Genomic DNA, 144,179 nt, shown 5'->3' on the forward strand with positions numbered 1-144,179 from the left:
GTCCCTTGTCTCCTACAGGCGACTTCCCTTCGTTAGCGATCGCCTCTTCGAGCTTGATGTACCGGTCTGCTTGATCCAGGAGTTCTTGGGTACTCTTCACCCCATTCTTCCTTAAACTGTTCCAGAGGGGTGAGTGGCGTCGCACTCCAGCAGTAAGTGCCATCATTTTCCCCTCATCGCCAACTGTCTTAGCTCCAGCTGCCGCTCACCTAAAATGTTGGACATACTCCTTTAAGGACTCTCCCTCCTTCTGGCGTATCTTGACCAATTGGTTGGCTTCAGTCAGATGTACTCGACCAGCGTATAATTGCCCGTAGAACTCCTTTACGAACATCTCCCATGACACTATGCTAGCATTAGGGAATTTGAAAAACCATTCCTGAGAAGTATCGAATAAGGTGGCCAGAAAGATTCTGCAGCGAGCATCATCCAACACCTTCTGGATGTCCATCTGTATTTCAAATTTACTCACATGAGATAGTGGGTCCCCATATCCATCGAAGTTGGGCAATATTGGCATCTTAAATTTTCTTGGGGTTTCTACCATCGCTATTCTTTGTATGAATGGAGTGCCTCTTCTCCGATCATACTCGATGTGGGATGTTCGGCTCCCCACTAACTGCTGGATGGCCTGATTCAGCGCATCGATCTGGGCCTATACTGCGTCTGGTATTGCTGGGGCGACAAGTGCTGGAGGGGCGTACTCGTCGTTCATTTCTTGCCTATCATTGAGCACGTCTCTCAAGTCATCATCTCTACGCCTTTGCTCACTAGCACCCAATCGATCAAAGACGTTAGGTTGCCTAGGCTGCCCCCCAGCGTTCTGGCTTGTCAGCCTATTTTCTCTTGATGGGGGATTCCTTTCTTCACCTTTCTCTCCTTGCCCTCGACCAGCATTTCTTCTGTTGAAATCAACTTCATTGTAATCATGATAGTCCCTAAAATGTGACTAGCTATGGCGCGACCTGCTGATCACACTATTTCCTCCTCTTGTTGGTCCCTCCCGAGCGTCAGGGGGAGGCCTGCATTGGTCGGTGGGTCCCTGGGCATTATTATGTCATGGGGGGGGCCCTGACTGTAGAGCCTAACTCAGCATGCCTTCTGTTAGCAAAAGGATGTTGTCCCTTGCTCGGTGGATCCGGTTCCTCAGCATTTTGTTGTCTAGGGCTTCAGGGAGGCTGCCCGGCCCTATTCTGCCTTTGACACTAGGGATTATCTCGACCGACACGAGAAGGTGGTTGTTGCTCAGGATCTTGAAATGGAATATCCTGTTGAGCAGCAAGAGGTTGCTCCGGCCTTTGAGGGCTTGCCAGTTAAGGCGGATGACTTGGGTTTGGGCCTTGTTGTGGTGGTACACTTGGTGGCTGATCTGGTTGAGAAGTTGGCGCAAGTTGTCCCTGGGCCAATTGAATGGCTGCTTCCAGGGCGGCGATGGCGTCTCTCTATCGGCAGTCCATGTCAGCCTGCCGCTCATTCAACTCTTGACGTTGACGTTCAATTTCCCTCTGTTGCAACGCCATCGTCTCAACCACATTCTCCTTATTAGCCCTCAAATTGGCTAACTCCTCCTGCAACACAATCAATGTTGTCCTCATTTATTATTCCACGATAAAACTATCCAACAATTAAAGTGTTGCCTTAGGGTCAGTCAAATTAACTTCGATTGTCCATTAAACAATCTTATCCTTATTAACTTAAAATTAAAACATCTCATATTTTCTCTTTTAAAAATAAGTTATCGTTGGTTTGGTCAAGACATAATTATCCGCTGCAAAAGTTTATTTATTTCTTTGTGAGTGTAACCTATTATTTTGAAGTCCATGACTTAACTTAGAGAATGCTGCCTTAGGGTCGATCAAGTCTAAAATACATCACTTATTCCTATCTTAAAGAAGCCAATCCTGATATTGATATGGCTCGACACCTTCCTTGGGGGGATAGAAAAAAATCGCCTCGAGGCCCCCTCTATATCTCACGATGTTGTGCTAATAATGTAGACCATAGGTCACATTGATATGTCAATCTTTTTTCAATCACTATTCTACAATTAATGTATTTATTTTTAACTAATTATTACTAGTTTCTATAACCTTATGAATGCAAAATAATTAATTATTAATCCAATTAAATTAAATGGGTCTAAGTTCCTTTAAACTTTCAAAGATCTTAATTCTAAATGTAGATGAACTTAAAATAAATAATCAATCCATTACATTCATCAAACTTTAATAAAACATTTTTAATTAAAGTTGGTTATCTTAAAAGGGCTTAACTAAACGCTTTAGAGTGGTGTGATTACCAAATTCAACTTAGTAGTTTACATGCAATTGATTTCGCCAAAATAATTCATATAAACACATAGGAAAATCATAAATAATCATGTTTCTACATATGAGATGCATGATTAAGTAAACTATGTGGGGTTTCATTTATGTCATGTAATTGACTAATGCACGATCGTGTTATCAATCACATCAATGAACATTTATATATATAAATACAATAGATAAATAAATAAACAATAAATGATGAACCGAGTAACTATTGGGTATTTATAAATTTACAACCATTTGAAAAATAGAATTTAACAAAATTTCAAATTGGGCTTCATAGATACAAATTTCCAAAGGATGTTCATTCTCCACTTGAGGCCAATCTTCATAATTGGTAGGCTTTAGGCCCAGCCCTTTAATTAATTAAAAGAACTTTCTAATTAATTTATTTCATTAATTAAAAATACTTTTTAATTAAAAAAAACTAAATTATTATCTTTAATATTAATTGAATTTAAATAATAGGAAAAAAATAATTTTAAATGACTATTTAAAACTTGGAATAAAAATATCTCCACCAATTAACAGATATTTTAATTTTCTAACAAAATTAAATAAAGATATTTTTGGGTTAGAGTTTTAGGTGTGTCATAGGCCAAAAGCCATGGCACATTGGGCACAAGGAGGCAGGTGGTTGGAAGCTTAGGCGTCAGTCAGCAGGAAGCTTGGGGGTTCGAGGTGCACAAGCGCGTGAAGAGCAGGAGCTCGAGATGGTGCGCACGTGGGCGCTAGCATGGCAGGGGGCTCAGGGTGCTGTGGCTGGGGCTGACTAGCCTGAGAGGCTTGGCGGGTGCGCCTAGTGCTCAGGCTAGCTGGCAGGTGCTCCTCTTCCTTTTCTCTCCTCAATTTTCTCTTGTGCATAAATTTTTACAACAAAATTACAAAAAATTCTTATGCCCCATATTGGCTTACACATGATCTAGAAAATTAAATACAAATCCTAACCCAATAATTATCACATAATTAACAATCAACCATTCAACCATACATTCAAAAAACAAATCATTCATTAATTCATACATATCACCATATATATAACAAATGCAAGTCATTTAGTTATTTAATGTATACATATGTATAGATCGCTATGGTGTCAATTGTTTGTATTAAATGTGTAAATCACAGTGTGCAGCGAAAGGTATTATCAAAATATGTATTTTAATACTGAGTCAAGATCAATATATATATTCATTAAATTATGAATGCAAAATATAGATCCATACATCTTGTAGTCTATCAAGAATCCTCGCTGTCTTTTCATAAAATAATAACGATCATCCAATCCACGTTGTCTAACTATGAGATCTACACCATGACCTTCCAAGCCAATCTTCAATAGACTATAGGACGTGTGTGGGCACGTAGAATATATAGAACAAAATTTTTGACTCTATATATTCTTATCACATGAGATCTAGAGCTTTTAGAGAAGAGAAGGATTTCTTTTTTTTTTTTTTTGAGAAAAATGTTTCGATAATTTTCAAGCTTTTGAGATTTGTCTTTCAGATAACTTAGAAGAATATCAATATATAGTATAGGTCTAATCTGATCTTAGGGCGTAAATCCTTGAAATTGGTCCCATTAAGCATAGGAATATAATTATTATTATCAGATATTGTGGCAGCAAAAGATGAACTATCTGCATATAGAACAAGACAAGTAGACCAAGCTCACATAAGAATTAATATAAAATAATAAATTCAAACAATGGTTAATCCCATATAAAGATACCAAGCATAACATTAATATCAAGTCTTAGGAAACACTACCTATTTTATATTAGTTGATTATAAAAATCAATTTGGGATATTTATAATTTGGCCTCTCATCAAATTATGAATACAACTAATGGTATCACACATTAAAAGTAATAGCTAAAAATGGAGAACAATAATGAGAAGATGAGTAAGAAAAGATAAAAAAAAAAAAAAAAGCGTTCAATATTCATAAAATAAGAACGTTTGGTCGAGTCTCAAATTATGTCATTATTTCCAGTAGGTTCGTTTCCTTATACAGAATTGGCAATGGTTCTTTCAAAAGAAACTTGAAACTCTACGTGTAGAAGAAAAAAAATTGTTTGTAAGTTACTTTTCCTATATTAGAGTTAGCTTAAGTTTAGTCAAACCATAATTAGTTCTGTTTTATTGTATAACAAAATAGGTTAGCTTAACTAACCTATATTGGGCCCCAGCCTATAGATATATCATCTAGGCTTATTTTTTGATTAACTTTTATTGATTCAGTAAAACAAAAGCCTTTGTTTTCTCTAATATGGTATCAGAGAAATAAATCTCTTCTTGATTCTCGAACATGGCGCATCCACGCACAAGAAGTTCTGCATGAAGCTCTGCTACCCTAGAGTAAGAACCTTCAGATCCGATTGTCGACTCCACTACTTCGTCGTCTGAACCCATGGATCTGCCTCTAGGTCGCAAGAATTCATCTTCCAATCGCAGAGCTCCAACCTTCGCTGCCACTGTTGGCACTGCCTCCACATCTAATCAGTTTGCTCCACTCCAATCCGTTGTTGATCGATCTGCACACGAGGATAAGGGTAGCCCCTACTACCTCATCAATGGAGATCACCCTGGAATACAATGTACCTCTTCAATCCTTTCTGTAATGTCTCAAATTCCCTAATGTGGCTTAATGCCTGGATTAGGGGGTCAAGAGGGTCATAATTGATTTATTATGCAATTATGTGATTAAATGCATGAATGTGGGCCACTTCTTATTAGAAGGTAATTTTCGTAATTTGGCCCATTAAGGGCATATCTGTATATTTATGTGAATGTTTGTGATTTATGGATGAGACCACATCATAATGTGGATATGGTCGAGCTATTCGACATGAGACGATCCTAGATAGAAAGATTAGCGGTTTGGTCATAACGAGGTTTAATTGCCGGGCTTAGGGTAAGTCTGGGGGTAATTTGATGCTTAGTACATTACCAAGAATGAATGTATAATGGGATATAATTTAATTATTACTTGAGAATATTGGGAATAATGGGAATTGGAGGACGTTAATTATTATTGACCCTCGAATTGGTCAACGACACGGAGTCAAGTAAAACGATAAAAAATAAGATGAAATCATGACGAAAAGATAAATGACACAAGAGATTTATAATGGTTCGGCCCCAATAAAATGGTGACAACCTACCTCCACTTAGTGTTCTTTTTAATGTATATTTCCAAGAACTGTGATCAATGAACTAGGGTTCATGAGTTTCACAAGCTTTTAGATGAATACAATTACCGTGGATAAAAACACTTTATTTCACTCTTAGAATTCTGAAGTTCAAAAGTCCCCACTCTTGAGCCTTTTGATTCTTATTTATAGGCTCAAGGAATTCTTCATGGGCCAATGGGCCTTGGTTATTTAATACAGGCGTATCTAAGTAATACTGGAAATTAAAGTTAATATGTAGTTATAGGATTACGTATCTGAAGGAAATAGATGAAAAGACATGACCAGACTGGTTGCGCATAAATATGATGTCTGATGAGCTAACGATCTTCTAGTCGATGGTTGAACAGATTATACTCACTTAAACTGCCACGTGTAGGCTAATTCTACCACATCATCAAGTTTTCCTTTTTTGGGTAAACATTTGCCCCCCAAGTTTATTTTACTACGACCATCATATAATAAACTTAAGCGACCGACCTTCCATATGACATGGCACATCTGTCAGCACCTTTTTCAAAAAAGTAGCAAATTATGGCCGTTGCAGTTTCCCAAAAGTGTTTTGACGGCTAACATGATTCCCCACGTTTTGAAAACTCATCCCCCATCATTACCTTTCTAACTGTGCCACGATCAGTATAAATAACGTACTCTTCTCACTTTTTACCTTTTACCACACTTCTTCTTCTCAAGAACTAAGAAGCAAAAAAGTAAAGAAAAAACTTAGAAAACTTTGGAGATCCATGGTGTGTCTGTTCAGCCGCTTGTACCAACGCTCGTGACTTCACTCCAATCTTCCATTCAAGTAATTTTCTTGATCGATTTGTCTCTGTTATACCATGCAACTTTCATTTCTCTAGTTTTTTGATATTCGGGCTTTGAGTTTTCGAATGTTCTTGAGAAAAAACAATTCCGAGATAATCAGGCTCGTAGGTAGTAACATGATATGATAGGAGTTTGAATTAGTAAAAACACTAAATGAGGGTTAGGAATTGGCTTGGGAAGTAGGAATACTGAGTTAGGGCGCAAAATCGAAGTAAAAATTCGATTTTTATGCCTTCGAAAAAATCTAGGTTTTTCCCGCCTATTTTCGGAGTCGAAAAGTTTTCCTAAAAAAAATTTTCACTTCTGTTTTTTAATCTGTTTTTCCAAACTATTCTAATGTTTTTAGTGTTTACATTAGAATGTTGCTGGTCGTATAAAAGCTTATCTTTTATACACGAGCAACGTTATCCCAACGTTTCCACTTCTTCTATATGTTGGCCGTAGATTCTGATCTCCCCTTTTCTGTTCTCAGATTTTCATGCACGATCCTTGGGGAGGTGAGGGGCCGATTGATGTCAATCTGCTTGCATTACTATTCGAGGATCAAGAACAACCGTCGCTGCCTTTTTCAGAAGTCCCACTTTCTCAACACAACCCAGTGACCAAACCTCCAACTAGTCAACTGAACATGGGTCGCATGAAGTATACTGCTCGCAAAAAGAAGAGAACAGCCAATTCTCCTTCTAACCAGCCTACCCCTCACACCGAGGAGCCTTCTACCAATCCCCAGCTTGTAAATACTATACCACCCGAAATCCAAACTAAAGCCCGACCTCGCGATAGCCTTAGGCCAGAGGTCGAATGGTATGTTGCGCCTCCTAGCATCGTCTCTGCTAGGATGGTAACTAACTATCTCAAGAAGTACGGTCTTCCTGGGATAACCCTCATCAAACCTTCACCCAACCAGAGCGCAAACATGCCTGGGGGCGTCTTCAGCGCCTGGTCGAGGTACCATATCAAGGCAGGGGCAATCTTGCCTCTGCACGATTTCTTCCAAGGGGTGGCAAATTATTTTGAGGTCACCCCCTTCCAAATCACTCCCAACAGATATAGAGTATTATATGTGCTATATATCCTATATAACCATAAGAAATGGCTTGTACCTACGCCACATGAGATCAACTACTTGTTCGATCTCAAGTCTAACCCCAACCACAACAACACGAGGTTCTTCCACTTCTACCACCAAGAGTCCGCCCGTACCTTCCTAAGTGATATCACCTACAAATCCAATGTAGGGAAGTACTTTTAGGAGTACTTTCTCACAACGAACCTGGTCGCTGATAACCTGGCCTTCATCCGAGGAGGTAAATCTTTTACTCACTGGTCGTTTAATTTATTCTAGCTTTTCTATACCGTCTTTAGAACTTTGGTGTTGTTTAGGTCCATGGCACTGACCAGACCCTACTCCGGAGATGGAGATAAAGGCAGCTGCCTTGGCCAGCATGACAGACTTCGAAAAAAGCGTCAAGGAGCTGGTCACGGAGAGCAACTTAAGGCTGGTCGGCCTTCTGGCACCTCACCAGGATGTGAGGGAGTCCAAAGTAGGGAGTGTTACTCGAGGAGAGATCCCCGAGCAGCACCAAGATGTATCACAGCCCCCGAGGAAGTGGGCTATAGGAGTGACCATCAGGGAACCCTCCGGTATCCCGCGAGCTGCTGCTGCATCGACCCCACACGGGAAGGGAAAGCAGAAACTTCCAAAACACCCCGAGCCCATACTCGAGTCTTCTAATGACAATGGTACTGGCTTCTCACTCTTAGATAGTTTGCCTATTCCCTGTCATTTATTTGACGGGGATGGCAACTTTAAATATGCAATCAGTAGTTAAAATTCAGACTTCTTCGAGGCAGAGAGTGAGTGTAGCAGTAGTACCATAAATAATGTATTGACCAATAATAGTAGCTCGGGTATACTACTTAGAATTTTTCTTGCTCTTATTTCCTTGCTTTTTTAGGCAACTTAATTTATATTGTCTTATCGTTTATTTCTATCCTGCAGTCATGACTTCTGGAGATGCGTTCGAATGGTACAGCAAACCCAAAGCCAAGACTTCTGTGAGCAAGAGGAAAGAAAGCAGGTGGCACCCTGGGGAAAGTTGCAGCGACCCTTCGCGTACTTTTGAGTTGAAATACCGTGCAACCTTTTGCTGGTAAGCTGCTACTCTGAGTTGAGCTTGCTCACGCCTTTCATTGACCAAATCCAAAGATTCCATCAATAACTGATTATTAATACTTTGATCGTATGGAAACCTTCTATGTGATGGTGGGTCTAATTCAACAGGCAACATGGCTTCATATTCATAGGCCAAGGAAAATGGAGTATGGCCCGTTGTTGTTTGATGAGACGTTCTATACGACCAAAGGACTTCAGGTAACTGTTCTGGCCATGCCCCCTTCGCTTCTTCAAGCCTTTTCTTTAGGGTATCCTTTAGTGTCTTGTTGACAGCTTCAACCTGTCCGTTTGCTTGCGGATGAGCTACTGAAGAAAAACTCTTGATAATCCTGTGTCTTTCGCAAAAATCTGTGAACAGATCGCTATCAAAATGTGTGCCATTATCTGAGACAATCTTTCTTGGCAACCCATAGCGACACACGATATTTTTTACTACAAAATCTAGCACCTTCTTGGTCGTTATTGTTGCAAGTGGCTTAGCTTCATCCCACTTTGTGAAGTAGTCAATAGTAACTACAGCATACTTGACGTTGCCTTTTCCCATGGGTAAAGACCCGATCAAATCTATCCCCCATATTGCGAATGGCCACAGGTTTTGCATCTATTTTAGCTCATTAGGGGTTGCTCGCAGTATCTTGGAGAACATTTGGCACTTGTCACACTTCCGAACAAAATCCACAAAGTCTTCATTCATCGTTGGCCAGAAGTATCCTTGCCTTAGGATCTTTTTTTATAACCTCTACCCCCCAGCATGATCTCCGGAGAAACGTTCATGGACTTCTCGCATTAATTTCTTGGCATTTTCCTTTGAAACACACCTTAGAAGTGGAATTGAGTACCCTCTCCTGTACAAAACTCCATCGACCAGAATGAATCGAGTTGACTGTCTCTGGAGGGTTCTAGCTTTGTTTCTGTCAGTTGGCAGCACTCCATGCTCTAAGTATTCAATGAAGGGAGTCATCCATGTGTATGTCACTTGGATTACCAGGGAAGACTCTTCTACTTGAATACACGGTGTGGACAAATGTTCAACAGGTACTATATTCAAGGTGTCAGCATCCTTCGCACTTGTTAACTTGGCCAAAGCATCAGTGTTTGAGTTCTGGTTGCAAGGTACTTGCTGGAGAGTATATTTTTCGAACTGTGCCAATAAGTCCTTTGCTTTGTTCAAATATGAAACCATCTTAAGACCCCGAGCTTGATATTCTCCAATAATTTGATTAACCACTAACTGGGATTCACTGTAGATTTCAAGTGACTTTATATCCATGTCCTTGGCGAATCTTAATCCTGCGAGTAGAGCTTCATATTCGGCTTTGTTATTGGACACTGTGAAGTTGAATCTGATTGCATAGTGGAATCTGTGTCCTTCAGGCATGACTAATATCAAACCTACTCCAGCATTGTGCTCATTGGAGAAGCCATCTACGAACAACTTCCAGGAAGGAGTTTGGATTTGGAATTCAGGCTCTTCTATCGGCTCGGTATCCTAGAGCCCAGTAAGTTCTGCAGCAAAGTCTGCTAGAGCTTGTCCCTTTACAGCTGCTCGTGGCGAGTAAGAAATATCGAACTGTCCAAGTTCAACTGCCCATTTCAATAATCGACCGGCGGCTTCTAGTTTCTGCAGGACTTGCCGTAGTGGCTGGTCAGTGAGTACTATGATGGGGTGAGCTTGGAAGTATGGTCGCAGCTTTCTAGAGGCCAAAATTAAACAATAGGATAATTTCTCAATGGGCGAATACTACAACTCTGCTCCTACTAACCTCTTGCTTACATAATACACAGCTTTTTGAACATGTTCCTCCTCTTTGATCAAGACAGCACTAGCAGCATACTCGGTGACTGCCAAATAGATGAACAAATTTTCCTTCTCGACCGGCTTGGACAAAATCAGTGGTTGTGACATATGAGACTTTAGAGCCTGGAAAGCCTGCTCACACTCTTCCGTCCACTCGAATTTCTTATTGCCCCTAAGTAAATTAAAAAATGGAACACATTTTTCCGTTGATTCGGAAATGCATCTACTCAAAGCGGCAATCCTCCCAGTTAGGCTTTGAATATCTTTATTTTGGTAGGAAACTTCATCTCGATTACGGACTTGATCTTTTTGGGATTAGCTTCGATACCTCGCGAGTTCACAATGAACCCCAAAAATTTTCTCGATCTAACTCCGAAGGAACACTTAAGGGGATTCAGCTTCATCTGATATTTGTTCAAGGCATTGAAGCACTCTTGCAGGTCCCTGATGTGTTCTTCTGCCTTCTTTGACTTAACCAGCATGTCATCAACATATACTTCCATGTTAACACCCATCAGCTCTTTGAACATGTGATTGACTAGTCGCTGGTAAGTCGCACCAGCATTTTTCAAACCGAAAGGCACTACTTTGTAACAGTAAAGCCCCATATCGGTTCGAAAGCTAGTGTGATCCTCATCAAGTGGGTGCATACTGATTTGATTGTACCCAGAGTATGCATCCATGAATGATAAGATCTCATGCCCTGGGTGGCATCGACCAGCTGGTCGATCCTTGGGAGTGGGAAACAATCTTTTGGGTAGGCTTTATTGAGGTCTATAAAATCCACACACATCCTCCACTTGCCATTCGGCTTGGGAACCAGTACAAGATTAGAGACCCATGATGGATAAAACGCCACCCTGATGAATATGTTCTCCTTTAGATTCTCGACTTCTTCTTTTAACGCCTTTGATCTATTTTTGTCGAGCAGCCTCCTCTTTTGTTGTACTGGTGGAAAATTTTTATCTATATTCAAGACATGGCTGATAACTGCTGGGTCGATCCCAACCATATCCTTATTCGACCAAGCAAACACCTCCTGGTTCTTCTTCAAAAATTCCACCAGTTTTTGCTTTGTTGATGTCTCTAAGTTTTTACTGACTTTCACAACCCTAGTCGGATCTGCATCATCAAGTTGGACCTCCTCGAGGTCCTCCACTGGTCCTACATCTTCTTCAAAATCCCCAAAGCGAGGATCTAAATCCCTATCCTCACTTTGGGAAACACTCTATTTGGTGACTTGCTCCCTTGATTGGGCTTGTAGTTCATTCGCCAACAGCAACCTTTTCTCGGCTTTTTCTCTCGATCCGCCCCTTTTTACCTTGTAATTGAGGAATTATAACATTCTCGCGCTTCTCGCTGGTTTCCCAACACGCATCCTACCCCTGCGCCAGTTGGAAACTTCATGGCTAGGTGTCAGACCGAGGTCACGGCTCGTAGGTCAACTAGAATAGGTCTTCCAATCACAGCGTTATATGCAGAAAGAATATCAACTATTATAAAAGTAGTGAGTAATGTCATGTTCACAGGTGCGGTTTCTGCTATGACTGGAAGCCTGATCGACCTGGTTGGCGCGTGCCTTTCGCCAGAAAAACCATAAATGGTTTGGTTGCATGGCTCAAAAACCTGCACTGATAACTTCATCCTCTCCAGCGAAGATTTGTATAGAATGTTTACTGAGCTCCCTGTATCCACTAACACCTGCTTAACCATCATATTAGTGATCTAGATGTCCATGACCAGAGGATCCAAATGGGGAAACCGGACATGCTGAGCATCAAGCTCAGAGAAAGTTATTAGTTCTTCCTCTGTTTGAGCTTTTTTGGGAGTTCGCTCCTCTACGTTCAGCATTTCAATATCCTGGTCGTGTCGTAAGGTTTGGGTGTATCGTTCCCTTTCCTTCCCACTATCCCCTCCCAGGTGTGGGCCGCCAGAGATGGTCAGCAATGTACCAGCAACTGGAGCTGGCTGTAAAAGGGGCGAGTGTTGGCGTACAAGTGCCTGCTCGTTTCCCACAACTTCTCAGGTGTCCTTGTCTGATAAGGAATTCAATCTCATCTGTTTTCTAGTTGCACTCATTGGTGTCATGCCCATAGTCGTTGTGAAAATGACAAAACTTAGTTGTATCTCTCTTGGAGATATCTTTCCTGATCGGGGCTGGCCACTTGAAAGGAACAGTGGTGCTAGTAGCCTGGTACACTTCTGCTCTGCTTTCGACTAGGGTCGTGTAATTGGTGAACCTCGGCTCATATCTATTACTTTTAGGGCGCTTGTTCTCAGACATTGACGGCTCATGGTTCGCCCTATTTCCTCTGTTTTTCCCGTTATTTTTGTCATTGCCATTGGGTTTCCCAGACCCATTGGTGGCTTTAGTGGGATCTTCTTTCAGACCCTGGTCATCTGTGGGCGCCTTCCCTTCGTTGGCAATTTTCTCTTCGAGCTTGATGTACCAGTTTGCTCGGTCCAAGAATTCTTGGGTGCTCTTTACCCCATTATTCCTTAAACTGTTTCAAAGGGATGAATGGCGTCGTACTCTAGTAGTAAGTGCCATCATCTTCCCCTCATCACCAACTGTCTTAGCCCCAGCAGCGGCTCACATAAAACATTGGACATACGCCTTCAAGGTTTCGCCTTCCTTCTGGTGTATCTCGACCAGTAGGTTAGCTTCGGTCGGATGTACTCGACCAGCGTAAAACTGCCCATAAAACTCTTTCAGGAACATTTCCCAAGACACTATGCTAGTAGGAGGGAATTTAAAAAACCACTCCTGAGCAGGATAAGGTGGTCGGAAAAATTATGCATCGCGCGTCATTTGATACCTTCTGGATGTCCATTTGTATCTCGAATTTATTCACATGGGATACTTGGTCTCCAAATCCATTGAAGTTGGGTAATACTGGCATCTTAAATTTTCTTGGAGTTTCAGCCATCGCTATTCTTTGTATAAATGGAGTGCCTCTTCTCTGGTCATACTCAATGTGCGACATTCGGCTCCCCACTAGCTGTTGGACGGCCTGATTCAGCACATCAAGCTGGGCCTGTATAGTGTCGGGTATTATTGGGGCGTCCGGCGCCGGAGGGGCATACTCATCGTGCCTTTCCCATCTGTCATTGAGTACGTCCCTCAAATCCTCATCCCTACACCCTTGCTCGTTAGTGCTCAGTCGATCAAATACGTTAGGTTACCTAGGCTGCCCCCCAGCATTCTGACTCGTCGACCGATTCTCTCTTGGTGGGGGATTGCGTTCCCCACCCTCTCTCCTTGCCCTCGACCAGCATTCCTCTACCAGAATCTACCTCATTATAGTCATAGACATCCCTAAAATGTGACCGACTATGGTGCGACCTGCTGATCGCGCTATTTCCTCCTCCCCTTGCTGGCACATCTCGTCCATCAGGTGGAGGCATGCGTTGATCGGTGGATCCCTAGGCATTATTATGTCATGGGGGGACCCTGACCGCAGAGGCTGACTCGACCTGTCTCCTGCCAGCAAAAGGACATTGCCCCCTGCTCAGTGGATTCGTCCCTTCAGCAGTTTGGCGTCTAGGGCTTCGGGGAGGCTGTCCGGACCTATTTTGCCTTTGCTGCTGGGGATTATCTCAACCAGCGCGAGAAGGAGGTTGCTGCTCAGGATGTTGAAACGGAATATCCTGTTGAGCAGGAGGAGGCTGCTCCGGCCTCTGAGGGCTTGTTGGTGGAGGCGGAGTATGGTGATGTTGTGGAAAATTTGAATGTGGATCTTGTTGTGGCAGTACACTGGGTGGCTGATCTGGTTGAGAAGTTGGCACGGGCTATCCTCGAGCCAACTGAATGGCTGCCTCCAGGGCGGCAGTGGAGTCCCTCTATCGACGATCCATGTCAGCCTGCCTCTCATTCAGTTCTTGGCGTTGCCTATCAATTTCTCTTTGCTACAACGCCATCGTTTCAGCCACATTTTCTTGATTAGCCCTCAAATTGGCTAATTCTTCCTGCAACACAATCAGTGTTGTCCTCAAGGTCTTAGAATCCATTTCCTCCTCTTTGAATTCCAATTGTGGTTCATCTTCAGCCACATTTTTGTGGAAGAGGCTGGGTTGGTGCGGCACCAGAGGTTTGTCCAGTCTTTCTAGATGTTTTTTCCATTTGATCTCTTTGGAGGTCTTAAGTTCAACTCTCAATGAAAGCACCAAAATGTTGACCCTCGAATTGGTCAATGACACGGAGTCAAGTAAAACGATAAAAAATTAGATGAAATCATGACGAAAAGATAAATTACACAAGAGATTTATAGTGGTTCGGCCCCAATAAAATGGTAACAACCTACCTCCACTTAGTGTTCTTATTGATGTATATTTTTAAGAACTGTAATCAACGAGTTTCACAAGCTTTTAGATGAATACAATTACTGTGGATAAAAACACTTTATTTCACTCTTAGAATTCGGAAGTTCAAAAGTTCCCACTCTTGAGCCTTTTGATTCTTATTTATAGGCTTAAGGAATTCTTCATGGGCCAATGGGCCTTGATTATATTTAATACAGGCGTATCTAAGTAATAATGGAAATTACAATTAATATGTAATTATAAGATTGCGTATCTGAAGGAAATAGATGAAAAGACACGACCAGACTGGTTGCGCATAAATATGATGTATGATGAGCTAATGATCTTCTGGTCGATGGTCGAACAGATTATACTCACTTAAACTGCCACGTGTATTCCACATGTAGGCTAATTTTGCCACGTCATCAAGTTGTCCTTTTTGGGGTAAACAATTATAATTAACAGGATAGACGAGAAATGATTGTTTTGCCCTTGGGTGGCTGTAAAGGTTTTAATTGGGCTTAGAGGCATTTTGGTCTTTTGGCCATGGGATATGTTTCAAGCTAGGAAGGTTGTAGATGCTTAAGACAAAATTAGAGTAACTTTCTCCTTCTCTCTCTCAATCCTCTCTCTCTCTCTCTCACGGGCTTGGAATTTTGAAGCTTAGCTTGAGGATTTAACTTGGGGAATCAAGGCTTGAGGGTTTAGATTTGTGATTGGCAGCTAAGGGGGATTCAATTCTGTGTTTAAGGTAAGGTTTTCAGCTGAAGTTTAAAGTTTTTTCTCTGTTTTAAGGTTATGTTTAAGCTTTGAATTTTGATTGTAGAATTGGGTATATGGTAAGGTTGTAAGTGTTTCAAAGCTTAGGTTTTGTTGGTTGAATGCTGGTAATGTTCTGATAATGATTGGTTGTGATTTTTGGATTTATTTGATGAAGGTTTGGGCAAAGTTTGAATTGAGAGAAAGACAGGGGAGTTGGGTTCGCAGGGTCAAGTCGCGACCGAGTTCATGCAAGTCGCGACTTGAACCCATTCCAGAGCCTCCCCTCGGCTCTGTCTAGCAGGCGTGCCGCGACCCACTAGGTCAAGTCACGGCCCTTAGGAGCAGGTTGCGGCCTGGCCCTCCCATTTGTGTCAAGATGTGTTTTTAAGGGTCTTAAGCGCGGGTTTTCATTTCCTAAGGCTCGGGATCGAATCTACTAACCGTTTTAGTATGATTCGAGGCCCCGCGAGCGGAGTTTAGACCATGAACTTTTTATTATTTATTTTTATTAATGGGATTTCATATTTGGTTATGACTAGGTGACCGCTAAGGGACTTAAGGACCGATCGTTCTCAAAGGTCGTTCTTTTATTATTTCACGCTCGAACCAGAGGTAAGAAAACTGCACCCATTATGTGATATGCATGGTTATTGATGAGGAATGTTGAGTGCTCTATATATGGACATTGATTGCATAGTAAATGCATAGCAGCTTTGCTTATCTATGTATGGCACTGACTTATTAGTCAGGGAACAACAATGGTGTTTAGTATTGATTGTGAAGCTATGACTTATCAGCCAAGATCAGCGGTGATACTGAGCACTGGTCGTATGGTATTGGCTTAAGAGTCAAGAACAGCATTATTGTGTTTAACACACGCCGAAATGATTTGATCTAATCAACATGAGCATGAAATGCTTGATCGACCCCAAGGTCGAAGAAAACTAAAGCGTTTTTCTAGTCTAAAGGCTAGTTACTTAGAGCCAGGGCCAAAAGGCTCAGGTGACTGAAACGTCACATGGCTTAGGGCGCAGAGCCCCAGAGTATGACTCGTTAGTCACCTATACAAAGTGTGACTCATTAGTCACCTATACAGAGTGTGACTCATTAGTCACCTACAGAGAGTATGACTCATTAGTCACCTATCTGATTAGGGTTGTAAGGCCCAGAATGATTACCAGAATCATTTATTGATATTACATACATGCAGTAATAAGTTTTCTTGATGAGTCTTGGCTCACGGGTGCTATGTGGTGCATGTAAAGGGAAAGAAAAGCTCACCCAGCCTTGAGTGGAGAGCTTACGTAGCGATGTGTACATATGTAGTCGCTTGACCACCACGGCCAAGGTGTTTCTCAGAGGAACTAGGGGTTAACCCTATTTTTGCCGCTTAGGTCAGCAGGTTGTAATTTTTACACTGTAATGACCATTTTGGATTGTAAATAATTTTGTAAACACTTTTATGGGCCCATGTACAGTTTAATGTTTTAAATAAAATATATCAATTTCTTTTTATCAAGATTTTCACCATGGCCTATTAATGACACATAGATGCACGTTTATAACCTAATAACTCGTTTAGCGAGTTAAACATTATTTAAAGTCCACAGTAACGGTCTTGGAGTAACCAGGGCATTGCACTTTCTGAATCGAATTTCCCATCATGGAAATGTTCGATGCTCATCTCCCTTGGAGCACAGAACAAGTTGGCATTCGTTGATGGTTCTCTTCCCCAACCCCCATCAATCGATCCTCTTCACTCCTCCTGGCTCAAGGTAAACAACATGGTAATATGTAACGCCCTAGATAGCCAAGACCGCTACATTGTGTACTTATAAAGGTGCAAGACTTGCTAATCAAGTCATTATCTTAAAAACGTGCCATTAAACATGTAAGAGCTAGGGTTAAAAAGGTTTTGGTCTCAAAAGACTCATTTTATATAATTAAATTGTTACGTACACGGGATCCCATAAGAAAACAGAGTTAAAAGTATGTTTACAGACTCCCAAAGGTACATGAGTAATTACTAGCCATACTAAGGCAAAATAGTCAATTTTTGGGTCTCGCGTCCCTGCCTAAACCTCAACCGTGGCGGCTGAGCAACTGGCTATGTACATTCCGCTCACTGAGCTCTCCAATCAAGGCTAATCTAACTTGCCCTTGCCTTTACCTGCACCACGTAGCACCCGTGAGCCAAGGCCCAGCAAGAAAACATCTTATACAACACAATCAATGATAACAGACAGTTAATTCATTACACATGTACTCCCATCAAATAATCCACAATAGACATTCAGCACATATATTTAGATTCAAGATACAATCAATCACATATTACACTCATATCACATAATATTCAGGGCTGATGACTTACGCCGCACCCTCCTTTTAACCCATTGACTCCGGCCCGCTTAAACCGAGCTCAGTGCATAATAAGCTGTCCTCGGCTACCAGTGGCCGAGCTGCGCCCTGTGCGCTAGTGTAACCCTTGGCACCCTTAGGCCGTTGGTTCACTAAATATCTTGCATGGCATAATACCATCATTTCAAGCAATTACGATAGGGAACCCTTAGTCCCGTCACATATATTCAACCAGGTGCAGTTTTCTGACCTTTAGTCTGTATGGTTATTGATTATGAGCAACGCCCCTCAAGCACGATCCGTTCCCGAGCCTAAGCCTTTATCACCTAGTCACAACCAAAGTATAGGGTTCCATTAATATTCAAATATAGGTTTCCGGTTACAAAACTAACTCCCGGGGATCCGAATTCCACCAAGCACGGTGGTGAAACCAATCCCGAGCAAACTAGACCACATTCCCATGCCTAAAACCCTCAAAAGTTCATGTGCACAACCAAGGGTTGCGACCCTTGAAGCTTAGCCGTGGCCCTAGCCTCAAAACAGAACCAAGGCCAACCTGAACAAAGACACGCGCCGCGACCCTTGCTTTGGGCGCCGCAGCGCCCACCCTTGGCCGAGCCTCCCTGGCCTTTCTTCATCCTAGGGCCGCAGCGCTCTAGAACAGAGCCGCGGCCCTTCCCTTCGTGCCCAGAAAACCCATCACTTTAAAACTCAAAACCTCAGCCAAAACCACCCCTAAGCTCCTTACTTCAACACCCAACATTTCCACAACTTATGCTACACAATTCAACAGAAATTCAACTCAATAACCCATAGAAAACTCACTTTCAACCCTTGAAACCCTAAGAACTTAAACACCCAATTTAATAAATCAAAACTCAAACTCAAATCACCAGTTCATGAAACAAAGCTTACGTTCTTGATTGAACCCTTCCCCTAGCCAAAACCCAGCTGAATCCAAGGATTTCCCCAGCTCAATTCCACCCTAATCATCAATTGAACAAAACCTCAATACCCAGCTGAAACTCAAGTTCTAACCACAGATGGAAGGAAATTCATGCTTACCTTAGCCCTGATTTAATCCTTGATTGTTTGCTGAGCTAAACCTCTAAGTTGCCCCTGATTTCCTCTAAGTTCTAGCAATTCTTCAGCTCCAATTTCCCCAATTTCCTCTGTTTTTCCTTTGAGTGTTTCTAGTTTAGTTTCCCTTGTTTTTCTTGAGAGTGAGAGAGAGAGTAGCCAGCTGAGTAGGAAATTAAGTCGGTTTATATTTTTCCTAAAGGCTTCCTAACTTTTGTCTTACTTGTTAAATTAATCCCAAGGCTCGGGGTGCCGGAACCGTCCCCGAGGCCAAAACGGTAAATTCCCTCGATATTCCCGCCTAGACATCCTAACCTCGAATATATCTCCATATATTTATTTTCATAACCCAATAGTCTAAATAGCTATCCGATACCTAAAATATCCCTGACTTGTCCAAAGTCATATTTTAAGTCTCGTTGTGTCTTTTCCCGCTATCTGACCTTAGGATCGTCTCGAGTCGTGCTCCGCGGTCCTGCCCACATAATAATGTGGTTCTTACATATATCACATATTTATTTCATATTATCATAAAAACATTACTAAACATATAATTACATATTTAAATCACAATTAATCCATTAATGCCCTCCTGGCACACTAATCAAGGCCCTTAAGCCTTATTAGCGATTTTGGGTCGTTACAAATATTTTGGATTTTAAATTCCATTTCTAAAGAAATTAGGAATTTGTTATCCTGGGTGCCCATGAAAGGACTAGGGAAATGCTCTCTAAATCCAATTACACTGATCCATTTGCAAAGAAAGTTGTTAGCGAAGGAACAATTGTTCATGTTAGTTTTTTTATTTGAACAAATATGCCAATGTAAATTCTTAAGTATAGACTATAATATTGGATACTATATTGTATAGGGTTATTTTACAATATTGCTCTTGTAGTAACCAATTCCTTATCCGAAATGAATATAGGGTGAAATTAAAATGATGGGAAGCGATTGATTGCCTGCAGCTGCAATTACTATCGACAGCCTTTGAACTTCCAAATAAAACAATAATTTCAATTCTCTTGACACTTGTTGAGTTTTTGAATTTTATTGAATCATTATTATTCTATTTAAAAAAAAAAACTAAATATAAAAATGCTTTAAAAACAATCGGGTGATCATTTTAATTATTTGACAAAGCAGAAAGCAGAGTATCCAAAAATATATATTTTTACACAGAGGATCCATCATGTAATTAAGCTATAAGCTAAAATATAGAGACACAAAATGGTATAGATCCTTAAAACAATATATCTATATATATATATATAGAATTATTTATTTAGATATAGTACATTATTAAGAAGATTCCTCTAGGAATAAAAAAAAACTACGTTCTACATAAATATATACACCCACACATGCATACCAAAAGGAAACTAACATATAATAAAAAGAATGACATTAAAATTTCAAAATTGCAATTATAAAATAATATAACTTAATTATGTAAAAAAACTATGGCTTATTTGTTAAATTATACATTTATATGAGAAATAAAAAGCTATATATTTGAAAAGAAAAAAAAACTGTAGAAATATTAACAAATTTAAATTCTCATATAAATAATTAATGAAGAAATTACATAAATATGGGAGTTTCATTTTTCACAAAATATATGGTTTTTTTCTTAAAGTTAATTACATGGGATTAAATTTCTCATATTTTTGTATGATGTAAAAATAATGTCATATGTTTTAGTTAAATTGAGTGTTTTTAGTTTTGTACTATTTTTTAGGACAATTTTGTTATTTCACTCAAATTGTTAAGATTAAATTATAATTCTATATTTTTTTTATTATGTTTTTTATATTTTTATATTATATAATTGTTTTTTTATTTTATTTTTGCCCTTACTGTGGTTTTTTTTTTTTCCTTTTTTTTACTCTGTGTTCTTTTTTCCAATTTTTTTATGTTTATGTAATTATTTTTAGAATTACTTTCTTTTCACTTTTTTTCTTCCTCTTTTTTTACTATACATAATTTTTTTTTATAGAATTACTTTTTTTTTCACTTTTTTTACTGTATATATTATTATTATATTATATAATTGTTTTATTTTATTTTTCAAAATTTTCTATTTTATTTTTGGCATTATTGTGTTTACATTTTTTTTACCGTACGTATTCTTTTTCCCAATTTCTGTTGGAATCATTCTTTTCAATTTTCTTTCTTCCTATTTTTTAGAATTATTCTAGTTCATGTAAAAAAAAAATTCACTCTTTCCATTTGTACTTTTTTTTCAATCATGGGTTAGATATCTTTTTTTATCTTTGTGTTTTCTCCTTTCATTTTTTTTTTATTCCTTCATCTTTGTTTTCTTTAATGAGTTAAAGTAGAAACAACTGAGTTTAAAAAGTTGTTCGGTGCACCAATGGGTTAGTTGGGCCTTCTAGTAATGTAGATATAGTTTTAGCTCTTGATAATGATATGAATATAAAGTTGTATGGGTTTTACAAGATTGCTACTCAATGGTCTTGCTTGGATCCCCAACCAATGGCATTTAAAAATTTTGCAATAGGAAAATGGTTAAATATCATTAACTTTAATCTCATGAAACATAAATGTATACCTTAAAAAATACACATACACACACACATATTGATCAAAAAAAATATACAAATGCCTCTTGATGGTAAATCAATTTCTACACTATGTAATGAACTTTTTTGAATATTATGTTGAGGAGTTATATTTTATGTTTTATTAGCATATGTACAAGATCCTTCTCATTGAGAGATTTGTTGATAAATTGTTAGCTAACAACATGCATGAGTCTGTGGGATGTTATCTAACTATGTAGCTAGGAAATATAAGTTTAGTTTAAGTCTGTGGTAACCGATACCATAATATAGGTAACTGGTTACCCTTAAGATGGTAATAAGTTATCTTGATGGTATCAAGTTACTTATAATATAGGTAACTAGTTACTCCTAAGATGGTAACAAGTTATCATGATGCTAACTGGTTATTTATAATATAGGTAACTAGTTCTTCCTAAGATGGTAACAGGTTACCCTGATGGGATATCCAAATTTAGAAAGAAAAAAAAATGATATAAAAATATGAAAGGTAATCTATCAGGTAACCAACTACTTAACCTAGCATAAAAAAAATCATGAACTGAAAAACAAAATGAAGACAACATAAAAATAAAAGGCTGAAAAAATTGATTTGAATTTTTTTTACAAAGAGTAGAAAAAACTTTTAAAAAAAAAGTACAATAATAAAAAAAAATTAAATAATTATGTAATATTAAAATATATGTGACAAAAAATTATGGAAAAAAGAAATGGAAGTAGAAAAAATAAGAAAAAATGGGGGGAATGAAAAAACAAAAAAAAAATGGGAGGAAAATTATATCTTTTTGGGTATTGTGTTTTGTCTCATTACTTGTTTTGACATTGTAATTTGATAAATTATTTTTTGGATCCTATATTTTGTTCAAATAGACCCTAAACCCAACTTTGATGAATAAAAAAATTGAATATGACAACAAAGATATTAGGCAGAATAATTGTATTTTTGTTTTAAACTGTTAAGTTTGGCGAATTATTTGTGATTTTAGTTCAAAAAACTTTGACCGAAATCGGGTTCAGGGATCTATTTGAACCATTTTACAAAACACACGGTCTAAAAAATAATTTGTCAAAAAGTATAATAAAAAAAGAGAAAAAAAAAATGAAACAAAATTACCTTCAAAATCAAAAAAGACATAACTATTATTAAAAATATGGCATAATTATTTTATTTGGAAAGTTGTGGGAAAGAAAATCTCATAAATATTAACTTCCAAGTCAAAAAAGTCATAAAAAGGTAGATTAGTTCAAATGCCCATATTTTTATAAAACTACCTTAAATAGAGTCATAGACATGAAAACATCTCATAATTAAATGATAAAATCAATCATAGGAGAGGTATAATTTCCACTTATCATAAAGTGATTGGAGAGACAAGAAGGATGCCCACAGCTTGTATTTGGAGACTTCAAATAGTTTGGAATTAGGCCAAGTTTATTGTAGGGAATAGAATTGGGCCCAATTTAAAGCTTTCTTTAAATTTTTATTTTTATCAACTTTTTATTTCAAATTTGAAATTTAACATAGAATTAGATTATATCAAATATTTTCAACTTGAATAAATTTGCATTTAAAATTATGAAAATAAATAATTTGTATTAATTTATTCAGATAAATAACACTTAAAAAATGTAATTTTGCACACTAATTACTTATACCACAATAAAAATCCAAAACATAAATCATACTTGTAAAGAACAAACTGTGACTAATGAATCAAAAGATTTAGTTGACATAATTAGGAGGTCATAACTACTTAGGATTTAGAACGATATGTAAATAATCATCTAGTGACATGGTTGCAACTCTTTAAGATAAACAATACATTATTAAAAAAAAAATTAAACTCATGTCTGTTTCAAACTTAAAAAAATTTCATTATAAAAAAAATTTAGTTACTTTAAACTACTTCTAGTTATGATCCAAATCAAGATCATTTTCATTCCAAATGCTAATGGACCACACTAGCTAGATGATTAAAGATTTCTAACTTTAATTTACTAAAAACTATTTAATTCATTAATGTTTACCCAAAAAATGGCTGCTGATGATGTGGCAAGGATTTCTCACACGTGGTTGACATGTGGTAGAGTCGAAATAAGGAGATGTTGTTCAATTATCGACCAGCTACACATTGTTTCGTCAAACCTCACGATTAGATACGACCAGGCTGGTCGTATGATTCGGTTTATTTCCTTAAAAGATTGTAATTTTGTAATAACTACGTTGATTATTTCATCTTTATTGCCTTGATATACATATATTAAGGATATTTAAGGCTCATTGGCCCATGTAACCCCCTTTGAGCCTATAAATATGCATGAAAGAGCTCAAGGAATGGACTTTTGACCTTTTAATCTTTTTCCTGAATACTGAGAGAGAGAGCATATAGTGCGATTATCCATCATCTTGTTGTAATTCTCTCAAGGTTTGTGAAACTCAAGAACCCTAATTATTTGATCATGGCATTGGGATTCAATATTAATAATAGCACTAAGTGGACGTAGGTCATTACCATTCATTGGGGCCGAACCACTATAAATTGTCTGTGTCTATTCTTTACCATTAGATTAAACTCTTGGTTATTATCTCATTTCTTGCCGTATTCTTGACTATGTGTTGTTGGCCAAATCAAGGATCAACATTCTGGTGCTTTCATTGAGAGATTGATCAAGAAACTGTAAGAAAATATAATGGCAAAGACATCTAAGAAAGCTAGACCGGCCACTGGCGCTGCATCATCTCAACCTCCTCCTCCAAATGTGGCAGAGAATGAACCACATTTAGAGTTTAAAGAGGAGGAGTTGGGTACGGAAACACTGAGGGCAACACTAGGGGTGTTGCAGGATGAGTTGGCCAATCTGAGGGCCAATGAGGAGAACGCAGCGGAGACAATGGTGCTGCAGCAGAGAGAAATTGAACGTCAGCGCTAGGAGCTGAGTGAGCGGCAGGTGGACATGGACCGTCGGCAGAGGGATGCCATGGCCGCTCTCGAAGCAGCCATTCAATTGGCTCGAGGACAGGTTGCGTTGGCCTCTCAACCGGATCAACCACCGAGGGCGCCACCGCAGCGGGCTCCCAATCCAAGTCCTCCACTCCAGCCAGTAAGCCTCCAAAGGCCGGATCAGCCACCTGTGGCTCAGGATGATGTCCCAATTCGAGATCCTGAGCAACAGCCTCCATCTCAAGCTGGTCGAGGCAATCCCCTACACCAGAGGCAGAATAGGGTCGGGCAGCCGCCCCGCAGCCCTTGACGCCCGAGCAGGGGATGAAGAGCCAAATCCACTGAGTAGGGGACATCGTTCTTCTACCAACAGAAGGAACAACGAGTTAGGCTCTGCGGTCAGGGGCCCCCCACGGCATAATAATGCACGGGGACCCAACGACTAGTGCAGGCCTCCCCCTGACACTCGGGAAATTCCAGCCCGAGGAGGAAATTTTGTGAAAATTCGATCACGTCGTAGTCGGCCCCAGTTTTGAGACGGCTACGATTATAATGAAGTCAATTCTGGCAGAGGGAATGCTGGTCGGAGGAATGAGGAAAGAGGTGGAGGCAGAAGCCCCCTACCTAGAGAGAATAGGCCAGCTAGCCATAACGTTGGGGGGCAACCCAGGGATGATGATTTAAGGGACGTACTCAACGACCGTCGTGAGAGGCACGATGAGTACGCTCCCCCGGCACCGGTCACCCCAGTGATCCCGGAAGCGGTTCAGGCTCAGATTCATGCTCTGAACCAGGAAGTACAACAGGTGGTCGGGGGAAGAACATCCCACATAAAGTACGATCGGAGGAGGGGCACTCCGTTTGTGCAAATGATTGTTGTGGTTAAAACCCCCAGTAAATTCAAGATGCTGACACTGCCAAACTTTGATGGGTACGGAGACCCAGTATCTCACGTCAACAAATTTGAGATACAAATGGATATATAGAAAGTGTCAGAAGATGCTCGCTGCAGGATCTTCCCCGCGACACTATCTGACACTGCCCAGGAGTAGTTCTTTAAGTTCCCTCCTGCTAGTATAGTATCCTGGGAGATGTTCGTGAAGGAATTTTACGGACAATTCTATGCAGGTCGCATACACCCCACAAAGGCCAACCAGCTGGTCGAGATACGCCAGAAGGAGGGAGAGCCCTTGAAAGAGTATGTCCAGCGCTTTATGCGAGCAGCGGCTGGAGCCAAGACAGTGGGTGACGAAGGCAAGATGATGGCCCTAACTGTTGGAATTAGGCGCCACTCCCCCCTCTAAAGTAGCCTAAGAAAGAATGGGGTAAGAAGTACCCAGGAGTTTTTGGATCGAGCTGATCGATATATCAAGCTCGAGGATGTGATTGCCAATGAGGGGAAATCGCCAACGAAGGACAAGGGGCCAAAGGAAGAACCCGCCAAGGCTGCCAACGGGTCGGAGAAACCCAATGGCAACGGCAAGGGCAACAGGAATGGAAATGGTAGGAATGGTGGAAAACGAGCGAACAATGAGCCGCCGACCTCTGACAATAAGCGCCCCAAAGGAAATCGATACGAGCCGAGATTCACCAACTACACGGCCCTTGTCGAAAGTCGAGCGGAAGTCTACCAGGTGACTAGCTCTAACGTGCCTTATAAGCGACCCACGCCTATAAGGAAGGATATCTCTAAGAGAGATACGACGAAATTCTGTTGTGTTTCACAACGACTATGGGCACGACACTAACGAATGCAACTAGTTGAAAGACGAAATTGAGTTCCTGATTAGGCAGGGACATCTAAGGAGATATGTGCGAGCCGCAGGAGGGTCTCAGCGAGAGACTCAAGGTGGCAACGAGCAGGCGCCTACACGCCAGCGCTCGCCACCTTTATAGCCAGCCCCTGTGGCAGGCACTTTACTCACCATCTGCGGCGGCCCACACCTTGCAAGGGACAATGGGAAGGCAAGGGAACGATACGCTCGAACCCTACGCCACGACCAGGACATCGAGATGATGAGTGTGGAGGATCGAGCACCAAAGAAGGCTCGAACAGAGGAGGAATTAATAACCTTCTTTGAAGGCGATGCCCAGCACGTATGATTCCCACACTCCGATCCACTGATCATGGACGTGCAAATTTCCAACATGATGGTAAAGAGGGTGTTGGTTGACACAGGACGCTCAGTCAACATCCTATACAAGTTTTCACTGGAGAGAATGAAACTGTCCGTCAAGGACCTGGAGCCATGTAACCAAACCATCTATGGTTTTTCCAGCGAAGGACTCGCCCCAACTGGGTCGATTAAGCTTCCAGTTACCGCAGGAACTGTGCCTGCTAACAGGACGTTACTCACTACTTTCATAGTAGTTGATTGTCCTTCAGCATATAATGCCGTAATTGGGAGGCCAATTCTGGTCGACCTACGATTCGTCACTTCAATATGGCACCTTGCCATGACATTCCCAACAGACGCAGGGGTAGGATGCGTGTTCGGAAATAAGCGGGAAGCAAGGGAGTGCTACAATGCCTCAATAACTAAGGCGAAGAAAGGTGTATCGAGGGAGGTTCCCAGAAAAGAGTTGCAAATGGAAGTTGATGTACAAACCCAATCAGGTGATAATGTCACCAAATAGGGCGTTGCCCAAAGTGAGGATAGAAACTTAGATCCTCGCTTTGGGGATTTTACGGAAGAGATAGGACCCATCGATGACCTTGAAGAGGTCCAACTCGATGAAGAAAATCCGACCAGGGTTGTGGAAGTCGGTAAAAACTTAGAGACAACAACAAAACAAGCACTTGTGGAATTTTTGAAGAAAAACCAGGAGGTCTTTGCCTGGTCGCATAAAGACATGGTTGGAATAGACCCTGTAGTCATTAGCCATGTCCTTAATATAGACAAAATCTTTCCACCGGTACAAAAAAAAGGAGGCTGCTCGACAAAGATAGATCAAAGGCCTTGAAAGAAGAAGTCGAGAAGCTTAAGGAGAATGGATTCCTCAGGGTAGCGTTTTATCCATCATGGGTCTCTAATCCTGTGCTAGTTCCCAAGCCAAATGGCAAATGGTGAACATGCGTGGATTTCACAGACCTTAATAAAGCCTGCCCTAAGGATTGTTTCCCACTCCCCAGGATCGACCAACTGGTCGATGCCACTGCAGGGCACGCGATTTTCTCATTCATGGATGCATACTCCGGGTATAATCAGATTAGTATGTATCCTCCTGATGAGGATCACACTAGCTTTCGGACTGACACAGGGCTTTACTGTTACAAAGCAATGCCCTTCGATTTGAAAAACGCAGGTGCGACTGGTCAACCACATGTTTAGGGGGCTGATCGGCACAAACATGGAGGTCTATGTCGACGACATGTTGGTTAAGTCGAAGAAGGCAGAAGGGCATATAGAGGATTTGCAAGAGTGCTTCAACATCTTGAACAAATATCAAATGAAGTTGAATCCCCTCAAGTGCTCCTTTGGGGTAGGATCAGGGAAGTTCTTGGGATTTATAGTAAACTCGAGAGGAATCGAGGCTAATCCTGAGAAGATCCAAGCCCTGGTCGATATGAAATCGCTAGCAAAGATCAAGGATGTTCAAAGTTTGACCGGAAGAATTGTTGCTCTGAGTAGATTTATTTCCAAATTAACGGACAAGTGCGTCCCATTTTTTAATCTACTTAGAGGCAACAAGAAATTTGAATGGACGGAGGAGTGCAAGCAGGCTTTCCAAGCATTGAAGACTCACATGGTGCAACCACCCATTCTATCGAAGCCGGTCGATAAGGAAACTTTGTTCGTCTACTTGGCGATCACAGAATACGCTGCTAGTGCTGTCTTAGTAAGAGAACAAGAAGGCGATCATAAGGCTGTTTATGATGTAAGCAAAAGGCTAATTGGAGCGGAGCTGCGGTATCCACCTATTGAAAAGTTAGCCTATTGCTTAATTTTAGCCTCTAGGAAGCTGCGGCCTTTTTTTCAAGCTCACCCAATCACGGTTCTGACCGACCAGCCTCTACGGCAAGTTCTTCAAAAGCCAGAAGCCGCAGGAAGATTATTGAAATGGGCGATCGAACTTCGGCAGTTCGATATTTGTTACTTTCCACGAGCATCAATAAAAGGGTAAGCCCTAGCTGACTTCATCGCAGAGTTCACTGGGCTCCCAGATAACGAGCAGTCAAAAACACATGAAGAACCTGAAGAACCTGAGCCTCAAAACCAAGCTCCCTAATGGAAGTTATTTACAGATGGTTCTTCTAACGAGTGCCACGCAGGAGTAGGAGTGATTTTGATAACGCTTGAAGGGCATCGATTTCACTACACAATCAGGTTTAACTTTACTGCTTCTAACAACGAAGCCGAGTATGAAGCATTGCTCGCTGGGTTACGATTGGCCAGAGACATGAACATAAAGGCACTTGACATCTACAATGACTCTCAGCTGGTGATAAATCAAGTCATGGGAGAATACCAGGCCTAAGGTTTAAAGATGGTTGCTTACTTAAACAAAACGAAGGATCTATTAGCACAGTTTGACAAGTACACCCTTCAGCAAGTACCTCGCAACCAGAATTCAAATGCTGATGCTTTGGCCAAATTAGCAAGTGTGAAGGATGTTGATACTCTGAACATAGTGCCAGTTGAACGGTTTTCTGTTCCGAGCATCCAAACAGAGAAGATTACTTTGGTGATCCAGATGGCGGATACATGGATGGCACTGTACATAGAATATCTGATGCAGGGCGTGTTACCAATGGACAGAAACAAAGCCAGGAGCCTTCAGCGGCAGGCTGCTAGTTATATCCCGGTTGATGGAATCTTGTACCAAAGAGGATACTCGATGCCACTCCTCAGATGTATTTCGAAAGAGAAGGCCAGAGAATTTATGAAAGAGGTACACGAAGGATTTTGTGGGGACCACGCTGGGGGACAAAACTTATCAAAAAAGATCCTGAGGCAAGGGTACTTCTGGCCAACAATTAATGAAGACTCGATGGAATTTGTGTGAAGGTGCGACAAGTGCCAGAGGTTCTCCAAAATCCCACGAGCAGCCCCTAATGAGCTGAAACAGATGCAAAGTCTGTGGTCGTTCGCAGTCTGGGGTATAGACTTGATTGGATCTCTACCCACAGGAAAAGGCAGCGTCAAGTATGCTGTGGTTGCTGTCGATTACTTCAATAAATGGGTCGAATCCGAGCCACTTGCAACCATAACGACCAAGAAAGTGCTGGATTTTGTGATAAAAAACATCATATGTCACTGTGGATTGCCGAGGAAAATCGTCTCAGATAACGGCACGCAGTTTGATAGTGATATGTTCACGAATTTTTGCAAACGACATGGAATTATCAAGAGCTTTTCCTCAATCGCTCATCCCCAAGCAAATGGACAAGTCGAAGCAGTCAATAAAACGCTAAAGGATACTCTAAAGAAAAGACTCGAAGAAGCTAAGGGGGCATGGCCAGAACAATTGCCTGAAGTCCTTTGGTCGTACAGAACTTCCCACCGAACAGCAACAGGCCATACCCCATTTTCCTTGGTTTATGGGTATGAGGCTATGTTGCCTGTTGAGTTAGATCCAACTTCGCATCGCAGAATAACGTACGATCAAGGCTCTAACAGCCAACTATTAATGGAATCCCTGGACTTAATCGATGAGAAGCGTGAGCAAGCCCAACTCTGAGTAGCTGCTTACCAGCAAAAATTCGCCCGGTATTTCAATTCTAAAGTGCGTGAAGGAAATTCAATGTCAGAGATCTAGTACTGCAAAAAGTTTTCTTAAACATCCGCGACCAGGCTGCTGGAGTACTCGAACCTAATTAGGAAAGACCATACCAGATTGAAGAAGTCCTCCATCCAGGCACCTACAAACTTTCTCGCTTAAATGGACATCTCATTCCTCGCTATTGGAATGGAGAATACATGCGCAAGTATTATCAATAAACAGCTCTTCTTAAAGAATTGGCTTGTATTAATTTTATTTTTTACAAGTTGTGAAAAAGGGTTAGTCATTTTATGTGACTAATCACTTATAAGTGTAAGATCTTATTGATCACTCGTACAGATACGTTTTTTCCATTTATTACGAGAAAAATAAGGGACTGTGTGCAGCCAGTCATTCTTGCCAATTATTGTATTTATTACAAGTATTTGCTCATTACGTGTGTTGTTTTGCTGTATTATCGTTTAAATTCCTTTGCTCCGAGTAGTAATGTTCAAACAGGTTATGGTCAAGGCAAGTGACCAAGGACCTAAAGCTCCTTAATCACCTAGGGGGCATATAAAGCATCTAGTTAGCAAAGCATACGAAAGGTATGTAAACACATGAGCAAAATAAGTGAAAGCATGCTAAGGTACTTAGAGTATTTTTCAAAATTTTGTATTTTGTTAAATCAAACCAAAGTACTATGCTAGGTTCGGTCATGCGAACAGATGTTATGATAAAATGCAAATATTATAATATCTAGAGGAATTCCTTTACACCGCGAACAGTCGCTGCTCGGATGTAATGGTTTGTTAAAAGTAAAAGCTGCCCATGCAACAATAAAATTTTATAATTAAAAAAGTAATTGTCTTTACATCACGACCCGTAGGTCGTGTAGTCAAAAGATAGAAAGAAAAAAGGAAAAAGACTACGAGGCTAGAGGGTCTTGAGGAGCATCCTGGTCGACAGTAGCGCCAGCTTCATTGTCTGCGCCATCTATCCCCGTTGCCAGAGAAATCTCTGGGGAAGCAGGAATTCTAGCTCTTTCTTCTTCCTCCAGGCGAATGGCGCACTGAGGCATTAGAGTCTGTCTTAAGCGCTCAGACAGGTAGATGAAGTTGGCCTTCCGGTTGTGCTTCCAAAACTCATAGAAGCAAAGGTGGGTGGCTTCCTTGTACTTCTCCAAGTTTTTGGCTTCAGTTTCCTCGAGCTCCTTCACGCACCTTTCCATCTCCTCCGTCTCCTGCCTACTCGCAATCAGATCGAGCTCAAGCTGTTTGGATTGTCAGTAATTGAGCTTGGCACTCTCCTTGAATTTTTCTTTATCTTCATTAGATTTCTTCAGGGCGTCCCAGCTTTCCAACAACTCCTCGGTCAGCGTGGCCTTTTGCTCGAGCAGTTCATCATTCAGCTTGGTCAGCTCCGCATTTTTCTCGAGCAGTTCACCGTTCTGCTTGGTCAGCATTTTTACCCTCAAGCGTTTTCATGGCCTCAGCGAGCCTGGTGTCAAAGTTGTTGGTCTAGGACACCATTGCACCCGCATGGCGCCAGCCAGCAGTCATGGTCAGCAATCCCTGCAACCAGATGAAAAGAATAAGGTGAGGGCAGAAAATCAAAAGTAAATTACTCAGCTATAGAAAGCAACTTACATTGACTATCTCATTCAGCCCTCGATTTAGTATTTGGTCGGTCTCCATGGATATGGTGCCATCGATGGCCTCTTGACTACGTTTGTGTTTGGAGAGCTTGTATATTCTCTCCCTGGCTGAACTAACCACGAATTTGGACAAAGAGACTTCAGGCTGAGTGCGGTGTGTCTAGCTAGTAGGTGCCGGAGGAGTGGGATGCTGATCGACCGGTGCTGGAGGAGTGGAATACTGGTCGGCCAGAGGCATTGAGGCCGGCTGCTCGAGTGGAGATGGAGGTGGCGTGTTTTCCTTCGAAGGAACAACTTCTGAAGGACCCTCAGTCCTGGCCTTCTTTGAGGCGGTTTTGCTTCTCTCTCCCCGAGTCCTCTTACTGTCTTTCTAGCTACCTGAGGAAGCAGCAGTGGCCTTGTAATGTTCGAATACATCTTCGGACGACAGTCCTGCACAAAAGGAAACAATACGAGCAGTGAGACAATATATATAGATGGAATTAAAAAAGAAAGTAAGGAGATTATAAGTAAAGTACCCGTGCTACAACTATTGGTCGCTACATTACTTATTGAACTACTTACTGCCTAGAAGAAATCTGAATTTAAGAATGGAGTATACTTAAAGTTGTCGTCCCCGTCAAATAAGTGACAGGGAATTCGAAAACTATCTAAGAATGAGGAAACAGTATCGTTCTCATCCGAGGACTCATTGATAGGGGCAGAGGGTTTGGTAGCTTTCTTTTTTCCCTTTCCCAGTGGAGCTGGGGGAGCAGCAGCTTGCGGGGTGCTGGAGGGTTCTCTGATTGTCACTCTAGTCGTCCTCCTCCTTTGAGGTTGCGACACGTCTGGGTGCTGCTCGGGAATCTCCTCGCCAGTGGCACTCCCCGCTGTTGTCTCCCTCACACCCTGGTGAGGTGCCAAAAGCCCGACCAGCCTCAGGTTAGCCTCTGTGACCAAATTATTGACGCTCTTCTCTACGTCAGTCATGCTGGGCAAGAGTGCTGATCGGACTTCCATGTTTGGAGTGGGAGCCGGTCCTAGCCATGGGCCTGAAAGGCACTAAAAATATAAGGGAAATGCATAAAGAAATAAAGAAAAATAAACGACCAGAGGAGTTAAAATATTACCTCCTTGGGTGAAGGCCAGGTTGTTGGCAACCATGTCTGTAGTCAGAAAGTACTCTAGATGGTATTTCCCCACATTGGATATGAAGGTTGTGTCACTCAGGAAAGTGCGGGTCGTTTCCTGGTGACAGAAGTGGAAGAACCCCATGTGTTTCTTGATTGGGGTTGGATTTTAGGTCGAACAGATAGTTGACCTCGTATGGTGTGGGGACAGGCCATTTCTTATGGCTATAAAGGATATAGAGTGCAGAGAGCATTCTATACCCGTTTGGGGGTTATTTGGAAAGGAGCGACCCCAAAGTAGTTGGTCACTCCTTGGAAAAAAGGATGGAGAGGCAGGATCGCTCCTGCCTCGATGTGATATCTTGACCAGACGCTATAGGCGCCTCCAGGCATATTCTCCCGTTGGTCTCTGGTAGGTTGGACTAGGGTCACCCCAGGAAGTCCGTATTTTTTAATGTAATTGGCAATCATCCTAATCGTTACTCGACTAGGAGGGACAACATACCATTCAACATCTGGTTGAATGGCATTTAGAAGTTGGGCTTGAGATTGGATAGCAGGGTCGGGGGTGTTCTCTTCCCGACCACTGGTCGAAGGAGTTTCAGCCCAAGGAGTAGGCTGTTTAAAGAGGAAGCGGACGGTTTCCTTTTCTGGGCTTTGGATTTTACTCGACCCATATTTTGAAGTGGGGTCGATGGAGTGTTTGGGGTGACGCGAGAAAAGGGAATTTCTAGTATCAACAGCGACGGTTGCTCCTCGTCCTCAAGTAATTGGGCTAGCAAGTCGTTGTCGATAGGTCTCTCACCTCCCACCGGATCTTGCATGAAAAGCTGTGAACAGAGAAAGGGGAGATGAGAACTTAAAGCCTAAAAACTCGTGTTGAGAGTTGGAATAGCGCTGCTCTAAGCTTTTATACGGCCAGCAGAATTCTAGCAAAAACAATAAATTGTGTACGAGCAGTTTGAGAAACTGATTAAAAAGCAGAAGTGAAAAGTTTTCTAGGAAAAACTCTTCGACTCTGAAAGGGCGGGAAAACCCCAGTTTTTCAGCTAGCTTAAAAATCGAATTTTTACTTCAATTTTACGCCCTAAATCTACAATCTTAACTACCAAACTGACTCCTATCACCTATAAAATATTATTTCACTATCCTATCAGATATCGATCAATATACCCACTTACCCCAAAGCAACTTCAACCAAGAACATTTAAAAGCTCAGAGATAAAACAGATATATAAGAAGGTTTTACATGGCATCCCAAACGACAGAAAGATTCGGGGAACTTACTTGGATTAAAGTTGGAGTATGAACACGAACGTTTTGAACGTCTGAGCGAAAGTTCCTTAGATCAGCGATGAAAGCTTCTGGGTCTTTTGAGCTCTGAAGGTCGAAGTTCTTTAAAGTTCTTGAAGAAGAGAATGCGAGTGAAAGGTAAAAAGTAAAAATGTGATCTTGGAGTATTATTTATAGTGATCGTGGCGCCGTAAATAAGGTAATCATGGAATTACTTTTTTTAAAGTATGGGGAAGTGCAATAGCCGTCAGACAATTTTTGGGAAACCAAAAAGATTTGATTGGACATGATTGGTTACCTTTTTCGAGAAGGCATGGACGGCTCTGACAGATTTGGTGGGGTAAGCGAATGGTCAATTTCCTAAGTTTACTTTATGCTGGTCGCAGTAAAGTAAACTTGGGGGAAAATGTTTACCCAAAAACGGCTGCTGATGACGTGGCAAGGATTTCTCACACGTGGTTGACACGTGGCAGAGTCGAAATAAGGAGATGTTGTTCGAATATCGACCAGCTACACATTGCTTCGTCAAACCTCATGATTAGATACAACCAGGCTGGTCGTATGATTCGGTTTATTTCCTTAAAAGATTGTAATCTTGTAATAACTACGTTGATTATTTCCTCTTTATTGCCTTGATACACGAATATTAAGTATAGTTAAGGCCCATTGGCCCATGTAACCCCCCTTGAGCCATAAATATGCATGAAAGAGCTCAAGGAAGAGACTTTTGACATTTTAATCTTTTTCCTGAATACTGAGAGAGAGAGCATATAGTGCGATTATCCATCGTCTTGTTGTAATTCTCCCAAGGTTTGTGAAACTCAAGAACCCTAGTTCTTTGATCATGATATTGGGATTCAACATTAATAATAGCACTAAGTGGACGTAGGTCATTACCATTCATTGGAGTCGAACCACTATAAATCGTTTGTGTCTATTCTTTACCATTAGATTAAACTCTTGGTTATTATCTCATTTCTTGTCGTATTCTTGACTCTGTGTCGTTGGCCAAATCGAGGGTCAACAAATACCTATAGTCTTAGGGTCTATTTGGGAGAGCTTTTAGAAAAGCTAAAAGCTGCTTTCTGAAGAAGATGTGCAATAAAAATGTTTGGTAAATAGTAAAAAAAACAACTTATTGAATAGTTTTTGCAGAAGATACAACTAAAAACTAAAGTTGGCACACTTTGAGCTTTTTCTAAAAGCAACTTTTTGATAAAACTTTGCAGGAAATGTATTTTAATACATCTACTTTATTATTATATATTACTCAAAATATAAAAATTTTAAAATAAATTAATATGATAATAAATACATAATATTTAAATCTTAATTTTTTTATTTTCTTCAAAAAAAATATATTTATTAGATATTTTTAAATATTCTTTTCTTTTAATAATTGTAAATTAACAATCACTTCAATGTAGAGTTTATTATACACTATTATATTATTATTTTTCATCTTACATTATTTTTAAATTATAATTCATCAAACACATGTCAATTTCACGTCTTAGAAAAAAATATATTATTATAATTGTAACATGTTTAAATAAATCAAATATTTATATTAAAATCTATTGAGTATGTTTAGTATCTGTGAATTTGTTTTAATAAAATAAATATGACATCTATTTTAATTTTTTAATATTTAACAACACTTTAATCATATTTATAATTTACCAAATATTCTGATACAACTTTTCCAACTCACAACACTTTAAAATCTGTAATTTACCAAGCACTCAGCATCTTTTCCCCACAGCACAACAGTTTTTTCCCACATTATAGTTGTACCAAATTAGCACTTAGTCTTCTTATATCAATACAAGATTATATATTACGATAATGAATTCATAATTTTATGGTATTTATATATATATATATATTTATTAAATAGCATAATCATTAATTATAGACAAAAATTTTTTTTTATTAATTCCATTAAAAATGTACAAAAATACGTAAGGGTACCGTGCCCACACATGCAACCCCTGCTACTTTCGTCTCCATTTCCTGTCCTCCATCACAAACAAGTAGATTATCTCTAATTGATCCACCAAAGTTTGTAATTAATTTTATCAACCTTTGTCAAGAGCACGTTTCATGACAAGTAGTATATTAAAATCGATCACCCTGAGACCAATCTTTAAGTTGCTAATTACCAAACACTTTTTTTTTCTTTCTATTCATGTCAAATAATAATTCAAGAAAATTAAAAAAAAAAAAGTAAATAGAGATTCAAGAAAATAACTCTTAACACAGCAAAAGAACTAAAGATATTCAAATATTTAGGTCATTAATTTCCCATATGTTCTCCATAAGAATTTTTCATCATCTTTATTCTAATGTTTTAATTGCTAGTCAAAGGTTCGTAAATATTCTTAAGGCTTTCCCAAATCACAAATTAATCTAACTGATAGATTAATTCCAATATTTCTATAAAGAGTTTAAATTTATCAATAGCATTAAGTCTAGCCCTAATTTGACTACCTATGGTCATTAGGTATATTCCTATCATAAACACAAATCAACATAAACAAGTTAATCATAGGCTATATTGATTGAATCTAACTTAGATTTTCTCTTCTAAGTTCCACCTAAATTACTAATTCTATTTCAAAATTGATCACTCTTTGAAAATTATTAAGCACAAATCAATATAAACAATTAGTATGAACATCAAAATAAAGAATTAAGAAGAAAACTTATTTATAAACGTAGGGTTCTATTAAGGCATTGGAAAAAAACTAGTTCATAATCTTACAGCAAACTACCAAATATGAATAACAATTCATGGTTCGAAACTCAAAAGATAAAGATAAAATAAAGAAAAGACGAAACTAGGTAGTTTGATTTGTCTTCATTCTTCAAAATCCAATGTTATCTTGTGTGTTTTCACTCCAAGAACTTGCTCTCCGCGTTCAAATTTGATCTCATATGATAACACTAATGAAAAATATAAAATCCCCCCTTAATTGCCTTTAAAAATCATTTATATAGGTAAAAGTCGTGACTCCCCACAAGCCCTCGTGTCGCTCAACTTGCTGCCCAAAGCATTTATAGGTAAAAGTTGTGACTCCCCACGAGGGCTTGCTCAGCTTGTTGCCCAAAGCATTTTTCTTTATCCAATCTTGCTCAGTAAAATATGCATAACTTTCTCATCCAGACTCCAAATGCAATGATTCAAAAGAATTAGAAAGTTGAAAAAGAGATCTACAACTCTTATTTCAAGAACAATCCTCAGAAAATGACGAGATCATGACCGAAATTAGACTTGAATAGAAAAAATCGATTCAAAATACAACTTGAATGTGAAATATAACTCGACCTCCAATTTCACATATTTCTTGAAATTTTCCATTATAAACATCAAATTAATTATTAACAATAAAACTTAAATAAAATAAACCTAAAACATTCTGAACTAATGCAAATATTTCATAGAGTTAACAAATTTGTCCCTCTCGATTGCTATCATGACTACCAAGCATTCAATGGTTACTAGCATACTTCAACACACCCATTTCAACAAGCTTTTTTTTTTTTTTTAACAAAAGCGTTCTCTGCAACTAACAATGTCACTTAGGCAAGGAAAACGTACCACCAAACCTCAAGTGAGTAACTTCAACGCACTACCAAATTGACCTAATAATATCTATAAGTCGATCCTACTCAGGTAGATATGCATGGCAAAATGGGGTGGTGAGGTGGGGCGGGGCGGGGCGGGACCCCGACCAGACAAGACGTCTTTGCCCCGGTAAAAATGGGGTGGGATTCAAGTGAGGCGGGGAATTCAAGCGGGGCGGGGCCACCCCGCCTCGAAAACTTTTTTTTTCCTATAATCTAACTCAATTCTCTCATGCTACTTATATAAATATAGATTACGTAATATTGACATTTTATATGTGATTTAAAATATCTTTAATTCTAAATAGACTTTAGATGTAAGATTTATATAATTTTTTATTTCACAATTACTCTATGAAATAATTATAAAAATTGAAAAAATATGTTTTATATAATTCATTATTATTCTTGTATTAATTTTTGTAAATTTTAAAATAAAATAAAATATTTGAGTGTGTAGTTGATATGAAGTGTAAAAAATAAAGATGGTAATAAATAAATAATATATAGACTTAGGGAGAATTCTAAAATTATAATGCAATGTTTCTTTAAAATAAAGTTAAATAGGGTGAAACAGCCCACCATGCTCCAAGAAACTAAGCCCCGCCCCACTCCATTTAGATGCCTATTGGCAATTAGTAGCTCACTCAGCACATGTAGAGCTAACACCACACTACTCCCTAAAGTGCATTATGAACTTTAAACTACTTACAAAATACATGATTTTCTCTGAAAATGTACGTCTTAATAAATGCCAATTTTCTGAATCTTCAAAATGGCACCACTAAGTCCACTAAGCCTTATTTTAACTTTTTATGAAATTAAATTCTTTAATTAATATGATTTTATTTTTAGTTTCAAAATAAAAAATAAATAACTTAAGTATAATAAAACAAGAATAAAAATAATCAATTTTATAAAATAATTCAACCAAAATCAGGTGTAGGATTAATGTTAATGTAATTTATAAAACATAAGATTATCATTAGAAGCTAAAACGCATGGTATTTTCCTAAATTAATTTTAAATAAGTCACACAAAGTCAAACCCCCTCCTCTCTCTTTCATTGACCTCTACATCTCTTTACCCCTCCCATTGCATTATCAGATTCTTTTGAAATTTTCAATGCCTATGGTCATTTCTATATTTAAGTCACATATGAATTATTACAAGCAAAAGCAAAGAATGAAACTACACCGAGAGATTTCATGCCTTGCCAATTAATTACCATCAAGGACAAATAAGACTCAAAGAATAAATTGATACTCATTAAGGAGATGAGGCAAAGGATGTGGGAGAGTATAGAGAGAAGAATCATATGAAATATTGGTGATAGTATCATATGAAATATAGAGTTCGAGGAAATTTATAACATGTCCTAAATAAATAAAACGAGAAAGAACAAGGTTGATCAAAATTTGGAAATTGGATAACATTAAATGATAAACCACAATCCTATCACCAGCAAGAACTAGTAGTACCCATAATTTCACAACACCCCAGCAGAAAAGATATACATTATTCCTCTTGTAAAGTTCATTAAAAATTGTAGGACTTGGAGTCCCGTTTGTCCCTCATTAACTCTAAAGCAAAATGACAGCACTAATTGAAATCCCTCTCTTTCAAGATGTCTCAATACCTGGCTCACGGATTTGAATAGAGGTTGTCGACAGACTTGCTTCAAGCTCATTCAACTCATCCAAGTCCAGCTCGTCATCGTCATCATCAAAATCAGGGACTTCTCCAGAGTTGGAAACAGCATCATAAGAGGAGCTTGGACCCTCTGCGGTAGCATTCTTGTCGTCCTGATAATAAGCAACACCTTACGTCAACTCAACCATTGAAATATGAAATAGAGCAAAGGCATATATCCAAATTTAAGAAGATGATAAGAACAATGCAAATGCCAGCAGTTAGAGGCACATGAGATCCAATTAGTACTATTATAACAATCAAGGAATTATCTTTCAAATTAACAATGATATATTCAAAATACACAAACTAGTCATAAATAATACAATTCAAATAACACTTTGTTTCCTCAAGCGCACCATAAGTGCTAAAAATCAGATTTTTATCTGTTTAACAATGGAAGAAGAAAGCAGGATTACCTTTTCTTCATCATCGTTAGGTTCTTCCCTATTGTATTTTTCATATGCCTCCGCATCATCCACAAACAAGCTCGCATCTGACAGAAACAACTCACGACCACTGAAAAGAACAAAAAGACAAAATCATTATCATATTAAATATATTTTACAGCTAAATAGACCAAAGCAAAAAAAATTTATAGCTTTTAATAAAGCAATACATAACCTCATTCGGTCATTCTTTGCCCTATCAGCTCGTAGAGCAGCTAGGCCAGCATCTCTCTCGTCCACCTTTTTCTTCTTCCATTGGAAGAATAGGTCAGGCGTCATGGGAGTGCAGGATGTTAATTTGGAACGCTGAAGCAACCAGTAGATCAACAGTAATTAGAATTTAAAATACAAAACAGAGTTAAAACAAGATGCATACTTGAAGTCTATATGACCTGAAAAAATCTAACGAGGAAAAATAATCTTTCATAGTTTTCACCTGATTTTCAATTTCTTCCTCAATCGGCATTTTGTCAGCCTCTTCCTCAAGAAGTGCCTTCATTTGAGATTTTAAAACATAGCCAGGAGGAAGGGCATGCCTGTAGTGACACTCTTTGCCACCATTCGGACAAGACCAGAACCAACCATACTGTTTCTTTTCCACAGCTTCCAAAAAGTATTTGCAAACCTATACATAGTATATTAAAAATTTCAGTTAATTTCCATTACAGAGGAAGATCATCTTTTGTCAGAAATCAAGTTGTAAATCCTAAATAAGGGGAACAATGAATTAACACAAAATTAACCATGGGCCCTCATGAATGACACGCTAAATCCCTCTACAAATAAGTGATCAATCTAACGTTGGGTGTACAATACACAGTTAGTTTAGATCAAATCAAACAATGAAGTTCATCGTAATGTTTCCATCCCGGTCTAATTGCTACCCCAGCAATTGTATCACCCCCTCCCCAAAGTCAAGTAACAGAAATTACAGGATTTAAGATAGATACTACTCTGTGCTGCCTTTGTTTCAAAGTTCTAACTCGTATTAAGCAACTTGTATTTGAAGAGTTCAGTCATGATTGCCTAACCAGTTTCCATTATAATCAGAAAAAAAAAATGCTTTACAATTGTTAAAATCAACAAGTTCTCCTAAAATGGAAAGTCATATGCATTGATAATCCAGAAATTAAGTGAAACTCAACTTAGTATATTTTTCAAATCGATAACAATTCAAACTAAATGCAAACAAGCAAAAAACTTCCAGTAACTTCATTAATTCCAGAAACAAGCTAATCTATTAAAAATTCATCAAAAGTGTCCAGAACAGACTCCAATATACTGCTTCTTCACATTCTTCAGCACAAGCAGTGACTGCAAAACTGAAAAAATTAAAGTGCAAGTGGTGCACCATATATCACAAAAAACATTTACATGCCCACTTGCAATTACAAAAGTGATATTTGAAAGCCTCCCAGACATCTGGCGTGCCACTGCCAAGCAACACACGGTTTAATAAAGGATTGGAGCTACAACAAACAGGTAAAAAAAAAGAACATTCTGGGAGAGGAGAGCCACACCTTTGAATAAAAACTTTCTACTACAACAACCAGTATCTATGTAACCAAAGTGAAGTATATGACATACAATTTCAGTTGGTTTGTTCTGGTTGTACTCGGTCTTCTTTGACTCAATAACCTTTTCCAGTGTCTCCTGATCCCAGTCCTCCATGGTGTCTAACAAATAACGAACCCAGAAAAGAACAAAAAGAGCAAAAGGGTAAAGCATTGGTTCATCAACAAAACACAAATAAAAACAAGAATAAATCAGACAGCCCTGTTTGTTAATTCACCTTCATCACGCTTATCACTGTAAATGTCGATCTTCTCACCCTTCCTCTGGACATTCAAATCATGTGAGAACTTGCATTTAAAACCTTTAGTACACTGTCCGACCTTGAAAAACTCGCACAATATAGACTTGGGATCGACACCTATCAAAATTCTCAGTCCAAAATTTCATTAAAGACTAAAAAAAAATTACCCAAAAAACAAACAAAACAAAACGGAAAGCCAACTGTCACCGAATACAACAGTGAGAATGCATAGTACATACCAACTGGAACTTTGGGTTGACTGACAGCAACCTTGAACAAATCATTCAGCTCTTTCTCTTTAGCTTTCTCTTCCTCCTTCTTTTTCTGTCCACGCAATTACTCAATCAATTAACATCCTCATCCAGGACCTCCCGAATAAAAAAAATTCAAAAACCAAACTCACCAGCGAATAAAAGAAAACACCAGGGAGAAAAAAAAATCTAAACTAAATAACTAATCCCTTTACTGTTTACAACATATTTTCACAGACCCGTTATCCCAAAATCACGTAGAATCAAATCATAAAAATACACACACATATATATATAGAGAGAGAGAGATATAAGAGAGAAAGAGATAGGTGTGTAGCACAAACCTTGGCAGTGAGTTTAGCTGCATCGGGTTTCGGCTGAACAGACTGTTTGAGGCTCTGAACATACTTTTGGACATTCTTACTCTTGTTCTTGTTCTTGAGCCCAAAGGTCTTATCCTCTACGACCTTCTGCTTCTTCGCCACATCGGCTTTCGATTGCTGCTTCGGCGGCATAGCTATTTGGATTTCAAAACCAAATATTTTTTTTATCCCAAAATATAAAAAGAAAATCGGTATCCGAAAACTTCAAATAATGGGACAGAAAAAAATAACCAATTTAATTCGAAGATTTGGTATGTAAAGAGCGATTAGGGTTTTCAGAGAAATAACCAGAGTTCCGCGTTGGAGTGAGACTGGAGAAGATGATGTCTTGTGTTTTTTCTTTAAGGATTATTTTCCTAAATTGCCCCTCATTATTATTTTAAGGTAGCCAAATAAATATAGGTATAATTGTCCTTTCACTTTAAGTTACAAATATATAAAACTCCACTGAACGACTATTTTTTTTTTTTACAATTGATTTGAGATTAAAAAAATTATATTTTTGAAAAATTTGATTTTGAAATGAAAATATGAAAATGTGATTAGTTCAATGTCTGTCAAAGTTTTTAAATTTTAAGGTCACTGAATCTGTAATAAGTGTTAAATTTAAAAATATAACATCAACTAAATATGTGATTGGTTCATCTGAATCTGAATATGAATATTATTTTAATTTTATATATTTAAGATACTAGATTTTGATTTATCAATAAATTTAATTAAGTAAAATTTAATAATATTAATAAATTAAAATTTAATAATAATACATTAATTAAATTCATAAAAATATTGTATTGTCATTAATTTTGATTTTTATTCTAAATTAAAGTTATATTTTTTAAATTAACTAAAAGTTGTTACTATAATTAAGCCACATTTGTCCGTGTCAATATGGAATTATGTTGTACTTAGTACAAATAGAATTCTCATATTTGCTCACAAGTCTCTATTTACACACTATAGAAAGAGTAAAGAACATTTATTTCCAAGAGTGTTTATTTTCTTTTCATTTTTATTCTTTTTGTATATATAGACACACGCACAACACATATATATTTATATGACAAATACAGAACCAGGGAAGACTTGGAAGGCAACATTTTACTATTATTTTTTGATTTATTTCTCTTTCAACATCAAACATTAAAACTCGGATCAATAGCAAATATATTCAAAGGCCAAGTCTTTAAACAAAACTTTCAAAGAAAAATAATGAGTATCAAATATTAGAATAAAATACATTATCTACCCATTTACACATTAACTCAAAATTATTAATAATGAGTATCAAATATTAGAATAAAATACATGATTAGAAATTATGAAGTACTTATTATTTGGTAATAAAAGTCAGAAAACTAGAAAATTAAATAGAGGTGATGGTGTGGGCAATGGAACAAAAATCCAACTTACCAATAAGTAGGGGTGTTCATTGGTCGGTTTTGGCGGGTTTGGTGAATTTTTGACAAATTTAAACTTATAATCGAGTTGGTACTTTTCAATCCGTAACTCATCCAATTAAAAAAAATGAAGTTCAACCCTACCATTGGTTTGGACGGGTTAACCCACCCAAACCGCGCGAAACTTTTGAAAAATATATTTTTTTCTAAAAAAATCATTGTTCACTAATTTTTTGTATTATTTTCTCTATTTTTAGTTTGTATTTGTAACTAAAATCATTTTTATTTTAAAATATAGGATTTTTTTATAAAAAAAACAATTAATTTGAATTTAGTTTTATATATGTATAATTAATAATTAAATAAATATAAAATTAAAAAAGTAGATAAATCTTTAATTGGGCGGGTTGCCAAAAATTTCAACCCACCCAATATAATAATTGGGCGGTTTGAAATAAAGGTCGGATTTTTTGGATTGTATTTTTTGTTGATTTTTTCGGATTGATTTGGGCGGATTATTAGGGTTGGATGGGTTGCAAATTTTTTTGCACAACCTTACCAATAAGTACAACATATTCACTTGTTAGCTTTCACTAAGGGAATAAGAGGCATGGGCAAGTCAGTATTGGCTGCATATTTCAAATTACAAGCTATGAGCCATAGGTGAGAAAGCTATGAATATATAAATATACGTATACATACACACATACATAAGTATGAGCAGTAGATTAAGCCATATATAGAATACACACCTAACTAGGTAACTGATTAAGAAACTTTTTGAAATTTCGTTTTTAGTAATTACCAAATTAATTAAACCATGTGAATTAATTAAAGTGCGGAATGGTAATTAACAGTTTACACAGATTACAGTTTTGTCGGGACAGAAACCAAACTTGTCACGACAGAAACTGAACATAATAAAAAGACAGTGCAAAACAATAAAGAACACAGTGAATTTTTACAAGGTTCAGAAACCCTTTCAGATAACCTACTCCTTGGGGCCACGCCCAGAGAATAAAACCAATTAATAAAGAATCACAAGTACAAAACACATTAACTTAAACAAAACAAGACTCCCTCTTAAGATTTGCCGCAACTTTGTTGTACTTCTTTTCACTAATCTGATTTTGATTGAAACGCTCAACCACTTGAACTCCCTTGGGGCCACGCCCAGAGAATAAAACCAATTAATAAAGAATCACAAGTACAAAACACATTAACTTAAACAAAACAAGACTCCCTCTTGAGATTTGCCGCAACTTTGTTGTACTTCTTTTCACTAATCTGATTTTGATTGAAACGCTCAACCACTTGAACTCCCTTCAATGGCCAACGAGTGCTTGCATCCTCCCGACGCAAGGCTTGTAAAAATCTTCTCCCGAAGACTATAAACATTGTGTTCAAATTACAATGTGTATCCACTCATGAACATGGTATAAACTCACCACTAAAAACTAAACACACATATTACTACAAGATCACGTGAATACTTATGATCTTGAATACAAAGAGGAACTCTCACAAATATTACAATAATGCTCACGAATAATGCACCAAAGAGTTCACTCTTCTCACTGCCTTTAGAGCCCTATTTATAGAGTCATTTTTCGTGCTCATAAAGGCTGAGAAAGAATTCTTCTAATAAAGGCAAAAATCACAGAAGTTATTCTTGAATGATGAAGAGTTGCCTTTTTTAGAAGATGCTGATCCAACAGATACGATATTGGTGGGGACAGCTCAGACCTGTGTCGGATAAAAAACAAGCTCAAAAAGGAAACAACAATAAATGACATTAAAGAACCAGTTTCCTGTTAGCAATCCTTGAGCTGCACGAAAATAAATAAGCAAATAATCCATAAACCACTTTGGGTAAGTACCGAATATTTGCAATATATTTTTTCCCTTTATCAAAATGAGACAATATAGGCTAAATAAGGAAGCACATTATTGTCCAAAATTCACAAAAAGGGAAAGTAGATTTCCGAAAATTGTAATAAAGGAAACCAAACAATTTTGAAAATTATAATAAAGGGAAACAAACAATTCCGAAAATTATAATAAAGGGAAACAACTAATTCAACCAATTTTGTCTTTTTAAGAAAAAGATATTTCAATAAAAAACCAATTATAGGATTTACACTTTTGTTGACCCCATGTAAACAGAGAGTGTAAACAAAATAATAAACCAACTATGCATATGATTTGGATGTTCTATACGAATATTGTACAAGTCAGGCATAGAGATCGAATGAAATAGTCAATGAAACTTCAACTAGATTATAGCCTTGAATGTTATCATCTTTAAGGGTGTGTAGCATAGGAAAAGATGAAATTTCCAAAATCATGTTTTTGTTCCTCTCTAAGTGATTCATGGACAAGAAATCCAGTCTAAAGTAAAAGAGAAAGAGGGTATAAATGAATAGTTAAACATAAAGATAAGTACCCTGGTTGTATTCCTTGTGCATCAAAAGTAGAGACTATAAACTCGTTAACAATAATTTCTTGCAGACCGAAGGAAAAATAAGGATGACAGGGAGTGTATATAAATATATATATATCACACAAAAATATAAAGGAAAAGCCCTTAACATGGATCAGACAAAAGGCAAACATAACAAAATAAAATATCATAAAGCCACTCAACAAAAGAAATATTAACACAATTTTAGTGTAGTTCTAGGCAGAACAAAATAACACCAAGCCAAACATAATGCAAGCTACTAGATCATATAGTTTCAAATGTATACATAATTGAATATACAAAAGGGTACAAAATATGAAAATAATATTGTACAGGGATGTTTCTCAATGACGGAACCGCTACTTTCTCTACACAGTCACTAAAAATAGATGAACATAAGGGATAGATCTCAAAAACTAAAATTTGAAACAAAATAACTTAGAGAGAGAGAGAGAGATCTAATATTGGATTCAAAGTCAGATTGTAGCTTGTGGAAGAAAGAGATGTCAGGCGAAATGAGAAGGTCGCGAATAAGGAGTGAAAAGAACTCGCCAGAGGCCTTCAACGCTAGAGCACTTGAGGAAGAAGACTTGGAAGAAAAAAACGTTTTTAGGGCTTTAGGGCGAAAAAATAAAAAAAGTTTAAAAATATAACTTCCCAATCATGTATTATTGTGAATACTACTTATTTTTTATTTTTAGTTTTTGGAATCATAAAATTGAATCCTAACAATTGAATCCTAACAAGATACTAATCATGCCTTTAATTTTTTATTCAATTTTTTCTAAAAAAATATATATTTTTATTCTTTTTTAAAAATATATATAATAATTAACTATATTCTATTTTATTTTATTTTAGTTTATAAATATCTATCTATATATAATAACAAATTGATTACTATTAACTCTATATTACTTTATATTAGTTTCTATATATTTATTATAACTTAACTAATTTAAATGATAGGTATTTAAGTGTTTTTTTAAAATGAGAGATTTTTTTTAAAATAAATTTATTAACTAATTTAAATAAAATATATTTAAGTGTCTTTTTAAATCTATCTATTTATATAAAGGAGAGCTCCAATGATATGACGTAGCACTCTAAAATCTATATTTTATTTATATAAAGGAGAGTTTGAATGAGATTATGTGACATTTTAAAATTCTTGTAAATCACTCTATCTATTTTCTTAGTTTTTCTCAATTTTTATTAACTTTTTCTTAAAAAAATATATTTTTTTATTTAAGTGTCTTGGAGATGAAGTTGCACTCTAAAATTATTCTAAATCACTCTATCTATTTTCTTAGTTTTTCTCATATTTTTATTCAACTTTTTTTTTAAAATATTTTTTTTTATTTAAGTGTCTTTTTAAACGAGAGATATTTTTTCAAAATAAATTTATTAGCTAATTTAAACGAGAGATATTTAATTTATATATTCCTCAAGGAGATGATGTGTCATTCTAAAATTCATCTGAATCACTCTATCTATTTTCTTAGTTTTTCTCATTTTTTATTCAACTTTTTTCTTAAAAAAATATATTTTTTATTTAAGTGTCTTGGAGATGATGTGACACTCTGTTGACCCTCGAATTAGTCAACGACACTGAGTCAAGTAAAACGATAGAAAATGAGATGAAATCAAGACGAAAAGATAAATGACACAAAAGATTTATAATGGTTCGGCCTCAATAAAATGGTAACAACCTACCTCCACTTAGTATTCTTATTGATGTATATTTCCAAGAACTGTGATCAATGAACTAGGGTTCACGAGTTTCACAAGCTTTAAGATGAATACAATTACCATGGATAAAAACACTATATTTCGCTCTTAGAATTCCTCAATTCCAAAGTCTCCTCTCTTGAGCCTTTTGATTCTTATTTATAGGCTCAAGGAGTTCTACATGGGCCAATGGACCTTAATTACATTTAATACAGGCGTATCTAAATAATAATAGAAATTACAATTAATATGTAATTATAAGATTACATATCTGAAGGAAATAGATGAAAAGACACGACCAGACTGGTTACGCATAAATATGATGTCTGATGAGCTAATGATCTTCTGGTCGATGGTCGAACAGATTATACTCACTTAAACTGCCACGTGTATTCCACGTGTAGGCTAATTCTGCCACGTCATCAAGTTGTCATTTTTTGGGTAAACATTTGCCCCCCCAAGTTTATTTTTCTGGGACCAGCATATAATAAACTTAAGCGACCGACCTTTCATATGACCTGTCACATCTGTCAGCGCCTTTTTAAAAAAAGTAGCTAATTATGGCTGTTGTAGTTTCCCAAAAGTGTTTTGACGGCTAACACGATTCCCCACATTTTGAAAACTCATCCCCCATCATTACCTTTTTAACTGTGCCACGATCAGTATAAATAACCTACTCTTCTCACTTTTTACTTTTTACCACTCTTCTTCTTCTCAAGAACTCAGAAGCAAAAAGTAAAAAAAAAAACTTAGAAAATTTTGGTGATCCGTTGTGTGTCTGTTCAGTCGCTTATATCAACACTTGTGACTTCACTTCAATCTTCCATTCAAGTAAGTTTCTTGATCGATTTGTCTCTGTTATACCATGCAACATTCATTTCTCTAGTTTTATGATATTCGGGCTTTGAGTTTTTGAATGTTCTTGAGAAAAAGCAATTCCGGGGTAATTGGGGTTGTAGGTAGTAACATGATAGGATAGGAGTTTGAATTAGCAAAAACACTAAATGAGGGTTAGAAATTAGCTTGGGAAGTAGGAATACTGAGTTAGGGTGCAAAATCAAAGTAAAAATTCAATTTTTATGCATTTGGAAAAATCTAGGTTTTTCCCGCCTATTTTCGGAGTCGAAAAGTTTCCCTAAAAAAACTTTTCACTTATGCTTTTTAATCTGTTTTTCCAAACTGTTCGAATGTTTTTAGTGTTTACGTTAGAATGTCGCTGGTCGTATAAAAACTTATCTTTTATACACGAGCAATGTTATCCCAACGTTTCCACTTTTTCTATCTGTTGGTCGTAGATTCTCATCTCCTTTTTTCTGTTCTCAGATTTTCATACACAATCCTTGGGGAGGTGAGAGGTCGATTGATGACGATCTTCTTGCACTAATGTTTGAGAATCAAGAACAACCGTCGCTGCCTTTTTCAGAAGTCCCACTTTCTCAACACAACCCAGCGACCAGACCTCCGACTAGTCAACTGAACATGGGTCGCGTGAAGTATACTGCTCGTAGAAAGAAGAGAACAGCCAATTCTCCTTCTAACCAGCCTGCCCCTCGCACCGAGGAGGCTTCTACCAATCCACAGCCTGTAAATATTGTACCACCTGAAATCCAAACTAAAGCTCGACCTCGCGATGGCCTTAGGCCAGAGGTTGAATGGTATGTTGCGCCTCCTAGCATCGTCTCTGCTAGGATGGTAACTAACTATCTCAAGAAGTACGGTCTTCCTAGGATAACCCTCATCAAACCTTCACCCGACCAGAGGGAAAACGTGCCTGGGGGTGCCTTCAGCGCCTGGTCGAGGTACCATATCGAGGTAGGGGCAATCTTGCCTCTGCATGATTTCGTCCAAGGGGTGGCCAATTATTTTGAGGTCGCCCCCTTTCAAATCACTCCCAACAAATATAGAGTATTATCTGTGCTCTATATCCTATATAACCATAAGAAATGGCCTGTACTTGCGCCACAGTAGATCAACTACTTGTTCGATCTCAAGTCTAACCCCAACCACAACAACACGGGGTTCTTCCACTTCTATCACCAAGAGTCCGCTCGTACCTTCCTAAGCGATATCACCTACAAATCCAATGTAGGGAAGTACTTTCAGGAGTACTTTCTCACAACAGACCTGGTCGCTGATAACCTAGCCTTCACTCGAGGAGGTAAATCTTTTACTCACTGGCCGTTTAATTTCTTCTAGCTTTTCTATACTGTCTTTAGAACTTTGGTGTTGTTTAGGTCCATGGTACCGACCAGACCCTACTCCAGAGATGAAGATAAGGGCAGCTGCCTTGGCCAGCTTGACGGACAACGAAAAAAGCGTCAAGGAGCTGGTCACGGAGAGCAACTTAAGGCTGGTCGGCCTTCTTGCACCTCACTAGTGTTGGTTTTTATAGATAAAATTAGAGATTATACGCAGCGGAACAACAATCAAAATTGTTAATTTAACCCCACAAGATTTCTAGATCTGCTTCTTCACATACATATATATATTGAATCAAAGAGATGAATAGAAAATTACCACAAGTCCTTCCTTGCTGCTATCTTTTTGTACGACAAAAATCATTGAGATCTCACACCAGGATCTTCCAAAATGTTCTCAATACACAAAGAACGAGTGTGGGCTCGTTATACAAAACAATAGGCAATATCTATTTATCAGATGCTCTCAACACACGAGATCTGATAAAGTTTGGAGCTAAATTTGTGAAGAACAATGACCTATGCTTGTAGCACTGTTCTTTTTCTCTCAGGGAGATTTCACGATATGTTTTCCATCACTGAAAAAGTATTGCTCTCAAAAACTGATCTCCCATATTTAATATATCTAATATATAAAAATAAATAATATTAGTTATTTTAAACAATTTAAAATTAACTAATCAGTTATCAGATTTTTGTTTAAATAATAATATTTTAATCATATTAAAATATCTCATTATTTATTTAATATTTAAATAACTAAAATTGTTGAACCAAGATCCTTATAGAACCTTCATGTGCGTATAGCACAGTGACTGTGCACTGTGTTACACGCCCACCTCATGCCAGGGAGGGCATGTGATTTTTCTCAATTTTCATCATTATTTAAATACCAAAAAACCCAAAAATAAATTAATTCAAAATTAATTATATTTTTGTTAAATCAAATAATTAATTAATTCTCAATTAATTAATTACACATAATTATACAATAATTATGTTTAGTGCATAGAAAAATATTTTACTTATCAAATAAGTCATTTTGCCCATTTTTGTATTTATCTTTGTCAGTGTTTGTTTGAGCCATTTCGGGGACCATGGACCTATAACATTAAGCTCCAATAAATTAAAACTAAATAATTAAACTCTTTAATCATTATAGTTAATTTATTAATTATGATATTTCTCCACTATAAATTCAGAATTGAACTCTTTATGTTATAGATATACTTTTATAGAAATCTTATTTTAAGTTGTCCGTTGATATAACCATCTTACAATAGTTCAACTCTCTAATTAATTAGTTCATAAATTAGAATGGAAGAATTACCATTTTACCTTTCTAATTTACTTCTTATTCCTTAAGTACCATTAATTCACTAGTGAACAATTAATCTATAATCTAATTATAGATTTGAGCTCAAAATCATTTAGTTCTAGAATTAACCCTTAAGGGAACCAATATACAATCCGTTAGGAAAGATTAGATTTCGTATTGTTGATACATGTTCCCAGCCATCCATGATATTAAATCTCCAAAACAAAAGCCATTAGCCTCATTCTATGAAGAGACCTTAACGAATGAATCAAAAGATTTAATAAACATAAACAAGAGTTCATGATGTTGGGGGTTTTATGCCCTAATTAAAACTCAAATTCTTTGTAATATCATTTTATTATCAATAAAAGAATAGAAATCATTTTTTGACTTAGTCAATCACTTTGCTCACATGTTTTATTTTCATGATTATTTGTTTAATATAAACTTCTATTAAATCCCGAGCATATAGCTAATCTTATTTATAGTGACGTAATCACAGTGGAATATAAAATATGATTATATGTTCAAAATAAGTTAGTCCTAAGATTAGTCAGTGCACCGAATTTACACTGACTTGCCAATCTACGATATGATCTACTTACACATTACAGTGTTATGTTCTTTTCAGAACATTAGTAAAGTAGATAAGATCGGATGTATTTGTTACATCGGACTGGACCGATATTGACAGTTGATAAGATAAGTAAACATACCGTTATTATCTATTCTAGTCATATCATATAGTTGACCATAGGTCAATTCAAACTCAATTCTGAGTGGTTAGTATTCTAACTGATTGTATTATTTGAGTTCTTTGACTTGTTCGTTACCAGCTTACCCTACGGACTAGCCCATACTTACATCTTGGGAACTCGGTAGTATAATTGAGTGGGAGTGTTAATCATAGATATGAACATCTATAGCTTCTGATGAAGAAGTGAAACGATGGTTTCCTTTTAGTTTGGTTCAAGGTGTTAAATGATAGAGATCTCATTTCAGTAATTAAATTAGTTTATTGAAATATCATTTACAAGGAACTAAGTGTTTTAAGGATAAAATATAATGAGGGGTAAAACGGTATTTTAGTCCTATCTCATTGTAGACCGTCTACAGAGGATTGAGTGACAATTATGGTTGTAACAATGGATAATTAATAGCATATCTATATTTGTTATAGAGCGTTCTATGAATTCAAGAGTGCAATTCCAAGTCTATAGTGGAGTCACGAGGAATTAATAAGTTAGTAAATTTATTTGTTAGATTTATGATAACTTATTGGAGCTTAATTTCATAGGCCCATGGTCCCCATTGTACCTTGGATAAAATCATCTAGATAGTCTCAATTAATTGATTTAATCATCAATTAGAATTATCAAAGTTGACCAGGTCAATTTTAGATAGTTTCACAGAGATGTGTAATTTTGAGAAGAAAAGAGAATTTATGGCAGATTTATTAATTAAGATAAATTGGTATCTAAATTAATAAATAAATTTAAATCAAGGTTCAAATTATAAATAATTAATTTGATAAAGGATTTAAATAATTATTTAATTAATTAAATCAATAGAAAATAATACAGGCCTTGATTTTAAGTCCAACGGGCTTATAATCAAATGAGAGATTTCACGGGCCTATTGCCCATGATAATTTCGACATAGGGCTTCAAAATGGCTGTTATTTTATTGATTTTTTAATTAAATTAAATGGCCTAATTGATTCTATAAAAGGAGTGCTTATAGAGAAATAAAATAAGTTTGATAAGTCACAAGTCAGATTTTTTGATAGTTTTAGATTCTCTCTAAACACAAGTCCTTTTCTAAGCCTCTTTGTTATTTTCTCTTCTTCTCTTTATATCTATCTCATGTGTTGAGAATTGCCCACACTAGTCTAGGTGGTTCTAAGGATACATTGGAAGATCGTGAAGAAAATAGAAGATCGGTTCAATTTCTTGATAATACTTTGCGACAGAGAGGATACAAAAGTTAGAGAAATTGAAGGAAGGAATCTTTAATTCCGTTGCGTATACTGTAAGTATTCTATTATTTGTTTCTCTTTGAATTCAATTTTAGAAACATGTTTTAGCCTATCTCATATTAATTTGTTTAATATTAGATATACATGAAAATAAATAAAGATCCTGTATAAGCTAATCCAACACATGAACACTCAGGATTTAGGTTGATCTATAAATGATCATCAGTTATGATATGAATTACAAATCTTTATTATTAAATGGTTTTTGGATAAAGACTTTTATTCATATCGGTCCCTATCATATATAATCATATTATATAAAGCACATTTACCGAGATGTCTTACCACATCAATAATCTGAATCTAGATTATTTGTATCAACATGATACTCAGTAAACTGTACTTACAACCCCAACTAAAGAATTCAATAAGTTCAATTTGTTGTTGACTATTTTTATTCATTCATGTGATCTTAATTCTCTCATACTAATACACGATCACATCCTCAATAATGAATATGGAATTTTTTTGATATTTACAAAAATTATTTAAACAATAATTTAATAATCTAAATATAACAATAATAGACCATTGTATTTATTTATTCATTGAAATAATAAATGTCTTTTACATGCTTTTAGGACATACTCCTAACAATCTCCCACATGTACTTAAAGTAAGTAAGGCATTTCTCTAAATCCCATATTACGTGCATGACCCTTGAATTGCTTTGCAAGAAGCGTCTTCGAAAACGGGTCTGCTAGGTTGTGTTCTGATACGATTTTCAGAATGGACACATCTCCTCTATGTATGAATTATCTGACTAAGTGGTTTTTGTGCTCTATATGCTTTCCCCTCTTGTGGCTTCTTGGTTCTTTAGAATTTTCCACTGCTCCACTGTGGTCACAGTAAAGAACAAGTGGTTTCTCCACTTCTGGAACCACTTCCAGATCCGTGTAGAACTTTTCCAGCCAAACTGCTTCTTTAGTTGCTTCACATGCTGCTATGTATTTAGCTTCCATGGTTGAATCAGCTATACTGGATTACTTAATGCTTCTCCAGACAACTGCTCCACCACCAACAGTGAATATTGACCCAGAAGTAGACTTTCTACTATCTTTGTCTGATTGAAAATTTGAGTTAGTGTATCCAGTAGCTTCAAGGTCACTACCCGAATATACTAGCATATAGTTTCTCGTTCTCCTAAGATACTTGAGAATATGTTTCACCGCAATCCAGTTTTCCAAACTTGGATTTGACTGACAACGACTGATAATCCCTACTACATAACATATGTCAGGTCTAGTACATAACATTGCATACATTAGATTCCCTACAGCTGATGCATAGGGACACTTTCTCATGTCCTCTTGCTCTTGTGGTGTCCTTGGACACTGATCTTTGCAAAGAGTAATTCCATGTCTGGTTGACAATTGACCCTTTTGGAATTTTCCATAGAGAATCTTTCAAGCACTTTATCAATATAATTTGCTTGTGAAAGTGCCAAGAGCTTGTTCTTTCTATCTCTTAGAATTTTAATGCCTAGAACATAGCTCGCTTCTCCCAAATCTTTTATTTGGAATTTGTCAGCCAACCATTTCTTTACATTTGATAATGTCTCTACATCATTCCCAAAGAGTAGGATATCATCAACGTAAAGAACGAGGAATTCTACTATATCATCTTTGATTTGTTTATAGACACAAGATTCGTCAACATTTTGTTCAAAACCAAATGTTTTAATTGTGTCATCAAATCTAAGAATCCAAGATCTAGAAGCTTGTTTGAGTCCATGAATGGACCTAAGAAGCTTGCAAACCTTTTGCTCTTGATCTTTTAATTCGAACCCTTCTGGTTGAGACATGTAAATGGTTTCGTCAAGGTAGCCATTTAGAAAAAGGTATTTTGATATCCATTTGCCAAATCTCATAATCCATGCACGCAGCTATGGACAAGAGTATATGAATGGATTTTAGCATGGCTACAGGAGAAAAAGGTTTCTTCATAGTCAACCCCTTCTTTCTGTGTGTAACCTTTGGCTACAAGCCTTGCTTTGAAAGTCTCTACTTTCCCATCCGCTCCTCTTTTCTTCTTGAATATCCACTTGCAACCAATGGGTTTGATATTCTCAGGTGGATCTTCAAGAACCCAGACAGAATTGGAATACATCGATTCCATTTCTTGGTTCATGGCTTCTTGCCATTTTTCCTTGTCAGAATCATTCATTGCATCTTTAAATGTCAATGGATCGTCTTTGTTTATGTCAGACACAAGCATTTGAACTTCATGTTCATAGCATGTAGGTTGCTTACTAACCCTCCCACTACGATGAGGTTCTCTACTATTCTGACTAGAACTAGCAGTTTCCTCTTGCCGTTTCTCATTAGTTTTTGCTGGTGACTTTGCAACTTCATTCGAGACTATCTCCTCCAGAACAACCTTACTGCGAGGTTTGAGATTATTAACATAGTCATATTCAAGAAAAGTTGCATTTTTCGATACAAATGTTTTATTTTCTTTTGGACTATAGAAAATTTCACCTCTAGTCTCTTTGGAATATCCCACAAACATGCACACTTCAGAGCATGAATCCAACTTCTCGGTCTTTCCTTTAAGCACGTGTGCAGGACACCCCCAAATTTGAAAATGGTGTAAACTAGGTTTACAACCATTCCATAATTATATGGGTGTCTTTTGAATAGACTTAGATGGAACATCATTCAACATGTACAGAGCACATTGAATATCATTGCCCCAGAATGACAGTGGTAATGATGAGAAACTCATCATTGATCTAACCATATCTAATAACGTTTTGTTTCGTCTTTCTGAAACACCATTTCACTGTGGCATTTCAGGTGTAGTGAGTTGGGATTGAATGCCATACTCATGCAAGTGGTCCTCGAATTCAAAATCCAAGTACTTTCTTCCTCGATTAGATTGAAGAGCTTTTAGTGATTTACCTAATTGCGTTTCAGCCTCTGCTGAAATTCTTTGAACTTTCCAAAAGTTTCAGATTTTCTTTGCATTAATTATAGGTAACTATATCTTGAATAATCGTCAATGAAAGTGACGAAATATTTATAACCTTCTCTTGCTTGTACATTAAGTAGACCGCAAACATCCGTATGTACTAGCTGAAGTGGTTCTGTGGCTCTTGAACCTTTAGGAGAGAAAGGTCTCTTGGCCATTTTGCCTTCTAGACAGGATTCGCAAACAGGGAGAGATCCAATAGATAGTTCTCTTAAAAGGACCATCCTTTACAAGCCTATTTATTCTGTCTAGACCAATATGGCCCAATCTCAAGTGCCACAGATATGTTTCACTATCAGAATCAGTTTAATAGATCTAGGATTAGATGTTTTAAATAATTCAGAATTATAAAAAAAAAAAATATCATTCATCATAAGTATGTATATTTTGTTTATCCCAAAGCTTTTGCATAACAAGTAAATAAATAATTTATTTAAATAATAACTACTTTATTAATAAAAGAAATAAATGTTATGCAAAAACATAGAAAGAAGTTTCCAAACATTAATAATCAAAATTACTAATAATAAACTAAATTTCTAGACTATAGTTTTCTTTGTTTAAAGAAATCTAAAATTTCTATAAAAAAAATAAAGAAATTTAAATTGTTCAACTAACAATAAAATTGCTTAATAAAACTACTCTTCAACTTCTCCATCTCTTTACTTGCTATTCAAATTCTCATCAGTCTCTTCCTCCATTTTAGGGTTCTAATTCTATAAAAAGAAAAACAGATTAGTGGCATATATTTTTGAATCTATTATCCACAAATTTTGAATCTGATATTCATAGTATTTGAATCTATAATTCAAAGTTGAAAAATATATGTAAATATTATTTACCTTTTTCGTTTGATATGAACGATGATACTCAGCAAAGGCTTCCTCTGTCATTGCTCGCCACATCTCATGTTCTGAGTCATAGTGTATATATTTTTCCTTTGTTTCGTCAGACATGGTTGAAAGCATGCAATAATGTGCCAACCGATCGGATTTCATCCCATTTGCATATTTTTCTTTTGCTTCATAGCTAGTAGCCAAATGTGGTTATGTTTGAGGTTTGTCACAGATGGTTGACATCATCTTTTTATAAGAAAAAATGGTCAACATGCCTCGAAACCAGTGTTGCATATTTTCAGGTTCAAAAACCAAGGATTTCAGAAAAGCATCAGTGTGTAATTCACCAATAGACATTTTTGCTGGGAATAAATAAAAACAAATATTATTATATTTAGAAAAATAAATATCAAAGTTTCGGAAATTAAACGTGATGCATGAGCACAATAAAACACATAAAATAAAGTTTAATTTCCACGATAAAACTTTCTAACAATTAAAGTGCTGCCTTAGTGTCGGTCAAATTAATCTTAGAGAATTTATAAGACATTCTTATCTTTATTGTTTAAAACTCAAAAGAACTCATTATTTTCTCTTTTAAACATTAAAGTACCGCTTAGTTTGGTCAAGTTATGATTATCTACTGCAAAAGCTTAATCATAACTTTGTGAGTGTAACCCATTATTTCGGAGTTCATGACTTAACTTAGGACATGCCGCCTTAGGGTCGGTCAAACCTAAAATACATCATTAGTTCCTATCTTTGTAAGAAATATAACCTTGCTATTGACATGTCTAGACACCTTCCTTAGGGGGACGAAAACAAAGCCGTCGTGATGTGCTATTCATATCTCACGGTGTTATATTAATAATGAAGACCACGGGTTATGTTGAATTATCAACCCTCTCCCACTCACTATTTTGAAATAAGTGTTTTTAACCTAATTAACTCCAAATTAATTATAGATTCTTTAAACTTTATGAACATAATTAAAATTGGTAAGAAAGCAAGTTTCTAGGTCTACGTCCAATTTTAAATTACCAATTATATTCATCTAAACTTTACTAATTTTTTTAAAAATAAAGTTGGTTTAAAGAAATTAAGTCATAAAGACTTGAAAAAATGGTGTGATATTTTACCAAGTTTTCAAAGAATAAAACTTATATGCAACTGGTTTCGCAAAATAAATCATATAAACATATAGGATAATCCTAATAATCATGTTTCTTCAATGAGATGCATGATAATGACTGTGTGGGTTTTTTTATGTATGGCACAAAATGCATGAACATATTATCAATCACATGAAAGCAATTATTTAAATAAATAAACAATAAATGTTGAACCAGGTGCTTTTGGGTATTTCTAATTTTACAACCTCTTTATAAAATCAAAATAAAATAAAAATTGCCTCGATCTTCATCGGGCTTCTTCACTTTACTTTTGGTAGGATATGTGTCGTTGGTCTAGAATAATAATAAGAAAACAATTTTTTAATTATCTTGATTAATTAAAACAAAAATTTTAAATAATCATAATTTTATTTTCTTTCTAATTAAAACAACTTTTAATTAAAAAACAGAAATAAATTTAATTAAAATTCGTTATTTTGAAAAATAAATTTTTAAATAAAAAATTCAAAAAAGGTTGCCAGGATAACAAAAATATCTCATTATTTAAATATCAAATTTCTAACAAATAGGATATTTAACATTTTAAAAATAAAAAAATAACAGATTAATTTTAGAAAAATAAAAAAATTATGGACCAGTAAGACAGGGACACGTGACACTTGAAGGTGCTGGCGGGGCCCACTGTACGGAACCGTACGGATCTGTACGAACCCGTCCGTATGGTCCACACGGACGTCCGTACGACGTCCCCGGTAGTGGCTCAGAGGATGGCCTTAGAGGAATGGTGGCTGAATTCTGAATCCCGGGCTCCGTTTTGACTTTGTGTGATCGGAATTACAGTTTTATGATGTCAAAAACCAAATAAAATTACATAAATCCTATGCTCTTAATGGATTGCACAATGATCTAATCATAAACAAATCATAACCCAAAAACACCATACAATTAACGATTCAGCATTCCCATGCATTCAATCATATTAAGCCATCCATTCATTCATCATAAATAAATAAATGCACAAAACTAAACCCACACAGATTCAATATATATATATATATATATGTGAAGATGGCTCTAGTACCATTTGTTGGTTTTTATAGATCAAATCAGAGATTATACGCAGCGGAACAACAATCAAAATTGTTAATTTAACCCCACAAGATTTCTAGATCTACTTCTTCACATACATATATATTGAATCAACGAGATGAATAGAACATTACCTCAAGTCCTTCCTTGCTGCTATCTTTTTGTACGACAAAAATTCTTGAGATCTTACACCAGGATATTCCAAAATGTTCTCAACACACAAAGAACAAGTGTGAGCTCGTTATACAAAACAATAGGCAATATCTATTTATCAGATGTTCTCAACACATGAGATCTGATAAAGTTTAGACCTAAATTTGTGAAGAACAGTGACCTATGCTTGTAGCACTGTTCTCTTTCTCTCAGGGAGATTTCACGATATGTTTTCTATCACTGAAAAGTATCGCTCTCAAAAACTGATCTCCCATATTTAATATATCCAATATATAAAAATAAATAATATTAGTTATTTTACATAATTTAAAATTAACTAATTAGTTATCAGATTTTTGTTTAAATAATAATATTTTAATCATATTAAAATATCTCATTATTTGTTTAATATTTAAATAACTAAAATTGTTGAACCAATATCCTTCTAGAACCTTCTTGTGCGTGTAGCACAGTGACTGTGCACTGTGCTACACGCCCACCTCATGCCAGGGAGGGCATGTGATTTTTCCCAATTTTCATCATTATTTAAATACCAAAAAACCCAAAAATAAATTAATTATATATATTTTTAAATCAAATAATTAATTAATTACACATAATTATACAATAATTATGTTTAGTGCATAGAAAAATATTTTACTTATCAAATAAGTCCTTTGCCCATTTTTGTATTTATCTTTGTCAGTGTTTGTTTGAGCCATTTCGGGGACCGTGGACCTATAACATTAAGCTCCAATAAATTAAAACTAAATAATTAAACTCTTTAATCATTATAGTTAATTTATTAATTATGATATTTCTCCACTATAAATTCAGAATTGAACTCTTTATGTTATAGATATATTTTTACAGAAATCTTATTTTAAGTTGTCTATTGATATAACCATCTTACAATAGTTCAACCCTCTAATTAATTAGTTCATAAATTAGAATGGAAGAATTACCATTTTACATTTCTAATTCACTTCTTATTCCTTAAGTACCATTCATTCACTAGTGAACAATTAATCTATAATCTAATTATAGATTTGATCTCAAAATCATTCAGTTCTAGAATTAACCCTTAAGGGAACCAATATACGATCTGATAGGAAATATTAGATTCTGTATTGTTGATACATGTTCCCAGCCATCCATGATATTAAATCTCAAAAAAAAAAGTCATTAGCCTCATTCTATGAAAAGACCTTAACGAATGAATCAAAAGATTTAATAAACATAAACAGAGTTCATGAACACTCATGATTTAGGTTGATTTATAAATGATCATCAGTTATGATATGAATTACAAATCTTTATTATTAAATGGTTTTTGATAAAGACTTTTATTCATATTGTTCCCTGTCATATATAATCATATTATATAAATCACCTTTACCGAGATGTCTTACCACATCAATAATCTGAATCTTGATTATTTGTATCAACATGATACTCAGTAAACCGTACTTACAACCCCAATTAAATAATTCCATAACTTCAATTTGTTGTTGACTATTTTTATTCATTCATGTGATCTTAATTCTCTCGTACTTATACAAGATTACATCCTCAATAATGAATATGGAATTTTTCTGATATTTACAAAAATTATTCAAACAATAATTGAATAATATAAATATAAAAATAATAGACCATTGTATTTATTTATTCATTGAAATAATAAATGTCTTTTACATGCTTTTAGGACATACTCCTAACAACCAGGATGTGAGGGAGTCCACAGCAGGGAGTGCTACTGGAGGAGAGATCCCTGAGCAGCACCAGGAAGTGTCACAGCCCCCGAGGAGGCAGGCTACAGGAGTGACCATCAAGGAACCCTCCGGTATATCGATAGCTGCTGCTGCACCGACCCCACACGGGAAGGGTAAGCAGAAACTTCCAGAACACCCCAAGCCCATACTCGAGTCTTCCGATGAGAACTGTACTGACTTCTCACTTTTAGAAAGTTTGGCCATTCCATGTCATTTATTTGACAGGGACGACAACTTTAAATATGCGATCAGTAGTTTAAATTCAGACTTCTTCGAGGCAGAGAATGAGTGTAGCAGTAGTACAATAAATAATGTATCGACCATTAATAATAGCTTGGGTATACTACTTAGAATTTTCATTGCTCTTATTTCCTTGCTTTTTTTGGCAACTTAATTTATATTGTTTGATCGTTTATTTCTATCCTACAATCATGACTTCTGGAGATGCATTCAAACTGTACAACAAACCCAAAGCCAGGACTTCTGCGAGCAAGAGGAAAGAAAGCAGGCAGTACCCTGGGGAAAGTAGCAGCGACCCTTCCAAGAAAAGGGCTCGGACTGAGAAACCTCCTACACCTGTACCTTCCAAGGAAATTACTCCTCCTCCAGCTCCCATCGACCCGACTCCCCCAACTTCTATTGACTCGACTCCTCTAGCTCCTATCAACCCAACGCCTCTTGACCAGTCAGGAAAAACTCAGGCCGAGGCTGTTTTGAACACAGCCTACAACTCGGCCAATGATAAACTGAAGAAGCTATCAAGCCATCGGCGCAGTCAGGAAGCCTTCAGTAATGTCTCCTCCATGAAGGTTAAGCAGATTCTTAGTCACTCACTGAATGAAATACTCAGTGTAAGTTGCTATTTTTTGTTGTGCCTTTGTTGTCTATCTCGCCCTTTTTATTTATACTAACAGCTTTGCTTTTTTCTTTGATCATAGGGAGTTTTGACCCTGAGTATTGGCTGGCGTCATTCGGAGGAGACGTCTGCCAAGCATGCTGAAGAAATTAAGGCTATCGAGGGAAGACTCGTTGAGCAGCTCAAAGCGCCCGAGGATAGACACGCCCAACTGGGCGAGGAGCTAAGAGCAGCTGAGGAGCAAAGTGCCAAAATGGGCGAGGAGCTAAAGCAACATAATGAGACCTTGGCCAAAGTCACTGAGTCCAAAGAGAAGTATAGGGAGGCTTCGGTGATTAATTTCAAAGAAGCTTCCAAACTCCAAGACGAGCTGGCTATTAGCAGGAAAGAAACTACTGAACTGGAGGAGCAAGTCAAATTGCTCGAAGAGACCAACGCTAGTGACTTTGAGAGGTTTAAGGATGCAGTGTTCAACTGTTTTTATATGTTCTGGAAAAGCAATCCCGAGGAAAACTATGATTATTTGTCGGAACATATAAAGTAGGCTAAGCTGGCAATTGCTCGCCTAGAGGAAGAGGAGACAGCTCAGGGATCCCTTGAGATTTCTTTGGCCACAGGTATTGAAGGCATTGACGAGGGTGCTGATACCACAGTCGACCAACAACCTCAAGATCCTCCAGCTACTCCTGCTGCTTCATAACTTTATTTATTTTATTTTAATTTGTAACTAGGACACATGAACCACAGTTCATGATGTCAAGACAATATTTTGCTGCATAGGGAAGCTTTTAATTTAATTAGCAATTACATCCGAGCAGTAACTGCTCGCACTGTAAATCACTTAACTTTGATATTATAATATTTTCAATTTATTATAACATCTGTTCGCATGACCAAACTTAGCATATCACTTTGTTTTGATTTAACAAAATTTAAACAAAATTTTGAAAAATACTCTAAGTACTGTAGTATGCTTTCCCTTATTTTGCTCGTGTGTTTACATATGCTTGTTGATATGCTTTGCTTGCTTAGTACCTTATATGCCCCCCAAGTGATTGAGGAGCTTAAGGTCCTCAGTCACTTGCCAAGACCCAGACCTGTTCGAACATTACTGCTCGTAATAGAGACTTGTAAAAATGATAATATAGCAAAACAACACACGTAATGGGCAAATACTTGTAGTAAATACAATAACTGGCTGCGCACAGTTCCTTTTATTTCTTGTAATAAATGGACAATTGTGTTTGTACGAGTGATAAAAAAATTGATCTTATACTTATACGCGACTAGTTGTACGAGTGATCAAAAAATTGATCTTATACTTATAAGCGACTAGTCATATGACTGACTAACCCTTGCTCATAAACTTGTAAAAAGTGAAATTAATACAAGCCAATTATTTTAAAAGAACTGTTTTATTGATAATACTTGCACAGGTGTTCTCCATTCCAATAGTGAGGAATGAGATCTCCATTTAAGCGAGCAAGTTTTTAGGCTCCTGGTTGGAGGACTTCTTCAATTTGATACGGACCTTCCCAGTTAGGTCCAAGCACTCCAGCAACTTGATAGCAGGTGTTAAGAAAAAATCTTCTAAGTACCAAATCTCCCACGTTAAATTTTCTTTTGCGTACTTTAGAGTTGAAATACCGAGCAACCTTTTGCTGGTAAGCTGCTACTCGGAGTTGAGCTTGCTCGTGCGCCCAAAGATTCCATCTATAACTGATTATTAATACTTTGATCATATGCCAACCTTCTATGTGATGGTGGGTCTAATTCAATAGGAAACATGGCTTCATATCCATAGGCCAAAGAAAATGGAGTATGGCCCGTTGCTGTTCGATGAGACGTTCTATACGACCAAAGGACTTCAGGTAACTGTTCTGGCCATGCTCCCTTCGCTTCTTCAAGCCTTTTCTTCAGGGTATTCTTCAGTGTCTTGTTGACAGCTTCAACCTATCCGTTTGCTTGCGGATGAGCTACTGAAGAAAAACTCTTGATAATCCCGTGCCTTTTGCAAAAATCTGTGAACAGATCGCTGTCAAATTGTGTGCCATTATCTGAGACAATCTTTCTTGGCAACCCATAGCGACACATGATATTTTTTACCACAAAATCTAGCACCTTCTTGGTCGTTATTGTTGCTACTCGCTCAGCTTTTCGGCCCACTTTGTGAAGTATTCAACAATAACTACAACATACTTGACGTTGCCTTTCCCGTGGGTAAATGCCCAATCAAATCTATCCCCCATACTGTGAATAGCCACGGGCTTTGCATCTGTTTTAGCTCATTAGGGGCTGCTCGTAGTATCTTGGAGAACCGTTGGCACTTGTCACACTTATGAACAAAATCCACATAGTCTTCATTCATCATTGGCCAGAAGTATCCTTGCCTTAGGATCTTTTTTGATAAGCTCTGCCCCCAGCATGATCTCCACAGAAACCTTCATGGACTTCTCGCATTAATTCCTTGGCCTTTTCCTTTGAAACACACCTTAGAAGTGGCATTGAGTACCCTTTCCTGTACAAAACTCCATCGACCAGAATGAATCGAGCCGACTGTCTTTGGAGGGTTCTTGCTTTGTTTCTGTCCGTCGGCAGCACTCCATGCTCTAAGTATTCAATGAAGGGCGTCATCCATGTGTCTGTCACTTGGATTACCAGGGAAGACTCTTCTGCTTGAATACTCAGTGTGGAAAATTTTTCAACATGTACTATATTCAAGGTGTCAGTATCCTTCGCGCTTGCTAACTTGGCCAAAGCATCAGCATTTGAGTTCTGGTCTCTAGGTACTTGCTGGAGAGTATATTTTTCGAATTGTGCCAATAAGTCCTTTGCTTTGTTCAAATAAGCAACAATCTTAAGACCCCGAGCTTGATATTCTCCAATAATTTGATTAACCACTAACTGGGAGTCACTGTAGATTTCAAGTGACTTTTGTCGACATGGTTTTTTGCCAACATATAATTATACGAATAAATAGGATGGATTAGTACTGATTGATAAACCGTAATGTGAAAATGACAATAATCTAGAATGTGGAAACTAATTGCAAAGAAAAGATGGTCACTCCTTTTTTTAGGTGGTTCGGAGGTTAAAATCCCCCTAGTCCACCAGTCGATATTATTGATCTCTCCTTATTATTTCTTACAAAGTATTTGCTTTACAAGAAGTAGCCAACCCCTTGCACCATCCAGGGTTTTGGTATTTATAGGGGGTTGATCTCTGGGTAGGTATTGGGGTCATCCCGTGATCTTTTCATCCATCATGTCATTTATGTGACACCGATGATTAATTCCTAAACCTTACAGTGAAGTGTGGTCTAATCAATAGGTAAATATGGGTAATGGGCCGCATGGCCCAAATCAGGTGTGGGATGTCTGAACACGCACGTTTATACTGCGTATCCGAGAATTCAGGAATAGAACAGATACGTGATGTCTGGTATATGCACGTTTATATTGCGTGGTTGACTTTATAAGGATTCGGGGGTGTCAGACCTCTGATGCACCACGAGCTTAATGTGGCTCTAGCTCATGGCTTCTATTATGTCGACACAACAACTCCACACACGGAGCAGCTAAATGATCCATCAGCTCGGGCTGGTTGTTTAGGGGTCCATAGCAAACAGCTCCGGGTGGACGGTTGACACGTGGCATATCGATTTAGGCCCTTTTCTAGCTCGCCATAGTGCATGTAGATATTCAGGGCGTACAACTTTATATCAATGTCCTTAGCTAATCTTAATCCTGCGAGTAGAGCTTCATATTCGGCTTTGTTATTGGACGCTGTGAAGTCGAATCTGATTGCACAGTGGAATCGATGTCCTTCAGGCGTGACTAAGATCAAACTTGCTCCAGCATTGTGCTCATTGGAAGAGCCATCTACGAACAACTTCCAAGAAGGAGTTTGGTTTTGGAATTCAGGCTCTTCTATCGGCTCGGTATCCTGGAGCCCAGTAAGTTCCGTGACAAAGTATGCTAAAGCCTGTCCCTTCACAATTGCTCGTGGCGAGTAAGAAATATCAAACTGTCAAAGTTCAACTGCCCATTTAAACAATCGATTGGCGACTTCTGGTTTCTACAGGACTTGCCGTAGTGGCTGGTCGGTGAGTACTATGATGGGGTGAGCTTGGAAGTATGGTTGTAGCTTTTTGGAGGCCAAAATTAAGCAATAGGCTAATTTCTCAATGGGCGGATACTGAAACTCTGCTCCTACTAGCCTCTTGCTTATATAATACACAACTTTTTGAACATGTTCCTCCTCTCTGATCAGGACAGCGCTAGCAACATACTCAGTGACTGCCAAATAGATTAACAAAGTTTCTTTCTCGACCGGCTTGGACAAAATCGGTGGTTGTGACATATGAGACTTTAGAGCCTAGAAAGCCTGCTCGCACTCTTCTATCCACTCAAATTTCTTATTGCCCCTAAGTAAATTAAAAAATGGAACACATTTTTCCGTTGATTTGGAAATGAATCTACTCAAAGCAGCAATCCTCCCAGTTAGGCTTTGAACATCTTTAATTTTGGCAGGCGACTTCATCTCGATCAGGGCCTTGATCTTTTCGGGATTAGCTTCGATACCTCGCGAGTTCACAATGAACCCCAAAAAATTTCCCGATCCAACTCCAAAGAAACACTTAAGGGGATTCAACTTCATTTGATATTTATCCAAGACATTGAAGCACTCTTGCAGGTCCCCGATGTGTTCTTTTTCCTTCTTTGATTTAACCAGCATGTCATCAACATTTACTTTCATGTTAACACCGATCAACTCTTTGAACATGTGATTGAATATAATTAAAGTACTTTTTTCTTTTTCAATTAAAAAAAGGAATCATGACTAGTTGTTGGTAAGTCGCACCAGCATTTTTCAAACCGAAAGGCATTACTTTGTAATAGTAAATCCCTGTATCGGTTCGAAAGCTAGTGTGATCCTCATCAGGTGGGTACATATTGATCTGATTGTACCCAGAGTATGCATCCATGAATGATAAGATCTCATGCCCTAAGGTGGCATCGATCAACTAGTCGATCCTTTGGAGTGGGAAACAATCTTTTGGGTAGGCTTTATTGAGGTCTGTGAAATCCATGCACGTCCTCCACTTGCCATTCAGCTTGGGAACTAGTACAGGCTTGGAGACCCAAGAAGGATAAAACGCCACCCTGATGAATCCGTTCTCCTTTAGCTTATTGACTTCCTCTTTTAATGCCTTTGATCTATCTTTGTCGAGCAACCTCCTCTTTTGTTGTATTGGTGGAAAGCTTTTATCTATATTCAAGACATGGCTAATAACTGCTGGGTCAATCCCAACCATATCCTTATGCGACCAGGCAAACACCTCCTGGTTCTTCTTAAAAAATTCCACCAATTTTTGCTTTGTTTTTGTCTTTAAGTTTTTATCGACTTTCACAACCCTGGTCGGATCTACCTCAACAAGTTGGACCTTCTCAAGGTCCTCCACTGGTCCTACATCTTCTTCAAAATCCCCAAAGCAAGGATCTAAATCCCTATCCTCACTTTGGGCAACACCCTATTTGGTGACTAGCACACCTGATTGGGCTTGTAGTTCATTCGCCAACAACAACCTTTTCTCAGCTTTTTCTCCCAATCTGCCCCTTTTTGCCTTGGTAATTGAGGAATTATAACATTCCTGTGCTTCTCGCTGGTTTCCCAACACGCATCCTACCCCTGCGTCAGTTGGAAACTTCATGGCTAGGTGCCAGACCGAGGTCATGGATCGCAGGTCGACTAAAATAGGTCTTCCAATCACAACATTATATGCAGAAGGACAATCAACTACTTTAAAAGTAGTGAGTAATGTCCAGTTCACAGGTGCAATCCTTGATATGACTCGAAGCCTGATCGACCCGGTTGCCGCAAGCCCTTCGCTAGAAAAACCACAAATGGTTTGGTTGCATGGCTCCAAATCCTACACTGATAACTTCATCCTCTCCAGAGAAGATTTGTACATAATGTTTACTGAGCTCCCTGTACCCACCAACACCGGCTTAACCATCATATTAGCGATTTGGATGTCCACGTCCAGAGGATCCGATTGGGGAAATCGGACATGCTGAGCGTCAAGCTCAGAGAAAGTTATTAGTTCTTCCTCTATTCAAGCTTTTTTGGGAGTTCACTCCTCTACGTTCAGCATTTCAATATCCTGTTCGTGTCGTAAGGTTCAAGCATATCGTTCCCTTGCCTTCCCACTATCACTTGCCAGGTGTGGGCCGCCACAGATGGTCAGCAATGTACCAGCAACTGGAGCTGGCTGTAAAGGGGGCGAGCGTTGGCATACAAGTGCCTGCTCATTGCCCTCTTGAGCCTCTCGTTAAGAACCTCCAGGGGCTCAGACATATCTTCTCAGGGTCCTTGTCTGATAAGGAATTCAATCTCATCTTTTAGCTAGTTGCACTCGTTGGTGTCATGCCCATAGTCGTTGTGAAAATGACAAAACTTGGTTGTATCTCTCTTGGAGATATCTTTCCTGATCGGGGCTGGTCGCATGAAAGGAACAGTGGTGCTAGTAGCCTAGTACACTTCTGCTCTGCTTTCGACTAGGGCTGTGTAATTGGTGAACCTCAGCTCATATCTATTACTTTTAGGGCGCTTGTTCTCAGACGTTGACGGCTCGTGGTTCGCCCTTTTTCCTCCGTTTTTCCCGTTACTTTTGCTGTTGCCATTGGGTTTCTCAGACCCATTGGTGGCTTTAGTGGGATCTTTTTTTAGACCCTGGTCGTCTGCAGGCGCCTTCCCTTCATTGGAAATTGTGTAATGACCCAACTAATTCTAAGACTTTGGACCATTAAAATTACTATACATAGACACTATGCTTAAGAAAACATACATACAAAACATTCATAACTTTATAAAAGAAACTATAAAGGAAATGTTGAAATACATAAATTCGGGGTATGGTATGGGATCCCATTGTTTTTTTAAAAATAAAACATAAATTAAATCTTAAATAAATTTTGTTACAAAGCCAAGTGCAGAAAATACATAGAAAACATAATTAAAAAGACTAAAAACAACGTCGTCCTCGAATCGTTCACGCAGTCCACCAACTCCATTTTTCCTCAATACACAACCCCAAGCTGCCAAGAATCCTTCCGCTAACGTTGTCCCATGAAGCATAGTCTCTGGCCGTCAGAAGTCTCGAACGTCACTTTCTTGCGTTTGTAGTCAATGGTTGCGCCATGCTTTGCTAACTAGTCCATGCCTAGTATCACGTTGAAGTCTTTGATCTCCAGTTTTATCAGGTCTCCTTCTAATTCTACATCCTCAATCTTGATCGGTACGCATAGTATTATCCGTGATGGTAGAACTACTTTTCCCGAAGGCAACTCTGTTACAAACCTAGCTCTAAATCTTTCACAAGGTTTGTCTAGTTTTTCTATCATTCCTAACGAGATATACGAATGAGTGGCTCCCAAATAAAATAATACAGAACATATATTATTGAGGATAAAAACCTGACCTATAACCACTTTATTGCCAGCATCAGCTTCTCCTTGGGTTAAGGAAAATACCTTGGCAAGAACCATCTTGTCTTCCTTTTTCCCCTCTGGCTTGAGCTGGGGACAGTCTCTCTTCCGGTGTCCTTCCTGGCCACAATTATAGCATCCCTTGGTGTTTGCCTGGCATTCACCAGGATATTTCTTCTGGCACTTAGCACATTGTGGGTATTCTACATAACCCGGCCTATTACCTCCATTATTCGTCCGTGCCCTTTTATCATGGTCGGACTGCTTGTTGTCAGGATGCTTTCTTTTCTGCTCATTGTCATTGCTGGACTGATTTATGTTGTTGTGGTTTTTGTTTCGACCGTTTTGAGGTTGACTTGACTGTTTAGGCTTAGGCTTACTGGCCTCCTCTTTACTAACATTAGCTTGAAGCCTTTCTACTTCTATTGCCGTTTCTAGAACATCGACATAGGTAGTATTTCCCGGATTTGCTAGCTTAACCCCTAGCTCAATCTTCGGTCAAAGTCCTCTAACGAACTTGGTCACCCTTAGAAAGTCTGTTGGAACCATCTCCGGTGAAAACTTGGCTAATCAGTCGAACTGCCGAGCATATTCTGCTACTGATAAACTCCCTTGTTTCAGACCAACGAACTCCTCTACTCTTGAAGCGATAACTGCTGAATTATAGTACTTTTTGTGGAACAGCTCCACAAATCTGGTCCAAGTCATGGTGGCAGCATCATGAGTCTGCTGGACTAAGTCCCACCATATTCTGGCATCTTTCTTGAGCAGAGATGAAACGCAGGATATGCGGTCCGCGTTGCCGAGATTCATGTGCGTCAGGATTGGCTCCACATTTATGAGCCATTAATCCACCTCGAAGGGGTCTGTTGTCCCTTCAAAGTTTGGAGCGTGTTGCTTATGAAACTGCTCATAAACTGGCTCCATGTGCTGAGTTAGGTACGACGCGTAGTTCGCCATTGGCCATCCCCCATATGGACCAACTTGATGGGGTGCTGGGGTTATATGCTAAGGTTGTGGCGAAGGTGGAGGCTGAGTTTGAGGCTGAGCCTGTTGTCGTTGTTGCTGCAGTAATTCCTTAACTTGTTGTCGCAGTCTGGCAATTTCTGCAGTGTTGTCAACCGGCAGCGGCGGTGCATTTCGGTTGGCAGTAGCACGCACTCCCCTTCTGCGAACTGGAGGGGCTTCATTGCTTACAAGAGCAGCGTTGGAGGCATTTCCATTGGTGCGAGCAGATCTTCGGAACGACATCTTAGCAGAGTTCTAACAGTTGAGAACAACATGTTAGAACTTTACCCTAACAGGCTCTAAGGCAGAAACTTAATCTAAACAAACATAACTCAAACCTATTAATTATGATTTCTTATGAAAATTATATAAGCCTTCTTTATTATTAGAGTGGGTTTCTATACTTAGAAAAATAAGCCATCTTTATTATTTTCTAAGTCTGTTTCGAATCATCCTATATGACTTAATTCTCAGGCTCGAAACTCATCTTTGTTCCAAAGTTAACCATATTGAGGGAGGGCTGGGATCAGTAAAATCGTTCCCACTACTATGGCCCCATAACTCTCAACATAGAGAACTCGATTCATTGATTTGTATTCACCCTCACCGAACTTAGTCATTATTTATTATGATTGCAAAAGAAAATCAAACTCATTCATGTCACCAAAATAACAATAATATTAATTTGGAAAAAAAGTTTTCACTATTTACAATCACAAATGCAAATAAACAAAATAATTAAGAAACTAATCTATTCTTAAAAATCAGGATCTTCTACATCTGATCCTTCATCTAACATATCGTCATCTATCTCTTCATAGTTATCATTGTCTTGTGCCTCAAAATGCCCTCGAGGAAGATTCGTAAAAATTCTATGTTTTTGCTCATTTGTAAATTGAAATTCCATTTTTGAAGTGAACCTAAGTATGAGAAAATAATATCTCATAGCTACCGGCAATTCATCTTCATCATCTATCGTCTCCCAAATATCTTCTAAGGCTGCAATCACAGTAGGATAATCTCTAAAAAGTCTAATTACTAAAACGTATTGCTCCGTTGATCTCATCATGATTTGCTTAGTTTCTTGGAGGTGACCTATCTCCCTATGGAACAAAAGTAGTCTCCGAGTGATTCTTTCTAGCACTCCTACGGTGTTTCTTGGTTCTCTAATTATTTTTAAGGCCTTAATGGCTTGGATATCCTCATAAGTTAATGCTTCATTCATTTTAACTGAAAACATAAAGGCTAAAATCGTTAGCTGTACATATAAACATAATAACTATAATCAGAAACACTTACTTGGCGGTTAGATTCAGAGCTTGAGCATGTGTATCAAGGAGAACTTCATGCGAATGAACCATTTTCTCTGATACCAACTGTAATGACCCAACTAATTCTAAGACTTTGGACCATTAAAACTACTATACATAGACACTATTCTTAAGAAAACATACATACAAAACATTCATAACTTTATAAAACAAACTATAAAGGAAATGTTGAAATACATAAATTCGGGGTATGGTATGGGATCCCATTGTTTTTTTTTAAAAAATAAAACATAACTTAAATCTTAAATAAATTTGTTACAAAACCAAGTGCGGAAAATAAATAGAAAACATAATTAAAAAGACTAAAAACAACGTCGTCCTCGAATCGTTCACACAGTCCACCAACTCCATTCTTCCTCAATACACAACCCCAAGCTGCCAAGAATCCTTCCGCTGCCATAACTATTTTCCTACATACATAAAAATAAAGGAACGAGCCTAATGCCCAGCAAGGAAAATCTACTAGAAACATAAAACATACACATAAACTATATCATAAACATATACTACTACAATGGCCATTATACTACTTGGGGCTTGTAAACTAAACAAGTCATATGCCCAATAGATTGGTGGGGTCTTGTTAGCTATACAAGTCATATGCCCAAGGTCTATCAATATACATAATATAACATTACATAGCATAACATAACATAACATATAAACATATAAAATTCTATCCTATTTTCCTTACCAATACCGGGATATGAGAACAAGGACGGGATTTGGAACACTCCTAAAAACCAACAATTAGAAGGTGAGTATTTCTAAAAGAAGGAGATGAAAAAAAAAAATGAATCTAAACCACTGAGAAGAAACTTACCGACAAGAAATCTTAAGTTCAAAGAACCTAAATACCTAACCAAGATAATGAAAAACAATGAGTTAGGATTTGAGTAAAGAAAACTATAAGAAACTAATGAAACATACATAAATGAACTAGGAGTAGGAATACCTTTGAATGTACTAGAACTGAACTACACCTCGATATCGGAAAACACACTATTAACCTTACTTACCAAGTGTTTAATAAGCTTAAGATGATAAAGCTTATAACCCAACTCAAGTGTTTATCACTCTAAAGTAAACCTAGCAGCTTAAAGGCTCTGAACACAACTTGAAGAATGAGAGAAATGGCTGGGTACTAGATCCTATTTATAGAGTTTCAAGGAGTGTAAAGATCTTCTTTTAGCTTGAATAAAAATAATGAATATTACTTGAAAACATTTGAATATTCGTTCAGCAGAGGCTTAAGACTCAGTCAAAAGGTTTAGAGGCTTATCAAGAGGTTGAGGAATAAAATGAGCCCGATTTCAAAAAAGTTTGAAAAACTTTCCCTAGGGCCGATATATCGCTCATGGTAGGCGATATATCATCTGGGCCTATATCCTGAGGCTCGACAATGCGTTTGTGCGAAGTTATGTGTTTTTCGTATTACCCGTGTGGCGATATATCGCCCCTAGAGCTGCGATATATCAGCATACGCTGAAATATTATACACGTAATTGCACTTTTTCAGCCTATTTTGAATTGGGTAAACAACTTTGACTGAGTCATATAACGATTTCAAAGCTGCTGGCAGGTTCTGGGGTTTTCAAATATTTCTCTTATAAAACTATTCCTAAAAAATGCTTAATTCCTTAATAAATATGCACACGACAAGTGTCATTATCTTATTAGTTCTATCTAAACCTTATAGTATAATAAATAACATCTTTATAATCAGCTATATTAATCAAACCTTATTTTATAATTAATATTCTTAAACTATAGGTTAAACTTATAAAATCTATAAGTGTTGCTTCGAGTGTTCAACTAAGTCCCGGCTTGAACCAAAATCCACAGTAATAAACATACTATAACTACTACTACTATCTAGCTAGCTAAGTAAAATTCTTGGACTCTACAAATTGCCTCTTCGAGCTTGATGTACTGGTCCGCTCGGTCCAGGAATTCTTGGGTGCTCTTTACCCCATTCTTCCTTAAATTTTTCCAAAGGGATGAATTGCGCCGTACTCCAGTAGTAAGTGCCATCATCTTCCCCTCATCACCAACTATCTTAGCCCCAGCAGTGGCTCGCATAAAACACTGGAAATACGCCTTCAAGGTTTTGCCCTTCTTCTGGTGTATCTCAAGCAGTTGGTTGGCCTCGGTCGGATGTACTCGACCAGTGTAAAACTACCCGTAAAACTCTTTCACAAACATTTCCCAAGACACTATGCTAGCAAGAGGGAATTTGAAATCCCACTCCTGAGCAGTATCGGAGAAGGTGGCTGGAAAAATTCTGCATCGCGCATCATCTGACACCTTCTGGATGTCCATTTGTATCTCGAATTTATTCACATGAGATACTGGGTCTCCAAATCCATTGAAGTTGGGTAATACTAGCATCTTAAATTTGCTTGGAGTTTTAGCCATCGCTATTCTTTGTATAAACGGAGTGCCTCTTCTCAAGTCATACTCAATGTGGGACGTTCAACTCCCCACTAGCTTCTGGATGACCTGATTCAGCGCATCAAGCTGGGCCTGTACAGTGTCTGGTATTATTGGGGCGACCGGTGCCAGAGGGGCATACTCATCATGCCTTTCCCGCCTGTCATTGAGTATGTCCCTCAAATCCTCATCCCTACACCCTTGCTCGTTAGCGCTCAGTTGATCAAAGACGTTAGGTTGCCTAGGCTGCCCCCATCATTCTGACTCGTCGACCGATTCTCTCTTGGTGGGGGATTACATTCCCCACACCTATCTCCTTGCCCTCGACCAGCATTTCCTTTGCCAGAATCTACCTCATTATAGTCATGGACATCCCTAAAACGTGACTGAATATGGTGCGACCTGCTGATCGTGCTATTTCCCCTCCCCTCGCTGGCACGTCTTGTCCGTCAGGTGGAGGCCTAAATTGGTCGGTGGGTCCTCGAGCATTATTATGTCGTGGGGGGCCCCTGACCTCAGAGCCTGACTCGACTTGTCTCCTTGTAGAGTCCAAGAACTTTACTTAGCTAGTTAGATAGTAGTAATAATAGCAATAGTAGTAGTAGTTTTATGACTGTGGATTTTGGTTCAGACCGGGATTTAATTGGACACTCGTAGTAACACTTGTAGATTTTCTAAGTTTAGCCTATAGTTTAAGAATATTAATTTTAACCTAAGGTTTGATTAATATGATTGGTATTGATGGTAATATTTATTATATTATAAGGTTTAGATAGATCCAATAAGAAAGTAACACTTGTCATGTGTATGTTTAATGATAATTAAGTATTTTTGAGGAATAAGTTTATTAAGAGTAATATTTGAATATCCTAGGGTCTGTCAGCAGCTTTGAAAACGTTAGACGACTTAGTCAAGGCTGTTTACTCAATTCAAATTAAGCTTAAAATGTGCAATTTCGTGTTTAAATATTCAGCGTATGCCGATATTTCGCAGCTATTGGGGGCGATATATCGCAGTACGGGGATACGAAAAACACGTAACTTCGCACGAGCCTCGGGCATGCTGGCCCAGGAGATATATCGCCTACAAGGGGTGATATTTCGGCTCCTTTGATATACTTTTGAATATTTTTGAAAACGTTCCCATTTTAATCTTTAACCTCTTGATAAGTCCAGCATCTTTCTGACCGAGTCTTCAGCCTCTGCTGAACGATAATTCAAATATTTTTCACTTAAAAAGCCATTATTTTATTCAAGTTAAATGAAGATCTTTTCATTCTTGAACTCTATAAATAGGACCTAGTACCCAACCATTTATTCATTCATCAAGCTAAGTTCAGAGGCTGCAAGCTGCTAGGTTATTTTTGAGAGTGCAAACACTTGGGTTGGGGATTATAAGCTTAATCATTATAAGCTTACCAAACACTTGGGAAGTAAGGTTTATAGCACATTTCGGTTCAAGGTTTAGATTGGTCATAGAAGCATTCAAGGTATTCCAAACTCTAGTTCATTTGGTATTATTTTTCCTTAAGTTCTTATAGTTTCTACTTAACATCCTAACTTTATTCCTTATTCTTGACTAGGAAATCTAAGATCTTGAACATAAGATTCTTGGTAAGTGTATTTTGATGGTATAGTTCTTTCATCACTTTCATCCCTTTTTCTTTGGTATATTCACCCTTTCATTTATGGTTTTTAGGAGTGTTCCAAAGTCCCAAACCTGTTCTCATATCCCAGTACTTTTGGTAAGGAAAATAGGATAGGATTTTATATGTTATGTTATGTGTTATCTTATGATTTAAGTGTTATGTATATGTTATATGTTATATTTTGTATGTTTGTAGACTTGGGCATATGACCTGTAGCCCCAATAAATTTATGGGCATATGACTTGCTTAGCTAGCAAGCCCCACAAATCTAATGGGCATATGACTTGTTTAGTTTATAGGACCCCAAGTAATAATGGCCATTATAGTACGTGTAACATATGTTTATGATATGTTTTATGTTGCATTATGAATTTTATGTATATGATTTATGTGTTAGATTTTCCTTGCTGGGCATTAGGCTCACTCCTTTATGTTTTTATGTGCAGGAAAATAGTTTTGATGGTGGGAAAGGTTCTTGGAAGCTTGGGGATGTGTATTGAGGCAGAATGGAGTCAAAGGACCGAGAGTTCGATTCGAGGATGAAGTCTCTTTAATTATTGTTTTATATGTATTTTCCGCACTTTATTATGTAATTCATTTGTTTACAATTATGTTATGTTTTTCTTTTAAAACAATGGGATCCCATATCCTACTTTAAATTTTATGTACTTTAACATTTGTTTTACAAGTTTTTAATGAAGAAATGATTATTTCACTTGTAAGTTTTATTAAAAATTAGTGTCTATGTATAGTTTTTGTTAATGGTCCAAAGTCTAGAGTAGTTGGGTCATTACACTCCTGCCAGCAGAAGGACGTTGTCCCTTGCTCGGTGGATTCGGATCTTCAGCAGTCTGGCGTCTAGGGCTTCGGGGAGGCTGTCCGACCCTATTTTGCCTTTGCTGCTAGGTATTATCTCAACCAGCGCGAGAAAGAGGTTGCTGCTTAGGATGTTGAAATGGAATATCCTATTGAGCAGCAGGATGCTGCTCCGACCTCTGAGGGCTTGCTGGTGGAGGCGGAGTGTGGTGATGTTGTGGACAATTTGAATGCAGATCTTGTTGTGTCAGTACACTGGGTGGCTGATCCGGTTGAGAAGCTGGCGCGGGTTGTCCTTAAGCCAACTGAATGGCTGCCTCCAGGATAACAGTGGCATCCCTCTGTCGGCGATCCATGTTGGCCTACCTCTCATTCAGTTCTTGGCGTTGCCTATCAATTTCTCTCTGCTGCAACGCCATCATTTCAACCACATTTTCTTGATTAGCTATCAGATTGGATAACTCTTCCTGCAACGCAATCAATGTTTTCCTCAAGGTCTCAAAATTCATTTCCTCCTCTTTGAATTCTAATCGTGGCTCATTTTCAGCCACATTTTGTGGAAGAGGCTGGGTTAGTGCTGCACCAGAGGTTTGTCCAGTCTTTCTAGATGTTTTTGCCATTTGATCTCTTTGGAGGTCTTGAGTTTATCTCTCAATGAAAGCACCAAACTGTTGACCCTCGAATTCATCAACGACACAGAGTTAAGTAAAATGATAGAAAATGAGATGAAATTAAGACGAAAAGATAAATGACACAAAAGATTTATAGTGGTTCAACCCCAATAAAATGGTAACAACCTACATACACTTAGTGTTCTTATTGATGTATATTTCCAAGAACTGTGATCAATGAAGTAGGGTTCACGAGTTTCACAAGCTTTTAGATGAATACAATTACCGTGGATAAAAACACTCTATTTCACTCTTAGAATTCCCTAGTTCCAAAGTCCCCTCTCTTGAGTCTTTTGATTCTTATTTATAGACTCACGGAGTTCGACATGGGCCAATGGACCTTAATTACATTTAATACAGGCGTATCTAAATAATAATAGAAGTTACAATTAATATGTAATTATAAGATTACATATTTGAAGGAAATAGATGAAAAGACACGACCAGATTGGTTACACATAAATATGTTGTCTGCTGAGCTAATGATCTTTTGGTCGATGGTTGAACAGATTATACTCACTTAAACTGCCACGTGTATTCCACGTGTAGGCTAATTCTGCCACATCATCTAGTTGTCCTTTTCTGGGTAAACACACTCTAAAATTAATCTAAATCACTCTATATCTATTTTCTTAGTTTTTCTCAATTTTTTATCACTTTATTTTTTTTTTATTTAAGTGTCCTTTTAAATGAGAGATATTTTTTCAAAATAAATTTTTTACTAATTTAAATGAGGTATATTTATGTGTCTGTTTAAATGAGAGATATTTAAAAAAAATCTTATAATTAAAATGAAACATGCGCATATATATATAAATACTAGATACAAGTAACGTGCAATGCACGTTTGCTTAGTTTTATTTATAGTATTTATCAATTATTTTTATTAAATTTATATTGTTTACCGAGTTTTTCGAAAACTAGAAATATAATGAAAAAAGAGAGCTAGAAAGATTGGATCGAAGATAAACAAGAAAAGTTTATACGTGGTCAGGGCGTTAATGATCCTTAGTCCAATAGTCTATTGTATTAGATTTTAGAGAGCTTTTGACAATGGAGTTTTCTTCAAGTTTGAGCAGAGTAATTGCTTACAAGAGAAATTCTCGGATCCCCGCTACAGTGCACAACCGGTCCTAGTTATAGGCAATCAGGTGCAATGGGCTTGGGTCAGATTAATCCTGGCCCAATAGGGACGTAATCATGGTTTACTCACTAATGGAGTCATAATACAAAGGATATGGCTTAATAAAACATATTAATCAGGGCCCATTGGGCTGGCTTGGGTTGGCCCAAGCCTTATAGCTGTTATTATATGTAATCTCAGACTGGTCCGCGTGGGCTTCTAAGGGGATCCTGGGGACAGGATCTGTTAGAATAGTGGCAGTATTATTTCCTAGGAACAGTGTACGTTCTGTGCATAACCTCTTTTGCGGGTTAGTTGAGGAGACCAACTTCCGTGTTTCTTAGGGACATGTTAGTGTCAGGGAAAATCAAACTTGCCCTATCCGGACATCTAGTCCGGGTACCTTTACTAATGTCCTGGTTCATTTACTAGATTCCTAGTTCACTCACCATGACAGGTTCATTCTTGACAAGGTCTATTCCTAGACTAGCAAGCCTACTACGTCTATTGGTATCCCGGAGGATATGGATAGGTTGGGGCCGGGAAGATGATTTGGGCCTACATCTTGGTCCCGGTTCCCTTGTTATGGTTGCGCCCATCGAATATTGTTGGGCTCATTGACTATTGGGTTGTTAGGACTTTCTTCTTCCCCGTTCTTCGGCCTCAAGATGGGCCTGGATCTCTTTGAGGGAGCCCATGGACCCATTGCATCATGCCACGTGTCCTAAGGGGAAAACAGGGATAACATTTACCCCCTAAGTCTTCATCCGTGTTTGCATGGTGGAGACTTGCCTCACTCGCCCGGATCAAATCCAAATATCCCGGTTTGTTTCCTAGAAGACGGGTTCATTTACTTAGGGGCCAATTGGGCGATCCCAGTCCCTTCGAATCCACAATGTTTTGCACACGTGTCTTCAAGTTGATGGTGCGTCTATACCACTCACGCCTCATAGATCTGGAAAGAATATTTTGACTGTCCCAGTGACTGATGGATGTCAGCGTAATTTCTGAGGCTTCCCGTCTGTACGAGCGAAGTTGATAGGGTACTCGAGTGGGCTGTTTAATGTCTCTGCACCATCTGGGACCGTTGGATGAGGATAACTTTGAAAATTTCAATGTAGACCATTGGATCAGGTAGGTGTGGATCATGGATTGACAAATCCACGATCTGGTGCTCGATTGGGCTAATTAAAGCCTCTGAGTCATCCGGGACCGTTGGATTGGGATAATCCTGAGATCCCCACTCTGAACCGTTGGATCCCATAGTGGATTTCTACCCTATAAATACCTTGACAATTTCCTTTCCAACTTTACACATTCTACATATTCAGAGAAAAAAAGAGAACTTTTTATGTCCCAATTTGCCAACGAGCTTTTTTGGTGATTAGTTCATTTCCGTGCTTGTTTATTTCCGACCAGACCTCTTGCTGTTCAGTTATCCGACGGTTTAGTCCTGGTTCAACCAGTAGATGACTTGTTGCATCACCTTCTCAGATTTAAGGCCGAGATTCTGCCGACTGTGTCGCCTGAGACTTTACAACTTTCAAACCAAGCACCTTTCAGTAAGTTTTCTCGTCATTTTTCTTTCTCTGTTTATTCCTCTTTTTTTTTTTTTTTTGTAATGTTTTTCCTGCGACCATAAAACTATTAGGGCCATGACCACCGTATAGGATGGTCCTAGGTAGGATAGTGTAGGTATGAATTGTAGATTTTCTAGGCGATAATTTCCGTCTAGTTGTCCCGGATCAATTCAGACATCCCAAGGTTGACTTGGGAGAATAAAAGAAAACCTTTGATTTTTTAGTTCCCGACCCAGGATCTTGGGACCTTCATTGATCCTGGATCTGGGTCCGGAGGGGACTTCTCCAGGCAATTTTAGGAGAACCCTCGTACCTTAACCAATTTTTTGGATTTTGGTGCTAATTGCTTGGCTTTCATTTTCTTTGTCACTTACAGGTCCCCAATCATGAGTGGTGGTGTCACTCTTCATCCAGAGGACTTCGTTCAATTTGGCCCCATAGTCCTGGAAGAGCACAAACACCCCACGGGCAATATATGGGAAATGGAAGGGGAGAGGAATGAATTATGGAACTATCGAATGTTGGACGCCCTGGAGAAACATCTGGGAGTGGAGTCGACTCCAGGGATCTTCTACAACTGACTGGCCCGGAAGGAAGAGAAGGCCCATACCGGCGTGGGCGAAGTCGGGGCCTGGAGTATAGGCCACATCAGTGCGGGAGCTACTCTCCCGCTCCATAATTACTTCGCGCAATTCCTTACGTTCATGGGGATCGCGCCATTCTAACTTTTGCCCCAAGCGTACAAGCTACTCGCAAGATGGCGCATATTCAGCGTGTCGAAGGAGATCCCAGTGCCTACCCTCGCAGAGGTGCTATATTTTTATAAGCTAGGCCTGCAACTTAACTCTAAGGATAAGACCCAAGATAGATTTTATAAATTGAACCCCGTGGTCACGATCCGGCTCCATTCAACACCTGGAAGCACCCCCTGGATGTCAGACATTATTGGTTTATGACATATGGGTTCCTCTTAGAGAAGAACCCCACATTGGTGCTAGACTTTCAGCGTGTGGGTAAGTCATTTTTGTTCTTTGTTTACTTATTTTTTTAGTTTTGTCTGCTCCCCACTCACGTTCCTGGAAAACAGGTCCATACGGCCAGACTCTACTCACCAAGTCCATCCTAGATGGCAAGAAATACTATGCCACCCTTAGCGCCGAGGAATTGGATGTAGGAGGCTTCATGACCACGGACAACCTTCGACTGGTCAGGATGCTTACCGCCAACTAGTAAATTGATGCCCCTAGCTTCCGGGGGCTACAATGTGAGAGGTATCCCACCTTGAGGGAGGAGCTGGCCCTGGTTCACATCGAGGCTATGGAGACTGCGACCAAGGCAGACGCGGAGAAGAAGAAGAAAGAGCAGGCCCGACAAGCGGAGAGGGCCGTGCCCGAAGAGCTGGACTTCATTCTCGAGAGGAGGTAGCCAAACACTGGAACTCCCGAAGCTAGTATTTTGGGGCAAGGTAACTTGCCTTCGATTTTAACTTATGCTCCTCATTTTGAGGACTTAGTTAGGAATAGGCAACAATATTGGGACTATCTGGCTGGGACCGTCAATAAAGTGGGGCTTCCTTGCCCCATTATCATAGACACATTGACCCTCATGTACTTGTCCGAGTTCTTACAATACGATAACTTTTTGGACCTGGATGATATGGGGGACCGAATTCATTCTTTCTCCCTAGGGGAGTTGAGTCGTGCCCGTTCTTTAGATAAGGGTTCATCCCGGAGGACTTTAGACTAATATTTCCCTTGTTTTTTGACTTCTATCCCCATTCATATATTTGGATAATCATTTTGTTTGTCTATTTCAGGTGATCCGGAGATGTCCAACCTTGTGGCCAAGATGAAGGAGATGATCGAGGCCAGGGAGGCCACGGCCAATGCTTCCGCAAAGAGGGCTGCCAAGGGCTCGACCAAGAAAAAGGTGATAGAGCTGATCCTCGGGGATTCAAGGTCATTCCTGAAAGTTTCTGAGAGGGCTCCAGCTGCGAGCCCCCCCCGGCAGCGCCCACCGAAACGATCCTGCCTCAAGCTACTCCTCTCCAAGTTTTTAACTTGGAATAAGAGCCATCTGAAGGTGGAAGGGCAGAGAAGAGGGCAGCGGACTCAGTCGCCGTAGAGTCCTCGAAGTGGGCCAAGAGGGCTAGGACCAAGGATCTTGCCTTGACCAAGGAGTATTCCTTAAGGGAGAGCCTGATCATCATGCAACAGCTCCCGGATGCGCCCAGGCTCCCTGTCAACCCAGTCCTTCCTGAGGAAGGGGATCTGGTCCTCCAGGAGGAGAGGATGAAGATGGTGTCCCAGGCTTGGGACAATGACCAGGACAAATGGGATGAGGAGTACCGGGCCCTGACCATCTGGCGGAAGGTGGAGTTTGCCAATCGTCCAGAGGCTTTCAATGCTCCCCAACCCATCGTGGACCGATTGGTAGTCGAGACTGGGTTTTGACCTAAGCTGGGTCAAGACACGACTCCATTGGCTGTGGATTTGCTGGCCTAGGTGGGAACTACCATGTCCACCCTCCAGCTGAAGCGGCATGCTACCTTGGCCAGCTAGGATGCCTTGTTCGTCTCCCAGGCCATTCATCATCAGGCCACCATGGTAAGTTACATGCCCGTTATTTTACCATACTTACTACCTATATATTTTCTAACTTTGGTTTGTTCTAGGACGCCGTGTTGGCCCATAGGAATGCAGATCTGGTGGCCGAAATGGCGATGAAGCTGGAGATGGCTCAGATGGAGCTGTTGTTAGAAAAATATGTATTTTGCCTCAATGCAATATATCACAAATAAATAATGATTGATTAAAAAGAGTTACAACTCTATAATTGAAAATTACAAATAAACAAAGAAAATGAAGAAGATGATGAAGGAGAAGAGAATAGTAAAATACAACTCTAAGCAAAAGGTTACAAATAAAGTAAAGTGTTTGAAACAAAAGAAAAGAAAAGAAAAGATTACAACTCTTGAACAAGAAATACAAGTAAATAGAGAAGAACGATATAAAGATGAAAAGCAATAGAATGAAAGAAAGGAACAAGATACAAAAGATAAACAACTCTCACTCACACTACCAAAGTGAAGAGTGTTGGGGATCACCAACTTGAACAAGGTTTGAAACCTTTGTCCAAAAGCTTATTTCCCCCTAACTCAAGCACTAAGGGATCTCTCACAGATTATAGGAAATGCTTTCTGGAATTATCAAGCCTCAAGGTGTTTCTAGCCAAGTGCTCTAATAGATAGAAATGTTGTGTCTTACAAGTGAGCTATAGGCTCCTATTTATAGAGTTTAGAGACACCCTTTGAATTTCAAATTCCACCAACCCACATGGCTGTTACCAATGTTTAATTGGATTAATATGGAATTAAAAATGAGATTTGGGAGTTATTTGGGTTTTTTGAGCCGTTCAACAAATATTGAAAAAATTGAAAAATGGTTAGTTTTTAGCCTATGGTCGCAGCCAGAGACATTAGTGGCCGCGGCCACTAGCCTCTGTCCCATAGGCCGTGGCCACCAACATTCAGTGGCCGCGACCACCGACCATTTTCAGCACTAAAAAATGTGCTGTTTTTCCAAACGGTTCCAAACCCTCCCAAATGATTTTGTAACTCCCAAAACACATTATTGGGGTTAAAATCATATCTCTAAGAGCCATATCACATATGAATTTATGAAATTCATCTCAATATTATGTAACAACAAATTTACACAATAAATGGTAATATTTGGAAGTTACAAATTTGTAACACCAAATATGTTACATTATTTGGATATATCTCATATATCTAAATATTGTAACTCTCTATTATATGTTACAATATGTGACACTCTTTGTCACATTTATTTAATCTAAAACATTATATTATAAAATAATATAACAGCTGGAGGGGGTCGTTAACCAAGGGGAAGCTGCTAAGGAGGCCATGTCCAAGGAAACTGTCCGGATTAAGGCTAACCACGAGGAGGCTGCCCAGGTTCAAGCCCAGCATGAGGAGGCTTTGTCCAGGAAGGATGCCGACCATAAGAAGTTGGTGGGAAACCTGAAGGCGGAGCTGCATCATGTTCGTGGCTTCGAGGTCTCGATCAACGCCCTTCTAGAGGCAGCTGAGGCCTAACTTCGCCAGGAGCGGGAGAAGGTGGCCAACCTTGAGTCTCGGAACCAAGCCTTGAATGGCATGGTTCAGCTAGAGATGAAGCAGAGAGAGGAGGCTTGTCAAGTGAAGGAGCAGGCTAATTCATTGCTGGAGGCCACCTTTGATGAGGCTATTTACATGCCTAGAAAAAGGGTGAATTTGAGGCCAAGGAGAAAGCTGATGCGGAGCTTCTGGCTGGGGACGAACAAGATGAGAATACTTCGGGTGTCCCGGGTCAGGGCGAAGCCTAGGCCTGGGCCTTTGTATTCTAATTAGGGCTTCCTTCCAACCCTTTTTTTTTTTGTAATTGTACTAATTTTATGGATGCGGATGCATCCAAAACAATTTTTATTATATCTATTGTTATATATTGATATTATCTTCTCTGCAATGATTTCCCTTTTACATTCATATGTTTTTCCTCGAAATTCACTAAGTGTTTTGGCACTCTGCGTGAATCTGGGTCGAATGATGGGTTCTGGTTCCAACGGCTGAGACCACTAGGGAAATGTTGTAGAAGGTGTTTAGCTTGTCCTGAGATCCATGTTCGGGTCTTGACGGCCTGGACCATTTTGGACTCATCAATATAACTTAACTGATTTATCCTGACTTTATAGTTCAGGCTCCAATCGCCTGGACCGTTAGAGATTTATTTTAGATATGACTTAATTTACTCATTCTAAACCTGATGTTCAGGTTCCAACGGCCTGGACCATTAAGGAGTTAATAACTGTCGTTTGATTTATTTGTCCTGACTCTGGTGTTCAGGTTTCAACGGTCTAGACCATCGGAGATTAGTTGATTAGCTTATTTTGAACCTAAGGTTCAGGTTCCAACGACCTGGGCCATTTATAAGACTAATTTTAAACAACTTAAACCTAAGACTCACGTTCCAATGGTTCTAGTCCATTATAAAGGAAACATGAATAGGGATTTGGTTATTTGAGACCTCATTAGGTCAACCAATTTTTAGGAGTTGTGTTTTGAACCCACCGGACCATGTATGTCCAGGTTGGGACTGGGCTTTGAACCTTGTGTCTTATTGGGTTTTGAGCCCCTCGTACCATTTATGTCCAGGTTAGGACTAGGCTTTGAGCCTTGCCTCCTATTTTGTAGGGAGTTGGGTTTTGCACCACCAGTCTATACTAGTCCGGATCAGGACTAAGCTCTAAGCTTTGCATCCTGTTTTTTCTTTATTCCTGGACTTACTTTTATAGATGGTCATACCCCCCAAGTGATCAAAGAGTGTAGTCTTAGGTCACTTGTTTGTGTAAAGAATGAAGATACGTGACCTTTTTCTTTCTTTACAACATTTCTTATTATGTTTTGTATACACCATTTTCATTACCACAAGAAATCGCCCTCGGGCATACATTGTAAAAATTTTTTTAGACAAGAAACAGAATCAAATCCACCCGACTACTGATAATACTGGCGGATGTGTTAAGCATTCCAGGCCCTTGGGACCTTCGTTCCATCTAGTCGCCTCAAGCGATATGTTCCCGGACATATTTCATTTTGGATTTCATAGGGTCCTTCCCAGTTTGGTCCCAGAACCCTCACTCCTGGATCTTGAGTTGCAAGGAAGGCTCTTCTAAGGACTAGATCGCCGATTTTTTGAACCTCTGGCTCTTAACTTTAGAGTTAAAGTGCCTAACGATCTTTCCTTGGTTCATCTTTAGCTGCACTTGTGATTCCTCCCAGATCTCTTCAATGAGATCTAAGGATTCTTGGAGTAAGGCGTGGTTCTGGACGGGATCATATGTGTTCTTCCTGTGAGACGGGACTGCCGTTTCTACTGGGATGACCGCTTCACATCCGTACACCATCGAATATGTAGTATGTCCGGTCAACATTCTTTCCGTGGTCCGGTAGGCCCATAGGACGCGGGGCAACTCCTCCGGCCACTTGCTCTTGCAGGCTTGTAGTTTTTTCTTTAATGTCCCCTTCAAAATCTTGTTCACGGCCTCTGTTTACTCGTTTTCTTGAGGCCTTGTGATCGCAGAGAAGCTTTTGATGATGCCATGTATTTCACAGAAGTCGGTGAAGTGGACGCTATCAAATTGCTTCCCTTTGTCGGACACGATTTTGTGAGGGAGGCTGTATCAGCACACAATGTTGTTGATGATGAAGTCCATGGCCTTTTTGGAGGTGATGGTGCTCATTGGTTCCGCTTCAACCCACTTGGTGTAATAATTGACGGCTACAATGGCGTATTTTATACCACCCTTCCTGGTCGGGAGCGATCCTACTAAATTGATACCCCACACTGCAAAAGGCCAGGGACTGCTCATTAGGGTTGTTTCCGTTGGAGGGGCTCGCGGGATCTTCACGTACCTTTGGCACGTTTCACATTTGCGGATGTAATTAACACAATCCTTCTTCATTGTTGGCCAAAAATATCCTTGCCTTAGGATTTTCTTGGACAAGCTGAGTTTGGCCGTGTGATCTCCGCAAAAACCTTTGTGCACTTTATGCATGATTGCACTCATTTCTGTCCTGGATACACATCGAATATATGGCATAGACAACCCCCTGTGATAGAGTTTTCCATCCATCATGACGTATCTGGGAGCTTGATACTGAAGTTTCCTGGCAGTAGCCTTGTCCACGGGCAATTCCCCCGTGGTTAGGTACTCGATGAGAGGGCCCATCCATGACGTGGAGTAATCTATGGCGTTGATGATTGGGGGGCTTGAATATTGGGCACAGGAAGATGGTCAATCGGGACAACCCCAGAGAGTTCTGCTTCAACATCCATGGAAAATTTTTCCAATGCGTCTGCAAACACATTCTGTTCCCTGGGGATCTGGCGGATGGAGTATTTCTTGAAGGATTGGAGTAACTCTCAGGTTTGCATCACATAGGCGACCATCTTTTCCCCATTCGTTTTGGTATTCCCCCAAAATCTGCCTGACCACCAGTTGGGAGTCGTTGTGGACTTTTATATTTGTTGCTCCAACCACTCGGGCCAAGCGTAATCCAGCTAGCATAGCCTCGTGTTCGGCTTCGTTGTTTGACACTTTGAAGCGGAAGCGTAGGGTGCTCTACAACTGATGACCTTGGGGAGATATTAAGATAATCTCGATCTCGACCCCATTTTCATTGAAGGCACCATCTATGAAAACTTTTCATAGAGACATTATGGGGTCGATGGGTCCTTCATCTTCGGTGATCCCAGTGAATTCTAAGATGAAGTCGGCCAAGACCTGCCCCTTGATAGAAATCCTCGGAACATATGCTATGTCGAATTGACTAAGCTCCATGGCCCACTTTAGGAGTCTTCCCAACGATTTGGGTTTTCGTAATACTTTTTGTAGGGGATGGTTCGTTAATACCTTAATGGTGTGGGCCTGAAAGTAAGGTCTCAGCTTCCTTGAGGCGGACAGTAAGAAGAATGTCAGTTTTTCGATTAATGGGTATCTGGACTCTACGCCCAACAACCTTTTGTTCATGTAATAGACTGGGAGCTGGACATTTCCCTCTTCTTGCACTAAAGTGGCGTTGATGGCATGTTCCGACAAGACCAAATATAGGTATAACGACTCCCCATCCACTGGTTTCGACAAGATTGGCGCTTGGGCCAGACGCTCCTTCAATTTTTGGAAGGCCTCTTCACACTCGGTTATCCATTCGAACCTATGCCTTCCGTGAAGTATATTGAAGAAAGGGATGCACTTGTCTGTGGATTTTGAGATGAAGCGGCTTAGAGCCGCTATTCTTCCCGTCAAGCTTTGAACGTCTTTGTGCTTCCGTGGCAAAGGCATCTTGATTAACGCTCTAATCTTGTCTGGGTTGGCTTTTATTCCCCTCGAGCTTACTATGAAGCCCAGGAACTTCCCAGATGCCACGCCAAAGGTGCATTTTTTGGGGTTCAGCTTCATCCCATATTTCCGAATGATGGCAAATGCTTCTGCCAGATCATCCGCATGTCCCTCCGAGGTCTTGGATTTTACCAGCATGTCATTTATGTAGACCTCCATGTTCCTTCCCAATTGGTTCTTGAATATCCTGTTGACCAGCCTTTGATAGGTGGCCCCGACGTTTTTAAGCCTGAACGGCATGACGATGTAGCAGTACACACCTTTGTCTGTCTAGAAGCTAGTGTGTTTCTGATCTGCTACGTGCCAGAGTAGCCGGAGTAGGCATCCATGAAACTCAATAACTTATACCCTAATGTAGCATCTACCATCCGATCGATCCGAGGCAGAGGGAAGCAATCTTTTGGGCAGGCCTTGTTAAGGTTGGTGAAGTCGATGCAAGTGCTCCATGTCCCGTTCAGCTTTGGTACCAACACCGGATTGGTCAGCCAAACGGAATACAGGGCCTCCCGAATGAAGTTGATTGAGGACAACTTCTCAACTTATAATTTGAGGGCCTCTGCCCTCTACGCCCCTATAGGTCTCCGCTTCTACCGGACTGGAGTTGCATTTACGTCAATGTTCAGGGCATGACATATGACGTTGCGGTCGATTTCGGTCATATTCGAGTGAGACCAGGCCAAGACATCCTGGTTCTCTTTTACCCGGGCAATTATGGCGGCCTTGACCTCCAAGTTTAGATTCCCCCCGACCCAGATTACTCTCGTCGGGTCACTGTCACTAATGTGCACCTCTTCCACCTCCCCCATGGGTTCTAATGCCCTATCCGCGAGTCCAATTCATCCTCCTCCCGGATCACCCTCCGTGCTGGTTGTGTGGGGGGGGGGGGATTGGATAACAATTTTCCTCTTCAAGAGGACCTTCACGGACCATGTAGATTGGTTGGGCAGAGATGTGATAGCACTTTTGGGCGCTCTTCTGATCTCGCTGGATTGTCCTCACTCCTCCATTATTGCATGGGAATTTAATGCAGAGGTGGCAGATGGAGGTTATGGCGCCGAAATCAACCAATGCAGGACGGTCGAAAATAACGTTGTAAGCAGTGGGGCAGTCCACCACTATGATTGTACAAAATTTGAACAATCCCTGAATCTCGTTCTCCAACGTCACGTGTAGTTGAATCTTACCCATCAGGAGCAATGAATTCCCATTGAAGCCGTAGATCTGCGTTGGGCATGAAGCCATATCTGCCTCGGTCAACCCAATTGCGGTGAAGGCCGGCTTGAACAGTACATTGACAGAGCTCCCGTCATCCACCATCATTCGGGATACCACTTTGTTGGTGATTTGGGCATCGATGACCATAGGAACATGATGCGGGAAATGAATGTTCCGGGCATCCTCTTCCGTGAATGTGATGGGCAGGTTCATTAACTTTGGGCGTTGGGCTGGAGTCTGGACCAAGGCGTATACCTCGTGGTCGTGATCGAGTTCGCTGAGATATCGTTTCTAATCGTTCCGGGATGGCCCTTCCAGATGCGGGCCTCCTGATATGGTGGCCACGTGACCATCTACTCGCGGAGGCGCGGTTCCGAGAGGATATAGCATTCTGGGTCCAGGTGCCTGCACTAATTAGGCCCCCCGAGGGGCCTATGCTCTCGAACCTGTAGCGTACCCTACCTAGGGAGGTCAGTACGATCTAGGTGCACCTAGAGCCGCAGGTTGTCTGGAAACTGCTGGCAGTCTCGGAACCACCATTGGCATTCTAACCCATTAATGGAGATGCCCTAGCTTGATGAGTTTCTCGATCTCGTCCTTTAGTTGATGACACTCTTCGGTCGTATGACCCATGTCCTTGTGGTAGCCGCACCTATTGCTGGTGTCCCTCGAATTCTTTTTACGGTAATGGGCTACGTTGCCCGTGGCCAGGTAGATATTTTCTTGGGTGTCCACCAGATTGGAATATTCCGTGTATTGGGGCTCGTATCCCTTTTTTTTTCTTCCCTTTTTTGAGGATTCAGATCGGTTTTGACCTTTGCCTGATCTCTTTCCCCGGGAAGGGTTTACACTTGCCTCAGTTCCTCTGGCTTGAGATGGTTGGGCTTCGACGGGAGTGACACTGTACTCGACCGGTGCCACTCCGTACCCAGAAAATTAAGTTGAATGAGCCGTAGCATACCCCGTTGAAGTGGGCCCATAGACCGTCAAGGTCATGAACGTCATCCCATGGGTACCAGCGGATTCGGACGACACTGGGGGTGCCAGATAGAGATTTGTGGGATACTGCATCCTGTATCCTAGGAAGGTTTGGGCACTCGACTGGGTTGTCGGCTGCCACCCAAAAACTTGGATTTGGGCCTCCTCCTAGTTGATAAAACCTTGTGCCCTCCTGATGATCTCTTCAAGGGTGGCTTCCTTCCTGTGCTGCATGTCGTCCCAGAGAGGGGATCCAACTCTGATCCCGGACTGGAGAGCCACCAGGCACTGTCTGTCGTCCACCTTAGTTTTCGAGGCTTCCTCCGTGAAGCGTTGGATATAAGCCCTAAGGGTCTCCGTGGGATGCTGTTTGGCATTAGCCAGTGCACTGATTTGCATGTCCATCTTCATGGCGGCACGAATTAGTTACGAAATACTGATTGAAATCCAGACCAAGATTGGATTGATCCCGACTTAACTCTCTTCCACCACTTTTTTGCGGGTCCAACTAGAGTGATCGAGAAACACAAGCACTTGCCCTTGTCACAGACGTGAGCTACGGTCATCAACCAGTTGTAGCAGGACAAGTGGTCCCTGGGGTCTGTGTTCCCAGTGTAGGCGGGTAGGTTCGACATCTTGAATCCTTTTGGTAGTACCACATCCAGGATGTGTTTGGCACATGACTCCTTTTCCTCTTCTTTGGAATCAGAACCTCCACCTTCTTGTTTTCAGACCAAGCGGTTCGTGACTTTCTTAAGAGCAGCCAACTGTTCCATGAACTGTTTGGCCATTCCATCGGCCAGGGGGACTCTCTTGTTCCTCCTATCATTGAGGTTATTCCTCAAGTCACCTCCTTGGGGGTGAATCTTTTCCTTTCAGGCCCGTTCCTTCCGAGCATTAAGGCCATCATGCAAGTTTACTTGGGAAGTATCGTCTCCCGAATTGATGGCTTCCAGTTCTTCTTCACGTTTGTGCCCTCTGTGAACTTTATTCACAAAGGCTCTAGGATAGAAGTGTTGTTCCCATTTGTCCTATCTAGGGACATTTCGGGGCTTGATACCCTGCAGGCACTTCCCTTGAGGATCCTTCAGATGATCCCGTTTTGGGACAGGATTCATCCGTTCTGTCCTAGGGAATTTCCCTGGGTTAGCCCCAGTCTTTTGAACAGGATGAGCTTTTTTCTGGGGGTTTGCTTTTCCTTTCTCCTGAACAGGACTCGACGGGCCGACTCTGAGATGTTGTCCCAGAGGAGGGATAGGCTACCGTTGTGAGGTGTACCAGTTCTAATTGGTGGGACAGGCGACTGTGTTCCCGAAGGTGGAACAATTGAAGGGTTGGTTGCCAATCCTTGGGCAGCAATGAAGGTCTGAAGAGCCAGGAGGGACTCTTGCATTTGACGGGTGGCTTCTTTTTGTTCAATTATCCTGACTTCTTGATCCAGGACCTGTTGTCTCAAGCAGACCACCTCTGGATCCTCTTGTTCGGGCTCCATATTCATTTCTTCAAGATCGACGGGGTTTTCTGCCTCGTGATCCTCGTATTCCCCTTCATCCTCATCATAATAGCCTTCATCGTAGTCACCCCTATCTCTGAAGTTCTGGGAGTCGTCGGGCAGGGGCCCTTGATAAGGCATATTCTCAGGTTGGCCTTGAGGAAATGTTTGAACGGGCAATGGTTCTCCATTGTCTTGATGTTGTTGGTGAGCAGGATTAAACATGGTATGTCTAGTGTTCACCATTTTTGCAGATGTTTGAGATTGACTCAACCTTCCTTCGGCTCTCAATGAAAGCACCAAAATGTTTACAAAGTTTTTCAGAAACTAGAAATATAATAAAAAAAGAGAGCTAGAAAGATTGGATCGAACATAAACAAGCAGATTTTTTACGTGGTTGGGGCGTTAATGAGCCATAGTCCATGAGTCTATTGTATTAGATTTTAGAGAGCTTTTGACAATGGAGTTTTCTGCAAGTTTGAGCAGAGTAATTGCTTACAAGAGAAAATCTCGGATCCTCGCTATAGTGCACAACTGGTCCTATTTATAGGCAATCAGGTGCAATGGGCTTGGGCCGGATTAATCCTGGCCTAATACGGTCGTAATCATGGTTTACTTGCTAATGGAGTCATAATACAAAGGATATGGCTTAATAAAGCAGATTATTTAGGGCCCATTGGGCCGGCTTGGGTAGAGCCAAGCCTTACAGCTGCCAATAATACGTAATGTGAGTGCCAAAAATCCGCCAAGGAAAAAAGGCCCAGTCCCTTATTGAAATAACTGGTAAGGGTCACTTAGTCATTCCATCGGGGTCGCACCTACGGGTCTCACAAGACCATAATCTAAGAAACACTCCCATATTGCGAGTCCCTCAAGGGGGATGTTGTGAGGGCCCAGTCGCGTCGCGAGGCCAAGGTGCGAGGCCTTGTCGCGAAGGCCTACAGGGCCTGATCTGTATGCCTATCTCGTGAGGCGCCTACCTCGCGCATCCATCTCGCGAGGCGCCCCTGCCTCATATATCCATCTCGCGAACCACCTGCCTCGTGCGTGTCTTATGAGGCTGTGTCGCGAGGGCCTCAAGAGCCTGATCTGTATGCCCATCTCGTGAGGTGCCTACGCCTTATGCACTACGACCATGCCGCTTGCCAAGAATTGCCATCTGGATTCTGTCGAGGGACAAGGGGACTCGCGCCTAGATGTAAGGCACCCTTCATTGAGGGCCTCGCTATGCGAGGCCAAGCTTGCAAGGGATCCGCGCCTGGTGCCACCGAGGGATGTTGGGCCTCGTGCCTAAAATTGTCGAGGAGCTATAGGACTCACATAGAGCAGAGAAGACGCCATTATGGATGAGACTCTGGATATGCAAGGCCCGACACCCCTCTATGCATCAAGGAGACCCAGGCTACCCTGCTGAAGAATCCATAAGTCATTCAACACTTAGCCAAAGATAATGAAACTTGGAGCAATGGTGTGTCTTGGACATGCAAGAACAACCATTAGGTACAGGGTGCACGTATGAGCACGGGATGTATGACCATGTGGAGGACAGAGGCGTGACTCTGACATCCGTATCATACATGTAGTGGTGGTATGAATTAGTACAAAGAGTGGAAGCACTACTTGCATGTCTCTGACTATATACCAGGGCCAACATCACAGCCTCCTGCACCACTACTGCCCTGACAATGTACTTATGTATAATTTTGTCCCCTGGGACCACAATGTATCAGGAGCCATTAGAGCTCCACTATAAATATACCTTCACCCCTCTAGCAAAGGGGTTGGAAATTGGACATTGTAACAAGAGACTATTGAGTAATACAAATATTCTCTCCATGTTCACTCTGCAACTTGATTATAAGTCCATATAGCCATCCTAAGTTCTTCTATGCTTCTTTACTACTCTCTATTTACTCTTAAGCTCATAAGTTTTCCAATCTAACTTGGTTGACGAGTTCTCACCGTCAATAGTTTTTCATCGTCTGTGGGAAGGACGACTATCAAGTTGCTATTCTTCAATCAATTTTGACAAGAAAAAATGGCAAGGTGTTCAAAACGCCTATGGGAATCTTAGGATGCTGAGATCCACCTTGACGGAGGCCAACTAAAAGCCTCCAAAAGAGACCCTCCACCACTTGAGAATGGAGGTATGCCGGAGGAACATCCAACCCCTGGAGAGGAGAAGGAGGCATCATTCCTGGCAGTCCAACCTAGGGGAGGTCATCGTGAACCATCTATGACCCGTGTTGGCGGCCTGAGTATGCACCCTCCTCCTCAACCACCGATTGCACCACGCTCTGACCACTGTGATCCATGCCTCTCTTTGCACAAGTCTGACAACAATTTACGAGTGCACTTCGTGAGTCCCAGCTCCAGAACTCACTTTTACGAGAATGAGATACGCGAGTTGCACATAAAAAAAATCAAAGGCTTGAAGCCACAATAGAGAACATGCAAGAGGTGTTGAATGACCTGATGCAAGGAAGGTCAAGCATGCCCTTTCCCCAGCATAGGAGAAAAAATCATGCACGAGGAGAAACCACCATACCCGTGGACGGTGACAAAATGCAGCTCTCCACTTGTTATACCCCTCGCCCAGAATGCAAGGAAGATTATACACTTGTGGCAAAACCTGGCACGAACCCCACTTACGGGAGGTGCAAACCCAAGACTACTCCCACAAGAGTTTCACCTGACTTGTGGGAAAATTTTAACAAGAGAGGGTCTGAGGTAAAAACCACACCCCCCGCAGCTCCCCCGAGGGACACAACCAAAGCAAGGGTTTAGTCTGAGAACACACAAGACTCCTTAAGAAAAAAGAAGATGGAACTAGACACAAAAATGCAAAGCCCTCGAGGCAAGATTATCACTACACCTGGGGGGCACAAAGATGACGAACAATTTGACCATGATTCACCCTTCACAAGGGATATCCAGGTTGAGCAGATCCCCACCAGCTTCAAAGAGCCTCGCATGGCTTTGTACGAGGGTACTACAGACCCAAAGTATCACTTAGACTCCTTCAATAACTTGATGAGGTTAAGGGGGGTCAATAGCAGAGCAAAGTACCATTGCTTTGTTGTTACAAAGGAGTTGCGTACAAGTGGTTCAAGAGGTTAAGACTAGGAACAATCAAGTCATGGCAGCAATTCTCATGCGAAGTTCTTCAGAAACACCATGCAGTCCGTGATTATGTTATGCCAATTACTAGCCTCGCTAACATAAAACAAGGCGAGAATGAAAGTCTGAAGAGCTGTATCCATAGGTTAAATATGGAAGCAACAAAGTTGGGAAGTTCAACTAAAGCGGAGCTGAAGATGGTTATTACAACTAGAGTTCATCCAGGAAGCAAGTTATAGGATAACATGCTCAAGAGAGTGGTTACAAACTTAGATGACTTTTTTGAAAGAGCACAGAAGTATATACGCGTGGAAGAGGGCCATAATAACTTGCATGTTAAGGGAAGCAAACCTTCCTCCAATCACCCTTCTACCAATACGTCTGAAGATTCCGTGTAGAAGAGAACGTCGTGATAGAGGAGTCGTTGATCAAGTTGAAAATTGGAAGAGGTCTACAAAAAGGCTTCAAAGAAGAAGCTAGTAGGATTCATTAAATCATCACAATCGGCCCCCATATAGATCCAAAGAAGTCACCCAGCTAAGTCCAGAGATCTGGAATTGTCAAAGCATATCGGAGAGAATGAAAGACAAAGTGCTTGGCAAGAAAGATCCCACAAACCACTAAGAGGTATTAGACCCGACCTCAACAGGCACCTAGCCATGTGTAAAATAGGTGCCTAGCCTCGTGAGCCTTAACATGCACCTAGCCATGTGTAAAATAGGTGCATAGCCTCACGAGCCTCAACAAACACCTAGCCATGTGCAAAATAGGTGCCTAGCCTCATGAGCCTCAATAGGCACTTAGCCATGTGTAAAATAGGTGCCTAGCCTTGCGAGCCTCATCAGGCACCTAGCCATGTGCAAAATAGGTGCCTAGCCTCACGAGCCTCAATAGGTGCCTGGCCAAGTGCGAAACAGGCATCTGGCCTTGTGACATATATATATAGAAAAGTACTTATAATACATATATGTGAGAGCGGTGAACCTTATGAGACAACATTTGAATCTATAATGACTAGCTACCCTTATAGAATCTAAAAAAGTCAAAAGGTCCCTAAAAAATGATCTCTTCATGAACAAACCCATCCTGCAAAGGGACCGCGTCGTAGAAGACAAAAGGGGACCCCAAAGAGATCCCTAAGTCTAGCTCGACTGAGTCACCTTACCAAGGGAAAAAGGGCCTTGAAAATAGGTGCTCACAAGATTTCACAAGGACCATCTCCCTATAAGGGTGCCGACCCGAGGGGAGATCACCTCAAAAGCCAAAATAGAGTCTCAAAGATGCTTATGAAAAAGGTCTCAAAGAAGACGCTTGTAAAAAGGGTCTCAAAGAAGACGCTTGCAAAAATAGTATTATGCCTAATGACGAGAAAAAATATATATAAAAGGATAGCGAGAGGCCAAAGGGCCAACATATCCTTACAAGTAGTCAAGGTGCACCAACACACACGAAGCACACGCAATAGAGAGGTCCCAAAGGAAACCTTTTCAAAATAAAGAGGTGTTAATAAGAGACCCACATGCATAAAGACACATGATATCGTTCTGTCACAAAATAAGCATAGGACGCAGCGGGACTCGTCAAAAGTTCCTCATGAAGAAAACGCAAAATCTGAAGAAAAAAACTCTTAGGTAAAATAAGTGAACCAGCGTAACAACCAAATCAAAGTAAAAATAAAAAAGCTGCCCACATAAGGGAGCAAAAGATGGGACAGGAAAAACTTCATGGTTTTCTACCATGAGCACTCCATTTGGCAGCCTTAAGCAACATTGCAACAACCAAATGAGGAAAAGTCAAAGCGAAGATTCTGTTCCATATAAGGAATTTAGCTTCCGCTATTTTCCTATTCTTAGATGGAGAGGAAGTCTTCTCAAGTCCCCGAATCTTGGAAGTAAGTTGATCATTCTCTGCCCCGGCCAAAGGTCAATCTTTTATCGACACCACTTATACTTCAAGGGTATCAATCAACAGGCAAGTACTAATAGACTTCCCAGTTGAGTCGACTTGTTGGTAATAAAGAAGGAGCCAACAAGACAAAGGAACTACAAGAAATAATTGCTAAAGAACTCTTCACTGTGAAATTCGACAAGTGCTGGATACACGTAAGGCACCCAGGGCAACATCTTAAGAGCGCCACATGAGAGCCCACCTTGTTCAAACGATGTTTCTTTGGCCCCTTCGGGTAGAGTGTCTCAAGCTTCTTCCTGTGGCCCGACGTTTTATACAACAATGACACCCGTGAGATCTATATAAGAGAATAATTGGCGTTAATTAAACTTCAAAGGAGTCCTAAGGATCGCCATTTATGAAGTATGCTTTTCCATATCTTGTAAATGGAGAAAGGCACTTGCACCGTGAATGTCACAAAGATGGCACATAAAAAAAAAAGAGAAAAGTCTACAAGAATGCCTGATGGCCTCCTTATAGACTAGGGGGCAGGTGTGAATGCCAACAATCTACTAAGGAAAAAAGGCCCGGTCCCTTATTGAAATAAAGGGCTAAGGGTCACTTAGTCATTCCATTGGGGTCGCACCTATGGGTCTCAAAGGACCATAATCTAAGAAACACTCCCATATTGTGAGGCCCTCAAGGGAGATGTTGTGAGGGCTCAGTCACGTCATGAGGCCAAGGTGCAAGGCCTTGTCGTGAGAGCATCAACGGCTTGCTCCGTATGCCCATCTTGTGAGGCACCTACCTTGCGCATCCATCTCATGAGGCGCCCTCTGCCTCGTATATCCATCCCACAAACCACCTGCCTCATGCGTGTCTTATGATGTCGTGTCGCGAGGGCCTCATGTGCCTAATCCGTATGCCCATCTCGCGAGGCACCTCCGCCTTATGCACTACGACCAGGTCGATTGCCAGGCATCGCCGCCTGGATGCCGTCAAGGGACAAGGGGCCTCGTGCCTAGATGTAAGGCGCCCTTCATTGAGGGCCTCACTATACGAGGCCAGGCTTGCAAGGAATCCGTGTCTGGTGCCACTGAGGGATGGTGGGCCTCGCGCCTAAATATCGTCAAGGAGCTACGGGACTCACGTAGAGCAGAGAAGACACCATTATGGACGAGACTTTGGCTATGCAAGGCCCGACACCCCTCTCTGCATTAAGGAGACCCAAGCTACCCCGCTGAAGAATCCATAAGTCATTCAACACTTAGCCAAAGATAATGAAACTTGGAGCAATGGTGTGTCTTGGACATGTAAGAACAACCATCAGGTACGTGGTGAACATACGAGCACGGGATGTACGACCATGTGGAGGACAGAGGCATGACTCTGACATCTGTATCATACATGTAGTGGTGGTACGAATTAGTACAAAGAGTGGAGGCACTACTTGCACGCCTCTGACCATATACCAGGGCTGACATCACAGCTCCTGCACCACTACGTCTGGTACCACTGCCCTGACAATGTACTTATGTATAGTTTTGTCCCCCAGGACCACAATGTATCAGGAGCCATTAGAGCTCCACTATAAATAGACCTTCAGCCCTCTAGCAAAGGGGTCAGAAATTGGACATTGTAACCAAAGACTATTGAGTAATACAAATATTCTCCCCATGTTCACTCTACAACTTGATTCTAAGTCCATACAACCATCCTAAGTTCTTCTATACTTCTTTACTACTCTCTGTTTACTCTTAAGCTCATAAGTTTTCCAATCCAACTTGGTTGATGAGTTCTCACCGTCAACACGTAACCTCAGACTGGTCCGCGTGGGCTTTTAAGGAGATCCTGGGGATAGGATCTGTCATAGTAGTGGCAGTACTGTTTCCTAGGAACAACGTACGTTCTGTGCATATCCTCTTCTGCAGGTTAGTTGAGGAGACAAAATTCCGTGTTTCTTGGGGACATGTCAGCGTCAGGGAAGATCAAACTTGCCCTATCCGGAAATCTAGTCCGGGTTCCTTTACTAATGTCCTGGTTCATTTACTAGAGTCCTGGTTCATTCACTAGGACGGGTTCATTCTTAACAAGGTTTATTCCTAGACTAGCAAGCCTCCTACCTCTATTGGTATCCCAAAGGATACGGATAGGTTGGGGCCGGGAAGATGAGTTGGGCCTGCATCTTGGTCCCGGTTCCCTTGTCATGGTCGCGTCCATCGAATATTGTTGAGCTCATTGACTATTGGGTTGTTAAGATTTTCTTCTTCCCTGTTCTTCGACCATAGGATGGGCCTGGATCTCTTTGAGGGAGCCCATGGACCCATTGCGTCATGCCACGTTTCCCGAGGGGAAAACAGGGAAACATATATCATTGTCATATAAATTTCAAATAAATAAACATTAATATATATAAAAGAATGACATAAACATATTAAAAGAAAAATTAAACCAAAACATTTATGGTTTTTAAATATATATTATAATATGTTAACCTTTTTTAATATAAATGATAATTTTTTTAATAAAAATTAATATTATGTATTATATATTATTTTTATAATGATATTTTATAATATTTAAATTTATATTAATATAAGTATTAAATATCTAGTCTTGTATTAAATATTAATACATACATGATCCAAAGGTTAATTTTTATAAATAAAAGTTTAAAATGCATAATTGGTCAAAATGGAGTGTTCAAATAATCGATCTGTCTATTCTATTATACCAAAAATTTGACAATGTCATGTGGTGGTTCGTGAAGCGATGACGTATCAAGACAAAGTGGCAAGACAGAACAGACGCCACCAGTCGCCATGAGGAGTGGCCTCGCCACTCTCCCAACACCTAGGAAGAGGTGGGTCTCACAAGAACCAGCCTACTTCTCCCATTGCATGAAGCCAAATAATCCCCATATGGTTATGATTGCACCCATCATAAGAAGAAAATACCCTAGCCAGTCGCGCTATCCAAACGAGTACGCACCACAAAGCCCCAGCTAGTTGCTAGGAGTCCTAGCTGGTCGAAAGAGGCCCATGCTGGTCATCGGGGATGGTCGCCGCTCGCCGATGGCCCTCGCCACCCGAGCCTTCTCCCGCAACAGAGTGCGCCTTCAACCTTTAAATGAACAGGACACGTCATATTGCTATTTTTGGTGAGACAGAAACCTACCTTCATCCAAGTGTACCAAAAATTAGCCTGATTGGAAAAAAAGTTGCCACCATCAACTCTTCCCATCTCTGTGGCTATAAATGGTGCAAATTAAAACTCCTACTCTCCATTTGTAACGCCCTACTTCCTTAGAGTCGTTACTATGTGAGTTAAAAATGTGCGATTAGCTTTCCAATCGAGGTTTTAGGTTAAAAGTGTGACTAAACTGAAATAAAACTCGCTTAACAACATTAAATATAAAATTTGGGCATTCATTGAAATTATAGAAAGTTATACAGTTGGGATCTCAAAAATATTGTTGAGAAAGTTGTATTACAACTCAAAATATACACACAGTCGACCAAGGCGACAAAACAACCATTACAGTACATTTTTCCAAAAGTAACCCTGGCTGTGGCAGCCAGGTAGGTCGAACATGTACTCATCGCTCCTCGCTCTCCGTACTCATGGTTGGTCGACCTTTCCTTTGCCCTTACCTACACCATAGACCGTGAGTCAAAGCCCAACAAGAAAACTCAACACAAAACATATAACATAACAATTCACAGTATACAACATAACAACCAACGAGCTAAACACGTAGCGACCTACGCCGTCCCAGGCGCTTTACCAAGCCCTGGCTTCACGGTCTTCATTGAGCGGGTGGTTACAACACCCTAGGAGGGTCTCACCCTAATGGCTTGCACTCAGCGTGCTCAACGCCGATCCCGGCCCCTTGCCGTACCCGACTTCTTGTTGTTCTTGGCCTTCTCCATCACTCACAAACATGCATAACATAGCATAGTAAATCACAAATATCCACAATACATATTAAGCATAAAAAATAGGGTCGTGCCCTGAAATACAAACAATAGGGCCGTGCCCTGCTCTATGGGTACAACAGTTTTCTTACCTGTGTCCTGAGCGCTAGCAGTTAGGCAAGCAACCACGACTTCCGAGAATGATCCTCTCCCGAGCCCTAGCGGTAACCTAGTCACAACCCATAAATAATGTTCTCATTACTATTCGATTTTATAATTGAACCCCAGAATCGATCCCGTGCTCTCAAGACCTCCAATTTCCCCACACGGGGTGGTGAAATCGTCCCAGAGGCCCCTGGGCCTATGCCCTAAAAATACAACTTTAAAGGCCTTGAAAATAACCTAGCTCTGCGACACAGCCCTACAGGCTCCGCGACACAGCCATACAGGCTCTGCGACACCCATCTAGGGCACGACTCAGTAGAACAGCCCCGCAGTGCTCCTAGCGAACCCAGAAAATTGGGTTTTCCACCATTTTTCCCCGAGCCAAAACTTGCCCAAACCATTCCCCAAGTGTACCCAAGCTCCAACTGAACCCCAAACTCCAAATAAACAACATAAACAACACATATGCATAAAAAACAAACCCAAACTCACATCCTAACTCCAAATCACCTAATGGTTTAAAATTCCTAAAAACTTAAAAGCACACCAGAAACTCTTTTAAAAATTCAAAGGAATCCTTAACTTAAGGAGGAATTCGACCCTAAGCTACCTCCAATCCCACTCCAAGCTTAAAGCCTCAGATTCCCAAGCTTAAACTTCACAAATATAAAGCCAAAAAATCTAGTTTTCAACAATCAAACCCAAACTCTCAAGAACAAGTAAAAAGAAACTATAACCAAAGATGAAATTCTTACCTTCTTCCCAAATTCAAAATTCCTAGGTGTGAATGACTGCAAATCCCTTCCATAAATTGATTTAGCACCAAAAGACTATTCTACCCCTCCTCAAACTAAGCCATACACTAAACCTCAAAGGTAGCTAGGTCATTTCACCATTCTAGCAAAAATACAACTTTTCCTTTTTATTTCACTAACACCATTAACACTAAGGTTACTAATGGTTACCAAACTCAATTAAATATCAATTACCACACTTGTGACTTTCCTCTAATACCACGGGACAGGATCTCCTCATGTCGGAACACCGCACTTAACTCAAAATCATACCCTCAAAGGGCCAAAATTACAAATGTGCCCATATTAACAAAAACGGGCCCACATGCATATTTAATTCACCTAAACATGCATTTCTAATCATATAATCATCAAATTCACATATTATCATAATTGAATCAATTATTTGCCTCCCAACATGCTAATCAAGGCCCTAAGCCTTATTAGCAAATTTGGGATGCTACACCATTACTGTAACTGCCCCAAGAACAAGTTCAATCTAAGTGTACTTGTTCTTGATGGTTCAAAGTTCATCACAAATAATACTGATTAAAATGGACGTAGGTCATATTTTTTGGGCTGAAGTACTATAAATCTTTGTCTCTTGCATTTATTATCGCATTTATTTATCTTTCCTTTCTCTCACTGTTCATCATTAAGTTCCAATTTGGGATTTTATACACTGAACAACTCTTCATTTATTGCTCTGTGCAAGTTGACGAAAAAATGAGTCAACATTTTGGTTCTTTCATTGAGGGTGTGAGTCTCAGAGTGTGATCTTCTCACCTACCACCCAAGGGAGCCTACCATTTTGCTGGTCATGGCACTTAGGTGTGGTCCAACCAAAGAAAAGGGCCCTGCGACCCCACCAAATCCTCCTCTTCTAAGAAGCATTGAGGAGGACCCTCATGAGAACCTTGAAGAAGGCAATGGAGACCACATCCCCCAAAAGCCCAAGGGGACTCGGGAGGATGTCACCACCCTAAGAGAAGAGATGGCACGATTGCGCCCCATGAACGCCGCCATAGCCGAGATGGCTGCCCGGTGACGGGACATGGAGCAGTGCCAAATAGAGGTGACCCTCGCCTTCGAGACGACAGTGCGCATGACAGTGAGGTGTGACCAAGCTCCTTCAGGGCAACCCCATGTACCAGACGGAGAAGGGGTGGAGTAATCGACCGCTCATCACTCTCGAAGCACGACAAACCCTGAGAGATCTCGACCTTGACAGACCGATCCCCTAAGCCTCTGAACCAGCGAGGTCAGCGACCACCCCAAGCTCAGAACCATAGTGGAGATTCAATTATCCGGTCGCTTCATAGCCAACCACATAGGCGAGATGAGGGCGCCAATAACACCCACACTGACAGTGTTTTTACACATCTTGGAGAAAAAGTAAGACTTAAGAGCGATCTTGACATGCGCAAACACCTGGACAACTGACGAGGTGATGCCTAAGGTCATAATGTGGAACGCCAAGGTGACTTGCGTGACCATCTGAAGGCTCAAAGGGAAGAAAAATGAGTTCGCCATAGGCGACCCCTAGTCGCCAACAATCATGGAGTCCCGGTCGCCAACGACCCAATTCATGCCCAAATCGAGGAGTTGAGAAAGGCAATCAAAGAAATGGGCGGGACCAAGAATGGCGATTAATAGGATAGATTTTTAATACTTTTTAGTCTTAGTTTTATTATTATTATTTTATATTTTTAGTTCTTTTTATGTGTGGTTGTTGTATTTTTCAGGTTGTCATTTGTTAAATGGATATTTGAGAAATATTTTAAAATTTATTTGAAGTATTATCTTCAATCAAGAGAAAAACAATAAATATTTATTTGAAATTATTGGAGAAGATAAAAGATAATTCAAACTTAAATTGTTGGAAAAATCTGAGATATTTTGAATTTGAGATAGTTTTGGTATTTTGACCATATCTCCCAACTTACTTATCTGATTTATGTGTTCTTGGTGGTGTTGAAAAGCTTATTCAAAGACCGACGAAAGCTTGTTTAAAAAAAAAAGTCAAATTCGGATGTTTACATGATGATATTCGACCTACAAGATTACACAAGCTAGAGTTACAGGATTTGAATTTCAAATAAAGATATTTTGGAGCATTATCAAGTAACAAATGGAAACATCTAGAAAACTCTTTTCACAACCTTATCACTATAAAAAGAATGCTTTAGACTATTTTAGATCTCTTTCTTTCTTCTTGACCTCTCTCTAGTTCCTCTGATTATTCTCTTACTTCTTTTTCTATTCTTTTCCATGAACTAATTTTCTTATCTAGGGTTTAATGTAGTCACTTGGATTTCTATTTAATCTATTTATGATGTTCTATTGATTTTTCTTCTTTATTCTAATCTATATAATGTTTGCTTAATGCTAGTAAATAACTTATCAATATTTTCTTGATTTATGATTTTGATTCAAAATTCGAAAGATGAGAATTGAATATGCTATCGTTATATAGACATAGGTTACATATTAGACGAAAGTACCTATATGGCTTGAGTAGTAATTATGTTTCTATGCTTAATGCCTGCTATATGTTTAAGTTTATCACAGAGATGTAGAAAACTTGCATATAGGTTGAGATCTTATATCTTGAAAAAGAATAGGAATCGATTTTGTTAACATGCTATTAGAATGGGAATAAAGAGATTTAGAACTGATTAATAAAATTAATAAAATGAAAAGTTGATGAAGTTAACACCCTAGGTTTTTAATTATTGAATCAATCTTTATTCTTGCAAAGTTTATTTTAATTTTAAGTCTTAGTTTAAAAATCACTCTATTCTCGACAGCCAAATAGAAATTTAAAAGCATTTATTGGTAATTGGTTGATAGTCCTTGTGGGAACGATAATTTATTTACTATCTATATTACTTGAATGGATTATGTATACTTGCGTATCATATTTTCATGATCAACGATCTGACTTTGAATCCAAGAAAGGGGAGCCCCTTCTTCCGCCATCGTCGACGCACAACTGCCGGACAACTTTAGGATGCCACTGATGGCGACCTATGATGGCAAGGGAGATCCCTTGGAGCACATCAAAGACTTCAAGATTCAGATGGAGATTCATAAGGTGTTGGACAATGCACGATGCAAAGCTTTCCTGGCCACATTGGTTGGAGTCGCTAAGAAATGGTTTTGGAAGTACAATCTTAGATCCATTATCTCCTGGGAACAACTCACTCAAGACTTTTACCAGCAATTCTATGTTACATGCATCCACCCTCATGAGGCTAACCATCTTGCCAATCTGAAGCAAGGAGAGAAGAAGACTCTGAAAGACTACATCATAAGGTTCAAAGAGGAAGTCGCTCGTGCTGAAACAGTTGTCGATGAGGGGCGGCTAATGGAGATAATGGCATGCAATAGAGTCTAGAGCCTTCTGTGGAACAGTTTGAGCAAGAAGGCAGCCTGTTTTATGCATGATTTCTTGGACTACACAAATAAGTTCATCAAGATAGATGAGGTGGTGAAGAATGTGGACATGGCGAAGATTGGCGACCATGGTCGAAAGAGTAGCGTGGACCGAAAGAGTAACGAGAACAACGATAATGGGAAAATAACGAGTAGTCACCAGGTATCGCATAAGCAAGGGCAAGACTACAAGATGCCCAAGTAGGAGGGAAGACTTCCCGCATACGAGCCATGCTTCACCAACTACACCATCTTGGCCCGAACGCATGAAGATATCTTTGTAGCGACCGAGATCTAGACGCCACACAGAAAGTCAATTCTAATAAAGAAGGATCCAAGTAAGCACAACCATACCAAGCACTGTCGCTACCGCAAGGACCATGGTCATGACACTAACGAATGTCATCAACTTAAGGATGAGATAGAATTCCTAGTCGGGAAGGGACACATGGCTCGTTTCATAGATCTCTGCCAAGGCCAGAACCAGAACAATGGCCAATATGATGGGAGGCAAAGACAACAGTTGCCACCAAACTGATTGCAATTTCTAGCCTATGTAGGCGAGGTGATAGTTAGTGTCATCACGATTTGTGGAGGACCACATTTCGCCAAGGATAGTAGAAAATGGCGGGAAAGGTACGCGTGCAAGCTGTGCCATCAAGTAGATGAAGTGATGACGAGTGAAGAGAGAACAAGCAAGGTCTCGAGCATGAAAAACCAAGACATCACCTTCATGAGCAAAGATTCAAGACACGTTCACTACCCGCATAATGACCCCATGGTCATCATGGCTCAGATTGCTAACCTAAAGGTGCTAAGGTTTTTTAGTTGACAATGATATCTCTGTCAATATTCTGTACAAGTCATGCCTAGATAAAATGAATCTGTATGTTCGCGACCTCGCACCCTGCTCAACGAAAATCTACTTGTTCAATGGTGAGGGCTTGGCCCCTATTGGATCATCAAGCTCCCGGTGACTCTAAGCGATCCCCCTTAGAGAGAAACTTGCATGACAACGTTCGTGGTCGTCGACTGCCCATCAGTGTACAACATCGTGCTAGGACATCCTGTGATTATCGATCTGCAGGCCATAATGTCCATTTGGCACCTCACCATCAAGTTCCCCACGAGTGAATGTATCGACTGCGTAGGCGCATGAATGTTACAACGCGTTGATTAGAAAAGCTAAGAAGGGAAGCGCCGCTTGCGCCAACATGATCTTTGATGACCAAGGCATTCAAGGTATAAAGGAGTAATTCGACGAGACCATCATTGCGATAACATAGAGAAGTACAGATGGCGAGGCTCTGATGGGCAAGGCCACGGAAGAAGATGTCGCACGTGGCAAGGCCATCCCAAAAAAGGTTGCCAATGATGACCATAGAGCCAGCGTCACCGCTGCCGATGACTCGAGTCCCAAAGTGGGGAGGAGTTGGATCCTCCCTTTAGGGACGAAGAGAGACTGGTTGGACTGGTCGAAGAGCTTGAAGAAGTAGAGTTAAATGATGGTTGCGAAGAACCTGAATGGTGACGTGAAGACTGACGTGATCAATTTCTTACAGAAAAACAAAGTTAAACTTGTGTGGTCCCATAATGACATGGTATGTATCAGTCCATCGGTCGAGCCACGTCCTGAATATAGACCCAAAAACACCCCTAGTCCGTCAGAAGTGATAGTCCCTGGATGCCGAGATGTACGAGGCACTGAAGGTAGAAGTAAAGAAGTTGGAAACGAATGACTTCATTCAAGAGACCACCTATCCCTTATGGGTCACCAACTCGATGCTCGTGTGCAAACCGAATGGGACTTGGAGAGTGTGTATTGAATTTGGAGACCTCAATAAAGCATGCCCCAAGGACTGCTTTCTGCTTCCTCGGATTGACGAGCTCGTCGATGCCACGTTTAGGCATGAGCTGCTGTCATTCATGGAAGCTTACTCTGGGTACAATCAGATAGTAATGCATCATTCGACATGGGCTATATTGCTATAGGGTCTTGCCCTTCGGCCTGAAGAACGCTGGAGCCACCTTCTAGTGACTATTCAACAAGATGTTCAAGGGTAAAATTGTAAGGAACATGGATGTTTACGTAGAAGATATGCTAGTAAAGTCCAAGAAAGCCAGGGGGCACGTAGCTGATCTAGAAGATGCTTTCGCAATTTTGCATCAGTACAAAATGAAGCTAAACCCGCAGAAGTGTTCATTCAGGGTAGCTTCTAGGAAGTTCATGGGGTACATAATCAATTCTAGAGGAATCGAAGCAAACCAAGACAAGATTAAGACCCTCATCGATATGGAGTCCCTTAAGTGAACAAAAGATGTGCAAAGCCTGGCCGGAAGGATCGCTGCCCTCAGTCACTTCAATTCAAAGTCCACTGATAAGACCATTTTGTTTTTCAACCTCCTTAGGGGAAGTAAAAAATTGGAGTGGACAGAAGAGTGTGAGCAGACTTTGCAGGCGATAAAACAACATTTGGCGCAACTGCCTGTCTTCTCCAAACTCGTCAATGGCAAGGATTTGTACCTATATCTGGCTGTCTCTGACCATGCATTGAGTGCGACATTTGTTTGAGAGGAGGGTAGCGTACAACACCCCGTCTATTATGTTAGCAAGTGACTGATAGATGTCCAGACACGATACCCCCAAATGGAGAAGCTCGCTTCCTGTTTGGTGTTGGCATCCTGGAAGCTACGACCGTACTTCCAATCTCATTCGATCAAGGTGTTAACAGACCAACCCCTTAGACAAGTCTTGCAGCGACCTGATGCCTCAGGTCGCTTGTTGAAATGGACCATTAAGTTAGGATAGTTCGAGATCGCTTACCAGCAAAGAATGACGATAAAGGGACAAGCCATTGCTAACTTCATTGTTGAGTGCAATCAGCGATCAGAGGTGAGGATGATGGCCAGTGACCAAGGGAAGATTATTGGCAAGATTACATGGATGGAGCCTCAAATGAACACAACATTAGGGCATGTCTAATCTTAGTAACCCCGGAAGGCCACAATATCCATTGAGTGCTAAGGTTCAGTTTTGCTGCGACAAACAATGAAGCCGAGTATGAGGCGTTATTAGCAGGATTGCGCATGGAAAAAGAATTAAAAGTTAAGTGCCTAACAATCAGAAGTGACTCACAACTGATGGTCAACCAAATCCTTGGTGAGTACCAGGCCCGCGGGCTACACATGACTACCTACCTCGCCAAAGCCAAGGACATGCTTGCCCAGTTCAATCGCTACGCGATCGAGCAAGTCCCTAGAGAGAAAAATTCCAATGTCAATGTGTTAGCAAAGTTAACGAGCACAAGAGATGTAGAGACACTCAACATTGTTCCAATCAAGTTCCTTGTGGCACCTAACATTAGCCTCGCCACAGGCAATGCTGAGATTGGTGACCGCACATCTGCGACCGTACTCTCGGTGACGCCACCGGTGGCGACCACAACACCTTAATGCTAATTGATGAAGAAGAAACATGGATGACCCCCATTGCCAAATAACTAAGTGAATGTGTCCTCATATCGAATTGTAGCTTGGAAAGGAAGATGATTTACCAAGCACCCCGCTACGTCATACAAGATGGTCGCCTATACCGAAGGGGACATTCAATGTTGCTGCAAAGATGTGTTACTAAGGAACAGGCCCAAACCTTGTTGCAAGAAGTCCACAAAGGATTTTGCGATGATCACGCTGGGGGGCAGAGTCTCTCTAAGAAGATACTTCGACAAGGTTATTTCTGGCCAACCATGAAGAAGGACTCTATGGAGTACGTGAAAAAGTGCGACAAATGCAAAAGGTTGCCAAAACCTCGAGAACCTCTCTGAATGGATTGAAGCAGATGCAGAGCCCATGACCATTTGCAGTTTGAAGGATTGATCTGATAGACCATCTTCTCACAGGACGGGACAGAGTGAAGTATGCAGTGGTCATCATGGACTATTTCACCAAATGGTATGAAGCGGAGCCATTGACGACCATCTCTTCCAAGAAAGTGCTGGAGTTTGTCATGAAGAATAACATTTGTCGCTATGTGTTGTCGTACAAGATTGCGTTTAATAATGGAACTCAATTGGACAGCGAACACTTCACAAGCTTTTGTGTTCGCCATGGAATTGTGAATAAATTTTCAGCTGTGGCACATCCACATGCGAGTGGATAGGTAGAGGCTGTCAACAAGATTCTTAAAGACACTTTGAAAAAGCGCCTAGAAGAAGCGAAATGAGTGTGGCCAGACGAACTCTCGGAAGTACTATGGTCCTACAGGATCACAGCCAGAACTTCCACTGACCACACACCCTTCGCACTCGCCTATGGCTATGAGGCTATGTTGCCAATCGAGGTAGACATCCCATCACACAAAAGATTGAACTATGACCAAGAGTAGAACAAATCATTACTTGCCGAGTCCCAAGATCTTATTTAAGAAAGGAGGGAGTACGATAACTTGCGAGTGGAAGCCTACCAACAAAAGGTGGCTCACTACTGCCTGGGTCAAGGATAAGAAGTTCTCCATTAGCGACCTCGTTCTTTGTCGTGTGTTCCTCAATACATGAGATCCATCTGTCAGGGTCCTTGGTTCGAACTAGGAGGGGCCTATTTGGTAGAAAGTGTCATGCAACCAGGAACATACAAGATGGCGAGGCTTAATGGAGAGGCAGTCCCGAGGCATTGGAATGGAGAGCACCTGAAGAAGTATTACTAGTAACAGGGTCGGTTCCCAACTTTTGTAATTAAAGACCAGCCATCATGGGACCGCTCTTAATATAATTATTTTGAGTTTTTGCATCAATTTTTGGTGAACTCTATGTAATGGCTTGTAGGACACAATTAATGAGAATCAAAATAGACATCCTCAGGACAGTCTTGATTTCTCTAAATCCCATGTAAGGTCTAATATCCAATGGTGAAACTTTTTGAGTCAGGCCAACCGATCAAGAGAAAATAATATTTAAAAAGGACCTAAGGGGCTGTGACCAGATCTCAGGTCCGGTCGAGGAAAAATGAGAGCCATCGCAGGCGATTGGGCGAACACAACAACTTTCTCTCCGTGCTAGACACTACAGGCAGCTAGGAAAAATAAGCAATTCACTTAAGATGCACGAGATTCATCATAGGCGCGGGAAGGGCCCCTCGCGGGTCCCCTCGTCAATTAGAGGGCTGGTCGCATCATAAGTGACCAGGCGCCCTTGCTCTCCTAGTCACTTGGGGGCATAAAGGATATCATGCACATGGAACAAAGTAGCGAAAATGCAAAGTTCATGTAAAGTGCATATTGAACGAAGTAGAGACATGTAAAGTTCGTGCAAGGCACATACAGAATGAGGCATGCAAACAAACAACAACAAAAAAGCAAAATTAAGAAACTTTTGCAAAGCAAAATCAATCGTGGATGCAAAAATAAGCAGAGTCATCATCAGTATACATCAATAAGCAGCCTAGGTAAGGCCAATGTTCATACATATAGGAGCAAAGGTCAATGTAAAGTAAAACAAAATGAAGAAAAAATAAGGATGAGAGCCTATGTGGGGTTGGTTGGACAGTCACCGTCGCTGGGAGCCCCCTCGCTGGTGGTGCCCTCGCTAGGGCCACCTTTTTGGCACGACCCTCGCCAGAAGCGACCCCCTAAGCATCACCTCGCTATAAGGCATCCTCGCCAGTGGCATCCTCATCAGCGACTTCAATAACGACATTATCCGAACCTTCGGCAACACCATCCTCAACTTCGCATGTCTCCTCAGCTAGGCGAGTCTTGTAATAAGCCAAGATATTTGTGGCAACTAGATCGCCCATGAAGCTAAAGTCAAGGTTGCGGTTGAATCGCTAGAGAGAAAAAAATATTGTTAGTCTTCTCTTTGCCGCCCTATGAGCTACCTCGACCTTGCGACAGAGCTTGCCACACTCATCCATGCGGATCATGTCGATAGTGTCATGCTAAATCTTCCAGGGAGCGTCATCCTGTTGGGCATGCTCCGCAGTTCTGGTGGCATCCTCGCAGGTAGAACGAGCTTTTGCAAACTCCTGCTCTATGGCAGCAAGTGCGTAATAGGCACTCTCAACATCTGAAAGGGCACTCTTAAAGTCTAAGTGAGTCTTCTAAAAATCCTCGGCCTCCCACTCGAGTTGGCGATGAAGGTTCACATGGTCAGTGCCGTTTGAAAAGCAGAACAAATTTTGAGAACAATTATAGGAGGTGAAATAAATATGATAGAAAAAAAAGGAGATAAGTGAAAGTGGTCACCATAACAATGTTCTCCATCTGCTAGCGAGACAAATCGAGAGAAGGGCCTGTAGTCTCCCTTGTCTAGCTGTGGAGAATGTGAGATCTCAGTGCCACAGGCTCTAGCATCCCCTTCGCCAAGCTGATCCTACCTGAAAGAGCATAGGAGGAGGAAACTCTGAGGGTGTCAGTACAGCGGGGGCACAACATGCACTGGTGTCACAGGGAATGGAGTGCCCCCCATGGAAAGGGCCTGATAATGCAGGATTGGTGGATGTGGCTCTTGAGGTTGGATTCGAACTCTTTTGGCTTTCCCACGCAATTAATCCTGGGGTGAGAGTCATTTCTTCATCTTTTCGGGCTCCTCCCAAATAGGCAATGGCTGGGAGAAATAATTTGATGGGTCCATGGCTCGTACAATTCAAAGGTCAAACTTGTAACACCCTCATTTATACAATTTAAAATCATGTCTGAGGTGTTAAATTTTACACAATTTCATAATCACTATTTGTAGAAGTGTGAATTTTGTTTTTAAAAAAAATCTTATTTCACATTATTTATCTCAAACATAAAGTGTGTCTGAAATATATTATACGTAAGTATCAAATAACCCAATTTGTTTTCAAAATATAACCTCACAAAGCTGAATTACTCAGCTCAGGGTACAGCTAGTAGTCAAGCAAACAAAGGGAATCCATAAGACATCTCATGTCTTCTTGAGTGTTCAGCTCGGGTATCCTCAGCAGGTTACCGTAGTCAGAAAGTATCCAGGTCGCCTAGACACCTACTTGAAGAATCAGAGATGATCCTAAACAGTCCGTGTTCTCCATACGACATCCAGCTCAAGGACAATGTCTAGCTTGGGTGCGCATGGTTGTAAATCACGCTGAAGGATCCCACGACATTTGGAAATTCCTCATACACTCATTAATGCTTAGATATTATTCTCTATTTATTACCCGATATTGTGGGCATAGATCAATAGACATTAATGCATTTATGTAAATGGGATGATACCCAAAAATGTATGCTACCATATTTATGTATGATTACCCAAAACTGTCCAAGCATAATTCCCTATAAATACAAGGAAAAATGGATAGTAAAGGGGATTTGTAACGCCCTGCTAATTAGGGTCCGTTACCACGTGTGTTTAAAATAGTGCGGGACTCGCTAAACGAGTCATTTGGACTAAAACATGTGATTATGCCACTAAGGTTTCATGTATTAAAAATCTTGGTCAACGAATAAACATTTCCATTAAAAGAAAACTTTAGTCTTTACATGAGATCCCAAAAATACAAGTTTAAAATTTGTTTACAACTCAGGGATACAAGATAAGCCGACCTAAGCGGCATAACAGGGTCCAACCCCAGTTCCCATGCGATACCTTGGCCGTGGCGGTCGAGCAGACTGCATATGTACACATCGCCCCTAACGCTCTCCAACTCATGGCTGGCCAAAGTTCTCCTTAACCTTACCTACACCACAAAGCACCCGTGAGCCAAAAGACTCAGCAAGAAAACACATTAACAAATTCAGATAGTCCACATAATATACAAGCAAGTGATCATAGGGTCACACAAGTGCGTGTCGCACTCCCATTCATTCCTTTGGCATCTAAGCCAGTCAAGTGCATAATGCACTCCCATTCATTCCAATGGCATCCGAGCTAGTCAAGTGCATAATGCACCCCCGTTCATTCCTATGGCATCTGAGTGAGTTAAGTGCATAATGCACTCCTGAGGTGGCCTAGCCATAATGGCCCGCACTCAACGCGCATAGTGCTGATCATGGCTCATAAGCCGAGCCTTGCAAACCCTCAACTCATAAGTCGAGCCTTGTAGACTCTCAACTCATAAGTCGAGCCTTGTAAACCCTCCACTTATAAGTTGGGTCTTGTAAACTCCTCGACTCATAAGTCGGGCCCCTTTTAATCCCTCGACTTATAAGCCAGGCCCCTGTAGTCCCTTGGCTTGTAAGCCGAGCCCTTTTGGATCAAATATACCCTTGACTAGCATGCCGAGCTCTTGGTTAGGTGCAATAGACCGACTTCTGACTTATAAGCCGAACCTCCCAGCCGGAAACAGACATACATATAATACATTCATCATACACTGATACAACACATTACAATGTACTTACACAGGTATACACACGCATAATTATAATCACGCTCATTAGCTGGGCCCAAGCCCTAATCATGTTTGCATTTAATAGTTGAGCCAATCCCCAATCATAATACATTTAACAGCTGGGCCAAGCCCCAATAATATTACATTTAACAGCTAGGCCAAGCTCTAATAATATTACATTTGACAGCAGGGTCGAGTCCTAATCATAATACATTCGACAACGGGGCCGATCCCTAATCATAATACACTCAACAACGGGGTCGAGTCCTAATCATAATACATTTAACAACGCGGTCGAGCCCTAATCATAATTCATTTAACAACAGGTCCGAGCCCTAATCACATATCTCACGCATCAGGTGCAGTTTTCTTACCTTAGGTCCAAGCACAAGCAAATAAGCAAGCAAGCATGACCCCCGAGAATGATCCTCTCTTGAGCCTTAGCGATAACCTTGTCACAACCCATTATTAATATCTTATTAATATTCAATTTCATAAACGAATCCCGAGACCAATCCCTTGCTCTCGGGACCTCCCATTCCACCAAATGGGGTGGTGAAGTCGTCCCCCGAGCCCCTAGGCATAAACCCTAAAAATTGGATTTTGGGGATCCTGAAATTTGGCCTAGCGCTGCAGCGCAGCCCCCCAAGTGCCGCAACACACAGCTAGGGCTCCCTGCTCTGGGACACCCCTGCATCGCGACTCTGAAGAACAGTGCCGCAGCGCTCCTTCGTGCACCAAGAAAAACTAGGTTGTTCCTGCATTTTCTCCAAACCCAAACCTTCCAAAATCACCCCAATGTTTCCCCAAAGTCTCAACTGAGTCCCAAAAGCATTATTACACAACATATGCATCCCAAACATCCCAATGACCAACCCAAATCCAAACCCAAACTCAAAACCCATCAAGGTTTAAAATTATAATAAAACTTATACCACCAGAAATTAAACTCACAGACAGAGCGAATCCTTACCTCCAATAGTTGAATTATGGCCCCAAGTTACTCCTAGCTTGATCCTAAACACTAATCCTTCAATTCCCAAGCTTTGTTTCCTCAAAAACTTCAAAATTATCAAGTCACCAGGGAGGGAGAGAGAGAGCTATGGGAAAGAGAGAGTGAGAGCTTTTCCTTTTGTTTTTTGAGTGTTCCTCTGCTTTCCATAGCCTTCCAAACCAGCTGAGTCAAGCTAAGGTCTATCCAAAAGACCTAAATACCCTTAACCCAAATTTTCTTCTCCAATGCTCACAAGGGCATTTTGGTCAGTTACCACCATTTGCCACTTTTCCTCGTTAATCATAATTAACGTCTCATAAATTCCCGTTATCTCCAATATCCTCAAATGATCACTAAATAAGTTCCCCATTACCCAATAGATCCCGGTAATGTGCTAAATTACTAAAATACCCCTAGGCTCACCTCGAGCCGGGTATTTGACCCCGTTATGACTAAACTGCTAACTTTCCCCGTAGGATCGCCTCATGCCGGATAACCCAAATATATCCACATAATAATGTGATCACAATCATATACCATACATATATTCAAATATGCCCTCAACAGGCCAAAAATACGAAAATTCCCTCCTAATAAGAAATGGGCCCACATGCATGTTTAATACACCTAAACATGCCAAAATAGTCATATTATAATATAACTCACATAATTCATATAATAACATACTCATAACTCATAAGCACTCAATTAATTCAATTATTGCCTCCCGACCCCCTAATCCAGGCACTGAGCCATATTAGGGAATTTGGGGCGTTACAGGATCGACTTTCTGTATATCGAAACTCTCGTGAAATAGTCATAAAACAATTTCACAGTGAGAGCAAAACAGGTTAATAAGAGTGACTCTTGGACTAGGTGGATTTTTAACCATTGAACCACGTAAAAAGTGTGAGTATTTGTGATATTTTTTATTTGTTCAATTACGGTTTAGCAAAAGCCTAATCTCTCTATTTTTGGATTTCTTAATCCATTGTTGGAAAAAAACAGTATCAACAAATTAGTGCTTTCATTGAGAGCAGATTAGGCTTGGATTCTCATATAAAATCCAACCCAGTAAAAACTATGGTGGTGACACAATCAATGCGTGACAATGAGATTGGTCAGCCTGAGGATCAAGGAGGAAATAGTACAATCGTCCCCACTGGAGATGGAACATCTGTGCCACAACGTCTTGGAAAACAGTAGGTAGGAGTCACTTGGGGTACTTGACGACTGTCGAGATGGAAAATGCCGAGTTAAGGAGTCATCTCTCTCGAGCCAATAAGAAGAACGAGGAAATTTTGGCTCGATTACCTTCTCCTGCAACCGATGTTAACATCGAAAGGAGGCAAAGTGGGTCCCATAGGCCCTACAAGAATAATTGACCTAACATCAGTCGATCTGTTTAGACTTCAACTCCAAGTTCCATACCTTCTGAACGGATTCAGCAAAACACTCAACCTGCCAATCCTCACAGGATTCATCGACCTCATGTCAGTTGATCTATTCGAACTGCGACCTCAATTTCTGTACCTTCTTAATAGATTCCACATAATGCTTAACCTGCCAGCCCTCGTAGGAATAATAATTCAACTAACACTCCTAGGAATCAGCCTGGCCAGATGAGGCGAGCTGAAGTGCACTCAAGGAGAAGAGACATCCCAACAAATCCATCTGTGCCTCAGCCAGCAACTCCAGGACAGAGAAACGAATATGCGCTGCCTCCAACCCAGGAAATTGGAGTACACCAAGGGAGAGCTAATCTAGTATGTCCCGATGGAACAAGGATAGCTTCACTGATAAGGCATCATCTATCACCGATTTGACATCCAATGCCACCTCGCCCATAGGGGAATTCTTCAGCCCAAGGGAATAGCGTGAGAAATCCCCCCCCTAGAAGATGTTTATATCCCGTGGTCTCATGCTAATAATCCAGGTCCTCGATCCTAGCCGCGAGCTGTAAGCTTTGCGAATGGAAGCCATTGGACAGAGAGCTAGCGCGGGGGTAGGCATGAGAGCAACCTGAGGAATCACTTAAGCTAAGCACAAAGCCTTCACTCCAACCCACACCCCAACTTGCGTGATCATCTCAACTCACAAAGAGGACATCCAGCTCGCCACGATGATTTGAGTTACACTCAGGCTAGGGGAGATCCGTCTATTGTACGTGACAATTGGAATGTCTTCCCTAATCGAGATCAAGCTTGGAGGGATAATAACCCATATAATGCGTACAATAGGATGGGAGCTGATAACCAACTCCCAAATTACCTAGATGCCAAGGATCCAGCCGTCAAACAGCTAGCCCTAATGGAAGAATAAATGAAGAAACTCATATTTGGAAAAGGAGTCGATGATTGTTAATCCGATGAGTAGCTCGAGCCTTTTAGTCCTAACATTGCGGCAGCTGCATATCCTATTACCTTTAGGATGCCGACCATACCCATGTATAATGGAACCACCGACTTGTTCAATCACCTAGGAACCTTCAATACGTTAATGAATGCCCACAATGTCGGGTTTGACCTAAGATGTATCATGTTCCCAGCAACGCTGAATGAACTGACCAATTTATGGTTCAATAAGTACAAGAAACATTCAATCACCTCACGGAAGAAACTGAATTTCGAGTTTAAGAGGCATTTCAGAGCTATGAAGAAAGTTCGTGTTGAAGCCGATTCATTCGCCAACATCAAACAGCAGCCCAATGGATCCCTGAAGGCATATCTAAACTAGTTTACCAATGTAGGAGCATGAGCTAGGGATGCTGATGACACCTCCAAGCTCATGGCTATGAGGACAGGGATCATAGTAGGAGGTGATTTATGGAAAGAACTCCACTAGAAAGGAGTGTAGATGAATTCTTGGCTTGAGCGCAGGAATGGATAAATCTAGAGGAGGCATAATCTGCTGGTTGATAAATATTTTTCTACCGCAAGTGTATGGTGTATTGCAATATAGTTTTAATTTAAAGGATGTCGAACCCACATGGATTAAATATTTAATTTCACCAATTACTATACCTTTTTAAGTCTATAATTTTAATTAGAAAATTCAGCAAATAACTCAAACAAGAAAATAAAAAATGAAATAACAAAATAATGGAAGATAATGATCTTGGAAATTGATTAGATGAATGAGGAATGTACTAGAGTAACGATTTCACTATCTTAAATTATAAACCATGGTTTCTTTGTTATCCTAATTAGTTCTCTTCATTTGTAATTTCCAGAATTCTAATGTAATGCATCTATCTCTCTCAAGCATACATGCAATTAATCTCAATTAATCAATATGATATCTCTATTCGCTATTAATTAATCAAGAAGTCATTAAGCAAGTAACTCTTTTAAGTTAAATTCATAGAGTTCAAGAAATCTCTCAATCTCACAAGCACTCTATGTCAAATCTTCCTATGTCCAACCTAAGCTTATCTTTCTCAAGCATAAACCCTAGATCTCAATTCACAATAATGATGGCCAAACATTAATATGAGAATATTAAATAAAGAAAATATGAACAAACAAAAAGAACTTCATAAAGATAATAATAGAAACCTTAATTCAATAATCAAAATAGATCCATCTAGTACTCTAGCACAAAAGGAGTTTTGTTCTCCATTATAAATTTAAACACAATAGAAATGTAGGTGATCATAATTAAAAACTAAAATAAAAGGAGGAAGAAAGAAACTAGATGTAATGATGGTGATGTTGATGAATTGTAGCCTCCGTTCTCCTTTCCAAGCGTGTAATACCAGGTCTAATCTCCTCCAAAACGTAATTAGAACAATAATTATGTTTTTCCTTTTATATTCCCTCAAAAGGCCTCTTTTGCCTTTCAAAATTCATCACTTAAACTTTTTGTATGGATCCGGGCGTTGTTGCCCATCGAACGGGCGCTGCTGCGCTTCTGGAAGGCCAAATACATGCTCTCTGTAACAGTCAGGTGATGTAGCCCCTGATGGTGGCACTGCATCCCTAATTTAAGTCAGAAATTGTGTTGTGGCCTCTAGTGGTGGCGCTGCAGTGCCTGGGCAAATTCCTAGGACGCTGATTCTTCAGGACAGGGCTGCAGCGCTAGAACAACGGGCTGCAGCCCTATTTCACATTTTTTTTTATACATTTTTTCTCCATTTCACTCCCATTTTGTACGAACTTTGCACCACTTCTCCTTGGACCCTACACATACACAACATAAACGTAAAACCAAACAAAACAACCTAGACACCTACAAATTAGAAATAAAATGATACTAATAAGTGAATCTAAAATTCAGTTATCAAACTCCCCCAAACTTGACATTTACTCGCCCTCGAGTAACGACTCAAAACATACACTAGACAAAAACTAACCATAGACAACTAAACACACTCACACAACGCGAATCAAACCAACAATAACATTCAAGCTTCAATTTCCTGAATACCATGCTTACATAAAGCTTCAGAAATTTCCCAACAACACAATCTAGATTTTCAATCTCAACCACTGCCATAATCATTTAATCATCATTCACATCCTTTAACTATTCACCATAATGATTAAAACTCAAGCAATTGACGTAGTTATGCACATCAAATCCTCACAGTCGTACCACAATCAATATTACTCCATAAGTTGGCATTACTCATTATTCTCCACTAATGTAAACAATGCATGCTTAAGAATCAATAGGACTTTAATGAATTACAATGTATGGCTTAGGTAAGGTAGGTAAGAAAGTCATTTAGGCACTAATACCAGAAGCATACTAACCTCTCAAACAACCATGTACACATAAATCCCCAACACCTAAATTCAACAACATTGACATGAATGAGATATATATATATTTTGTTTTTTTTTCTTCTTCTTTGTTTCTTCTTTATTTATTTTATATATATATATTTTTAGCAAAGCTCACTCTCCCAAACTTTGTGTCTACAATATATTTTCTTAAGGGAGTGTATCTCCATTCTAAATTTTTTCTTTTTCAAGAAGAAACTTTCTCTCATTCATCTTTTCCTCTCTTGGAAAACCCAAAATGCTTTCTATTACAAAACCTCAACCCAAATTATCTTTGTATCCTCATGATATTATTATGGGTAGGATATTTGATAAGATTTTCGTTAAGTTTCAACAATTTGGGATTTCAAACAACAAATAGGTTTAGGCTCAAATAGGGTGACTAAGGATACAATTTTTTTACAGGTTGGCTAGAAAGGCTCAAACGGACCAAACAAAATTGCCTACATCTTCTTATTAAGCACACATTATCTAGGAATTCGTCTCAAATAACAAGTAACGCAAATTCTAGAGAAATCAACCAAATCTCTCCACAAATCCCATTTAACACACATAACACAATCAATTAGCACGAATTTAACAATCATGTCAAAAAGTTCATTCCTTTCTCATATATTAATCAATCATGGTAGCAGAAAAATCAAGCACACTGATGCAAGGTGGTTTTATTTCCTAACTTTATGTACATGGCATTCATTACATATCCTTAACTTTTATTATTTATTTGATTCAAACATGACTCACAACAACCTGACTCTAACTATCCAACATCCCGACTCTACACACATATTAACAAAATGAAAATTAAAAAAAAAACTTTCGTAAAGTCCCTCCCCCAAACTTAAATCAAACATTGTCCCCAATGTTTAACTACAAAGAACAGGAAAGAAACTTACAAACGGTCCATGCTCGCTAATAAGGAGGAGGTGGTGGTTGGTCTTGCATCCCATCAAACGGAGGAGGATAAGCAAAATAATCAGTTTGTTCTCTGTTCAATTTCCACTGAGCCACCAACAAGTTGAGCCGACGCTTATATTCCCTCGAGTAGCCAAATAATTATGAGTTATTGTGTTTTGTTGGACAATATATCGCATCATGTCATGCGAGTATTGCATATTAGGATTAATTGGACCACCAATAGCCAAAGGAACATCCACATTCATTGGCCCCTCTTTATTCTCTGTAACATTGTCATCCTCTTGATTCTCAGGTACAACTTGCACAAGACTAACCCAACTACTATCAGAAATAGCATAAATAATCCCAGCATTCAACAACTTCAAAACTTCTGCCCCTCACCATTTCTTTCATGGCTGGGTTCAACTCCTTTGATACTCAATGGAGGGCTTGTAATTATCTTCAAACTGAATCTTTTGCATACAAACAGTTGGGCTTATTCCCTTCAGATCTGAAATTGCCCATCCTATTGCAGATTTATATTTCCTCAAAACCCTTAGCAATTTTTCAGTTTCACATTCCGAGAGTTTTGATGAAATGATCATTGGGCAAGTGAAATTCTCTCCTAGATACTCATAGCGCAAATGATCTGGGAGTTGTTTCAAATCTTGCTTACCCACCACTTCCTTCTCATCTTCACCTCCTTTAGCTTGACAAAGAGTTTCTTCAACATGAACACCACTAGCACTAGGAATAACATTAAGAGCCATCACAAATTCAGCCACTTCGTCACCCACAAACTCACCATTCACCTTCTTCAAATAAGATTGAGTAATACTATAGTTAAGACAATGTTGTAGAGGATCAATACATAATTCTTTTCTCATTGTCTCTTCTACTACTACCTCGATAGAATCCACACGGTGACAGGTGCTTGTGTTGTCACGCTGCTTTAACACTTGATATATGTTGAATTTAACATCTTCATTATTAACCATCAGTGTCATATGATCACCCTGTACATCAATAAGAGCTTTTCTAGTAGCCAAAAATGGACGACCAAGAATAATGGGAATTTCATGGTCCTCATCCATATCTAATACCACGAAATCAGCAGGAAAAATAAATGTGTCCACCTTAAGCAATACATCTTCAATCACTCCCCTAGGATAAGTAAGTGACCGATCTGCTAATTGAAGAGTAATGGTTATGGGCTTCACCTCTCCTACCCTCAACTTCTTAAAAACTGAAAGTGGCATCAAATTAATACTCGCTCCAAGATCACATAATGCCTAGTCAAAGGATGAACCTCCAATAGTGCATGGTATAGTAAAGCTGCCAGGGTCTTTCACCTTTTGAGGCAACTTTTTCTGTAAGATGGCGCTGCATTCTTCTGTTAGCTTCACAGTTTTAAAGTCTTCTAATCTTCTTTTCTTCAACATGACTTCTTTCATGAATTTCACATAATTTGGCATTTTCTCAAGAGCATCTGTGAATGGAATGTTTATGTGAATTCTTTTGAAGATTTCTAGAAACTTTGCAAACTGTTCATCTAATTTCTTCTTCTGAAATTGCTGAGGATAAGGAATGGGAGGTTGATACATTGGAAGGCTATCTTTCTTCGTGTCAGTCTTGTCACTTCCACTCTGCTTTTTGGCTCACTCTTCCTTGTCTACCTCTCGTACCACTGGCTCTACTTTCTCCTTTGAACCTTCTTGAACATTATCCTCATCAAGCACCTTACCACTTCTCAAAGAAATTGCTTTGCATGATTCCTTTGGATTTACCACAGGGTTACTAGGAAAACATCCCTTATGATTAGAATTCACAGTAATAGATAATTGGCCTACTTGAGTCTCAATTTTCTTCATTGAAGCACCCATGTTAGTCATATGGATTTCTATATTGTCGAGTCTTGCTTCATTTTTTCCGAACCTCTTGTTCGAATCCATAATAAAAGTGCCCAAAATGTCTTCCAATGATTGCTTTTTCTCTTGTTGCTATTGAGAATTGAATCTCGGAGGTGGTTGCAGCACATTTTTGTTATTAGCATAAGAGAAATTTTCATGGTTGCGCAATCCTGGATGATAATAATTAGGCACGTTGTTGCTTCTATAGTTATTGGTGAAGGAGCGGTTTTCCATAAACTGGGCTTGTTTTGGACTCATTTCTTGCCCCTGCATTGCAGTAGTCTCTACTACACTCTCCATAACAGTTGGATTATTCTACGCTGACAGAGCAACCATTTGGGTTTGTAAAACAGCAATTTGGTCATGCATGGTTGTTATCTGATCAACTTCATATAACCCAGCAACTCTCACTGGGTCCGACCTCTCATTAGGCCACTGGTAACTGTTGGTAGCCATTGGTAACTCTTGGTAGCCATTTCCTCCATCAAAGTGAAGGCTTCATCAACTGTCTTGGCTAATAGAGCACCCCAGCAGCAACATCAACTATTGTTCGTGTTGGAGCATTTAACCCTTGATAAAAAATCTGAACTTGCATCCAATTTTGATAACTGTGCTGTGGGCAACATTGTAATAAGTCCTTAAACCTTTCCCAAGCCTCATAGAATGGTTCCTACTCCAACTATCAAAATTTCCCAATATCGCTGCGTAATTGGGCTGACTTGGAAGGGGGGAATAACTTAATCAGGAACTTTCTTGCCATCTCATCCCATGTTGTAATTATTCCAGGCTGCAAAGATTGCAACCAACTCTTGGCTCTATCCCTCAAGGAGAAGGGAAAGAGACACAATCTGATGGCATTGTCAGTAATGTCATTCATCTTCACTATGGCACATACCTCCAGAAATATGGCCAAGTGAATGTTGGTGTCTTCAGTAGCTAAACCCCCAAACTGATTTTGTTGCACCATGTTGATTAGTGCATGTTTCAGTTCAAAGTTGTTGGCACCAATGGCTAGATTTGCGATTCCAGTGAGATTTTCATTCACAACGGGCATGCAAAAGTCATGCACTACCGGCTGCTGGTTGATTATTATTGATTCCATTGTCACTGTTGTTGTTCACCCCATTGTTGTCCATATTAAGCTCTTCAGTTCTTTTCTTAGTTCTCAACTGATGGAGTGTGTGCTCAATTTCATGGTTCAAAGGCTCAGTAGGTGTAGAACTCTTATTCCTTCGCATATACTGAGAATACAAGCACAAAAAATAACGTTAGTAACAAAACGAATTAGAATCTAATTTAAAATCAAGACTCAAACTTTCAATATTAGAAAAATTAATTTTAATCCCCAGAAACGGCGCCAAAAACTTGATACATATTTTTATACCGCAAGTGTACGGTGTATTGCAATATAGTTTTAATTTAAAGGATGTCGAACCCAAAGGGATTAAATATTTAATTTCACCAATTGCTATACCTTTTTAAGTCTATAATTTTAATTAGAAAATTCAGCAAATAACTCAAACAAGAAAATAAACAATGAAATAACAAAATAATGGAAGATAATGATCTTGGAAATTGATTAGATGAATGAGAAATGTACTAGAGTAACGATTTCACTATCTTAAATTATGAACCATGGTTTCTTTATTATCATAATTAGTTCTCTTCATTTGAAATCTCCAGAATTCTAATGTAATGCATCTATGTCTCTCAAGAATACATGCAATTAATCTCAATTAATCAATATGATATCTCTATTCGCTATTAATTAATCACGAAGTCATTAAGCAAGTAATTCTTTTAAGTTAAATTCATAGAGTTCAAGGAATCTCTCAATCTCACAATCACTCTATGTCAAATATTCCTATGTCCAATCTAAGTTTATCGTTCTCAAGCATTAACCCTAGATCTCAATTCACCATAATGATGGCCAAACATTAATATGAGAAGATTGAATCAAGAAAATATGAACAAACAAAAATAACTTCATAAAGATAACAATAGAAACCTTAATTCAATAATCAAAATAGATCCATCTAGTACTCTGGCACAAAAGGAGATTAGTTCTCCATTACAAATTTAAACACAATAGAAATGCAGGTGATCATAATTAAAAACTAAAATAAAAGGAGGAAGAAAGAAACTAGATGTAATGATGGTGATGTTGATGAATTCTAGCCTCCGTTCTCCTTTCCAAGCGTATAATACCAGGTCTAATCTCCTCCAAAATGTAATTAAAAACCCTAAATATGTTTTTCCTTTTATATTCCCTCAAAAAACCTCTTTTGCCCTTCAAAATTAATCACTTAAACTTTTCGTATAGATCCAGGCGATGTTGTTCCTCGAACGGGCGTTGCTGCACTTCTGGAAGGCCAAATACAAGATCTTTGTAACAGTCAGGCGCTGCAACCCCTGATGGTGGCGCTGCAACCCTAATTCAAGTCAGAAATTGTGTTGTGGCCTCTAGTGGTGGCGCTGTAGCGCCTGTGCAAATTTTTGGGACGCTGATTCTTCAGGACAGGGCTGCAGCGCTAGAACAAGGGGCTGCAACCTTATTTCACATTTTTTCTCCATTTCACTCCCATTTTGTACGAACTTCGCACCACTTCTCCTTGGACCCTACACATACACAAAACAAGCATAAAACTAAACAAAACAACCTAGACACCTACAAATTAGATATAAAATGACACTAATAAGTGAATCTAAAATTCACTTATCACTGTTGCAGGAACCAGACAGACCCCTGCTCAGCTCGCTGGAGCGGTAACGGATGTTGTAGCTAAGACTCAGCCCACTACCCAGAATAACAAGGCAATGGGTATTAAGTAGAAGTGGAATGGTGAGGGCGTCCAGAATGGCACTAAAAAGAAGAAGCTCGAAGAAAAGTACAATTCCATATACACCGTCTATACCAACGTGACATATACATGAGAGCGGGCCTTTTTGGAAAACTCTAATCGCCTCCCATGGAACAAACCGAAGCCCTTGAGGAACCAGAGGATGAAGAGAGACCCAGCCAAATTCTGCCGATATCACAACAACATTGGCCACAACACTGATGACTGACGCTCAACCAAAAGATGAGATCGAGACTTTCATCCGGGCTGGATCGTTAGCCCAATATGCCAAAAATAGAGTATTTCCCAATTAGCTAGCGGGGCAAAATATTCAACCAACTTAGGAAAATCTGTTCAAATAACCCCAGGCTCAACAAGATCAGAGGAATCAGATCATCCCTCCTCCAATAGAAGGGAGGGACATATCAATTATTGCCAGGGGACCTCATCTGGGGGGCACCAGCAATGGGGCCCAAAAGAGGTACATACATGAGCTGAAAACCCATGATGGTGACACTAGCCATGTCCAGTTCCTGCATAATGATCCGCTAGTGATAACCATTAACCTAGCCAATCCAAGGGTATGGAGAATACTAATTGATAATGGGAGCTCTGCAAACGTGCTATTCAGGTCTACCATAGAAAAGATGGAGCTATCTGTAGCCGATCTTAAGGTGACCTCGATGACCCTATATGGATTTTTGGGAGAAGGAACAACAACCATAGCGATGATCGAGCTTGTGGTGACACTAGGGGATAATATGCGAGTTGTTGCTAAAATGCTTGAGTTCGCTGTAATCGATTGCCCAATTGCATATAATGCATATTTGGGAAGACCCGCGCTGATGACTTTTGAAGCTATCACCTCAATCCGACATTTAGCAATGAAGTTCCCCTCGGCCTCAGGTATATGTACTGTAAGAGGAGATCATCTTGCAACTAGAGAACACTATAGGATTGTTATGAAGGGAAAATCATAGCCCAGGCAGCAAGTGATGGTCATCATTGAAGGGAATGAGGAGCCTAGGGAAATGAAAATTGCCCATGGGTGGAAGAACCTCAGGAAAGAGATAACGAGGTTGCCCAACAAGATGACATTGATCCGAGATTAGGTGAAGACAGGTATGAACTCCAATCATTGGAGGAGCTTGAGGAAATTAGTATTGATCTAGAGATACCTTCAAGGGTCCTAAAGATTGGAAAGAATCTTGGAACTAAAAGGAAGAAGGAACTAGTTGAGTTTTTGCAAAATAGCATGTACGTCTTTGCTTGTTCACATGAAGATATGGTTGGAATTAATCCAAGTGTTATGATGCATACTGTTATCCAAAAAACAGGCACGGATGATGTGGCAAGTGATGTCTGGACACGTGGCTGACACTTGGCAGAAGTCTTGTTTGACCATCGACCAGAAAGACGTCTGTGGCGCAGCGCTCAATCTTTATATACGACCATCTTGGTCGTATACTCGCTATATTTGGAGAAAATCTTATGCAGTTATAATCATATCCGAAATTATCTCCCATGATTTCCTGAGTATCCGATTATTTAGGAAAGAATATCTGTAACAAACTAATGTAATCTTCCTTGAGCCTATAAATAGAGAAAGATAGCTCAAGGAAGGGACTTTTGGCTTTCTAATTATCTGAGATTAGAGAGTGTATTAGAGCTATCATATTGAGTATATTGTTTTGTTCTTCAGAGGTTGATGAAACTCATTGAACCCTAGTTCTTTGATCACTCCTTTGAATCTTATATCAATAACAGCTCAAGTGGACGTAGGTTATTACCAGATTCTGGGGCCGAACCACTATAATTTCCTGTGTGTTTATTTGTTTTTGTCATCATTCTCATTTCAATATATCTGTCCACATCAAGCATTTTTGACTCTGTGTCAGTTGACCAAAATCAGGGTCAACACATACTTTGAATCTAGACAAGAATTTGCCTAGAAAGGTACATAAATGAAGGATTTTGGGGAAGGAACAATCAGAAGCTTTAGAAGAAGAAGTAGCTCACTTACTTAAGTGTGGGTTCATAAGAGAAGCAAAATATCCGACCTAGATTGCTAACCATGTCTTGGTCACAAAGCCCAATGGAAAGTGGAGACTTGCATTGACTTCTCCGACCTCAATAATGCATGTCCTAAGGATTGTTTTAAACTTCCTAGAATTGATTAGTTGGTAGACGCAACAGCCAGTCACGAGCTCATGTATTTCATGGAATCATATTATGGATATTACCAGATCGTAATGAACCTTGCAAACCAAGAGCACACCAGCTTCATGACCAAACATAATGTATATTGCTACAAGGTCATGCCATTCGAGTTGAAGAATCTTGATGCAACATACCAACGACTGGTCAACAAAATGTTTGTTAACCAGATCAGGACACACATGGAAGTGTATGTCAATGATATGGTCGTTAAATCAAAGAATTCTAGCAACCATGTATCTGACCTGGAGGAATGTTTTGGCGTGCTAAGGAAATATGACATGAAGCTAAATCCGTAGAAGTGCACCTTTGGGGTGTCCTCGAGAATTTTTTTTGCCTTCATAGTCAACACAAGGGGGATAGAGGGGAACCTAGAAAAGATCAGGTCATTACTAGCAATGCCTTCGCCTAGGTTGAAGAAGTACATAGCTTAACTTGAAAGGTGGCGGCCCTAAACTTCTTCGTTTCAAAATCCACTAACAAGTGTCTCCCATTCTACAACTTGCTTAGGGTAAGCAAAAAGTTTGTGTGAACCGAAGAATGTGAGCAGGCATTTCAGCATTTGAAAACTCACCTGGTTGAACCCCCCATATTATCAAAACCAGCAACTATGGAATGTTTATTCTTATACCTAGTTGTGATAGAAAACGTTGTCAGTGTCGTATTAATTTGAGAGGAAGATTGAGCGCATAAACTGGTGTACTACGTGAGTAAAAGGCTTCTCAGAGCTGAATCTGGATACCATTTAATAGAAAACTTGCATTATGCTTGATCTTGGCCTCGAGAAAACTCAGGCCATATTTCTAATCTCACACCATCCACGTCTTAACCAATTAACCTTTAAGGCAGGTCTTTCAAAAACCTAAAGCATCAGAATGTTTGCTTAAGTGGGCCATCAAACTCAGTCAGTTTGAGATATTATATAAGCCACGAACAACAATTAAGAGTCAAGCACTCGCTGATTTTATGGCAGAATGCACATGTTTCCATGATGAGCCAATGAGGGAACCAGTGCGAGAATTGTGGAAACTCTTCGTTGATGGATCCTTTAATGAGAACGGATCCAAAGCTGGGATAATTTTGATCTCGCCTGAAGGACATCGATTCCATACAGCTCTGAGGTTCAGTTTTGAAGCATCCAACAATGAAGTAGAGTACGAGGCTCTATTAACAGGAGTACGAGTGGCAAAAGAACAAAAAGCAAAGGCGATTCAATGTTACAGTGATTCCCAGCTCGTGTTTAATCAAATATTGGGGAGTATCAAGCTAGAGGTATCAAAATGGCGGCTTATCTAGCCAAGGTTAAAAATGAGTTGTCTGAGTTTGAGTTCTACTCCATTGAGTAGGTCCCCCCGAGCAGATTTTGAATGTTGATGCTTTAGCTCGACTTGCCACCACCAAAGAGGCCGACACGTTAAACGTAGTCCCAGTGGATTTCTTAGAATAACCAAGCATAACAGAAGAACCAGTCAAGGTCGGAGTGATTGGCACAAAACCAATATGGATAAACCCCATAGTAAAATACCTCACAACCGATAAGCTACCAAATGATCGAAAGGATGCAAGAAAATTGTTATATATAGTTCCACGGTTGTTATAGTTGAGGGGATTCTCTACCAACGAGGGCACTCGTTACCCCTCACGCGGTGTGTTCTGCCCGAGGAAGCACAAACTAGCCTACATGAGATATATGAAGGATCCTGTGTAGACCACGCTATGGGAAAAACTTGGCTCTAAAGATATTGAGGCAAGGCTATTTTTGATCTACGCTAAAAAAGGACTCGGCCTCATACATCCAAAAGTGTGATAAGTGCCAACGCTTTGCATAATTGCTCGAGCAGCACCCATGGAACTAACCATGATCTCATTGCCCATTTGCAGTATGGGGGATTGATCTGATTGATTCACTACCAGATGGAAAAGGAGTAGTTCTCTATGGAGTTGTTGCCATCGACTACTTTATAAAGTGGGTCGAGACCGAGCCTCTGGCGACCATAACCTCGAAGAGAGTTTGGATTTCATCGTGAGGAACATCATATGCCGTTTTGGGCTCCCAAAGAAGATCGTGTCTGACAACAGAACTCGGTTCAATAGTGATCTTTTCACTAACTTTTGTGAGAAGTATGACATAACCAAGAGTATTTCTTTAGTGCTGATCCGCAAGCTAATGGGAAGTTCGAGGCTATAAATAAAACCTTAAAGTCGAGCTTAAAGAAACGACTACACAAATCTAAGGGATTATGGACCGAGCAGCTCCCACAAGTACTTTGGGCCTACAAGACCTCACATCGCACCTCCACAGGGCACACTCCCTTCTCTTTAATTTTTGGAAGTGAGGCTATGCTCCAATTGAGGCACTAGTGACATCACATAGGCAGAAAACCCTCGATTAGGATCGAAACCATGGCTTGGTCAACACATCTCTGGACCTAATCGTGGAAAAATGAGAGGAGTCATAATTACAACTCCCCCATTATCAGCAAATGATTACTCATTACTTTAACTTGAAGGTCAAAGAGCGAAAACTCAAACTGGGAGACTTGGTGCTCCGAATGGTGTTTCTAGCAAAGATCCTAAAGAGGGTGTGTTAGGACCAAACTTGGAAGGAACTCACCAAATCGTGGAAATTTTGCGTGAAGGAACCTTCAAACTAGCCCAGTTAAGTGGAGAATTAGTCCCACGGACCTGGAACACTTTACACCTCAAGAAATACTACCAATAATAGGATGACTTTGTTAGATTTTTATGTTTTTAGCAGTACTTCTTTTTTGTAAGGCTTATTTATAAAAGCTATTGTTATTTTTTTTTTTAGAATTTGAATAATATAAGGTTGTCGCGTAATTTAAACGAGGTACCAAAGCTGTCATTTTTCGTAATGTATCTCGAGCTTATTTTGTAAAAGCGACCAATAATATTTATAAATTCTGATTGTTTGGGGGATATATAACCTTCCATAATCTTTGAAATATTCAACAAAATTTGATAAAATTTTCAAAGTAAAACAAAGAATGTAAACTAAGTGAAGAAAAATTCAAAGTAAAAAAAATCCTAGATGTAACCAGGTCTGGAGGTCTGATCCCTATCAGGTACTACGCTATTGGGCGACCAAACTCCTGGATATAACCAGATCCAGAGGCTTGTTTCAACAGGTATAACACTATTAGACGACCAAAACTCTTGGATTTAACTAGGTCATCGACTAGAGTTAACTAATTGAGCCATAAGGCATTTATCTAGACCTAAAAATTATAGCCCCTATAACTATGCAAACGCATGAGGACTTCGTAAAAAAAAAAGAATGTGTATGAACAAAGCAATAGATGAAGGGGAACAATATTAGGTAAGAAAATAAACAAACAACAAAAAACTTAAGCCCAAGGGCAATTGTCTTGGCTCTAAAAGCCTGGTTACAAATTTAAAATCTAAAATTTAAAGAAGACAAAATGAAGAGGGCACCCTGAAACATCATTGAGCTCCGGTAACTTGCTCATGAGATGTCACCTCTCCATCACCACCTTAAGCTTCCTCGCCAGCAGCAGCAGCGGTATCCACGGTCTCTGAGGGCTCCTTTGCTAGCCGATCCTAAAACTTGCGGAGGTAACGTCCCTAGATTTCAGAATCCAGGAAGTAGAAGTCCCTGTCCTGGTTGAAAGCTCAACATTGGTAGAACATCTCCTCCAGAGAGCTCTTGGCTTCAGCAATTTCCTCCTTGCCCTTCTCGGCATCCTCTTTGGCTTTCTGCTCGACCTCCAGCCTCGCTTCCTCGACCTCAAATTTGGCTTTCTCAGCCTCAAAACATTCTTTTTATGCACATAAGCTTCCTGCTTGAGAGTATTAATTTTCCCCTGCAGCTGATCCCTTTGTTGGATTACCTCGACGACTTGGGCCTTGGCGATTTGCTCATTCTCAAGAGCAGTCGACAAGGCGGCTCAGGCCTCGTTCCTTTCAGCTCGGGCCTCGTTCCTTTTAGCTCGGGCCTCGTCTCTTTCAGCATAAAGGCAAGCAATGCCACAAATCTGAGCCAGGCAACACTGCAACAGAAAAAAATGTAGTGGAATTAGATCGTGATAAGAAGGGGAGTAAAAAAGAAAAGGGATAAGTAAAAGACTTACAGACATATTCATCCCAGAGCCGAGGTTAGAACGGTTTCAGCGGGCTTCTTCTCAATTGCTTCTATTTCCTTGAGGGTCATCTGGTTGCTTTGCTTGATCATATGGTTCACCATCTCTTGGAGATTCCCACAAAAAACCTCAGAGATTTTGATAGCTACAATTGGTATGATCAGAAGGGGTGCAAAAGGGATTTATACCACCTCGCCTTGTGCGGCTTGATGGGTTGGGGCAGAATCACAAGGAAGAGGGGGAGAAGCCTCTTGCATGAAAACTGTTGTTACTTGAGCGGCTTGCTATTTGGTAGGTTGCTGCTTTTGGGCCGCGCTGGAATTTTTTGTCCTTTACTGGGGATTCGGTGGCGGTCCCAATTCCGGAGGTGGTCTTTTTTGACGTCCGCAGCCTCTTAAAGATGAGCCCAGCATCAGTTCTGTCTTTAGTGGGTTTTAAAACACCATTAAGACTCATATTCTTGTCTACAATAAGGCGAGCAAAAGGGTTAGACCTGAAGAATATAATCAAAAGACAATACAATGTAAAATATTGCAAAGATACCCTACCCTCCGAGTTAGAGGAGGAGATTATAACTATCTCCGGATTCTGATCCGCATTGGACTTGAACTCTAGTTTGAACATGACTAGAGGTGGGGGTGAGTCTAGAAGGATTGTTGGATAGGGATCATTAGGTCCAAGTACCTCTACCGAACTAGGATCATAATTGGGCTGAGAGACCCCCAAAGGACAACTACCGTGACGACGTAGATTTTCCCATAATAAAAGGTTAGTTCCATATTGGTTAAGGATGGTGGACCTAAACCTAAGGGCATTGTCTACTATAATTGTATATTTGAGGAGCACCAAGTCGTGTTGCATGACTAGATGGTCAACACATTGCATAAGTGTTTCATCTAGGTAGGGATCTATGGGGTGGCATTTCATGACCTGATGAGGGTTATATTTGGCCAAGGAAAACTTGGCAGCAGCCTAGTTTAATTCCTTAAACTTATCATTATTACCTTCATTGGAGATGCCGATCGCTGCCCCCGACTCAGCTCACCCCATGTTTTCTTCGATTCTAAGGCCACCTCATCTAGCCTCTTTTGCACAAGAGGTGTGACCTCCTCCTGTTCCTCCTCTTCCTTGACCTTCGCAATAACCAAAACTTGAATCCTCAACCTCAAGGTCTAATCTTCCTTGATCAGGTTGCACTTTACCATTGTCGCATCATTTACAATTGCCTTCTAGTCCTTCCCTTGGGCGATGCGTTTGGCAAAGGTCACATATTGATCCCTCAACGTTATAGATCTCTTCGTCCTCTTGTAAACAATTGCACGAGAAATCAACTTAGTTAGAATCGTCAATAAAAAATAATAATAATGAAGGATTTGGATATACAGTTCAGGGAGTTGAAAACTTACGAGGATGGTTGAAGTGTCTATTCTTGCAGTTTTTGAACCCATTCGACATAAAGAACCCGTTCTTGAAGTCGTTCGGGTGGCTTGGGAGATCGATGAAGGAGGTGAAGTTGGGGACTGAGTGAGGTAGTAGAACCCATCACTTGGGTCCTTTTTCCCAGGGCAAGATTTGAGGCAGCAAAAGAACAAAATATCTGTCGGAGTGGGAACCTCCCACTCATGTATCAAAAATAAATATTTTAACCCTGATAAAAGCCGGCACGAGTTCGGGGGGAGCTGGAAAGGAGCTAGTTTGACGTAGTTTAACAAGTCTATGAAATACTGGTCTAGGGAAAGAAAAGCACCTGCCTTCAGGTGCTCATCACTCCAGGCTCCGAAGTTGTTCTGGAGTAGGGTGCAGATTTGCTCTCCTTCCAATGGAGGGAAGGCTGTAAGGATTGACCTCCCAAATTCAATCCCATGGCTCAGGAGGATCTTATTTACCCTGTCCTGAGACCTTATTCAAGACTCAATGAACTCGGCCTAGAAAACGACATCAGGCCTAACGTCAGCCTGCCTTTCCACTTCTGGATCGAAGTGGGGAATTGGGCTCTCGGTGTCGACCTGCTTCTCCCTATCTTTATTCTGGGAAGACGAACTCGCGATCAATTTCTTCTTTTTGGTTTGTTAGAGGCCACCTGAGATATAACCTACCTTTGATGGTAGATGTAACAAAAATCTAGCATTCAAGGCTAAAACCTAATTAGATGCTATCGCATGAATTCACGCTTGATCAGAGATCACTCACCACTATCTCAGGAATCCCTGATACTTCAGGAATCAGTTTTTCGCATGTCAAACCTAGTAGTATATTGAAAGGCAGCCTGAACCTAAAAACCCTTTAATCTTCAAATCTTCAAACCCAGACACTCAAACATCCACACTCAAACCCAGAAAACCCAGAAACTAACCAATCTTTTAGGGAAATTTCTACGACCATTCCTAAAATCCCTATCTTTTGGCCTAAACATGACCCTACACTAAACTCGTACAATGACCGAAATAAGGTAAAAATGAAGAACAACACAATACTGGAAAAATTCATAACAACTTATTGAAAAAAAGAAAGTGAAGAAAAAACCAGAAGTGTGAATACTTACAAAGTAGTTCTTGATTGTCGAAGTGATTGGAAAGTAGAATCAGATTGAAGAATCTACACAAGAAGGTCTGAAAGTTATGGGAATTTGAGGGTTTCAGATAGGGTTTGAGAGATTTTCGAAGAAGAAAGAGAAAATGCGAAGGCTGAAAAGAAAGGGTCGTGAGGTTCAGATCTGGTTTCCCTATGTATACGTAAACTTCGAGAGCGAATCTAAGCTACACGATCAGATCAATTTGAGATCCTATGGCCAGAATTAAATGCACCTAACGGAGACAAAAAAAGAAGAGGGGATTGATAAGACAACTATCGCAGTACACGAAACCTGAACAGACACCCATGAAAAGAAGACACGTGTCCCATACTCGAGTGGGTGGATGGGCACGATTTCCCAAAACAGAAGTTGAAAATCCTCTACTGTGCGTGTCAGAAGTGACGCCATGCACGAGTAGGAGCTTGGGGGAAAATTTTGTACCCAAAAATACGAGTTTAATTACTCAGCTCAGGGTACAGTTGGCAGTTAAGCAGATGATGGGAATCCATAAGACATCTCATGTCTTCTTGAGTGATCAGCACGGGTATCCTCACTAGGTTACAGTAGTCAGAAAGTATCTAGGTCGCCTAGACACCTACTTGAAGCATCAGAGATGATCTTGAACAGTTCGTGTTCTCCATACGACATCCAGCTCAAGGACAATGTCTAGCTCGGGTGCGCATGGTTGTAAAGCACGTTGAAGGACCCATGACATTAAGAAATTCCTCATAAGCTTATTATTTCTTAGATATTATTATGTATTTATTACCCGATATTGTGGGCATAGAATCAATAGGCATTAATGCATTTATGTAAATGGGATGTTACCCAAAAATGCATGTTACCATATATATGTACGATTACCCAAAACTATCCAAGCATAATTCCTTATAAATACAAGGGAAAATGGACAATAAAGGGGATCGACTTTCTGTATATCGAAACTTTGGTGAAATTTGCATAAATAATTTCACGATGAGAACAAAACAGGTTAATAAGAGTGACTCGTGGACTAGGTGGATTTTTAACTACTAAATCACGTAAAAAATGTGTGAGTGTTTGTTATATAAATATCATAAAATTCCATATTCATTTATGAGAATATGATCTTGTATGCATACAAGAGAATTAAGGTCATATATAATGAATAAAATAATCATCAACATATTAAAGTACAGAATCTTTAATGAATGGTTGCTAGTACGGTTTACTGCATATGGGATGCAAGTAATCTAGATTCGGATTACCGATGTGAATTAATTATCTTTATAAACTTACCGTTTGCCATAAAGATTTAATTCATATCTTAATAGATGATCATTTGTAGATTTGTCTAAATCTTGAGTTATCCTGAATTCATGTTTATGTTTATTGGATCTTTTGATTCATTCGTTAAGGTCTCTTGATATAATGAGGCTCGTGACTTTTATTTTGGAGATTCAATATCATGAATGGCTGGAAACATGATATTACAATAAAGGAATCCATGCTTTCCTAATGGATCGAATATTGGTTCCCTTCAGAGTTAATTCTGCGACTGAATAGTTATTGAGCTCAATTTTATAATATGATTATAGATTAATTATTCACTAGTGAATTAATGGTACTTAAGAAACTAGATGTAATTAGAAGGGTAAAATGGTAATTCTTGACCATCTCTAATTAGCAAACTAATAAATGGAAGACAAAACTACATTTATTGATTACATCAATGAACTACATGAAAAAACTCTGTAAATATAAGTCTATAATTACTTGGAGTGCAATTCCATATTTATAGTGGAGTAATAGCAGAATTAATAAATAAGGTTATTTAATTAAAGAGTTTAATTAATAATCTGGTTTATGAGAGCATCGTATTATAGGTCCATGGTCCACGGGTCGCCTCTGTCCTACACTGTCAAGGGTAAGGCTGTCACAGACAAGATTAATGGAGAAAAGGAGTAAATTGCAAAGGAATTTATTTTTCGGGGCAAAGTGATAATTATGTGCAATTAATTGATTATAAATTAATTAATTATTTAACTAATTAGAATTTATTTGAAAAACTTTATATTAGTTAAAATAAATATTAATTAGTGTTTGGATTAATATTTGAGAGAGTTAATTATTATTTTATTATAAGAAAATGATTCAAATTGATAGCTTTTTAAGATAATGTTAATTTTGAATTAATTGATATTAATTTTGGGAATAAATATATTGACTTAAAATTAATTAAACAAACAAATGAGAAAAATTAGGGAGGTTATACAATGGTGCCACTTTGGTGCCACACTATCACTGAGATTTAAACTTTGAACTTATTTGTTTATTTAAATATTTAATTATTAATTATTAATTTTATTTAAATAAATAATTAAATTAGGCTATAATTGATCAGTTTGAATTAATAAATTTAAAGAAAAATAAAATTGTTTTTATTGTACTCTAATTTCAGCACGAGTCCTTCACTCAGCTCGGGTACAACTGACAAATGAATATACGGAGAAATAACCAAGGAAATGATATCTGTTTATTTTCGACATAAGCAACTCCGGTTTCACCTGGGCACGTGTGGTGTTAGGTGTCCTAGGTTTAACCCGAGCTACAGACATGAAGGTTGGGAGGCACGAGCTCATGATATTCAAATGGCTGCTGAAGTACAAGCTTGGAGAGATATCCAGCTCGTGATAATTAAAATATATTGCATACATGCGGATCCCCAAAGACTCGGGTACTTTTATACGATTATTTATGACCAGCCTATCATATTTAATGTCTCAGATATTATGAGACCATTTATTTTGTGATCAAATCATATCCCAGTATAAATGGGATTTGTTTGTATTAAATGTAATAAATATGTAAATCCGTGATTGACTTACATGGTTACCCAAACCTGTCCATGGAATTTCTCTATAAATACTGAGAATATTGGACAGGAAAAGGGACGATTATTCTGTAATACTGAAACTCTGCCAAAATAGAGAGAGAAACAACAATAATATAGACTCGTGGACTAGGTGGATTTTAACCACTGAACCACGTAAAAAGATTTGTGTTCATGTGAATTCATTTTATATTTCAGTTTATTCTTAAGCACTAATCAACCTTATTATTTCTTAAATACACTGTTGGCGAAAAACTGCGTTAACAATTTGGTGCTTTTATTGAGGGCATGAAATTAGTGCTTTCATCAAAATCCCAGTAAAAGCTCATCATGGTGGTCACTCGCTCAATGCACGACAATGAGATAGAACAGCCTGGTGGGTAGGAGGCCCATCATACCACTGTTTCAAATGAGCACGACCCTGAAGTTCAGCAACATCTGGGGAAGCAATTGGTGGGTTGTGACGATACTGGGAGTTCAGCGTCATTGCCACTGAATCCAAACCTAGACTACTTAACTACAGTTGAGTTGGAAAATATGCAGTTAAGAAGCCATCTTGCTAAGGAAAACAGGAAAATTAAGGAGGTTTTGGCTCGGTTACCCCCTCTTGCAACCGATGTTAATGTCAGAAAGAGGCAAAGTGGGTCTCATAAGTCCCACATGAATAACTGATCCAAACTAAGTCAGTCAGTCAGAACTGCCACCCCAAGTTCTGTGCCTATAGCGAGATCGCCAAAATGCTCAACCTAGTGGCCCTCATAGGGGTCATCAACACGTCAGTCGATCGGTTAGAACTGCAACCCCAAGTTCGGTGCCTCCTTCACACGCACCTAAAAATACCCATGGAAACCCACGAGGAGGGGCTGGGATAGGCTAACAGAGACAAAATGTTCCAGCTAACCCTCCTGCGTCACAAATAATGGGGCAGAGAGCTAGAAATAATGGGGCAGAATAGAGGTGGGCTAATTTAGGTTGCCCTGATGGGACAAGGATTGCCTTGCTAGCAAGGCATCCCCCGTCACCTATTAGACATCTAATACCACCTCGGCCTACACCCTCGATACGATTCACAGCCTGATCTGCGTGATCACCTGAATTAGCAGAGAAAAAATTCAGAACAGAGGTGGGCTAATTTAGTTTGCCCTGATGGGACAAGGATTGCCTTGCCAGCAAGGTATCCCCCATCACCTATTAGACATCTAATACCACCTCGGCCTACACCCTCGATACGATTCACAGCCTGATCTGCGTGATCACCTGAATTAGCAGAGAAAAAATTACGCTCGAGATGAGGGTGCTAGTCACACTCGTTAAGATGGAGGTCCTTCCATAGTCCGTGATAATGGGAATGCCTGTAATGCCCTGGATAACCAAGACCGTTACACTGTGTGTTTAAAATAGTGAAGGACTTGCTAATCAAGTCATTTAAACGAAAATGTGATCCCAAAATCATAAACAAGTTAGGTTTTAAAGATTTTGGTCATAAGCGAATAATTTTCATTAAAATAAACGTTTAGTACATGGGTTCCCAAAAACAGGGTTTAAAGAACATATTTACAAAATTTCAAAAAGTTATGAACAATCGAGGCCACTCTAATGGCAAAATACACATTTTAGGTTTTCGTCCCTGTACAATCCCTCGACCGTGGAGGCTGAGCAGTTGACAATGTACACCTGGCCACCAGAGCTCTCAGACTCATGATTGATCCATCATACCTTTGCCTTTACCTGCACCATGTAGCACCTGTGAGCCAAGGCCCAGCAAGAAAACCATAAAATCATAGCACAACAAATACGATAACCAGTAATTTATAAAACATCACCAAACACTCAGCAGTCCATAGCATTCACATAATCGGTGATAACAGTTGACAAATCAACAATCTATTATCCAAGTATTCAACATGTCATATTCATCAAATTAACTATAGTAAACATATCATACAATATACAGGGTCGATGCCCTTAGGCTGCACCCTCAATTAAAGTCACTGTCTTCAGCTCACTTAGGCCGAGCCCAGTGTTCAACCCATTGACTCTGGCTCACTTATGCCAAGCTCAGTGAATATTTAATTAACCTCAGCTACCAGTGGCCGAGCCGCGTCCTTGTGCACCAATATTAATTCCGGCACTCTTAGGCCGTTTATCTCATACTTACATGGCATAATCCACCATACAATTTTGCATACAAATATAAGGAACTCTTAGTCCCAACTTATCCACATAAAGGGTACAATATTCTTGCCTTTAATTTTGAGTGGAGAAAGTGAAGTGGTTCCGAGCACGATCCTTAGCTCCGAGCCTTGGAGACAAACCTAATCACAATCCATAAATGGTACTTTTAAATTTCAAAGGACATTCCCGGGACCAAACTCACGCTCTCGGGACCTCTAATTCTGCCAAACAAAGTGGTAAAACCGTTCCCCCGAGCCCCCAGGCAAAACCCTAAAAAGTTCCTAAAAACCAAGTTCCGGAGGCAGGGTAGCGCTACAAATAGAACAAAAAAGCCCCCCAGAAAAGCAGCGTAGCGCTCCCCACCTAGCGCTACAGCGCAGTAACCTGACCTGCAAATTTCTAGGTTTGCTCTTCGAATTTTCCCGAGCCAAAGCTCTAAAAATCCATCCCTCAAGACCTCCAAACCCACAATTCACCACATAAATCACTATAGCTCATCCAAAACGACACAATAACATCAAAACTTAGCTAAAAACCTCACCAAACACAAAAATCAAAATTTGAGCTTTGAAGCTCAAGAACCCTAACTAAAAACCAGAAAACTTCTCAGAAAATTAAAGAAATCCTTATCTTAGAGGGATTCAACCCTAAGTTGCCTCCAATACTATTCCAAGCTTTAACTCCTCAGATTCCCAAGCTTAAGTCCTTAAAACTCCTTCCCAAAACCCAAATTTAGAATTAAAACTCAACTAAAACTCAGTAAACTCAAAGGCCTGAAACCTTACCTCCATGGCAGCTAATCCTCAGCTTCAATCCTCAAATTCTTGAGTTTAGACTCCTAGACTTCCCAGCATAAGTTCCCTCTAGTTTCCCCTTCCAATACCCCAACTTCCTTCAGCAATTCCAACCTTCCCTTTCCTTCAATTTCCCTTCAACCCAAGCTTTGTTTATGCACCTATTAGACCCTTAGCTTCACAGTTCATCAAGGGCAGAGTGAGAGAAAGGAATACGTGAAAGAGAAAGAGCAGAGAGGTTCTACTCCTTTTTGCTTTATTCCTACTAAATCTGAGTATATCTCCTTTTAAAAAAGACTAAATTGCCCCCCCCCCCCCCCCCCCCACCCCACCAACATAACACTTAATCCTTTAGTCAACTAAGGGTATACTAGTCATTTGCTCCCGATTCCCGCTAATTCCTTGAGTGTTACTATCATTTACCAATTAATCCCGTCATCAAATTAACTCTCAATTATTTACCCAAATGTCTAATAATCCCTGATATATTTTCCATATTCCCAAAATACCCCCAGGCTCCCCCGAGCAGGGTATAAATTCCCGATGTGACTATTTCGCCAATCCGCTCACCAGGATCGTCTCGAGCCATAAACTGCAAATATATCCACATAACAATATGGTCTCGACAATTAATCACATAAAATTACATTTATGCCCTCTACGAGCAAAAATTACAAATATGCCCTTATAAGCAAAACAGGGCCTACGTGCATATTTAATACTCATAAACATGCACTTAATCATTTCCTCGTAATCATATAATCATGCATTAAATCATATATTCACATAATACAAATTATGCCCTCCCGCCACAATAATCAAGGCCCTTAAGCCTTATTAGTCATTTTGGGTCGTTACAACTATCCCCTCCTTATAACAATTTCGTCCTCGAAATTTATTTGAACACATCGGGTAATAAATCTCATACCTCTGGCCATAATTCCAAAGTCTAGCCCTTTACCTTTTGTCCTTTAATAACATTCTTACTAGAGTAACAGTCTTGCTCCATAAAATCTCTTCTTACAACTATAATCTCATTAATCCTTCCTTGTATAACAACTCTGCTGAAACCCCAGGGTCTGTTTATCTCATCAACGATCATTTTTCTATCTTGTCATTGATGTGAGTAATACTCATAAGCCATCAACCATACTAGGGTAAGGTTAGCTTGTAGGCCCTTGGCCTAAACCTTGGTACAATCTCAGAACTCTTACCGAATCGGGAGCCGAAACTCCCCTTTCTTCCCCAGAATATCATACTCTTTCTTGTTTGTCTCTTATCCTGGAACTTCATGTTCCAAAGCGTACAACTTGCAAACTCTTATGTCCTTTAAGATAGGCATATACTTCTGGCCTAATAATTCTAACAGCTTCATTGGTTTTCCCCCGAACCAATACCGAACCATAATACCCACTGCCTTCCATTCCTTCACCTAGAACCAATACCTCTCGCTTTCTATCTTACCATGTCTTATGTCGTGTCACCTTAGCTGTAATCCAGCATTCATCACTGTGACTGCTTCATCAAGGGATTATACTTTTCATAATATCCCAATCATTTGTACATTCAATGCATGATTCCTTAGAACCACCATTAATTCTTCAGATTGCCATTCTATCTGCAGAAAACCACCAATTCTAGGTTCCATTGCCGTACTCGGCTCTTGCCTTTCACAGTTTCTATCACTCCCGGCTCTTGCCTCTCCCGGCTTCCGGCTCTTGTCGATCCTGGCTTTTGCCGCTCCCAGCTCTTGCCGCTTCCGGCTCTTGCCGAAGAGTCATATTCACATACATGACACAACAGATACAAACAATACATACGGTACAATACACCACATAGCTCTACGGGTGCAAACAATTCTCTACCCTGGTGTCCCGAGCTGACAATCCAAAGCGATCTTGAGCACGATCCTAATCCTGAGCCTGAGCAGTAAGACCTAGCCACAACGCATCAAAAATAGCCATCCATCAAGTTTTATTTTAGTAAATAACTTCGAATTACCATTCTAATCCCCGAAACCTTGAATTCTATCAATCTGGGTGATAAAATCCATCCTGAGCCTTAACAATTGGGTTCCCCAAGCCAAAAACCCACAAAACACCCAACACTTGAATTAGGGCCGCGACCCAACCCCTTAAGGGTCGTGGCTTGCCTCAAAACAGAGGTAAAACACTCTCTGGAAAGAGACATGGGCCGCGGTATGCTTAGCCAAGCGCCACGGCGCACCCCAAAATTAGAGGCTTCCCCAGGCATCGCGTGCACACGGGTCGCGGCATCCCCCTCCTAGGGCCGCGGCTCGACCTGCAACTCTGAAAAACCAGCCTTTCCTTCAAGTTTTCCCTGAGATTAACCCCATATCTCACACCCAAAACTTCACCCGATCTCATAATTAAGCCCATAATTCATACCCATACAGCCTAAACATTCTAACAAACTCATGAACCAATCATTACACCCATCAAACATTCAAAACCAATCCTAGAAACCAATCCATGCATGCCTATGTTTTAACAACGAAAACCAGCAGAATTTCAGCTTGCTCATCAAGTTTAAAACTTACCTTTGAGCTTGATTAAATCCCTGAATTAATCTTCTAAGTTCCAGCTTCTAGCCCCCAAAGTCCAGCTTTGAATTCCTCCTTTGCTTCCAAGAAAATCAACTTTCTTCCTCTTTTTCTTCTCTTAGCTTTTCCTTTCCCCTAGAGCTTCCAAAGATGATTCTAGCATATGTCTAAGTGAGGAAAACGTGGATGACTTCTCCTCAGCCAAGTTTATCCATTCCTAAAGCCAATTTACCCTATTGCCCCTTAAGCCTATCCTTAACACCTAAGTAACCCCAAGGGCAATTAGTCATTTACCGAATCCCGTTAAGTCCCCGAGGAAAAATGATAAATTTCCTCCGATATTCCTTCCTAAACATTCTTTCTTCAAATATATATCCAAATATTTATTTCCATAACCCGATAACCCCATAAAATGTTTAATGTCTAAAATACCCCTCGACTCGCCCCGAGTCGGGTATTCAACCCCGTTGTGACTTTCTAGCCAAACAGCTCCCTAGGATCGTCTCAGATCACACATCTCAGATATATCCCCATAACACTAGGGTCTCACTCACAACACATGCATATTTACATTTATGCCCCCTAACGGGCCAAAATTACAAACACGCCCCCATTCATGGAAATGGGCCCACATGCATATTAATACACACAATCATGCATGTCCAATCACATAATTATGAAATCCACATAATATCATAATTAAATCAATTATTGCCCTCCTGGCACATTAATCAAGGTCCTAAACCTGATTAGCAAATTCGGGACGCTACAACTATCCCCTCCTTATCAGAATTTCATCCTCGAAATTTATTCTCACAGATTGGAACATTAATCCCACAAACTTGATCATAACCCTAGATTCAGGTCTTTACTTGGTCACTACTTGCAACATTCTCACAAGAACAATAGTCTTAATCCGTAAGACCTTCTTTCTTCGAATTTGGCACCAGCAATATTTCGTAAGCCTCTACCACACTGGGGTAGGGCCAAACTGTAGGCCCCTTGCCTAATCCCTACTAGGATTCCACAAACAAAAATCAGCTCCTCTTTCATCTCGAACTACCATACTCTTGTTAGTTCATAACACCCAGAGGACACAAAGTTCATGCTCTCGGAACTCTACGTTCCTATAACTAGACTTGCGTATTCTCATGTCCTTGTAATAACGCAGACACTTCTAACCTTAACGTTTCTTAATAATTTCATCAGTTCTCGAGCCATTCCTAGTGTAGGGTACTTCCTGTCCCTTTGGTCACTGTTCGAAGTAAGTACTTCTTGTTCCCTGTCTCACAACATCTTACTCGGAATCATTCGACAACCTCCTCTTTTCAGAACTTGGAAGTCCATGGGTTCTCATCTAACACTATTACCCTTGGTGTCCAATGGAGACGTACATTCTCATCTCGTACCCATTATCTCTTGTGATACCTCACTCACACCAACCATGGTGCCAATCCAGTAGGTCCAATCACAACTTTTGTAATTCCTTACCTTATCTATTACCCAAGATGGTCCATGCCTTAGGTTCACAATCATTTCCTTTTAATATTAACTCCAGGATACACTAGAATTATAATAGCCCTTTTGGCCTCAGATTGATAGCTTTTATTCACTAAACGACTATGTCGTGCGCCCTCCGATATACAAAGTGTAGCTTCAGCATCCATTCAACCTCTTGGATGTAATAACTGTAAGGGTGACTTAAGATTC

General features: G+C 39.8%; 2 protein-coding genes across 2 annotated transcripts; one reads left to right on the forward strand and one right to left on the reverse strand.

Annotated features, from left to right (window-relative positions):
* Window positions 1-39,092: 39,092 nt before the first annotated feature.
* LOC133798517 (zinc finger CCCH domain-containing protein 21) lies at window positions 39,093-42,661 on the reverse strand. The gene is made up of 8 exons (XM_062236836.1): window positions 42,302-42,661; window positions 41,946-42,030; window positions 41,683-41,823; window positions 41,478-41,566; window positions 40,327-40,515; window positions 40,066-40,196; window positions 39,861-39,960; window positions 39,093-39,554 (listed from the first exon to the last, which is right to left on the reverse strand). Exons 1-8 carry the CDS (start codon window positions 42,470-42,472, stop codon window positions 39,372-39,374), a joined length of 1,089 nt encoding a protein of 362 aa, XP_062092820.1. The 5' UTR covers window positions 42,473-42,661; the 3' UTR covers window positions 39,093-39,371.
* Window positions 42,662-61,879: 19,218 nt separating this feature from the next.
* On the forward strand, window positions 61,880-63,004 carry LOC133796115 (uncharacterized). Its single transcript, XM_062233597.1, has 3 exons — window positions 61,880-62,299; window positions 62,387-62,770; window positions 62,849-63,004. Exons 1-3 carry the CDS (start codon window positions 61,880-61,882, stop codon window positions 63,002-63,004), a joined length of 960 nt encoding a protein of 319 aa, XP_062089581.1.
* Window positions 63,005-144,179: the final 81,175 nt, after the last annotated feature.

Source organism: Humulus lupulus, chromosome 8 (assembly GCF_963169125.1).
Source record: "Humulus lupulus chromosome 8, drHumLupu1.1, whole genome shotgun sequence".
NCBI lineage: Eukaryota > Viridiplantae > Streptophyta > Magnoliopsida > Rosales > Cannabaceae > Humulus > Humulus lupulus.

What these genes read in the sequence shown, in the direction of transcription:
- LOC133796115 (XM_062233597.1), top strand. Translation starts at nt 61,880, where the DNA reads ATGACTTCTGGAGATGCATTCAAACTGTACAACAAACCCAAAGCCAGG. An exon ending in CACTGAATGAAATACTCAGT is followed by an intron (nt 62,300 to 62,386) that starts GTAAGTTGCTAT and finishes CTTTGATCATAG; the next exon opens with GGAGTTTTGACCCTGAGTAT. An exon ending in TTGAGAGGTTTAAGGATGCA is followed by an intron (nt 62,771 to 62,848) that starts GTGTTCAACTGT and finishes CATATAAAGTAG; the next exon opens with GCTAAGCTGGCAATTGCTCG.
- LOC133798517 (XM_062236836.1), bottom strand. Translation starts at nt 42,472, where the DNA reads ATGCCGCCGAAGCAGCAATCGAAAGCCGATGTGGCGAAGAAGCAGAAG. An exon ending in TCAACCCAAAGTTCCAGTTG is followed by an intron (nt 41,824 to 41,945) that starts GTATGTACTATG and finishes GAATTTTGATAG; the next exon opens with GTGTCGATCCCAAGTCTATA. An exon ending in GCAAAGAATGACCGAATGAG is followed by an intron (nt 39,961 to 40,065) that starts GTTATGTATTGC and finishes TGTTCTTTTCAG; the next exon opens with TGGTCGTGAGTTGTTTCTGT.